Source organism: Malania oleifera, chromosome 7, assembly GCF_029873635.1.
Source record: "Malania oleifera isolate guangnan ecotype guangnan chromosome 7, ASM2987363v1, whole genome shotgun sequence".
In the NCBI taxonomy this organism is placed as follows: Eukaryota; Viridiplantae; Streptophyta; class Magnoliopsida; order Santalales; family Ximeniaceae; genus Malania; species Malania oleifera.
Window position 1 is genome coordinate 70,855,810 of NC_080423.1, and position 144,179 is coordinate 70,999,988.

At 36.3% G+C, this 144,179-nt stretch overlaps 1 protein-coding gene and 1 pseudogene across 43 annotated transcripts; both read left to right on the forward strand.

The window, feature by feature from the left end:
* Positions 1-34,493: 34,493 nt before the first annotated feature.
* On the forward strand, positions 34,494-100,712 carry LOC131160309 (dirigent protein 17-like). Of its 43 annotated transcripts, none has more exons than XM_058115846.1 (5): positions 34,494-34,706; positions 65,588-65,669; positions 67,215-67,318; positions 88,110-88,426; positions 99,890-100,712. In XM_058115846.1, the coding sequence occupies exon 5, from the start codon at positions 99,927-99,929 to the stop codon at positions 100,470-100,472; it is 546 nt and encodes a 181-aa protein (XP_057971829.1). In that variant the 5' UTR covers positions 34,494-34,706; positions 65,588-65,669; positions 67,215-67,318; positions 88,110-88,426; positions 99,890-99,926; the 3' UTR covers positions 100,473-100,712. The 43 variants fall into 43 exon arrangements, 25 of the variants coding, with proteins under 25 accessions (XP_057971829.1, XP_057971827.1, XP_057971841.1 ...); XR_009137994.1 differs by lacking the exon at positions 88,110-88,426 and adding an exon at positions 60,670-60,799 and having other exon boundaries at positions 34,509-34,706; positions 99,935-100,712; XR_009137996.1 differs by lacking the exons at positions 88,110-88,426; positions 99,890-100,712 and adding exons at positions 60,670-60,799; positions 95,038-95,435 and having other exon boundaries at positions 34,509-34,706.
* On the forward strand, positions 46,876-47,133 carry LOC131160311 (polcalcin Bet v 4-like; annotated as a pseudogene).
* Positions 100,713-144,179: the final 43,467 nt, after the last annotated feature.

Here is a 144,179-nt window from a genome sequence, read left to right on the forward strand (position 1 = left end):
TTCGTCGATGAGGACGGTCAAGTCAAAGGGCTATAAATATCCTTTCTTTTTACTTCCAAGCTAAGAAAACTAAATTCTCTCTCTCTCTCTCTCTAAAACTCATCCTACACTTCCTCTCTCTAGATTTCTTCATTGATCGTCATGAGGATCGTTAATCCGAAGTTACCACGAGGATCGTGGAAGGATTCTCTACAAGTTCTACGGATTGGATTTTTGGTTCGGCCATTTTTGGGTTTTGGCGTAAAATCGAGGTAAAGCTCAGTTTTGAGTTCTGATTCGGTAGTTTTGTAGAGAATAGTGTAGTAAGTATTTTCTGTACTGTTGATTGTAGGTTTTGGAATTCGGTTCGCAGTTTAGGGACTGTAGAGTTCGGGATTTGTCTTATGGGGGAAAGGTAAGGGGAATGGTGTTTATATCGGTTATTTTTTAAATCAGACTCTGTAGAACTATGGTTCATGGTCCGGTGTGTGTTTTGGCTACTCATTTGGGGGGATCTAACTGGGAAAGCTATGGGTTTTTCATGATTACAGTTTTGGGAAAAGGGGGTGACGAGCTACATCCCTGGTTTTGTTGAAAACCAAATGTATATGTTGATTTATACTGTGTTATAGGGATGGTCGTGCCTTGACTTGTTTTAAACTGTATATGTTTAGAAAATCATGATTTTAGATTACCAAATGGGTGTGGTTTGTTTGGTTATATGAGCATACATGTTTATGTTGTGTTTGGCTGAAATACTAGTAGGAACATGGTTTCAAATTGTTCCAAGTACTGAGAGTGTCCGGCTTTATATCTGAGAGCATATGAAATCACTGGCCATAGGTTAGCAAAGTGTCCGGCTCTATATTCGAGGGTGTGAGTCTATCTCGGCTGATTACCGAAGGGTGTGGATCCACCAATTTAGCACCGGTACGATGCCATGGGAATTGGGGGCTAGCCATATGTCAGTGGCGCCATGTTTCGGGGGTTGGATACAGGCCAACGTTGTATGTCGTGGGCCAGTTTCAGGCTGATGGATGTGACGACACCAGGGTTTGCTGATCATACGTGTGTGCATGTATGCACTATTGTGAAATTAGTACTGGAACTGCATTTAACTACGTGTATGTTGCACAATGATAACACTCAAATGCCACACACTGATATAACATGTATTGTTCCTTACTAAGAGGTGTCTCACCCATGCTATACGTACATATTTTTAAGTCCTTCGAGTAACCGGAACTAGTGTCCTTGTGTCAGGAATGTAGTGGCTGGTGTACTACGAGTAGCGCTTAGGTAAGTGTTAAGACTTATGTTTTGTGGGTTGCCATTTTGAGACATGTTGGGCACCCGATTATATGTTGTATGATAGAGCCTTTTCTGCTCTTGTATGGACTCTGGTATGGTACCATGCTTGTATAGAAAGACCTTTTTCCACTGCATATATTCTATTATGTTTGGATATGTATAGGGTGCTTAGGAACCCCACGGGGTCGGACCCTCTTCCTTTGTACTGTATCTTTGGATGTTTTATTGGATACATGGACAGATTAGGTTACATTTTCACCCTTGGGTCCCATTTTTTGGTTTGGGGTGTGACAGCTTGGCATCAAAGTTAACCAGGTTGTTAGGTCTTGTAGACTTGGTTAGGCTTAGCTGTGAGTACATACCAGAGTATAGGATGTTGGATATGGGTAGAGTTGGTTGAAGGTTGTTCCGTTCCTAGACCAGGACTTGTCTGCGATATTCTATGTTTTTCCTGGAATGATGATTTCAATAAAAGCAGGGCAAACCATTGATGACTTTCGTGTTGGTGTGAATAGGATATACTTGGACCTGGCAGGTAGTAGTTAACACGATTAGTTATGGATCATTGTGTTAACTATACGTGTTGTAGGGATACTGATAGATTCCTATTGTGTTTTAGAATGGAGCAAAAGGATAATGATCTAGAAAGTGGCTCCGAGGAGACTGCGAGTAATGAGTCTCTTTCTATGCCTCGAGGTTTGATGAGGTAGGTTTTTTGGGAGATCGGGGGAAGTGTGAGGAGACGTAAATGCTCTCCTATTGCTGTAAGGTGCACCAATGAGAGATTCACGGGCATGCATCCTCTGACGTTCTTTGGAGGACCTGATCCAACGATAGCAGAGGACTGGATGGAGAAGATTGAGAGGATCTTGGAGGTCCTGCACTACACGGATAGGCAGCGAGTACTCTAAGCTACCTTCCAGTTATCTGGGGAGGCGGGTCGATGGTGGACTGCAGTAAATCTTCTGGAGAAACAGAAGGGGCGGTCCTTAGGAGATGACGTGGAGCCGTTTCAAGGAGGTGTTCTTTGATAGATACTTTTTGGATTCAGTACATGATGCGAAGGCGGATCAGTTTTCTAATCTAACTCAAGGGAGTATGACGGTGTAGGGATATGTGGCTTGATATATAGAACTAACCCAATTTGCGTCGTGTTTGATCTCAACTAAGTATGAGAAGACTCGGAGATTCGAGAAGGGGCTGAAGAAGGACATCCGCAGATTGGTGGGTATGTTTCAGATCTGCAAGTTCTCAGTTTTGGTGGATAAAGCCACTGTGATTGAGATCGATATTCGAGAGGATGAGGTGGATCAGGAGCTGAAGAAAAGGCCAGCACCTTTTGGTTCTCAGTTAGGATCACGTCAGGGATCATGGAAGAAGAGGAACAAGGGCTCGGGTTATAGTCAGGATACCGAGCGCCAGGATTCTCAAGGGAGCCAGACCAGTGGTCATTGTACCAAATGCCACAAATGGCACGAGGGTGAGTGCCGATCATTTGGGGGTAACTGTTACAACTATGGCCAGCCGGGTCATATGTTTCGTAATTGTCATGCACCAAAGCGAGATATGCCTGCATCTAGTGTGAACCGAGGGAGCAATCAGATACCTCGGGGAACCGTTTAGACAAATACAACTCTAGCCAGAGTATACTCTCTTACTCCAGCGGACGCTGAGCATGCAGGGAACGTAGTGATAGGTACCTTATTATTGCTTTCAAATAAGACTTCTGTTTTGTTTGATTCAGGTGCAACCCATTCTTTTATATCTGTGAGTTTTGTTAGACGGCGTGGGGTTGAGACCCAAGTCCTGAACGAGGTGTTTGATTAGTACATAATATTGCATATTCATGAACATTTATAAGCCATCTTAGTGCACATAAATAAGTAAATCATCTACGTAACATGCATATAGAACTTATTGTGTGATTTTTGCGATTTGTAGGTAAATTGCAATAAATAATTGATTAGCCCTCGGGTGGAGTATGGATTGGCTGCAAAGACTTTAAGGATTCAAAGTACTAATTTGTGAAGTGAGGAAGGATGTTTGGAAGAATTGAATAACATCCAATAGTGCTTTAATTCAGGTCAATTGAAGTAATGTAGCAGTTTTGCGTAGCTTTGGTAAATCAGTCATAACTTTTGATTTGGTTGTCCAATTTATGCAAACTTGGTCACATTTCAAAGAAGACTTCAATACCTACAAATTTTCATTTCATGGGAAAGTCCAAATTACAATGTTTAGCCATCCAAACCTGAGTTAGAAGAAAGGTGACGAGATTAAACAATAAATTTCAACATCACAAGGAGTGCAACTACCATTTTGGTAGGTGAAGGTGTTTTTGGTAGGTGAAGGTGTTTGTGGTAGGTATAGGAGTGTAACTAATAAATTGTGTTAGGTTTTGGAGTGGAAGTAGTAGTTTTTCAACCTATAAATAAGAGGCTTGTGTTAGCCTTAGTGGTGCTACCTCATTTTCTTGTATTCTCTCTCTCATTTTCCTTGTAAACATTCGGAAGCTTTTAATTTAAGTATTTCTTCTTTTCATTCTAATGGCCAACTAAATTTCAAGTTAGGCTAAGGGTCGAGTCCTACATCCCATTATTGGTAATTCTCATCTCAGCCTTCAAGTATTTTATGTTTAAGATTGATTAATGTTCAATGATCTTTTTCTAAAAACTTTTAGTTTTGTAAACTTCTTGATTGATTGTAGACAAGTTAAATCTTGCCACAACCAATGCTTTTTGTTCTTACATTCTAAAAGTTTGCTAAAATATTTTCATTTGACATTATTCAACAATTTTTGTCGAACCTATGCATTTCAAGCGATATATTTTCCGATCAAGTTCAATAAGTATATTGATGTTAGTTGAGTTATAAAGATGATATTTGATTACCAATGACGAGATTAGGATGAAATCTAAAGCCTAACCCTTATAATAATTTTTATAATCAAGTGACAGTTGTATTCAGTAAAATCAATCCCCACACATCTCACTCTGAATTAATTTGTGACGTATGAACTCTTAAACTTACCAATTGAATCCCTGTGGAAATGACCTTGGGACTCCAAGATTTACTATGCTTGACAATGGAAGTTTCCTACGCTTGGGAATTGGACAATGATGATCAAAATAAAATGACAAGCAGTGTTATCTGTTACTACACCATATGGGAGTATATCATTCTGTAGAAAGATGTTGGGAGACTGCCCAGTGGTAATTCAGGGGAAGTCGCTACAGGCAAATCTTGTAGTATACGACATGTCAAGGTTCGATGTCATTTTAGGGATGAATTGGTTATTCTCCAGTTATGCTGTAATCGACTGTCGTAGGAAGGTAGTAGTGTTCAAACCTCCTGGGGAGCAGCAGTACGAGTTTATAGGATCGTGTGTGCGTTCGATGCCACAGATTCTATCGGCATTACAGGCGAGGAGGTTACTTTTGGATGGGTGTTAGGGGTACCTAACTTGTGTGGAGGAACTTCCGTGGGATAAGTTGAGACTCAAGGACATTCGGGTAGTCAGCGAGTTCCCAGATGTGTTTCCAGATGATTTACCTGATTTACCTCCGGATCGTGAGGTGGAGTTTGCAATAGAATTGCTGCCTGGTAAGGTGCCAATCTCTAAAGCTCTGTACCGGATGGCTCTAGTAGAATTTCAGGAGTTGAAGAAGCAGTTGCAGGAATTACTGGACAGGGGATTCATTCAACCTAGTGTTTCACCCTGGGGAGCTCTAGTATTGTTTGTGAAAAAAAAGGATGAGTCAATGCGGATGTGCATTGATTACCGTTAGATTAATAAGGTAACTGTGAAAAATCGCTATCCTTTACCTCGTATAGATGATCTCTTTGACCAGTTACAGGGGACGTGGGTCTTTTCGAAGATCAACTTGCGATCAGGATATCATCAGGTGAGGGTCAGATTTGAGGATGTTGCGAAGACGGCTTTCCAAACTAGATATGGCCACTATAAGTTCTTAGTCATGCCTTTTGGGTTGACAAATGCTCCGGCAGTATTTATGGATCTTATGAACAGGGTTTTTCATGAGTACCTGGACCGGTTCGAGGTGGTATTCATTGATGATATTCTGGTATACTCGAAGAGTACGAAAGAGCATAAGGACCATCTGAGGTTAGTATTACAGATTCTGCGGGAGAAGAAATTGTATGCTAAATTAAAGAAGTGTGAATTCTGGTTCAGTCAGATTGCATTCTTTGGCCATATGGTGACTGGTGATGGTATCTCAGTTGATCCTAGCAAGATTGAAGTTGTGGTCATCTGGACCAGGCCGAAGAATATGCAGGAGGTTCGGAGTTTTCTAGGACTTGTGAGTTATTATCATCGGTTCGTGGAGGGGTTCTCTAAATTGTCTGGGCCTTTAACTCGATTGACCAGGAAGGGAGTGCAATTTGAATGGACCAGTGATTGCGAGCAATGCTTTCAGGAGTTGAAGCACCGGCCAGTTACTGCTCCAGTTTTAACCATTCCTTCAGGGGATGGTGGGTTTGTGATTTATAGCGACGCGTATCTGAAGGGTTTAGGATGTGTGCTTGTGCAGTGGGCTAAGGTAGTAGCGTATGCTTCTTGGCAATTGAAAGAATATGAGAAGAATTACCCTACGCATGATCTGGAGTTGGCTGCTGTTGTATATGCACTAAAGATCTGGCCACACTGTCTGTACGGTGTACAGTGTGAGATCTTCACCGACCATAAGAGCCTCAGGTATTTCTTCACGCAAAAGGAGTTGAATATGATGCAGAGACGGTGGCTTGAGTTGATTGAGGACTATGATTGCACCATCAGTTATCATCCGAGGAAAGCTAATATGGTGGCTGATGCGTTAAGTTGGACTTATGGTTGTATCTGCAGTTGCACCTCAGCATCACATCAGACAGGATCTGGAGAGTTCAGGTATAGAGTTGGTGCATGGTGATCATCAAGCTTTCATTGCTAGCTTGGTGATCCACCCGACTTTGTTTAAGTGTATAAAGGCCACTCAGGCTAGTGATGTAGAGTTGGCAAAGGTTATGGAAAAGGTATAGCAGGGATTGGCTACAGAATTTAACATCTCTGAGGGAGGTGGGCTGAGGCTTGGGACCATGTTATGTGTTATGAACGATGATGAGATCAGAAGGATGATTGTAACGACCTGCTTAGATATTCATATAATAAAAGCAAAATAAATAAAATAGTCAACATGAACCCATGGGTAGCGAGGACACCTGTCATACACATCGGAACCTAGGTAATAGTAAATGTAAATCACATTCATCAACCAATAATTACATAATACCAGAGTCTACTATATTCCCCAAAGATACTATGTTTATACATACAATCTCCAAAATATCAAAATAAACCTAGGATCTTACAACAAAAATCTCTTGATCCTAGATCAGAACTTACCCTTCTAGCAAGGAAGCTCAACTCACTCATCGGCGGCCCTGATCCGCCAGTTTCCCCAAGTTTCCTAAAATAATTTAAACATAGGGTGAGACACCTCTCAATAAGGGTAGATAAATTAAAATCAGCTGTGTGGCAACATGAATATTTAATGTTGTAATACATATACCGTACATTTCACATATCATAAACATAGATCATAATATGGTTAAATAAACATATAATTTCATACTTCCAAGTAATCATACTAAGTATGTATTATCTGATATAATCTATAATACTGAAAACTACCCAGGATGAATAGCTAGCTGATGTCATGTATTACCCCCCATGATGGGTTGTGTAGCCCGAAGGCGGGACCCGACAATGGCTGGCCAACCACTGCCGATTCAAAAATGTCTGTAAGTACGATGGGCCCGCCACACCCTGGTCCAAACTGCCAAGTGGACGTCTACACTCTACATTGAAAGCCACATCGATTATCCATCTCCCATCCCCTCGTGGGGTGGTTAGCACCAATCTGATCATAGATATCTGATCTATAAGCTATGGTATCGTGCTCCTGAAACTGAACTAAACTAACATCCGAGTTCTAATAACATATAGTACATAAATATATAATGTTTATCGTAAGTCAAATAATAGAATTTTTCTAAATCATACATTAACATAATAATTACGGCCTCGTGCCAAAAACATGAATAAATATGGCCTTGCGCCGAATAACATGAGTAAATACAGCCTCGCGCCAAACATCAATTATGGCCTTGCGCCAAACATATCATTTATTCTGAAATCATAATTTACTGTGTTTATCATGTTATTCCCAAAAATATTTGTAAACATGCTTATTTTGTAAATTTAACTTAACATTGTATAATATATATATATATATATATATAATAATAATATTCTTGCCACACGAATTGAATGAAACCGTTATTCCGTTCTGAAATCACATTTCCTATAAAATTGCAGTATTTTCCCAAACTTACATTTTCTCAATTATACTCATATATAATCATTTGCTTTTTGAAAATTATTCTACTATTAAATAGTAGTAATTTCAATGGAAAATAACTATTTTAATTTATCCCTTACCTGGCAACTGAAAAGCCCCTCTATAATACTGGTCTTACACCCATAGGAAACCCTAAGCAATACCCTGAAAATGATAATTCCTAGAACTAAACTTCAGTATTTATTTGAGTACATCATTTCCTTCAACTATGGAAAGACCAAATCTTGAATAAAAAGCCTTACCTCAACTCAGGGATGAATTTCAACGGAGTTCCACCGACGATCCGCTCTAGCAGAAATATGTAGAGAACTTCTCTAGGAGCGTCATGGTGGCTTCAGATCCTCGAACCAGTGAAAATCCGGCCCGAAATCGAAGAAAGAAAGGTGGGGAACCAAAGGGAGGAGAGAGAGAAGGTTTTGTGCCGTAAATTATGCTTAAAAATGAAGTTTGTGCTATTTATACACTAGCCTTCGTTGACGAGCCACGTCACCTTGTCGACGAGGTCAAGAAGGCTCCTGATCGATGAACTCTCCCCTTCATCAACGAAATTTAGAGTTGCCCAAAAACCCCTCTCGATATCTTCTCATCGACGAAGCTCACCCTCATCGACGAGACCCTATGTTATCCTCGTCAACGAATCCTCTGTATCCATTGACAAAGTTTGCTGCCTTCTTCTGTTTTTGTTTCCATTTCCTTTCCTCTTTATTATTTAAATACCATTATTATTATTCAAGTTATTACAACAATTCTAGAGGAGGCACATCGTTCTTTATATACGATACATCCTGGCAGTACAAAGATGTATTAGGACTTGCGCGAGACCTTCTGGTGGTTTGGTATGAAGAGGCAGATTGCTCAGTTCGTGGAACAGTGTCTGACGTGTCAGCATGTGAAAGCTGAACATTAGAGGCCGACAGGGCCGTTGCATCCTTTGCTTATTCCGGTGTGGAAATAAGAGCACATTTCCATGAATTTTGTTACTGAATTGCCGCTAGCACTTCATGGGCAGAATGCCATTTGGGCTATCATGGACAGATTGACGAAATCTGCTCATTTCATACCAACAAAGGTTGGCTATCCTTTGAGTAGGCTATTGGAGGTGTATGTGCATGAGATAGTCAGAATGCACAGAGTACCGGTGTCCATTGTGTTAGATCGAGACCCAAGATTTACTTCTCGATTTTGGACAAGGTTGTAGGAGGCATTAGGGATGAAGTTTACTTTCAGTACAGCGTTCCACCCCCAGACTGATGGACAGTCATAGAGGACGATATAGATCTTGGAAGATATTTTTTGAGCTTGTGTGTTAGACTTTGGTGGTAGCTGGATACAATTTATGCCACTAGTAGAGTTCGCTTATAATAATAGCTTCCAAACTAGTATTGGGATGGCACTGCTCGAGGCTTTGTATGGTCAGAGGTGTCGATCTCCTTTGTGTTGGGATACGGTTGGTGAACGCCAGGTGTTAGGACCTGAACTTGTGCAACAAGAGTCTGAGAAGGTAGGTTTGATCTAGGAGAGGATTAAATCACCTCAGAGTCAGCAGCAGAAGAGTTACGCAGATGTTCGCCGCCGTGAGTTAGAGTTCGAGGTGGGGGGGTAAGATATTTCTGCGTATTGCTCTGATGAAAGGGATGATGAGATTTTGGAGGAAGGGCAAGCTGAGCCCAGGGTATATCGGGCCATTCGAGGTTCTTGAGCGAGTGGGTCCGGTAGCCTACAGAATTGCACTACCCCCAGCACTCTCAAGGGTCCACGATGTGTTTCACGTATCCATGTTGAGGAAGTACGTGCTAGATTCATCACATATTATCAATTATAATGAATTAGAAATTGGGGATACTTTAACGTATAAGGAGATACATGTTCAGGTTCTGGACTGTAAAGTTCAGAAGCTTCGTACGAAAGAGATACCGTTAGTGAAGATATTATGGCAAACCCACGAGGTTGAGGAGGCTTCTTGGGAACTAGAAACGGAGATATGCCAAAAGTATCAACAGTTATTTTAAGTATTTGTACGTCATCTTGCTTTGGGTTGGGATAGGTCGTTAGTCGTCCGGAGGGTGTATATTGTGAACTGCTAAGATGGTTGTATATGTAACCATGGTATTCCTCTGCCATAAGTGAGGGTGTGTATTTATGTGTATGATGGGACTGCATTGTAATAGTCGCCAGTTTCTTTCTAGAGTTGCGTGTATGTATTCAGTTATATGAATGAGTTCATGAATGAGAGATGGCAAATTTAGAGGATGAAATTTTTGTAAGGAAAGGAGACTGTAAGAACCCGAACCGTGATATATGGGTTTAAATAATTAATGGAAAGGTAAAATTGGAATTTGAACAAATTTTGTCGATGAAGCCAGAGTTCATTGATGAAGGCCTTGTATTTCTTGTCGACGAAGTTCAGAGGCTCATCAATAAGGAGAAACCGAGAAATTTCTAGAAACCGAGAATCTCAGGCTCATCGACGAGGTCACTGTTTCATCGATGAGCTGTCTATATAACCTCGTCGACGAGGATGGCCGAGTCAAAGGGCTATAAATATCCTTTCTTTTTGCTTCCAAGCTAAGAAAACTAAATTCTCTCTTTCTCTCTCTCTCTCTCTCTCTCTCTCTCTCTCTCTCTCTCTCTCTCTCTCTCTAGAACTCATCCTACACTTCCTCTCTCTAGATTTCTTCGCCGATCGTCATGAGGATCATTAATTCGAAGTTACCATGAGGATCGTGGAAGGATTCTCTACAAGTTCTACAGATCGGATTTTTGGTTCAGCCATTTTCGGGTTTTGGCGTAAAATCAAGGTAAGGCTCGGTTTTTAGTTCTGATCTAGTAGTTTTTTAGAGAAAAGTGTAGTGAGTATATTATGTACTGTTGATTGTAGGTTTTGGAACTCGGTTCACAGTTTAGGGACCGTAGAGTTCGGGATTGGTCTTATGGGGGAAAGGTAAGGGGAATTGTATTTATATCGGTTATTTTTGAAATCGAACTCTATAGAACTATGGTTCATGGTCATGTGTGTGTTTTGGCTACTCATTTGGGGGGATCTAATGGGAAAAACTATGGGTTTTTCATGATTACAGTTTTGGGAAAAGGGGGCGAGGGGCTGCATCCCTAGTTTTGTTGAAAACCAAATGTATATGTTGATTTATACTGTGTTATAGGGATGGTCGTGCCTTGACCTATTTTAAACTGTATATGTTTGGAAAACCGTGATTTTAGATTATCAAATGGGTGTGGTTTGTTTGGTTATATAAGCATGCATGTTTATGTTGTGTTTGGTTGAAATACTAGTAGGAACGTGGTTCCGAATTGTTCCCTGGTACTGAGAGTGTCTGATTACGCACCGAAACTATGTAATTGGGCATCTTAACCCGGGCTTTACGGTTTATATTTTAATTAAATGTTCAAAATTATCCAATATTTTAATAAAGTGCCAAAATCATCATTCTTGAACTTTATTGCACTATTTATGAAGTTTTGGTAATTTTTTGTCGCAGGAAAATTCCAGGGAACCAAAACCGATACCTGTTCGTATTTCATGCATAACTTTTTCGTCCAAACTCCGATCGAGACGATTCAAATTTCTGGAGAAATAGGAAAGGATTATCTACAACTTTTGTGTTTTGAGTTTTGTGAGATACAGGCTCTAAAAGAGCAAAATTTGTAATGAACAGATAATAAAAAAATATAATAATTCGGGTCCTCTAAATGGGTCAAATCTCTAATCCGGGTTTAGGGCTTTCTTCCACAATCTCTATTTATTCTTATCTTCCCCTCTTTCCCAGCGTGTGCCCTACGCACCAAGCTCTCCTCGGCTCTCCTCTTCTCTTCTCTTCTTCTTCTTCTTCTTCTTCTTCTTCTTCTTCTTCTTCTTCTTTGGTTTTGTTTTTTTTCAATTGCTGCGTTGCCATTCTCTGTTTCCCTTTCTTTCTTCCCCTATTTTTCTTTCTCTCTTACAGCTCTCTATATTTTCTATTCTCCATCTACCCTCTGCAACCTCCGCAAGCCACAGCAGTACCGAAGCCACAGCAGCTGCAGCAGAGCCACCCATAGTAGCCGTCTGTTGCACAGCACAGCAGCTTCTCTGTAGCCTCTGCAACCTTCTCCGGCAGCAGTAGCTTCTTCCAGCCACCGAGCACTCTGCTGCTGCCATAACAGCAGCCCCATACCAGCAACACAGCAACACCAGCCGAGCCACATGCTGCCAGCACCCTGCTGCCACGGCCTAAAGCATATTTGTTTTCATGGCTTTTCTTTTTCTCTTTCTCTCATCTTTTCTTTCTTTTTATATAATTTTTGGTTAGTTGAATAAGTGTTAAATATTATCTTTTGAAGATTATTTAAAGTTTTGAATTTGAATATTGTGTTAGTCAGATAATTGTTAAGTATTAATTTTCTTTGGGTTATTTGAAATTTTGAATTGCGAATGTTATTTAAAGTGTTTTCATTATGGGAGTATTCATTTATTTTCTTAGATAAAAATTAATGGTATATTTAGCTCGTAGTAGTTAATTTTTGGTTCTTTTTGAAGCTCAGCTTAATTAGGGTCAGATTTATCAAAGTTTGCATTTTTATTGTGTTTCGATAGCATTTAAATTTAGGTTTTTGTTTGTGTTTTTTTTATTTTTGTTCGAGTTCTTGATTTTTGTTTAAAGTTTCGATTTTTAATGTGTGTGTGTGTGTGATTGAGTTTCCATTATGTGCTTTAATTCCGTGATTAATGTTACCATTTTTAATTAGTGCGTGTTTCGATGTTTCCTTAGGTAGATTAGAGTTTCCATTCTTGCATGTTTTAGTTCCATGTTTTAGGTTTCCAGTTTTTATTAACGCGTGTCCCAATGTTTCTTTAAGTAGACGTAGGGTTTCTATTCTTGTTTTCTTTTATTTAGTGAATGTTAGTTTAGAGTTTTAAATTACGTGTCATGTAATTCATCAAAAGTGAAATTGAACAATCTTGAAAAACCCCGAATCTGAACCAAGTTCAGTACCTTTTTAATTTTGATTGGAAGAACATTAAATCTGAGATTAAAACGCATTTCCTGAGGAGACGATCTAACCCTTAGGCTTAATATTACACGACAGAACTCCTATACTTGGGATAGCTTCCGAGCTGCTCATTTTTCGAGTGAGCAGCGTCCGACTCTATATTTGAGGGCGTATGAAATCGTTGGCCATAGGTTGGCAGATTTTTTGACTCTATATCTAAGGGCGTAAGCCTGTCCCAGCTGATCACCGAAGGGTGTGGATCCACCAATTTAGCGCTGATACGATGCCATGGGAGTCAAGGACTAGCCATGTGCTGGTGGTGCCGTGTTTCGCTGGTTAGCTACGAGCCAATGCCGTCTATCGTAGGCTAGCTTCGGGCCGATGGGTGTGATGACACCAGGGTTTGTTGATCATATGTGTGTGCGTGTATGCACTGTTGTGAAATTAGTACTGGAACTGCATTTAACTGTGTGTATGTTGTATCATGATAACACTCAAATGCCACACACCGATATAACCTGTATTCTTCCTTACTGAGAGGTGTCTCACCCCTGCTGTACGTATATATTTTCAAGTCCTTCGAGTAACTGGAACTAGCATCCTTGTGTCGAGAGCGTAGTGGCCGGTGTACTACGGGCAGAGCTTGGGTAAGTGCTAGGACTTGTGTTTTATGGGTTGCCGTTTTGAGACATGTTGGGCACCCGCCTTGTTTCTGCTCTTGTATAGACTATGGTATGGTACCATGCTTGTATAGAAAGACCTTTTTTCGCTACGTATATTCTATTATGTTTGGATGTGTATACGGTGCCTGGGAACCCCACGGGCCGGACCCTTACCCTTTGTACTGTATCTTTGGATGTTTTATTGGATACAGGGACATGTTAGGTTACATTTTCACCCCTTGGTCCCATTTCCTGGGTTCGGGGCATGACAACCTGCACATATCCTCAAACATGCACTAAATATAATAGGTATTTGTCATTATCAAAACCGGGCATGACCTATAAGGTCAACAGGGCATAACCATAATTCGCAATGACCATACCGGGTTTGAAAAGTTGTCTTCGGTATATCCTCCGCTTTCACCTTTAGCTGGTGATACCTAGATCGTAGATCAATCTTAGAGAAGATATGTGTGCCCTGTAGCTGGTCAATAAGATCTTCAATCCTGGGTAACATGTATTTGTTCTTTATCGTCACCTTATTAAGCTCTCTGTAGTTGATGCACATCCTTATTGACTCGTCCTTCTTCTTTAAAAATAGCACCGGTGCTCCCCAGGGCGAAACCCTTAGTCGAATGTACCCCTTATCTAGTAGCTCCTAAAGCTGCTCCTTCAACTCTCTCAATTTTGCTAGAGCCATACGATATGGACCTTTCGATATTGGCATCATACTTGGAACCAACTCTATAACAAACTCCACCTCACGATCTAGAGGTAATCCTAGCAAGTCCTCTCGAAACATGTTTGGGAACTCGCACACTATAGAAATCTTCTCCAGTTCACGTTCTTCTTCTGGTGTGTCTTTCACAAACGCCAGGTACCCTTGGCATGCCTCCAGGAGTAACCTCCTAACCTACATGGCTGAAAGGATCCATGGTGCAGAACGCACACACGATCCTAAGAACTTGAATTCCTGTTCCCCTAGAGGTTTAAACACCACCTCTCTCCTGTGGCAATCGATACTAGCATAACTGGTAGATAACTAGTCCATCCCAAGGATGATATCGAAGCCATACATGTCAAATATGATAAGACTGACTAGTAGTACCCTCTCCTGAATTTCTACTGGAAAGTCACAGATTACTTTACTACATACGACTACCGACCCTGATGGCGTAGCCACTACTAGTTCATAATCTAACTGTTAGACCTCTAGTCCACATAGTTTAACGAATCCCCAGGAGATAAAGGAATGTGTTGCCCCTGAATTGAATAATATAACAGCTTTATTGGAAAGCATGTAAATGATACATATGACTACATCACCAGTGTTCTCTGCATTGCCTAAAGTCAGGGAATACACCTTTGTTTGGGCTGTCCCCATTGATGACCACCACGTTGCACCTGCGTACCTCCTCTGTATGGCTGTTGTGGGGCTCCACTATTCATCGGCATGTGACAATCTCTTATCAGATGTCCTAGCTTACCACACTGAAAGCAAGCCCCTATATTCCGCCAACAATCCCCTGAGTGCTTTTTACCACACGTAGGACAATCAAGAGTGGATGAGGTACTCTGAGATATACCACCGCTACTCTTCTTCCAAGTGCCCTGTCTTGCACCAAAATAAGAAATGGGAGGCGTTGGCCTCTTTTTCAAGATTTGCACCTCGAAATCCTCTAGCAGACTCTCCTTTGCTATGGTGGCTTTGTCAACCAGGGTAGCAAAGTCCAGAAACTGAAGGATCACTATCTGTTTCTAGATCTCTTTCTTCAGACCTCTCTAAAATTTCCAAGCCTTCATTGTCTCATCCGATATCATAAATGGAGCAAATCGGGATAGCTCCTGGAATCTGGCAGTGTACTGCTAAACTGTTAGTTGCCCCTACATCAGACTCATAAATTCATCTATCTTTGCATTTCTAACCGTGGCTATGAAGTACCATTCAAAGAATATTTCTCTAAAACGAGCCCATGTCATCAGTACTGGAATAAGTCGATGCTTTTCTAGCATCTTTTACTGATTCCCACCATCTTTGTGCCTCGCCAGTCAACTTGAACATTGCAAAGGCTACTTTCTGCTTCTCAATGCAGTTCAGAACATCTAGGATTTTCTCAATCTCTCGGATCCAATTCTTAGCTCAAATCAATCTGCACTTCCTACGAAAACAGAAGGCTTTAGTCGGGTGAACTGATCTATAGAACAGCCCAACTCAGCCATAGGATGATCCTGCCCCCTATTTGTTCGCACCACCTCAGCCATAAGCTGCTGTACGAAATCCCGTAGTACTAATGTAGAGTCACTACCAGCCTCATTGTCGGCACCCTCGCTACTAATGCTTCCTACGTTGGCAGTATAATCCCTGAACTCCATCCTGAAGAAGCAATTGTGAAAATTGATTAGAAGCTTAATAACCTACTTATCAGTTAATACCACAATACTATAAACTCATTTCCCTAAATCAACATTCCTATTACTGACGTACCCAGATAATTCGACATTCTCATTCTAACTCAAGTTCCGCCCCTCCACTTGGAAATGAAATTGTCAATATATTGCCGTGATTTTTTGAACACTCGACTGATCCAAAAAAAACACAGAAGTTTGTCAATGGATTTCTGTCTCTAGGTAGACAAAGCTAAACTCGAAGATCTTATTCTCATCCTATACTCTAGTAAAGTCTAGTCTATAGAACCTAGCAACCTAAGCTCTGAATATTTCCATAACAAAGTAGTGTGAATCACATCACACTTTCGGCTAGTTAAGGCTCTGATATTAACTCCAGTGCCCCGACCCTTTACACGGCCTCAGAGTGCTACTACACCTATATAACACACTTGTCTCTGATAAACATACATATACAACCCGCCTTAAAAGGGACATACGGTTGTTTCATACAGACCTGTATTCTCGTGCACAGCGGAAAACATAAACATTCATATGAAATCTAATAGATATACCATAGTTCTAGTTGAACCCTTACAAAACATTCATACGTACTTAAAACATAATCTATTCTTACAATCCCCAAAAAGACATTCTGAACTAAGTCTATTACATATACAAAACACTTACATAAACTTCACACAATATGACGCTCCAAGTCCCTATAGCAACTAAGACCAACTTCCTGCAAGGCCTAAAACAAAGGTTGTATGTTGGGGTGAGACACTTCTCAGTAAGGTGGAAGATATTACATCAATGTGTGACAACATGTGTTAAAATCAGTAGAAAGAAGTTACATACTTAAAGCATTCTCAATCCTGTAATATGTGAGATATATATAGATATTATTCCTGCAATAGATAGCTTAGCATCATAACAAGCGAGAGTTCTCAAGGTTAGGGTAGGATACAGGCCCATAGATTGTACAATCCCTCCGCCAAGTACTCAAACCTGTGAATTTGCCCATTTTAGTTTTTAAATCATGTATATGCATATTTAGAACACCTTCCAGCTTTGAAACATCATAAATATGCCAACACTATCCCATGGCGCGGGTTGTGCGATGATAAAGCACTGCTCAAGCCTTGCCTTGCGCAGGCACTTGTCAGTATTCACCGTTATTATAATCTGACTGAACCTCCTCCACCTGGTGCATTATCACCAGCGGCCCTTCTTACCTAGCCGACTATCTCGATACCCACACTGAAAAACATATGTGTGGTTGCACAGTACCTTTTACTAGCAACGATACTGTGCTTTAAGATTTTTAAGACTTAACTATATAACATTAAGCTTCTTAGGCTCTCAGTAACAAGCTGCGGTCCCAATATCATATATAGAATTTACAGTGAAACATAATAACCTGTTTCCAATTCATAAATCATCTGTGTAGTTCCAGTATTTTTCACAATTTCATTCATGCATTCTTTATTTCATTCACACTATGATATAAACTGGCACACACACTCTCAGTTTAACCCTTTTCACATATAAAGCTTGGTATCTAACCGACACCTGTTTTCTGCATTTCTGCTATCAATTTGGAACTACAGTTCCCATATTCCATATACGAAATTATTAGTCCAGTATATTCAATTTCATATCATATGTCACACTCATTTGGTTCAATATGTTGTACTATAGTAAAATAATTCATAAAATATCATTTAGACTGCAACAAGGGTTTTTAAGCATCTCCTAATTTAAGTTTAATGCAAATAAAGTGGTTTTGAGAAGTTTGGAAGTCATATGCCAAAACCCTAGTTTTTACCAAAATTGTAAAACCGACATTTTTACCAAGTAAAACTTTGCAAATAAGCAGTCATATCATACATATATACATAAGCTATAATTCTAGCTATTTAGTTTTCTAAAATAACTAATGTAAACAAATCCCCTTACCTATTTCCTGAAATAGACCGAAAGCTCGAAAACCGACCCTAGACCTTTTTCACGAACTCAAGAATCTGCTCTGCTAGGATTGAAGATCTTAGTTCCCTAATCCTCATGGTAACCTCCTATCATCGAAATGGGCAACAAACGGCGAAGGATCGAAAAGAGGGAGAGAGAGAGAGAGAGAGAGAGAGAGAGAGAGAGAGAGAGAGAAAGAGCGAAAGTTTTGGGTTTTTTAACCCCTAAGCAATGAAAAATGATATTTATAGACCCCTTGACCCGATCAAATTCGTCAACGAATTGGTGCCTTTGTCGATGAGCCACAAAAGGCTCTTCATCGACAAGGCTCTAAATTTTGGCGACAAAGCACATGAGGGCCTTCGTTGACGAGAACTTGGACATCGTCAACGAGACCTGCAAAAACTTCCTTTTTACCCTTTTCTTATTTTACAGGTTTGGGTCTCTATAGAGATAATATGTAAAATAAAATACATTATAACTCACACTTATGTGGCATAAAATACAACTGTTTCTGATCTTTCTATTTAATCATACTTTTAGTATCCATAGATATATCTACTGTTTTCTATATATATATATACACATAACTTTGAAAACTTCCCTGGATGGCTGTATGTCATGAATTAACCCCTCATGACAGGATTGTGTGGCCCGCAGGTGGCACTTAACATTGGTTGGCCTACTAAGATAAGTCAACTAAAACCTCTATCATCAGATCGACCGCCTCAACCCGGACTACCGGGGAGTCTACAAACTCTCCCAAGGCAAGAACAAATATTGATAAAATCAACCCACTATCTAAGATAGGTGATTGCACTCTGAACTGAAATAGCTACGGTACCGTGCTCTGTAATCTGATCTGTCCCATTAGGGTTTGATAATTTATAATACTATTTATTATATCTTATTGTTTTACCGTGATTCTGTTTCAATTGTAATAACCATAACACTGTAAAAACTGATCTGAATAAACTATAATATGTTGTGGTTCTGTAATCTGTAAATCATGCTATTTTGTAAATGTTGTAAAATATCCTTCTGTGTGTATAATGTAAATCATAATTCTGTAATTTTTGTAAAACATCTTTCTGTATATATATACTGTAAATCATGATACTTTGAAAACTTTGTAAATTCTATATTAAACTGTCATTTACTCATGCCACACAACTAAACAAATAAGACCCATGTGTTGAAATCTGTAAAACTGTATAATTTTTATGCTTTGATTTATTTAAAATCATACTCTAGACCCCATAATCAAATACTATGTTTTACTGATAAAGTTTCTAAATTTTAACTAGCATAGCATATTTCCCTTATCTGATTCCTATGAAGCCTGCTAAAGTTCTAAATCTACACCCCTACGGCGTTCAAAGTTCAAATCCCTGAAATTATATTTTTCCCAAATCAATCAATATTATCAATTAATATTCCCTAGGCCCCAATACTCCAATTTAACCATTAAAACTAATGCTTAACACCCTTACCTCAGTTTTGCAGTGGTGCCTCGAGACTTTAAACTGAAAATCTACTCTACCTACGCTATAAAGAATCTTCCTAGGAACCCTGTGGTGGTTCCTGATCGCCAAAACGGGGCTTAACGGAGCCGGAATCGAAGGAAATTGGAAGGAGGGCGTAGGGTTCGTGAGGGAGAGAGAGAGAGTACTTTTTTTTGTCTCTCAAATGAACTCTCGGGTTGCCCTTAAATTTCAGCACTACCGAGGAAACCGTCGCCGGCTTTCTCATACTCCTAGAAAACCGTCCCCGGTTTTCTCTTTAACTGGTTTGATTTTTACCATTTTACTTGCTATTGACCCACGGTAAACCCCAAAACCGTCGTCAGTTTTCTCTCCTCTCCAGAAAACCGTCGCCGATTTTTCTCCTTTCTCAGTCAAAAATTCATTTTTCCAATTTCTTTTATTTATTATATTTTTTGGGTCTTTACAAAATTACTCTGAAAATATGATGAAATAACATTTGTCTCAATTGTATGTTGTTTCTCCAAAAGGTATGCCTCCTTTATAACATTAAATGGTCCCACAGACATGTTGCATACCTATGTAGTAAATTCTAAAATTAGTAAGAACAACTACATGTAATGACATGTTAGCATGCCCATAAGGATCATTGATATGGCTCCTTGTATCTTAACATGTTGTTTTCCTTCCAAACATCGGCTAAAACTCTATCTTAGGGTATAAGATAAAGTTCTCTAGTGTAGAGATTGACCCTACACGTAACAAAGATTCTAAAGGCTCCTGAGTTGTCTTCAAGGAAAACAAACCAAGTGAAAAAATTTTCATGATACCTATATGGAGGACAAAACCTTATGAAGGTCTCATTACTTCTTCATTCTTCTACAACTTATAGGGATTAGAGCCTAGGTGTGGTACCCATGCAATTTAGTGAAGTGTGTGAACCAGAGCACTTATGAAATGCAAAAGATGCATGAACATGAAAAAGCATATATGACATGATATTTTATTTTACTTCAACAATATACATAACATGAAAACAAAGAAAAACACATAGAACTACACAAACAAAACACACACACAATCACATAAGAGGCAACCCAACTCTCAAAGTCCCCCCCCCCCCCAACAAAGTCACCAAAGTTGTCAACACCGAACATAAATAGCCCGTTTTGGTTGTCAAGATGTTTGGTGACTAAATGAAAACCACATAAGTAAAGAAAACCAAACCAATGGTTCCTTTACTTACCATTTTTGTTTAGAAAATAGAGTCGCCACGTTATTCTAGTTTTGACCAAGCAAAACAAAGGAAAACCTTTTCAAAATAGAGTTTGGTTTGGGAGCATCGTTGTGAATAGTGAAAATAGGGAAGGTAGACCTTTAAACCTTCTTTTAAACGAGATTTAAAAGCTTAATACCCTAAAACACCCATTTAAGAATGGTAACTATAGTTATCTTGTGTGTGTGTGTGTGTGTGTGTGTGTGTGCATGCCCTATTTTAAAGTTCATTTTTAAGAAAAAATTTGAAAATATGGAAAAAAATCATGTTACAACAATTGTTGATCAATCGCACCTAGAGAGCCAGTCGATCACCCGTTGCAATTTTCCCTCCCTTGTTTCGTTTTTGTAGAAAAGAACATCTATCCTTTAACCCCTTTTGAAAAAAGCTTTTGTCGAGTTCATGATAAGGACTTGACCTCGTGGAAACTCTACTATTTTATACCCTTTTAAAAACCATATACATTCACATAATGAGGAAAAAGAAAATAAAGAGAAAAGAAGACGAGGTTATGTTTTTAAATTTATGGTTGAGTCTTCATGTGTAGATTGCCTACATATCCTCCATGAAGGCATCAAACCATTTGTATTTCATAAAAATATTTTTAAACAAGTTTTTAGAAAGCATTTTGATGAAATCTTTAGAAAACTATTTAAAAACACTTGTTTTTTTTTCGTTGAAAAACCTTTGTTTTTAGTTAAAACTTTAATTTTCCAACGAGCACTTTATAATACGGAGATTTAAAACCAAGTTTAAGTTTAAGAAAACACATTTTTTTACCCTCAAGTCACTACATTGGTAATTACTTTGAAAATGTTGTTTACTTGCTTAAACTTGAAAAAAAAAAAAAAAACAAGTGTGGATTTTTGGAGGGTGAACCACAAACGTGCCTTGAAAACTTGTTTTTTGTTTTGAATAACATCCAAAAGTCATGTCATGAATGTTAACTCCAAATTTCTGTGTGAAACTTTGCAAATAATTGAAAACCATCTTGATATCATTTTGAAAATGAAAATTTTGATTTTTTATAGAGAAACCATGAAAACCTTTGGAGTATTAGCAATTAGGCTCAACCAACACACTCCAAAGAGTGTTTAGACTCAAATACAACATGAAAATCCATGAAAAATCTAGAAAAAATGGCAAAAAGTAAGGCTCTAGCTTTGTTGGTTGACCATCTACAATGGTTGGTCGACTATCTCTTGTAGCCCAATAGCTACTTTTTCAAATGTAAAAGAGGCATTCAACCGCACTTGCATGTTGTTAGACTAGCTACGACCAGGGTAAGTCAACTGAACTCTGACAGTCTGATCGGCCCCCTCAATCCATATCTGATGGAGAGTTTGTCCTGACATGGGTACGATCGACCTCATACCACTTACTGTATGAGTAAAGTGGTTGCACTTTGAACTGAATGTCTGTAGCTATGGTATCGTGCTCTACTGAATCTGTTCCATCAGGGTCTGATATTATATAGATAGCTGATATCTTTAACATACTGTTTTACCATGATTTCTGAAATAACCACAACCCCATAGAATTTATCTGAAATTCTAAATTAATTGACTGAAAATCTGATTTTTGTATAATTAAACTATTATCTGTATAACTAAATGTTGGGGCGTTATGGTACTGAAAAACTAATTATTCTAAAATTACCAAAAATATATTTTTCTGAGTATACTATATACTGAAAGTTCTTTATTCTATAAGCATGTAATTAACATGGTATTTCTGTTCATAAACTGTAAACATGGTATTCATGGTTTGTATAAATATGGTATTGTACTCTAATCAACTCAAGCCACACTAATAAATATTATTATAATCAGGCTCTAAAAACCATATATATAATTTGAATAATAACTTGATAATAACCTATATTTTGTACTAAAATCATAATGAAGTTTCCTAACATAGCATGTTCCCCTTACCTAACTACTGGAAAGCTCCTACTGAATATCTGTCATACACCCGCAAGGTTTCCGACTCAACTCCCTAAAAACAACATTCACCTGAACAAAACATCATTATTTCTCTGTCTACTTCATTTCCTATAACTGCTGGAAAGCCTAATTTCGAATAAAAGACCTTACCCTAAACCTGGGGAGAAATTCAACTCGATCCCACCAATGATCCGCTTCGGTAAACTTGGAGAGAACTTTGTCAGGAGCGTCGTGGTGGCCTCAGATTGTCGGTCTGGCGACTGACAGGGCCGAAATCGAAGACAGAGGGGAAGATTTTCGCTGAAGGTTCTGCGATTAAACCCAGTTTAGGGCTATTTATACTGCGGCCTTCGTCGACGAATACCATCTCCTCATTGATGAAATTCAAAATTCGAAAAATAGCTACTCAGTATTTTCTCGTCAACAAAATGCTTCTTCATCGACGAGGCCCTCATGTACCCTCATCGACAAATCCCTTGTGTTCGTCGATGAGGCCCTGGGAAAATTCTTGGGTTATTACCTCAAAAGTGCAATGTCATCAACGAAAACGAAGCGTTCATTGACGAAGTCAGCTGCCCCCTTTTGTTACTGTTTCCATTTCCCTCCCTCTTTATTATTTAAGTACCATTATTCTTTAGGTCGTTACATTCTCCCCTCCTTATAAAATTTCGTCATCGAAATTTACTGTTCATATAACTCATCATCCTTTAAAGGCAAAATGGTCTACTTATTTTATTACCTGCCCTCACTTATGGTGGAAGAATATCATGGTTAAATGGGTAATCTGGGAGATTACAACTATAAAAGAAAATTCCCCCAAAACTAAAATATTACCTATCTTGTACACTGTATTACAATTACACTATGCTAAACAAAATAAAATTACTACTACCCTAATCTATACATCACCGCTGTGTTCACCAAATAAATGGGGATATTTGTAAAGACTCGAAAAATTAAAATGATTGAAATAAAAAAAATAGATAAAATAACAAATATATAAATAAAATGAATGGCGTGGGAAAAATAAAAAAAATTAAAATTAAAGAAATTAAATTAAATTAAGATAAATTAAATAATTAAATAATTAGTTATTAAATTAAACATTTTTACATTGGATAAAAAAAACTAATTAAAATAAGAGAAATATATATATATAAAGTAAAAGAAGAAAGAAGAAGAACAAGAAGAAGAAGTCAAAAAAATTTTTAAAGTACAGAGGCGGCCACCCCCCCCTCTAAAATTCTCCTGCGAGCCTCAGCTCACTCCACCTCCGTCTCTCTTTCTTTCTCAATTTCTTGACGAGTTTGCGACGGATCAGGAAATGGAATGTGTTGTTAGATTCCTGATTCTGCTACCGACATTTCTACTGGAGCAGATTTTTTGTGAGAACGGCTTAGACACTGCTCTTGGAGAAAGGTAATTTTTTTTTCCATTTTCCCAATTTCGCTGTTAATATTGCGGTTAAATCAATGATCGGGTATTACCACGTGGTCCTAATCATGGTTGTCGTTATTTTGGTGTAGGTAAACTTCCAATTGAGGTTTTCTAGGTCCTACACCAAAACGAGAGTGGGATTTGGAAAATTTGGCAATTTGATTATATTTGTGGGTATTATTAATTATTTTGGAATTATGACCATAGGAAATATTTAAATAAGTATTTTATTCAGGAATAATTTATTAGAACTAGGAATTTAATTTCAGGGTTCGGGTGAGCGTCGCAGGTATTTTTCATAGTTCAAAAAACAAGGTAAGGGGAAAAATATGTATTAAATCAAAATTTTTATGAATTTAATGAAAAATAAATTGTGTTATATGTATGTATATATGTTTCGGTATGGGTAAAATGCCAATATTTTAAATTATATTTTTTTGAGTTTAGGGTTGTTTATTAGATATGTATATACGAAAATGAACTGATGAAAGTGGAAAATATTTTCATGATAATTATGTAAAAAATGAAAGGTATTTTCAATTTATAAACATTAAATGTTGGTTAGCTTATTTTACAGGCATTGTATGAATTTTATTGCTAAATGTGTGGCATGAGTAAATGTAAATTTTGTACAAATATATGTTAAATGTATGAGATGTAGGTTAAGTAAGTAATGCATTGTGAATAAAACATGATATGGACTATGTTGCTTGTCTGTGTTAATGCAACTATGTAAACAGCTGAAATATGTTGGGTAAAACAGCTGAAATATGTTGGGTAAAACAACTGAAAGTGGTTGGGTAAATGTGTAACAGCTGAAAAATGCTGGGTAAAACAGCTGAAAGTGGCTGGGTAAATGTGTAACAACTGAAAAATGTTGAGTAAATGTATGATAGCTAAAATATGCTCGGTAAAATAGCTGAAAGATGCTGGGTATGAAATGAAATGAAATGAAAAGGGAAATAAATGAAATGGAAATGAAATGTGAAATGTGAACAATGTAAAAAGGGAAAGAGTCACTTAAAGTGAAATGTAATGCAATGTTAAGCCATAAATAAGAACATATGTGTATGATTGAAGTATCTCAAATGGGCTAATGAACCTAGGGCTCAACTTATCCTTCTTCCCAAACCTCATGATCCCCTTCAATGGTGCTATTTTAGGATATACATCACCCACTTCAAATTCCAATTCCCGGTGGCAAGTATCCGCGTAGCTTTTCTACCGACTCTGTGCTACACTGATTTGATCTTGAATGAGTTGGACTTTATCGTACGCCTACTGAACTATCTTTGGCCCTAAAACTCGCCTCTTATCCAACTCACTCCAATATAAAGGGGAACAACACTTCCTACCATAAGGTGTTTCATAAGAAGTCATGCCTATGCTAGCCTGATAACTGTTGTTATAGGCAAATTCCACCAATGACATATACTGAGTCTAGCTACCCCCAAAATCCAATACACACGCTCGTCACATATCCTTAAGTACCTGAATCGTTCTCTCTGTCTGACCATCTGTCTGAGGATGGAAAGCGATGTTGAATGCTAGCTGAGTCCCCAATGCCTCCTGCAAGCTCCTCCAAAACTGCGATGTAAAATGTGGATCACGGTCCGAGATACCAGCACTCCATGGGGTCGAACAATATCCTGTATGTAAATCTCCGCTAACCTGTTCATAGGGTAGCTAATTATAATGGGCAGAAAATGAGCTATCTTTGTCAGCCTATCAACAATTACCCAGATGACATTCTGATCATGTAGCGCCAGTGGTAGCCCATTGACAAAATTCATGGACACGTGGACCCACTTCCATTCAAGAATGAAAAGTGGCTGCAACTGACCAGCCAGCCTCTGGTGCTCAACCTTAACTTGCTGGCATGTCAAGCACTACTACACAAATTTTGTTATTTCCCTCTTCATGCCACTTCACTAGAAATACTCCCACAAATCCCTATACATTTTCGTACTGCCAGGATGAACAGTGTACAGAAATCTGTGTACTTCTTCTAGAATCGTCCTTATGATGTTGTCATCTGCAAGCACACACAATCTAGTGTAAAATCTCAAAGCCCCATCATCAGAAATACTGAATTCTCCCCCTTGACCATCCTGTATCCTGGCTATCACTTCTTCCAATTCTGGATCATTCCCCTAAGCAGCTTTAATCCTTTCATAAAGTGTAGGCTGTACAACTAGACTGGGAATAAGCACCTGAGGATCATTCTCCACTAATTCCACACCGAGCCCTTCCAAGCCCATTTGAATTGAGTGCTGAACTACTGCTGCTAGTTGTGCTGTATCCTTTAATTTACGGCTCAAAGCATCAGCCACCACATTTACTTTACCTAGGTGGTAACTGATGGTATAGTCGTAATCCTTTATGAGTTCTAACCACCTCCTTTGCCACATATTCAATTCTTTTTAAGTAAAGAGATACTTTAGGCTCTTATGATCGGAAAATATTTCACATCTCTCACCATATAAGTAATGTCTCCAAATCTTCAATGCGTGTACAACCGCAGCCAATTCCAGATCGTGAGTAGGGTAGTTCTTTTCATATTCTTTCAATTGTTTAGAAGCATACGCCACCATCCTACCGTGCTGCATCAATACGCAACCAAGCCCTTTCAAAGACGCGTCACTGTAAATCACATACCCATCACCTCCTGATGGAATTGTTAGAACTGGTGTAGTGATGAGTTGCTGCTTTAGTTTTTGAAAACTCTGCTCGCATTCTTCATCCTAAACGAATCTACCATTTTTCCTAGTCAAACGTGTGAGAGGCCCTGAAAAAGCTGAAAACCCCTCAACAATTCGACGGTAATAACTTGCCAATCCTAAAAAACTTCTAACTTCCTGCACATTCCTTGGCCTGGCCCAATTCACCGCCACGTCAATCTTGTTGGAATCTACTAAAATACCATCTCCTGAGATCACATGGCCCAAAAACGCAACTTGCTCAAGCAAGAACTCACACTTAGTAAACTTGGCATAGAGTTTCTTTTCCCCAAGTGTTTGCAAAACCTATCTCAAATGCACCTCATGATCCTCAAAACTCCTCGAGTACACCAGTATATCATCAATAAAAACTACTATAGACTGATCAAAACACTAGTGAAAAACTCTATTCATTAAGTCCATGAACATAGCTGGGGCATTCGTCAGACCAAAAGGCATAACGAGAAATTCATAGTGCCCATACCTGGTCCTAAAGGTTGTCTTCGCGACGTCCTCTACTTTTACTCTCACTTAATGATACCTTGATTTGAGGTTAATCTTGGAATATACCCATGTACCCTATAGCTGATCAAACAAATCGCCTATACGGGGTAGAGGATATTTATTCTTAATAATAACCTTGTTGATTTCTATGTAATCAATACACATCCTCAAAGACCCATCTTTCTTCTTTACAAACAACACTAGAGTTCCCCATGGCGATGCATTAGGTCTTATAAAACCCCTATTCAACAGGTCTTGCAACTAATCCTTCAGCTCTCCTAATTCAGCTGGAGTCATACGGTAGGGAACCTTAGAAATAGGTGTTGTCCCTAGAGGTAAATCTATAGAAAAATCCACCTTGTGTGCGGGAGGCAACCTTGGTAGCTCCTTTGAAAATACATCTGGAAATTCTCGTACGATTGGGGTATTGTCGAGCTTTGATTCATTCTCCGACGTTTCCTTTACAAAAGCCACAAACCCCTGACTTCCGTCCCGGAGTAGTCGGCTTGCCTGTATAGTTGATACTATTTGCAATGAAGCACGTACACAAGAGCTAACAAACCTGAATTCTTGCTCACCAGGGGGTCTGAATATTACTTCTTTCTGATGGCAATCAATACTAGCAAGATTAATTGTCAACCAGTCCATACCAAGTATTACATCAAATCCACACATCTCAAACACAATCAGGTCTGCTGGTAGCACTCTCCCCTGAATTTCTATTGGATAACCTCTGAGCATCTTTTGACACCATATCACTAACCCTGACGGTGTAGCTACTAACAATTCCATATCTAACAATTGGGTCTCACTTCTAGATAATTTAACGTAGGATGCAGAGACAAATGAATGTGTAGCACCCGAGTCAAATAAAACAATAATTGGATATGATAAAACAGTTAAAGTACCTGTCACCACATCCATGACAGCCTTAGCATCATCTGGCGTCAAAGTGTAAACTCGCGCTGACGCTACATTCCTTTGCTGGCCTCCACGAGGAGCCTGATATCCTCCTCGAACTACCTGATATCCTCCCTGATAGTGCCTGGGAGCTGGAACCTGGTCTTGCGGCCCTAGGCATGCACGTGCCATATGGCCGGGTCTCCCATATTGGTAACATACACCTCTCCCTGCCAGACACTCCCCCGAATGACGTCTCCCGTATGTCTGGCACACTGGAAATGTCTGCATATCCTGGTACTCTTGAGGTCCTGCCGTCTGCCTCTCATCTCCTCTATCACGGCCTCCTCTCCATGAACCCCTATTGGAGCCAGCTTGAAAACCTTGAGGCACAAGCCTCTTCCTTTGACTCTAAGCTACTAAACCCCTTTGAATACCACTCTCAATGATCGCAGCTCTATCCATAACCTCCGTAAATGTCTGAACTCTGAAGCCAATCACCTGCTCAAACAAGTTCTGCCTCAGTCCCTCTTCAAACTTCCTTACCTTTTTCTCTTCATCGAGTGCTAGATGTGGGGCAAAATGCGATAACTTGATAAATCAAGCCGCGTACTGAGATATGGTCGTATGTCCCTGTACCAGATGCATAAACTCTATTGCCTTCGCGCTCCGAATGACAGAAGGAAAATATAGCTCGAAGAATAGCTCCTTGAATCGGTCCCATGTCACTGGTACTGGAATCGGCCTTTGCTCCTCTATCAGTCGTGCTAACCTCCACCAACGCTTCGCCTCTCCTATTAGTTTAAATGCCGCAAATACCACTTTCTATTCATTTGTACAAGGAAGCACAGCTAATGTCTCTTCAATATCATGGACCCAGTTCTCAGCTACAATCGGGTCATCTTCTCCAGCAAAGGATGGGGGCTTCATCCGCGTAAACTGCTCCATCGTGCAGCTACGCTCCCTTGAACTCCTGGCCATCTCAGCCATCACCTATTGGGTGATGCTGCGTAGTACTGCATCTGTATCACCACCCATGCTGGAAGGTCTTGGCCTGTCTCCCCCAGCATTCATGCCACTGCTTCCTGGGTCCATCTTGAAAAACAAGAACACACTTAAGAACCTTATCTCCTGCACAGACCCTATCTATTTCATTCTACTCAAATCCTATATTTATAATTAACTACTTTCCCCAATCTTAATTCAAAATCCAATTCTGCAACCTAGACACACGACCGAACGATAGTTTACTATGATTTTCCTAAAATCGTCACCCTAGGAAAAACACATAAACCACTACGAAAAATCATTTCCTATACTCTGGTATTGCTTCCGCTGCATTCTAAAGTCTACAAAACCTAACAACCTAGGCTTTGATACCAAATTGTAACATCATGCTAAATTAATTGAGATTTCCCTTACTTTTTTTTTTTAATAATAATAATTACTGTGAAATTCCACTGCTCTGATACCACAATGTAACAACTTGCTAATAAAATAAAATATTTTCCCCTATTTTAATACCAAACATTAACCTACATAGCGGAAAGCCACATACATAAACATAACCACATAAATTACAATACCAAAGCGTCTATTTATCCTATAAATTATACATATATCACTGTTCTCCTCAAAACTATTCCCTACTGATGTCAGGGCATACAAAAATACTACCCATAAATACTACTCACCCTTAAGAGGGCAGACTAACAGCCTCTCTACCTACGAGCCTGATCCACTCGCCTAACTGGTTCACCTAAAAAATAATTCAACACTGGGGTGAGACGACGCTCAGTAAGACGAAACATGCTATTACTAGTGTGTGGCTACTAAGTTATATTTCTATATAAATAATTTGATTTAAAAATAATATCATGGATAACTGAAATTGTAAATGTTGGTATAAATAACATATATTAAAACTATATAAATTTACTTATCAAAATACTACTACTATTTCTAGAAATCTACATACACTCGTAATATTTGAGAAAATTTCCCTGGATGGCTGTATGTCATGATTTAACCCCTCATGACAGGGTTGTGCGGTCTGAAGGCAGGACTTATTTTGGCTGGTCGACCAGGGTAAGTCAACTGAACTCCGACAGTCAGGCTAAGGACCCTAGTGGGTATTTTATCAGGAACCCAAATAAAATGATAAATAGTTTGTAGTTTAGAAAATGTGAGTATGAAAATTATTCTAGATATTTAGTAGATTGATTGGGAGATATATGTGCATAATTTCGGGGTTTTGAATTATGAACGATGTGGGCGTGAGTTAAGGATCGGTAGACGAGTTCAGTTAGTCAGGTAAGGGAAATATGCTATGCTAGTAATTTTTAAAAAATTTACCAATAAAATATAAGTATATTGGGATATGAATTTTGGATGTTCTATAACCTGAAATTATGTGTTTTCAGGAAAATTCTACAGATTATAAATTATTTTGTATTGTCAAAAATACATACAGGTTACGAAACATGGATTTAAATACTGTTTACAGTATAAGGGTTTTATTTATTTAATGGTGTGGCTTGAGTTAATATCAGTTCAGTACAAAATATATACATTTTTCAGAGTATCATGGTTTTTAGCATATATATATATAACAGAATCATGAATTACAAAATACACACAGTAAGATATTTTATAGCATTTTTCAAAATACCATGATATACAGATTACAGAACCATAATGATTAAATATTTCAGTTTATTTAGATTAGATATTACAGTTTATTCAGTTCAACTTTTACAGTGTTATGGTTATTACAGTTGAACATAATCATGGTAAAACAGTAAGATAAATATAAATTAGTATTATGCAGTATCAGACCCTAATGGATCAGTTCAGATTTTAGAGCACGGTACCGTAGCTATTTTAGTTCAGAGTGCAACCACATATCTCAGATAGTGTGTGGATTTATTAGTAGTCGACTGTGCCTAGGGAGGTACTACAGACTCCCCGGTAGTCTGGGTTGAGGCGGCCGATCTAACCAGGGAGATTTTAGTTGACTTATCCTGGTAGGCCAACTAGTGTTAAGTCTTGCCTACGGGCCACACAACCTTATCATGAGGGGTTAGATTATGACATACAACCATCTCGCGAAGTTTTCAAATTTATTTACATATATATAGATTTACAAATTAACATCTGATACAATTATAGTTATTAGAAGTATGATTAAATAGAAAAATCATATATTGTAGTTGTATTTTAAGCTACATAGGTGTGAGTTATACTGTATATTATTTTACATGCTATCTCAATTTCAGTTGTTTAACTGTATATTATTCATGTAAATTCACCTGCCACATACTAGTAATAACATATTTCGTCTTACTGAGAGTTGTCTCATCCTAGTAATTTAAATATTTCAGATGATCCAGTTAGACGAGCAGATTAGGCTCCGTCGTAGAGGGGATATTTGTATTGCCCTATCTGCAGGATAAGTGTTTTAGGAAGATGTATTTTTAAGTGGTTTAGGAGGTCCGAGGGATGTTTCTGGAGTGATGTGTATGTATATTTTGGGGATAATACTGAAATTCTTGTATTGTAATAATGGTATTATGATTTTATGTTTTTCGCTGCATAGGTATGTTATAGTAGATTTTATTAGGAGTATCAAAGTAATATGATTTTATAGTATAAAAAAAATGGCATAAATTTTTAGGTCTTTACACAATCGATTGCCTGAAGAGGCTGATTGACCACTATTGGGTGGCACCAAACTAAAGAAGGGAAAAAAAGGCTATTTGACTACCAAAAAGTGATCAGTTGACTGCCCTATGCTTTTTTTCTTTTGTATTTTTAGCTTAATTTTTCATATATTCAACTTGGTCTCTTTATTTTGTTAGGTAAAAAATGACTATTGGTAACATCTTTTAAGGTTGATCCTCCAACTTGGTTGAAATTGCATCTTATGTTTCACTTTAGTTACCTTAAGCCACTCAACACTATCATTGAAGATCCAAGCAAAAGTCAATCAACTAGAGCCCCAATGAAGACGTTACAGCTTGGCAAAAGAGTAGTTGAAGTCATACTTGCGGATAGATAGTTCACGTCATCAAGGAAGAAGCAACACAAGTTCTTAGTGAAATGGAAATGCCTTGGAGACAAATAAATCAACTGAATTTCAGCAAAAGACATGCTACTATTCGTGAACCAAGTTGAAGAGTACCTTTCATCAAACTCTACAAGGACATCGACTGTATAAGTGGGGAGTGCCATAAGCCAAGCTTCCTTAGGGCATCTGCTTGCCTGTGATTGCTTTTCATGTGTGCATGGGATGGATTACATAATGTAAATACTAGTATAGGTTTTACGCTTTGAATGTGTTTATTTTTTAGTGTAGGATTGGACTATGACTCCTCGTACATTTAGATTTTTCTTAGTGCCCAAGCTAAAATAACATATAAAGCTTTTCAAGGGAGGGTGCGTATTCATTGGTCCTGTAAAATTCACTAGCATTGTTAAATGTGTTTAGCCTACTTGCATCCCTTTCTAGACACATGTTGATTAAAGAAGAGTTTGTTAATGAATTATGTTACTTCAATGTTTACCGCTTGCTCGCCATTTGCTTCCATGAATTGCTTACTACTTTCACTTTACTCAACTATTGTGAATGTGTAGTGTTGGTAAATTGCGATAACCTTTAGTGGATTAGTTAAATAAGAGTGCTTTAACTAATACCACACAACTTTTCACAAAGTGTGAAATGCTCGACCTCTAAGACCAAGCTATGATGTATTTTTGACCCCCATCACCAAAAGTAGCCTAGAAAAGGAGCTATTGGGGGAGGCACTAAATTCGAGAGGTCACTTAGAGAGAATGTAATACTCAGAAAGAAGTTTGAAATATTAATCAATCTAATTAATCAGTAGGCTTCCTCCTGAGGTAATAACTTGAACAAATCGCTTTGATGTGGAGGACACATCTCAAGGTGATAACCATTGTAGATAGCCTTGAAGATTAGGCCACCTATTAAGGTGATATGTAAAAAGTGAGGCAATAAGTTCTAAAAATTTCAATTTTGTATGCTATGTTTGAAAGGAGAAATGGAGAATATAATAGCAGGTAAATATGAATGAAATGGTCATTCTTGTTTCACATCATTTGACAATTCCAATTTTGATAATGGAAATGGATGACGAAAATATTCAAGGTTGAGTAGGAAGTTTACAAATCCAAGCTAAATATTGTTTATTTTATAATTGTTTATAATTAATGTTTATTTTTTCACATATATTATCAAATATTTAATTAAATTTAAATTTTTTTCGTAAATTAACCATTATTAAATTGTCATTGTTTTTTTTTTAATGAAAGTTATATTTCAAATTATTAAATTATTTTAGGATCAGGAAGTCACTCTCTAGTTTCTATCTGAATCTTATTTTGGGAAAGAATGAGCAAGACATGAGCACTTGGACAACATGCTTATCGTCATTTTTATGTAGAAAATAATCAACATTAAGTAAGAATGGACACTATCCACTTAAGAAGGCCTATCCAAACATGAAAATGAAATGAAAAGAATAGATGCATACTTCATTCCATTATTTTATTGTATATTAAACATGACATAAATATTGATGTGTGTGTGCTGAATATGACATAAATATTAATGTGCGTGCGTGTGTGGGGTTTTTCCATTATGTACATTCTTCAAAATTTTACCATGAGAATTAAATAAAAATTATTCTTGATGTCTTCCATGAAAATGGGATTGCGAGACTTTATAAAAGAGTGTTGCTATTCACCATAAAAAAATATATGACAAGAAAAATCACAAGTTTCTATGACATCTTATTATTTATTTGAATTAGTTAAGAGTTTGTTTGTTATCATTTATATTTTTTTTGTATTTTTACTTTTGTTTTAGTATAGTATAAAAGTAAATTATGAAAACGTGCTTGTTTATATTACCAATTGTTTATTTCTGCTGTTGGTTTTCAATTGTTTGCGAAAATTAAAAAATAAAATTATGATTTTCAATTTATTTGCAAACTTGTTGTCAAAATATTTTAATATCCAAGATTTTTTTGATTAAATCATCCATTTTATACAAACCTAACTTTTTATTTTTAATTAAAATAAAATAATCATATGAATTTAAATATAATCTTAAAATTAAAATAAAAATGTCCATAAAATTTTAAACAATATGTAGCATTTTTAATTTTTAATTATATATATATTATAATTTAGATAAAAATGTCCATGAAATTTTAAAATATTATGTGTAGTATTTTTTAATTTTTATTATTTTAACCATATTTTTAATTGTTCTTTAATCCAAAAATTAAAATTTAATTTATTTTTATTTTAAAAATATTAATCAAAACAAATTGTTGGGCTTTAATTTTTAATTTTTAATTTTTGATTTAGTGTTCATAATTTTTGTTAATAATATTAAAAGAATCCTAACCTTTTTTGCTTGATTAATTCTAACAAATCGTTAAATGTAATTTTTTTTTGGTAATAAATAGAGTTTTTCTTCATAAAAATATTATTGATTCGGCAAACCAATTCTAATCCTGAGATCCAACTTATAGCATGCGCTCCATCCACCGACCGCGTTCCTGGTCTCCACTTGCCCTACCCTCTGGCGGGTTTGCGCGCGCTACTCCGTTTCCGTTCCATCCACAAGGTAATGGCCAACGGCAACGCCCACAGCTAACGGGCAGGTGATCCTCTGTGTGTGTCATTGGGAACTTAGCGTTGGTAAGGAGAAAAACTTCATACTTGTGGTATATAAGTTTCTTGTTTACAAATTTAATCTTTTTTTTTTTTTGTAATCTGTTTGTACCCAATCAAATTATTTTAACTTTACATTTACAGAATATATTTTGAATCTCGAATTTGAATTTAGATAAATTTAGACAAAATCTAATATAATTTTGTACTACACAAATCTGAATTCAAAGTCTCTTCCAAACATAGAGTAAAAGTATTTGAGAGGACTGAGATTTGTGCAAAACTCCGCATCATTTCTGGATTTGCATGATTCAACTGGTGACTGAAGCACATAGTGGAGTGGTTGTATCTCAAAATTTCTATCTTACACGCTTATGTCTTATTCTTTTGTTGACTGTGATTGCTTGACAGTTATTTTAAGACTGACAGTTGCATTGTGAGCTCTGTATGTGCGCGCGCGCGAGCACACGCGTATCCCATTGATTTACTGTTTATGCGTGGTTTGCAATTTGCTGGAAAATGGCTTGTGCATATTGTGTTTGCACAATGTGTTTGTGCAGTCTTACTTTCACTTGGTTTTTGGTTTTTGCTTTCTAGAACTGCATTAAATGACTAGTGCACATTTTGGTTATTTTAGGAGTTTGAATTTCATAGATTTGGATTTGTTGGATTGGGCAAAACTCTCTTCATTGCGTTTGGCATTTTATCCAGTTCCACCTTTATCCAAACCAAGGTTTGACAAAGCTCCCAAACATGGGGTTAATATTGATGTTTGGACATTTGGTTATTTAATTTGCAAACATAGACAATTTGAGTGTAAGGTTGAAACAATGTAAATTTTTTGGTGTATGAGATACACATAAAATTGAAGCTAGGGTGTATTAAACTATTAACACAACTTTCTCTGTGAAAACTCCATACCCCAAGGAAAATCATGCAAACTCAAAGGGACAGCTCTTGAAGAAAATTAAGATATTTTTAAAAATGATTCTTTAATATTTAATTGACGTAGCAAGATATATTGCTTTAAACCAATAAGCAATAGGCTTCTTCTTGCTATATCTATGGAAATTGGAAGTGATGTGGAACAATCATTGGAAGCCATTTGAAATTAAATACATACATTTATTTTTGTACCTTGACCTAATGATGATTGCTCATCAGTGATTGGCCAAATTTACTTTGTAAAGGCTACGAAACACTGACAAACACTGACACTCCTGAAAGCCTTGAATAGTATTTGACATGTGTTTGATACCAATAGATGCTCAACACAGCCCAAGACATGTTGGAAATTATTCTAATTGTTTTTCCATTTTGAATTTTCGGATATCTTTGAGACATGGTTGGACATGGAGGGATGTAACTTGGTGTTATGGACAAAAACACTTCACATCGTTTAAAGGGCCATGCAGTACTAGTTGTATCACACAAATTTAATTAGTTAGCCATAAACTACGGATTCATCACATGAACAAGTTATCAAGCATCAAATACATTAGGTGGAAGTAGCGAGCAATCAAGTAAAACAAAAGTCAAATGGTAAAGCGTAAAAGCTTTCACAATTCATAGTATCACTATCACACCTCCATTGGCAACGTGTATTCAGCGAGAGATGCATGCACGCTAAACATGTTTACAATAGTTAGTGAGTTTTACTTGATTGGTGAATACTCACCCTTTCCTAAAGAGCTTTCTATGCAAATCGAACTCTAGCACGAGGAAACATCAATATGACTGAGGACTGATACTTTCCCTTTTCCCCAAGGCAATACTCAACCTAATGAGTACCATTTGCATGATGGTTTCCCTCCCACTATGGACAAGACAAATGGCTACATCAAGTGCTTGAATAGGTTTGGATGGTGACATTCTCCCCTCTTATGTAGTTGAAAACCTCGTAGATTTTGATATTCAATACTCTTCAACTTTATCCACAAACAATAGCATGTCTTCCATTGACATCCAATAGCAGATTTCTTTATATTCGAGGCCTTCTAGTTCACTAAGAAATTATGCCATTGTCACCTTGATGATGTGGACTTGAAGATGTCTTTAACTTATTGTCTGGTTGTGAGGTCTTTAGTGACGTGAGATTGCTCTGCTTAACTGACTTCTAGTTGGATCTTCAATCCAATGATGAATGATTTGAGGTAATTGACATGAAATACATAGTGCATATTCATACAAGGTGGAGGATAACTTATAAAAGCTTTCCTATTTTGGCTAAGATGGGGACTGGTCCTTTATACTAAAGTAGTCCTTTATATCGACACCATAGTGACTTGGTGATGGAGCTAACAAGCATCGAGTTACCCACATTGAAGTGTAAGGCTTGTCTTTTGATTTGCCCACTTTTTTGTTTGCTTGGAAGCTTTCTCCATGTAGGCTTGGGGAATCTCCACGTTTTGTGTCTTTTTTTTTGATGAAGATGCACACCGTTTTCTCTACGATTCATCCATTCTGTGATGTTACAATGGCCAATAACATGCTCAAAATGAATCTTCTTGGTTGTTGAACTCTTTTAGGCGTTGAAACAAAACCTAGCCATGTTGAGTACAATGAGTAGATTCAAGTAGGCATGTTTGTGGTTTGGTTACCTAAACCAAATTGAAGGTTTTGGTTTGGTGTTTTTGTGAATGGAAACTAATCCGAACCCTTCGGTTAATCAATGATTTGGTTAACCAACGATCTGGTTAACCAATGGTTCGGTTATCTGATCCGAACTAATTTTTGAACGAGTACAATTTTTTAAAGAAAAATGAGATATTTGACTTGGGGTTTGATGTAATGTGCGCATTTACACTTTATTTATATAAATTAATCACCCAAAAAAAAATGTATGCGTACTATTTTGTAACTTTAAAATATATTATATACATTATTATATAATAGTATAGAATATAAATTGATACACTCAAAATTGACAAGTATGCCCATAGGGGTGGATAGTTGTAAGGCCAACATTGGACAACATTTGATGTCTCGCATAACCGCCTTTAGGTTATCTATAACCCCTAATGCAGTTACAAGAGTTACTATTGATGTCCTGCATAACCGCCTTGAGTCACCCATAACACCCCCTAAGCATAATGGAGAGTCACCCATAACCTCCCTAAGCATAATGGCGAGTCACCCATAACCTCCCTAAACATAATGGCGAGTCCCCTAACTCCTCTAAGCATAATGGCACGCTCATAAATTTCAAGTTGAAGGGGAGTCTGCCTTCACCACTATGTAAAGGGGATCTCAGGAGGAGGTAAGTATCTCATTCTCACTTACTCTTCACTTACTATTGCAATTTGAACCTCCCATTCCCTAACTTAGGCATCGAGGTGATCCCCCGGGATACACCCAGTGTCCTCCAAGCCATCTTTGTTTGGTTTTTTTTAGGTGGTTGCGGTCTAAGGATGATTTACGAAAGTTGTTCGATTTTTGGCAGCAACAGTTGGCGCCGTTTGTGTGAACCTTTGGGAGGTTTTCTATCCTTGACCATGACTATGTTGCATAACTCCAAATCAGAACTCGCACGGGGAAACCGATCACTTTAGTCAGTTCATTCCACTTTAATAGATAACCTAAGTGTGCCACTGAGTGACTTTATAGCATTCCAAAAAAAGGGTGGAAGACATGTTCACTATGATTTTGCATTTAAAAAAAAAGATCATAGGGAGCATGGTTCGGAGGCTAACTAAATAGAAGTAGTGTCTGACGGGAAGGCAGCTGCCCCATAAGAAGTTGTTGTGAAGGCCTTAGATATGGTAAATAAGGTAGAAGATGCAAATAGTGTGGGCAACTTATAGACTCACGATGTGCGAACCCCAGTGGCGTGAACTCCAATGGCAGGAATCCAAATGATGTGAATCCCAACGGTGTGGACATGCCTAGACCAACAACGGCTCATATGATGAGTACCATTCATGAGGCCTCGAAAATTTGCTCAATTGATGAGCACAACTCATGAGGCAACAAAAGAGTGAGCACAACTCACTAGTATTGGCCCATCTAATGAGCACCGCTCATGAGACCCTGATGACTTGCCCATGAGGCACAAAGGAGTGGGCATGACTCACCTATAATGACCCATCTGATGAGTACAACTTATGAGGTCCTGAAAACTTGGCCACTTGATGAGCACGGTTCATAAGACAACAAATGAGTGAGCACAACTCACTTATAATGACCCCATCTGATGAGCACAACTCATGAGGCAACAAAGGAGTGGGCATGACTCATCCATAATGGCCCATCTGATGAGTACAACTCATGAGGCCCTGAAAGTTTGCCCACTTGATGAGTACGGCTCATGAGGCATAGAGCAGTGAGCACGACTCACTTGTATTAGCCCATCTAATGAGCAGAGCTCATGAGGCTCCATAGGCCTGCCCAAAAATTTATTACTACTTTCGAATAAGAGAAATTTATTTCAAATATTTGAGAGTAATTGGGAGGGAGGGGGGAACTGAGACACCCAAAATTGACAGGTATGTCCATAGGGGTGGATAGTTGTAAGGCCAACATTTGACAACATTTAATGTCTTGCATAACCACCTTCAAGTTATCCATAACCCCCAATGCCGTTACTAGAGCTACTATTGATGTCCTCCATAACCGCCTTGAGTCACCCATAACCCCCCTAAGCATAATGGCGAGTCACCCATAACCTCTCTTAGCATAATGACGAGTCACCCATAACCTCCCTAAACATAATGGCAAGTCACCCATAACCCTCTAAGCATAATGGCACGCTCATAAATTTCAAGTTGAAGGGGAGTCTTCCTTCACCACTATATAAAGGGGATCTCAGGAGGAGGTAAGCATCTCATTTTCACTTACTCTTCACTTACTATTGCAATCTGAACCTCCCATTCTCTAACTTAGGCATTGGAGTGATCCCCCGGAGTACACCCCGGGTACTCCAAGCCATCTTCGTTTGGTTCTTTTCAGGTGGTCGCAGTCTAAGGACAATTTATGAAAACTGCTCAATTTTTGGCATTAACATAAATAATACATATCGTAAAGAAATACATGTAGTGGTTTGGTTCAGGTAAGCATCGGTGTATGAACTTATAAATCGAAACCAAACTGATAATTGAAAATCGTAAAAAAATGAACCGAAACCCAACTAAACAAATCAGTTAACTGAAATTTAGGTTTGGCTTGGTTTGGTTCGGATTGGTTTTCAAATATTTTTGAAGAAACCTAGATTCAACCAACTCTTTTGGTTGGCGGGGTAAGTACTTTTCTAGTAGCCCATTGAATTTCTTTTTTTGACCATGAGTTTGTGCCTCTTGGGGCGATAACTCGAAGAGACTCAACTTGTGAATTATATGAATAGTTTTGATTAGAAGTTTCCTATGAACATGGTTTTAAATAGTGGTAGCGGGTAGTAGAACGTAATAGTAATGGGTGTAACGGAAAGCGGGAGTAGTGAATGTTATGCAATGTGAAGCAGGTGTAATGATTGTGAATTTTTTGCAAGGACACACAATCTAATGTATATTGGTGTATTTGCATGTGTTAGAGGTTATTTATGTATTTTATTATTATTATTATTATTATTAAATGGGTTTGTATGTTAACTAGTGAGAGTTAGTAAGGGAATTATTGTCATTGGAATGTGTTTAATTTGTATTATAAATAGAGAGAAATACCTATTTTCAAGTTAGGTCATTCATTTTAATCAGAATCTCAACATGGTATTAGAGCATGATCCAACCTTAAGTCTATTATACTCGGCCATCACCAAAAAACAGATTACCGACCTTGCCCTTCTCAGATCCACCTCCACCCTTCATTATTTCACAAAACCAACCATATAGCCAAAAACAACCCTTCGAAGCCTACCCCTACAAAACCCCATATTCGGAAAAGGCCCCATGTGCCGCCACATGCCAGCCAACTGCCGATAGTGCCGACCCTAAGCACCGGCGTGTGAGAGAGTTTCTAGCCACCTTTTTCTTTTTGACTTTTTTTTTTCCTTTGTCATTTTCTGATTCCTTCTCTAGACAATATTTGTTGGGCATGTTTTTTGCTAAGATATACAACCTTTTTCGACCATGCACTTGCGCTAATTCGTTAATTTCTGTTTGATGTTTGTAAAGGCTTCTTTGTGGGTTTCTTGGAATAGTGGCAATGTTCATAAGTCAACTTAGGAGGATGTGGCAATGCTATATCAATAAGTGAGTTGTTCACCTTGTCCGTGGTTGTGTTGATGCTTCACGTAGTTTGCGATTGTCCCGATTAGTTTTGATTGTTCTTCTTGTTTGACATTGGTGTGGTTGTAAGTTTGTGAGTGTGTTATGGAATCTATGAATCCCAAAATTATGTTTCCTACATTGCTGCTACAAATAACGACTCAAACGTTGGATGGAAAGAATTATGTTCAATGGTCTAAAGCTGTTTGAGTTTATTTAGCAGATTAGGAAAATCTGACCGCTTGTTCCAGTTTGATCCTTTTGATGAGAAAAGAAAAGAAGTGTGGATTCAAGAAGATGCCTTGATAGTTTCCCTTTTGTGGAATTCGATGGAGCCATAGATTGCATGGATGTGTTTGCATCTAGATGTGTGTAAGTAGATTTGGGATTATGCCAAGCTTCTATACTCTAGTAACATTACACATGTATGATTTATACCAGGAGTACTTTTAGTTACAACGAGGAGATAGGAGCATTGTAGATTATTTTGGAGAGATGAAGCGTATGCATGAGGTGCTTAATGTCTTGCAACCTATAATTGTTGACATTCATGAGATGTAGAAGCCGAGAGAGTAGATTACAATTCTTCGGGTTCTAGTGGGCTTGAGACCTGAGTTTGAGGTAGTCTGGTCCCAGATACTTAGTAGTGCTAAGCTGCCTTCATTTGCCAATGTTTATTCTTGTGTCCTTCGTGCTTCCTTTAGCACACATTTTCCTGCTCTTGCATTTGGCTCTGAGAGGACAGCCTTTGCTACACAAGGTGATTCTAGTTATCTACTGGACAACCGCAAAAGTTATCAAGGTGGTTCAAGTGGTGATGGTGGCAGAGATGAACGAGGTAGAGACACTTCTTGCAGGTGCACTCACTGTGGATGGAATAATCATACTATTGAGCAGTGTTGGAATCTCCACGGTATACCTTCACTTGTTGCCAATGCAACCACCACTGACTTCACATCTTTGGGGGCAACCAATGCTGTTGCCATTGACTCCACACCTTTGGGGCTGAGTGGGGGGCAACATACTGTATCCATGTCAGAGGAAGAGTATTCCAAGTTCCAGCAGTATCAAGCGTCACAACAAGCTTCTCTTCCCATTACATCTCTTGCCCAAATAGGTAATCCCATATTATGCCTATCATCTAGTACTTCTTGTCCTAGTCCTTGGGTCGTAGACTACGCAACCACTAATTATATCACAGGTATACCTAGCTTCTTCTCCACTCTTCAATATCGTGTAAATTTACCTTGCATTACTCTTGCTGACGGATCCACCACTGTAATTGGTAATGTAAATCACACTTATTCTATTTCTCTTCCTTCAGTTTTTAATATTCCAAAATTTCCTTTCAATATTATGTCCGTTAGCAAGATTACTAAATCCATGAATTGTTCAGTAACATTCTTCCCTAATTTTTTGGTTATTCAAGATCTGAAGATGAGGAAGACGATGGCGGAGGGCGTGAAGCTGGTGGACTTCATCACTTTGAGCCACTATCTCCTTCTACTGCCTGCACTGCTGCTGCCATTCCTCTCCAAATTCATTGTCATTTTGGTCTTCCTTCACTGGAAAAATTTTAATGTTTTGTTCCTGATTTGAGTTTTGTGTCTAGTCTTGATTGTGAGTCTTGTCACTTGGAAAAACATCATCGTTTCCCTTTCGCTTCCCGAGTCAATAAATGGGTTGCAAGCCTTTTCATGTTAGTTCATTTTTGATGTTTGGGGTCCTAGTAGAGTTGTGTCCAAGTTCAGTTTCTAGTACTTTGTAACCATTGTGGATGATTATTCGAGAATGACTTGGCTATATTTAATAAAAGATTGTTCCGAGTTATTTCATATATTTTGTGCCTTTTATTATGAAATAAAGACTTAATTTGGTTTGCCAATTTGAATACTTAAAAGTGATAATGCTAAAGAGTATTTCAGTGCAAAATTCATTACTTATATGACTCAGTTTGGTGTTGTCGATCAATCATCCTGTGCCCACACTCCTTGACAAAATAGGGTTGCAGAGAGGAAAAATAAACATATCCTTGGAATTACTCACTCCTTTCTTTATCAAATGCATGTACCTAAAGTATTTTGGAGTGATGTTGTACTTACTACTTGCTATCTAATCAACATGATGCCATCCTCTATTCTTAATGGTAAAATTCCCTACTCTATTCTCTTTCCTAATTCACCTTCATTCTCTTGCCCTCCTCGTATATTTGGGTGTGTGTTCTTTGTTCATCAACTCCTCGGGTGTATAAGTTGGATTCTCGTGTTATAGAATGTGCCTTTTTGGGCTACTCATATACTCAAAAGGGATATCATTGTTATAGTCCTGTGCTGCGTCGCTTCTTTGTTTTTGCCGATGTTACTTTCTTTGAGTCTACACCTCACTACACCCAGCCCTTGAGTGTTTCTAAGTTCAATGAGTCTCTTCCTTTACCTAATCTCCCATATTCTACTTTGCTGTCCTTGCCCAACCAACCATCTGAATCTCCATGTAGCTTGAGTCCTTCTCATTGTCTTGATCGCCCTAATTTGCAGGTGTATTCACAGTGGCAGTTCCAAGGAAGAGAATCTCCTTAAGCTTCGACTACTGCGCCTTTGGTTTCCTCGTCTGATGATCATATTTTCCATGATGTTGATCCTCTTCTTGCTATTCAGAAAGGTAAATGCACATGTACTCAACATCCCATTTCCAACTATGTTTGTTATGACTTCTTATCACCCTTCTATTATTGTTTTGTTACTACTCTATCATCTACTACCCTTCATAAATCTGTTTCGGAAGCCTTAGCCCACTTTGGGCAGAGGAATGCTGTTGTTGAAGAGATGAATGCTTTATAAGACAATGGCACTTGGGGCTTGGTATCTCTTCGTTCTGACAAGTCTATGGTTGGTTGTTGTTGGGTTTACATGGTTCTGTGGCTCATGTAAAGGCCCATCTTGTTGCTAAGGGGGTATACTCAGGCTTATGGTTTGGATTATTCAGGCACTTTTTCTTCGATTGCCAAACTTACATTAGTACGCCTGTTCTAAACGAACCAAGGCCAATCCGAATTGATCTTGTAAGAGATTCCTACAGAACGAATACGTTTATTTTTTAAATGATTCATATCGTAACGTGTACCCATTCTTAATTTCAGTCCAATCAAATGATCCACAACCGCCAACATGAGGTGGCGGCACTTCCATTCTTAGAGGGAGGTCTTGCATGAGTAGACGCACGTAGGCAAGCAAGTAGGAAAATAATCTTTATCTGCAACAAGCATATAAAGCTTTGAACATCTCCTTGGCTACTACTTGTCACTAGCCTTTGCATAAGCTAGATGTGAAGAATACCTTCTTGCATGGTGACCATGAGGAGGAGGTGTATATGGGGCAACCACTTAGGTTTGTTGCTCAGGGGGAGTCAGGCTTAGTGTGTCGGCTCAAGAAGGCACTATGTGGTTTAAAATAGTCTCCCAGAGCTTGTTTTGGTCTTTTTAGTGCTATAGTACTTGAGTTTGGTCTTCGACGGTGTGCAGTTGATCATTTTGTGGTTTATCATCATAATTCATTGTGTAGGATCCTTCTTGTTGTTTATGTGGATGATATTGTTATTACAGATGATGATGATAAAGGTATTTAGAGTCTAAAGCTTTTTCTATAGACTAAGTTTCAAACCAAAGATTTGGGATCATTGAAATACTTCTTGGGTATAGAAGTATCTAGATCGTCACAGAGGAAGTATGTTCTTGATTTGTTGGATGAAACTGAATTGTTGGGATCTAAACCAGTTGATACACTCATGAATCCTAATTGCAAGTTAGTGCCAGATTTGGGTGATTTGCTACCTAATCTTAGGACAATATTGGAGAGTTGTTGGAAAATTGAATTATCTCACAGTCACTTGGCCGGATATATCTTTTGCAACAAGTGTTGTGAGTCAATTTTTAGATTCTCTGAGGACAAGTCATTAGGATGCTGTAATTCACATCTTGAGATTTCTCAAAGGTGCACCCGGGAGAGTATATCATGATCAAGGTTGCACTTATATCCACTGATATATAGTTGCACATTTGGCTGGGTCGTCTTCTAACTGGAGATCCACAATTGGGTACTATATCTTGGTTTAGTGGTAGTTTGGTTTTTTGGAAGAGTAAGAAACAAACGGTGGTGGCTAGGTCAAGTGCTAAATCTGAATATAGTGCTATGGCTTACACTACTTGTGAACTATTTTGGTTGAAGAACATGTTGGAAGAATTGAGTTTTTCACATTCTCAACCAATGAAGTTAATGTGTGATAATCAAGTTGCTCTTCATATTGTGTCCAACTTGGTCTTCCATGAGCAAACAAAGTACATTGAAGTTGATTGCCACTTTGTTCGAGAGAAATTTGTGCAAAAGCTCATTACTACCGCTTGTGTGAAGTCTGATATGCAGTTTTTGTTAGTTTTGGTTTGAATTATCTCTGTTAACATCCCCCATCAAATTGATGCTGGTAAATGAAAAGCATCAATTTGTCAACCAAGAACTGATATTGGTGCCGAGAAAGAGCTTTAGTGAATATGTCTGCAGTTTGTCGTTCGGTGGAAATGTGAGGAAGAGTAATCACTTGTTTGTCAAAAGATTTACGTATGGAATGGCAATCGACTTCGATATGTTTTGTACGCTCATAGAAGACAGAATTAGCGGCGATCTGAATAGCACTGGTATTATCAGCATGAAGAGGAGTGGAATGAAGCTGAGAAAAACCAAGTTCACCCAATAACCCACATAGCCATGTGATCTCAGAGCATGCGGAAGACATAGCACAATACTCAGACTCAGTGGAGGACTTGGAAACTTTGTCTTGCTTCTTTCTCTTCCAAGAAATGAGTGCATTGCCTAAGAGCATGCACCAGCCAGTAACAGAGCGACGAGTATCCGCACATTCGGCCTAATCAGCATCACTATACCCCACCAACTGTAAGGAAGATTCCTTAGGAAAGAACAATCCGTGTGTAGAGGTTCTCTTCAAATGTCGGATAATGCGGTGGACAACGGCTAAATGAAGATGTCGAGGAGACTGCATAAATTGACTAACTTGCTGTATAGCAAAAGAAATATCAGGACTAGTAATCGTTAAGTAGTTCAAACTCCTAACAAGCTGCCGATATAAGGATGGATCTAATAGAAACTCGCCTTCCTCTTGACGAAGCTTAAGATTTACCTCCAAGGGAGTAAGAATAGAATTACCCGATTGGAGACCAGCCAATGAAATCACTTCCTGCGTGTATTTGTGCTGGTGTAACAACATACCAGTTGGAGTAAGCTGCACCTCAAGGCCAAGAAAGTATTGCAGGAGACCAAGATCTTTTATGTGAAAAGAGGCCTTGAGATGCTGTTGTAATTGCTTACTTAACTCAGTATCAAAGCCAGTAATTACAATGTCATCAACATATACCAAAAGCAATACAATTCCTCCAGAAGTCTTGCGAAGAAAAAGAGAGGAATCAAGCTGACTCTAAGTAGAATGAGAAGCAAGCAAGGTAGAGCGAAATTTATCAAACCATGCACGAGGAGCCTGATTCAGACCATACAAGGATCGGCGTAGCCGACAAACCTCTGAGGAAGGTGTAGCAAACATGCCGGGGGGTTGGAGACATAGATTTCTTCCTTCAAATCCTCGTGTAGAAAAGCATTCTTCACATCCATCTGTCGGAGAGACCACCCCTACGACGCAACAAGTTCCAAGATAATCGGCGCAGTAGTTATTTTGGCAAAAGGTGCAAAGGTCTCTTCATAATCAATACCATACTTCTGCTAGTTCCCAAGAGCCACGAAACGGGCCTTATATCTGTCCAATGACCCATCGGACCGATACTTGACTGAGTACACCCATTTACAGCCGATAGGTTTGACACCAGAGGGACAAATCACAAGATCCCAAGTGTGATTATCTTGAAGAGATTGGATTTCTCCCATTCCCCAAAACTCATACCGAAGGAAAATGCACTCCATCACCCACCACATCAGTGCACAGACATGGCGGATGACGAGGCGCAGGATAAGGCTGTGCGGGAACAAATCTTCAAGCGCTTTGACACCAACAGCAATAACAAGATATCGTCCGTATAGTTGGGGGAGGCCTTGAAACAGCTCGGCGTTGTCACCAGCGATGAGTTGAAGCGAATGATGTCAGAGATCGACATCAATGACGATAGTTTCATTTCCTTCCAGGAATTCACAGAGTTCCACAATGCCAACCGCTGCTTGATGAAAGATGTCGCCAAGATCTTCTAGTTTCTTCTTAATATATATGTATGTGTTTGTTTTGTGCTGCATTTCCGATTTTTTGATCATGATCACAGACATGAGGTGTTTGATTTCATGTGCGAACTGTTTTGGCCATAGTTTTAATTGTAGACTCCCGTAAAGATTGTAGCTACAGGTGGCGTTTTGTTTATTTGGTTGAAATTGGAATTGAAATTAAAATTTCTAATGCTTTTGATTCAAGCAATAATTTCTTAATTGAAATAGAGTAGTATACATATTGAGCTTTTGATAAAAGAAAAAACAGCGATGAGAATCGCACGTAGTGATTAAGACCAAAATGACGGATTAGAAGAGGGGCTCTGATACCATGTTAATTTTGGTTTGAATTATCTCCGTTAACAGCTTGCTAATTTGTTTACCAAATCTTCGGGCCGGGGGGGGGGGGGGGTTGTGTTAAATTTATTTGTAATAAGCTAGGAGCGTATGACATTTATGCTCTAGCTTGCAGGGGAGTGTTAGAGGTTATTTATGTCTTTTAGTATTATTATTATTAAGAGTGTTACGATGTTAATTAGTGAGAGTTATTTAGGGTATTATGTTATTAGAATGTATTTAATTTGTATTATAAATAGAGGGAGAGACCTATCTTCAAGTTAGGTCATTCATTTTAATCAAAATCTCAACAACATGTTTTAATCTTTTAATCCTTCTTAAAAAATGTTATAGTGTTATTTTGGATCCTTTAGTTCAACTTACTAACATTGTTTAATAAAGGCAACAACTATTTCATTTGTTTTAAACCGCTATTTATAGAAAAATTGTATATATGCATGTGTGGTTTTCCACTTTTTCATTAATGACATGTTTGATGAATAAATTTATAACACCAAATTCCTTATACACTCCACTAATCTATTAGGCACATAAGACATTCAAATAATACAATAAACTAAACAAGTTCTATTATTTTATCTGTTTAAGTAACAAAAATCAAATAAATTTACTCTAGCAAGTTATATTGTATAACTAAAGCATAAGCTTTAAAAATTTAGGCTAACAAGTTATATTGTATAATTGAAGAATTTAATACTCTTTTGAGCGAAAGAGCATTTCTCCTTCTTCATGTATAGACTGTTCTCCTTCAGCCTATCCAACACCTTCCGCTAATGCTCTTCATGTTCTTCCAGAGTAGAACAGGGTAACAATGTCATCAAGGTATACCATGACAAACATGTTGAGGTATTATTTATACACATGATACATCAGAAAGTTGCAAGCACATTAGTTAACCTAAAGAGCATCATCACCAAGAATACATAAGCTCCGTACTACATCATGTGAGTAGTATTTGGCTCATCATCTTTTGTTATCCTCACCCGATATTAGTTTACCATAAGTCAAGTTTGATGAAGTATGTGATATGATTTAGCTGATCAATGGGATATTTCTTGTGCACAATTACTTTGTTGGGTGTGCATTAATTCACATATATTCGCATGTTTTCATCATGTTTCCTCCAAAAATACATAAGCTCCGTACTACATCATGTGAGTAGTATTTGGCTCATCATCTTTTGTTATCCTTAGTTTACCATAAGTCAAGTTTGATGAAGTATGTGATATGATTTAGCTGATCAATGGGATATTTCTTGTGCACAATTACTTTGTTGGGTGTGCATTAATTCACACATATTCGCATGTTTTCATCATGTTTCCTCCAAAACAACATTGATGTTGCTTTGAACAACTCATCAAGAGGCATATGTAATGGCATATGTAATTCTACAAACTTTGGATGCGCCGTTAGGTATGACCCTTTAGTAGGGAGCTTCATCATTGGTATCACAATTTTATGTAGTACAGCTCGTCGTGTAGGTAGTTTGCGTGGTAGCTTTTTTGATATTACAACTTGACACTTCTTTAACCTGTCTTGGATGGTAGTAGGCACTAGCTCCTATCCTACCTCTTCATCCACCCAACGAGGCTAGAGAAGTTGGTATACACCTTCAAATCATCTCCTTTCACTAAAACTTGCATCATGTGATTTGTCGTCATGCAAAAGTTGACTAGAAAATGGCATTGGGACCGCCCTATTCTCCTGTAAGAATTCCATTCCAAGTATATCACTTGCAAATTTTCCATCAGAACTATTGTGAAATTTGCATGTCCCTTCTATTGGCCAAGCTTTACAATCACTTCCTTGGCTACCCTTATTGTAGGTTGGTCTATGGAGTTAATTTTAATTGCTTTCATGCGTCAGTCATTGACTCATTGTCTAAAGTTGAGTCTTTGCGTTTCATTGAGACAAAGTTGTGGTAGCCCCCATATCCACTATAGTTGTGCTCTTCCTATTGATATGTAGATCCAAAAACATTAACCCTTTAGCTTGGGCAACCTTGGATTCTTTCGTCAATATCTCCAACGCATTGAGTAACCGCATTGTACCCATCCTTGAGGTTTCCTCATCCTTATCCTATTCATGATTTTTCTGCAATGGAGGTTTGCAAGGTATTGAGAGATGACTTGTAAGGGCAATCAACCACTTTATGGGTGCCTAGACACAACAAGCAGACAATCGTACCCTTACCATTGGATGTGTTGGAGGCCTGAGACAAGGATGCTTTCTTTGACGTTAATGCCTTGGTGTTGGCTCCCCTACTTTTGGGTTTGACCTTCTTTAAATATTTTTCGCTATTTCCACTTGATGAGCTACTCTCTTTAGGTGTGGGTTAGTCAAACATTTTGAGGCAGCTTGTGTGGTAGGGAAGTCTTGAACTCTTTGTAGATGAAGTTGAGTCCTTGCCCACAATTTCAAACCTTAAAAAAAATAGAGCAGCTTTGTTTTTCACTAATATGTCTCAAATATCCACACCAAAGTAGAAAACAGTTTCACATTCCCTTACTATCTTGCTTTAGATCCACAATTTGTGTCGAGCATTCTACTCAACATTCTAAGGAAAGATTATGCCTTGAGCTCACGTTCAAGTTTGCCTAGCTACCAATTATACATTAATTGATTTGGATGTGTTAGATAGAAAAGAAGAAGTTGTTACTCTCTCTCTCGGAGTCATCAAGAGGGGTTTCATTGACGAACAAACTGGAAGAGGTGATCTTTAAGGAAATGATTATTTGGAGGTAGAAGACAAAGTTTAAATGGATAAGAGATGGTGATTGTAATTCTAGGTTTTTTTTTTTTTTTTTTTCCAATGGATAGCTAGTGGGAAAATGAGGAAGAATTGGATCAGGCTGTTGGAGGTGGATTGGGGGGGGGGGGGGGGGGGGGGTTTATTATATTGGATATTAGCAGGATGAGATCAAACTGGTGCTGGAATCTTTTTGTCGCTGATAAGACAGCTTGGTTAGAGAGGCCTTTCGAGGATGAGTAAGTTAGATCTACAGTCTTTGGGATGGAGAGGGATAAAGCTCCCAAGCCGAATGGTTTCAATTTGGCTTTCTTTTAAGAGTGTAGGGTGGCAGTTAAGGATGCTTGCTGAAGGTTTTTAACGAATTTCATTAGAATGGGATTTTAAGCAAGAGTATTAATTCTACATTCATAACTTTTGTTCTAAAGAAAAGTTAAGTCTATAAAGAATTCTAATTATAGACCTATTAATCTAGTATCTAGTGTTTATAAAATAATCCCTAAATTTCTAGCTAGAAGGTTGATTGTGGTGTTTGATAAGACTATTTTTAAGGCCCAAAGTGCATTGAGAGGGGGGGGGGGGGGACAGATTGTTGTTGATGCCATTTTGACTGCAAATGAAGTCATCGAGGACGCTTGGAAGAGGAAGAAGAAGGGGCATTTTTAAGCTAGATTTCGAAAAAGCTTATGATAGAGTGAGTTGGAACTTTTTGGATTAGAGTTTTATGAGGAAGAGGTTTGGAGAGAGATGGCGTAGTTGGATGAGAGATCATATGTGTTAGATTACCACTTTACCTAAAAGCTTAACCTGTTAGGTTGTGGGCCAACAATGTATATCAAGATTTAACACTCCCCTGCACGTGCAGCCTAATAGCATGTGGAGAGATTAACACACGATAAATAGTACCCATGATCTGGAACACTATTTTTTTTTTTTTTAACATGCTATTAGGCTTAACAAAAAAAAAAAAAAAATACCACACAACAAAGGGCAACAAGACTAGAACCCATGACCTCCTGGTAACCAGCTCTGATACATTGGTAGATTACCACTTTACCTAAAAGCTTAAGCTATTGTTAGGTTGTGGGCCAACAATGTATATCAAGTTTTAACAGTAAGTCTAATGTGAATTATTTGGTATCAGTGAATGGTGAGCCTAAAACTTGGTTTAGGGCTACGAGGGGGATTAGACAAAGGGATCCTCGTTCCTTGTTTTTGTTCATCTTAGTGGTTGATGTTCCGAGTAGGGTGGTTATAGGGTTGTGGATATAGGTCTAGTGAAAAGGTTTGGAGTGGGGAGGGAGGAGGTAATGGTTTTGCACCTACAGTTTGCTGATGATATTATCAATTTCCGAGAGGATTATCGGCCTTCTTTTTTGAATATTTTGTGGCTTCTCCATATTTTTGAGAGGGTTTCGAGGCTGAACATTAGTATGGGGAAGAGTGGTCCTGGCTATTAATATGCTTGTAGAGTGTGCCAGGGAGTTATCATAAGAGGTAGGGTGCATTGAGTTGGAGTGGCTGTCGTCCTTTTTAGTGGTTGCTGGTTGCTGAATTTAACAAGTTCTGAACTAAAAAAATGTTGAAACTTTGAAAGTAATAAGTGGTGTTTGGTTGTGTTTAAAATAAGTGGTATTTGGGTACTTTATTATTGGGTGCTATGTTATTATTTTTAAATATATTTTGAATTACAAATATTAATATTTTTAATTAACAATTTCATTAATAATTATTTTAATTAAAATTTAAATATTTTTGATTAAATAAAATAATATAAGATTATTATTTTTAGTAGATAATAATCTTGTTATTAATGTATATTTATAACATATTACTATCATATTAATTTATGATAAAAATAATATTATTAATTAAATTTAAAATTTTAATTTATTTACTGTTAATTTAAATTAATAATAGTTCTTGTTCAATCCAAAATTGAATTATGATAGCTAATATGTTGTAATACGTAGTAAAATAATATATAATTATTTAAAAAAATGTAAAAACAATTATATTAATTTTTGAATTAAAATTTATTTTTAATTTTTTAATATTAATTTAAATTGTAGATGGTTCTTCTTCATTTCAAAATTAAATTATGTTTCTTCAATAATTAATATATTGTAATACATAATAAAATAATAAATGATTATCGTCTAATATATATATATTTTTTTTTAATTATAAAATAGCCACTTAATTTTTTTTCTATTTACAAAATTGACCCTGTGTATGAACAGTGCCACTCATAAGTGGCCAAAAAGTAATCTTAGTTTGGTTCTCAAAAAAGTGGTTCTAAAAAAGTACTTTTTGCAATAATTGTTTTTTGTAGAACAAGCAAAACACTACTTTTTTTATTTTTTTGGGTGGTAAAAGTGCTTATTTTAAGTGTTAAAGTGCTATAAGCACCTTTGTTTTAAGTGCTCCCAAATGGGGGCTGATTTGAATCTCAACCTACTTGGTACGCCGTAAGAACTGTTTGATGTCAATTAAGTACTCCAATTCTTCAATATCATAGGCACCACAAAATGCTCTTGGTTCCATAACCCTTGCTCTCCCATTTTCTACCCTTTGTAGAATTGGCATTCCAGAAAGCACGAACCATATTCATCTTTGTAGTAAGCTCATGTGTTTGGTGTTATGACACTTCTAACGTACCTTGGAAATCTTTTAATAGTTCATATTGGATCCTTGTTGCCATTTTGGGATCCCTCTAATAATTCATTAGTTTGTAAGTTGTGTCACCTTTACGGCCATATGGTTGAAGGTCTTTACTTGTGCCTCTAGCACATCAATCATCTCTGTATTAGTATGTGACATGATTTATTAGCATGTGACATGATTTATTAGCATGTGACATGATTTTATTACCTATGCTTTACACCATCCCAAAAGTCGAAAGCAACCATATCACGAAGCAATTAATTAAGCTCTAATACGAACTATTAGAGGACAAACACTTCACACCGTGTGAAAGGCCGTGTGGTCAGTGTATAATTTTTTATTTTTTATGACAGCAAAAGAAACCCATTGATAGATTAAGAATGAACAACCAGGAGAAGAAACATCTCCTTATCAAACTCTAGGAAACCCCCGAGAAAACAAAAATGCAAAACCAAAAGGCACAAAAACAACACAAAAAAATTCACACGTCCCAATAAGTCAGCAAAGAATGCCAATCACACTGAATATCCAAAAAGTACGCCCCTTTGAAGTATCCATTACTCACACCAAATTGAAGTCAAATAATGAATCTTTTTCCCTGAGAATATGCTCGCGTTACGTTCCTTCAACAGACCCAAAAATATTGCAAACACAACACAGTTTCATTACACTGTTCCTTCCTTTTTACTACCAAAACCAACAAAAGATATAGCCAAAAACTGCTGCACTGTCTTTTGAAAAAATCAACTTTCCTCGAAATAACTAAATAGTTTGCTCCAAACCCTCCATGCAAAATAACAATGGAAGAAAAGATGCGGAGCAGATTCTGAGCAATTAAAACAAAGCGCCTACATATATGGAGAGAGAGCTTTTAAAGGCCTCCCAATCTGCAGCAAATTATTAGTGTTGATCCTATTGAGCACAACCAACCAGAGAAAAGCTTTGATTTTAGGGAAGATTTTGGCCTTCCAAATAGTTTTTGCAGAGTGGAAAGGAAAAATTAGAGCTAGTCAAGCGCTCACGATAAGATTTGCAAGCATAACACCCTGAGAGATTCAAAGACCAGGGTCGATTATCAGCTTCTGAAGTTACCCAACATTTATTTAACAAGACTAACGAAGAAGTTAATTCCTCCGTTTGCCTATCATTCAAGGATCTCTTGAACTGGAAATCCCATGAAGATAAAGGACCACCTGGATCAACCAAAAGGAAGAACTGGGTTCATTCTGCCCTGAGCTCAGGAGGAAGAGATGAGGAAAAGGGGTGGACAAAACAATATTCCCTGAGCAAAGGTCTTTCCAAAAATGGATATTGCTATCCCTAATGAACAAAAATTTAGTTTGGGGAATAAAGAGGATAAATTTTGGATATAGCTTTCCATGGACTTTTTGAAGAACATCTAGAACCCATATTGGTATCCCATTCATTCTCATCAAGTTCAAACTTGCTTTTAACAACTTTATGCCACAGGGAGGAATCCTCAAACGGAAACGACCAAAGCTATTTGGCCAAGTGAGTTGTGTTTTTAGACACCAAATTTCCAAGACCCAAATCACTCTCCCGTTGACCTACAAATCACCGCCCACTTCACCAAATGACCCCTACAGCCACCTACCCCTGACCAGAGAAAATCTCTCCTATTTCTCTTAAACTTGCTTGCAACTCCTGCACACATTTTGAAAATAGAAAGAAAATTCAATAGGGTATTAGAAAGATAAGTCTGAATTAGAGAGGCCATGCCTCCCAAAGAAAAAAGAGCACCCTTCCAACCATCTAAACTCTTATTCGGCAGAAAGTAAATTGGGGATTCACCTCATGAAAAAATTCACAAGCATCGAATATACATTCAGGCTGAAGCGCAATAAGCAATCATGGAAGTAAACACAAGTGAAGCCGTAAACTGTAAAAAAACGTAATTCACATTATCACACATCTGTAGACAACATCTATTTAGTGAGGTAAGTAGGCTAAAGTACACGTCCACGATAGCTAGGGGGTTTTGCAACATTGATGAACACTCATCCTCCCCTAAAAAGATTTCTATACAAATCTAATTCTAGCATGCTGAGGAGTCATACTTCCCCTTTTCCCTAAGGCATTGCTCTACCCTGAACAAATCCTTTACTAGTGTTTATGTGATAGTTGCTCATTTAATGTGCACAAAACAAGCAATACAATAAAGCATAAGGCCCTGAACCAGCTGACTTGTGACATTAGGACATGATGGGACATGGTTGGGTTGTAAAATACTGCCATTTGGTTCTCCTTATAAAAATGTTTTTTAATGAAACAAAACCCTCCCAAAAAAATAAGAAAAAAGAAAAGAAATGAAAGTTGAGAGATGTAGAGGTAATAGAGTTTGAGCCCTAGCTCCTTGCTGCCCTGCACCACTGGACCTTCCAAGTGACCCTTGCACTGCTGGACATGCGGCGACAAAGAGGAGTCACTTGAAGAGCAACAGACCTGAGGGACAGCTGAGTCACCGAGGAAGATTTCCTTTCTTCAATTTGAGCCTATGTTGAGCCTCTCTCTTCTCCTTCCTTCCTCCCTCCCCCACCCTCCCCAACCACACATGAGCCACTCTTTGTTTCCTTTTTGTTTTTAATTTCTTTATGGTGCACTGGTGAACACCAGCCATGTGCACCAGAACAGAGCCAGGCTCTTTGCTTGACTAGCTTTCTATGTTCCTCATGTTATTTTTCTGTTTTTGGACCAAGGTTTTTAATGCTGATTAATCTCTAATATGAATATAGCTAAAGAATTTATAATTTTAGTTTGTACATGGAATTTGTTTGTTAAATTTGCATCTAAAGAAGCCTATATTTCATTTTAAAAACTTATAAATGTGCGTCAATGTTTTTCATTTAAAAGGGAAAACCATGCCTGTAGATATTAGTATTTTACATTAATTAATTAACGTATCCTTACTGTGTCATAATATATATATATTCCAAAAATCGCCATATCACCATGTCATATCTGTCCCATATTGGTATTGGTGCTTCTTAAGGGGAAACCTTATTGTTAGATTAATAAAGCTGATAATGAATCAAAGTAGCCTATGTTGACCATGATATGGCACCCCCGCGCGAGCGCGCGCGCGCGGTGGGGGTGGTTGTAGGTGGTGTGGGTGGTGGTGGGGTTGAAGTGGTGAACTTGGCTTGATTTTTAAATCTTGTTCAAAAAAATTTTTTGAATCAAAGTTTGAAAGCAAATAAATACTCGCAAACAAAACAAAAGCAACCAAGCAACCACAAACAATACACCAGGCTTTATAGTAGTTTGGTCTTATGTGACCTACTTCCACTTTCCAAGAACACTTGGTATTCGTTATACCAATCTCTATTACAACTTGTGCTCTTGGCACAGGAGCACTTGGTTCGCTATAGTCCAACTATCACACCCAACGGACAACATTGTCCAATGCATACATGATCCAAGTTCAAGTAATTTTACAAACAATAATGAATCTAGATCTCACAAGTATAAACTAAATACTCATGAAACAATACGTGTGGTCAAAGCTTGAGATATAAGAAATTTCAGCATGGAAGCAAAGACTAGCAGTATTTGTGGCACTGTGAATTGACTTATGGCAATCAGCCAGGTGTGAGTTAACTTTGCTTCAACTCAACGTATCAGTTTATCAACAGTTCAGTTTGTTCAGCACTCCAAAGTGATTTTTAGGCAAGGATTGAAGTTCCAAAGGAAGTGGCAATGCTACTCATGCAAGTTTTTGTAAGTTTGTTTAACAGTTAGCTTGTCTTTTCTTTCCATTAACTTGTTTCATATCGGGGATTGAGGATAAAATTTGTTTCTGGGAGGATATTTGGGTTGGTGAGTCTTTGTTGGAGCTGTTGGTGCCTTGTTTGTTTTCCTCTGTCCATGAGGCACCAATTTCAACTTTTTATTTCAATAGAAGGGGGGGGGGGGGGGGGGGGGGGGGGGGGGGCGTCTTTTGCTTGGGATTTCCACTTTTTTAGGAGTCTCAACAAAAGGGAGGTTGAGGAGTTAACTCATTTGTTGACTGTGTTGGATTCTTTCTTGCTATTTTTTTTTTTGGGGGGGGGGGGGGGGGGGGGGGGGTGGGGGGAAGGGGTTGGGATACAAGGCTTTGGATTCGGGATTTGGGGCCTTTCTCTTCAAAGTCTTTTTTCTCTAATCTTACTAAACCAACAAATCCTAACCCATTCCTTTTAAAGAAAGTTGTCTGGAAAGCAAAGGTTCCCTTAAAGTTTGGGCTTTCGTTTGGACTCTCCTACTCAATAAGATCAGTATGAATGATGTCTTACAGAGTAGGAGGTCCTACAAAGCCCGTAGTCCGAACATTTGTATGAATTGCAGTGGTTCAAATGAGAATTCTAGCCATTTAATCTTCATTGTAAGGTGGCGAGATACATGTGGAACAATCTGTTTTCATTTTTTGGAGAAGACTGGGTGGCTCCGGAGTCTATTTTTGATTTTTTTAGGGTAAAGTTTTGGGGCTTTGGGAAGAATAAAACAGGTAGGAATTTTTGGGTCTCCACAGTTTTTACAGTGCTGTGGGTGCTATGGATTGAAAGGAGTGCTAGAATTTTCAGAGATAAGAAGACTCCTCCTTTACTTTGGGTGAAAGTTAATTTTTATGCCTCTTTTTGGGCAGCTTATGGGTTTTTTGAAGGTCTGTTGCTGTCTGATGTCCAACGAGATTGGAAGGCAGCTTCAAAGTAATTGTGTTTTCTCCTTGTATGTTAGCCCTCTGTTTTACCGAGAGGATTTCTATCTTCCATTCGTTGTAATTATTCTTTTCATTAATAGATTTGTTCTGTTATAAAAAAGAATACCTTGACTTCTCAGGAGAAAAAGCCAGCTTCCATCCATCTACTCTTACTTGCCCTTTCAAGTGATGGATCCCAAAAGCAAGAGGGTTTCTGATTGTCCTCAAATGGCACACCTGAATAAGTGAGACTCCATTCATGAATGCAACCACCAGCTACAACCCGCTAAAGAAGAATTGATAAATGCCATGAGAACAACCCCATTATTACAGTCACAACAGAAGTAACATCTCATAACTTAAAAAAGATGCACAAACAATGCAGTAAAAAATAAAGATGTGAAACACCTATTGCTTTGACATCTAATCTTGCTGCGTTTTCCTTTTTAGTTGTCTGAACAACAGAGTCTTACACGCACAAACAGTCTAGTAAATCTGTTTCTAAACAAAATGCTGATACTAGTAAATATTTATAAGTAAAGAATATTTAATAATTATATTTAAATTATAAAATTTTATAATAAATATTTTTTATTAGAAAGTAAAAATTGAAGACCATATTGAATCAGAATACTAAACAAAACTATATAGCTTATAAATAATCTATTAACTCGAGCAGTAACATCTAAAATAAATTTTTGGTTAGATTTAAAAAATCCTCATAAATTGTTTAAAATAGAAATAAATGAATTTAATTTGTGTCATCCTTGATTTTCTTTACTTTAAATGTCTATCCTTCATCTTTGTCTTGAATGTTGACTGAATTTTCCTGTACCTCTTGATTCATTGTGCAAATCCTTCCTCTGTCCCGTTGCATTTTTCAGCTCTGATTACAGTTCTTATTTATCTTCACAATAAAAGTATAAACTTTTTTCTTTATAGGACTAATTACTTATCATTTATTCATTCAACTAATCCGTTATGTGAAGCATGTCTTATTTTCTCCGAAGATGTTTTGGAATTTTAATCATGTCCTTAAAGAAGATAGCTTAACCTTTCTCCTTCAAAAACAAACAAGAATTACTTATTATTTAATGATTGTAGTTATGTAAATTATTTTTTTTTTCATACTTGATCAACTATCAAAAATCATTTTTTTTTGGATATTCTTCCAACACCTTTCTCATTTTTGGTTTCTATTGAGCTTTACAGAATGTCATGAATTTGATTATCATTTTCTTTTGAAACTCCTCATGCTCTTTGATAGAGATTCATTTAGATATATGTACTTGGTATTTTGTGGCCATTCTAGCTGTTTATGCCTATTTAGTAAAAAAGTAACAACAAACTAATTGTTTATTGCTGAAAGACTATTTTATATCATATTTCTCGATAATAAAAACCATGATTTTCCATAAATGTGAGATTTTTAGTCTTAGCTCTTCAGATGGCCATCTAGATGCTCTATAAAAGAATCCGTGTGTGACTGCAAATTATTGAAGGTAAAACAATCAAGCTTACATGCCAAACATTAGGACAAGAACAATTAAATAAATGAATATGCATGTGTCATTCTCATAAATGTAGCTAGAATATTCACTTGTTTACTTAGTACTAGTAATGAAACTATATAAAAATAAGAATCTAGAAGCGGTGAGTACATGCCCATTAGTACAGATGCAGGGGTGGCTCACATTTGGCAAGTGCTAATTGTGAAAAAACACCAATTCAATGCTTTCTTGCTAAACAAGGGAAAGAAAAAACTTTGTTGTTCTCGTATTCAAAGCCAATAAAAACCCAGCAACTATGTATTAGTTTGGGTTAGTTGCCCCTTAAACTTGAATTTAGATCTTCTTTCTAGCAAACCACTATACTTGACACACCCATGCCCTCCCACTGCTAATAAATCTATGTAAGTGTTAAAAAATTGTTAATATTGCTGATTTTGGAGCCTTTCTAATGATATGTATAATTTAGCTTATGTATTTTATTCAAATCCTTATGTGACAAATTTTCAACCTTATGTAATAGTTTCGGTTAGTAGCCCCTTAAATTTGAATTTATATCACTTTTTGATTTTTCCCAATCAAACCACTAAAATTGAGACACCAATGTTGTCCTACTACTAATAGAATCTATGCAAGTTTTTAAAAAATTGTTCATTTTTCTGATGTTGGAGATTTTCTAATGATATGTATAATTTAGCTTATGTATTTTATTCAAATCCTTATGTGACAATTTTTAAACTAAAAGAGCCATTGTCATTTGTTATTACTTGCGCTCTAATAGGTATTGTATGGAGATTTGACCAGTGCACCCTAATGTATGCATTGCCATATCATTACAAAAAATACTTGTCAAATCAACAAATTTAATAATATTTCTAAAATTTCCATAGACATCATTAACAACAGGACAAAATCGGTATGATTTTCATGTTCAGAGGCATGATTGTGAAAACTAAAAGTTTAAGATTAAGACCAAAAATCAGTGCAAGTTTAGGCTTTAGAGGCTACAAACCCTTATTTTATATATTTGTAAAAATAAAAAAAGTAGTATGTTTTCTATGATATCACTTATGCTTGGCTAATTATTGATGTAAATTTATATGATTTGCTAGTTATTTAGGTAATATATGAAATCACCTATGACATCGTCTGTGCTTGTTTAATTGTTGAAGTGAATTTATATGATTTGGTACTTGTTTAGGTAATCTGTGAAATGTGACCACTGCCATAATAATTAATGATAAGAAAGTTCACAATGTTTATGATTCTTTATGTAACAAATAAGTAATAATTTTTTTCTTAAAATTATAATATAATCAAAACAACAGTAGAAGACTGATGGGCAAAATATTTTTGTCTAAATTGTTCACATGGGCGCCAATAAATAATATAAAGTCAATTGGGCTTCAAAGAATAGAGTATTTCACATCGAACTAGATTTTTGTGGTCCAGCTTGACTAAAAATGTTTTATTTCCTAGTTTTCTTCCAACAAGTTCAAGTACATATTAGTATTTTGGGGATTAATAAATTTACTTTTGTGTTCAAACAGTGTATGAACTAGTAGCAGCATGAGGGAGCAACATGTTTATGCAGGGAACACATTAGTAGCAGCATGGGTTACACTGGCTGGCAGTGTTATTTAGTCTTCGTGGGAGCAGCATCTTTCAACAATGCCTAGGGTAAGGCCAAAATGCAGCTTCATGTAAGGGTTCTTAGTGCTGACACAATGTTTTACACAGCCAGGAGTTTAGTACGTTTAGATTTATAAATAAATAATGGAAGGGAAGTGTTTGTTGGATGGAATGGTAGGAGCGGATGATCTTTTTATGGAAAATTTTACTGGGTGTGTCATGTTATTATAGGAGGGCAACCAATGCTAAAAGAGGCCTAGATAGACAAGCCTGTGTGAACAATGAGCCTTAACTTTGGGCCCCTATGGCGCCGTAAGTGCTGTGCTTCAAAGGAGTTGAGACATAAGTTAAACCTAGCCCCCGGCATAGTACACTTGAGATCAAATGTTATGAACTAAAATCTAGTGAGGTAGCTGTACTGGAGGATTCTAACTCAGGAGCTCCCATCTTCCAAAGTATATATTTGTAAGTCTTTACCACTAAGCCACCACCTATGATGGTTGTCTACTTCACTAATGCACTATGAATATTAAAGGAAACCTCTATTTGATGATCTCGTCAATATATATATTTTTTGATAATAATCGTCTATATTTTTAATACAAATGCTATCCTATTTGATGATTTTGGGTGAACTATTTTGAAAAAAGTTGCATCATGTGCTTCACCAGTGAATGGATACTTACATGACAACTGCCCCTTTTTTGAAGCAGTTTGAAATATGTCCTATTTTTGTAATATTTTATAAATTTTAATAATTCTTGGTTTGCTTACGAACCTGAAACTATTACTTCAAAGAAAAGGCTTAGATTCTTTGTCTCTTTTACGCCCTCTCTCATTCTCTTAGTCCCTCATCCTTTTTTCTCTTCACTTCCACTTTTAGCTTCATAATTGAAAATTAATTTCATGGAGCATTTCGCTAAATTAAAACAGGGTCTTTGACGGCCCCAACCCTCTCTTTAAGAAAATAGCCATTTTCCATACCTTCCACCCTGGCAAGGTAATGCATCCTTATTGAATATCCGATTTTGGATAGACCCTTGGCTGGGTAATGCATCCTTATCCAATTCTTTCCCTCGTTTTTTTTTTCGACTGAGCTCCGAGAAAAATAGAGCTATTTCTTTCTTTATTGGGGATATGAGTACCCCATTGATTTCCCGGAGTCTCCATTTTAGGAGACCTCTTAATGACAGGGAGTTGGTAGAGCTGTCTTCGTTGTTATCTTTATTGAATGGGAGTGATCTTTCATCAGGGAGGGATGTTCGGTCTTGCTCTTTGGATCAGTCCGGAGTGTTTTTTTGTAAATATTTTTTTGAATTCTTAACTCCAATTCTTCTTTCCCACTCTATCGTTTCATCTGGAAGGCTACGGTTGGGCCAAAATTAAGGTTCCTCTAAAATTGTGGCTTTCACATGATTGGTTGTGCCCAATAAAATTAATACTAATAACTTGCTGCAAACTAGGAGACCTTTGATGGCTGTCTCTCCCAATTTACATGTCTCTGTTTCAAAAATTCTGAGGCGGTTTCTCATCTTGTTTTGCATTGTGAATTTTCTTGGAGGGTTTGAAATGTGCCTTTGATGTATCTGGAGAGAGCTGGGTTTGCCCTTCTTTAGTTGGTATTGTTAACTATTTCTTTGAAAGGCTTTGGTAGGAGAAAGGATAAGGCAGTCATATTGGAAGTGTGGAATATTCACAGTTTTATAGGGGTTATGATTGGTGCGTAATGCACAGATATTCAATGGGAAGAATTTAAATTGGGTGCTGGTTTGGGAAAAAAAAAAAAGTATTTGGCCTCACCGTGGTGTGCTGGTTTGGGTTTTTTCATACTAATAAGTTTCCATGAGTTACATAGAGATAGAAGGAACATTTTGGAATGCCGTTTTTTATTCTTTGGTATTTTTTCGGTTTTTTTGGATAGTTCCAGGCCTTTTTTGGGAGATGTCTCATTCTCCATCTATGTAAATTCTTTTCCTATTAATGAAATTTTATTTTTCTATCCAAAAAAAACCTTCCGCCCTTAGAAGCATGATAAGCCTCATCCTCTTCTCGTTTTCATTTCTACTAGCCCTGCCTCAAAAATCCAACTCCTCAGTTCCTCAGTTACACTATGTCTCGGAGGAGGGTCTGGGGAGAGGAGGGAGGGGGGGGGGGGGGATGGAAGGGAATGGAGGGAAGGGTTTGATAATATTAATTTATTTTTTTAGGAAGGTATTGAGGAGACCAGGTTAGTTACAAAATCCTCAAATTTGTTTTGGGGTGTGTGTGTGTTTGGGGGGGTGTTAATTAAGAATACCCTTCTGTTCTTGTTGATCTTTATTTATTTATTTATTTATTATTTTTTAGTTTTTCATGAGCCTATTAGTTTCAGGAGATTAAGCAAATTGGGTTGGTTAGGCTCTTCTACTTCTAAATAACCGATGTGTTGGTTTGGATGGAAAAACAGTCATAAAGCAGATTCCAACTGACCTGTGAACCCTAGCGAATTGCATTGCCCCATCAAAAGGTCTGTTGGCAAAAAGTATTCACATTTATTCTTGTAGAGCTTTTGGGAGTCTTTGTTGTCAGATATTAGGCTTGGGCTTTCAGAATCGCGAACTCATTCCTTCCCATAGCTGTGTTTGAAGCGGCTGGCTTTTTTATGGTCTATTGTTTGGCCACTCAAATACACCCACCGTGTTTATCCTCTGAGGCCACACTAGACACTAGCATTTGGGGTGTTGTATTAGGTGGGTTTTGCTTTCCTCCCTGCAGCTTCTGTTAACAGAACATGTCTATTATGCAACATTTGTGTTCATGCCTGGATGTGCATTCATGATTGCCTATAAGTGTTTTAGTTTTTTTTTTTTGAAGAAAAAATATGCTGAGAAAAAAATTTTCTTAGGAAAGAGAATTTTATAGCGCGATTTTTTTTTTTGTCATTCCTTTAGCTAATGATACCCATGCTTCACTTTCCAACTTAGAAACAACTTTACTGACAATTACATATTTTGGTCAGAAGAGTCCTCTGAATATTCTGGGATTAATGATCAGTTTCAATATTTTGTTTTTGAATATGAACAGAGAAGAGAGGATAGACTTGTTACATTAAAAAAAAAAAAAGATATGGGAATTCCCCAGAAGTAATTGAGTGTGAGAGTCAAATGAATTGGAAGATTCATGTTTGGTTCGGGGAGGGATCATGGAAATTTTGAAATAAATGGAAAGATAATCTACTTTCATTAAGTGATTTATTACATCATAAAAAATAGAGGATTTTGAGTACTATTTGAAATTCCGAAGAACTATGCGGAAGGGCTATTGAACAACTGGAAAAAGCCTGGGTTTGCCTACGTAAAGTAGAAATGGAAGCAGATCAGTTTCGAGCGAATGGATACACTGAGATAGAATGAGAAAAATTCAATTTGATTAATTCAACTTGTAAGACAAAAATGAAACTATCCATTTTGAACAACAAAGGGTGATTCATCAAGTTCAGCAGTGGGTTTTCCAACAAGTCTTACAAGGAGCTTTAGGAACTCTGAATTGGTTCTTTAATATTTGGCCACTCAAATATATCCCCTGTTTTTGATTTTTGAGGCAGGGCTTTGTTGTCTTTCTATTGGTGATGCACACACAACACACATTATGCGACATGTAACGCATTAGACAAAACACATGGATTCTTACTTGTATGTGTAATAAGTTTTCTTTTATTTTGTTTTGTTTTTCTTTGATGGAAAACATGTTAAGAAAATATTTCCCTATTAAAAGATATTAATAGCAAATGTAAAGAGTTCATTTTTTGTTATTCCTTTCGTGAATAACCCCTACTCTTTGCCCCTTTGCCTTTGGATAGTCATTGACATAGGTTGGTCCTCGAATGAGTAAAATTGAACTTTTTTATGCATGAATTTTTCTTGCACTAGGAAGGAAAAATGTTAAAACAATTGCTATCATTGGTGCTTAATTTTGTAAAGTACTAAGAAAAACTTAGAATTGTTCTTATAACAATGACCATAGGTTGACAATCTATTATGGGGCATCAAAGTAAAGATTTTTTTATATCTCCAAAACAACGACAGGCTGGGAAGTTGATGTAGCATTTTAAAGGTCTATCCTTTGCTTTTTCTTATTCAATGTGAGGTCCAAACATTTGATGAAAGTGTTTTAGTCTATATAATTGTGTATTTGAAACTAAAGGAACAATCTAAACCAGAGAAAAATCATAGAGACGGATTCATGTTATTTGGAAATGTAAGTAAATCTATTAGAAGATGCAAAAAGGAGCTAAACAAGTGTCTACTCGGTTAGTTTCCAAAGCTGAGAAAAGGGACTAAGCAAAGCTTTGTATCTTTGATAATTTGACAGTATAATGGGTGGGGCAAATATGATGGATATTCTCAGTGGCACTTGCTCATAGATATAATTGGTATTCTTTTTCTTATGAAGAATTTCTTTGATTTTTTTCGTAAGAATAATAATAGTTTAAGAAAATATTTCTCAAAATGATGCAATCTAGGCTGAAATGATGCAGTTGAGAAGGAAATCAAGTAGTGAATACTCTATTTCGTTGTTCTTATTTGTTGTAAATATATATATTTTTCACATTTGAACTGAAATTGAGTTTCTGATATCTGATTTCTGCATGTGAAAATTTTGTTTTCCATATTGCAGAGATCAAGTTTAGAGATGTAAATATTTTTTTTTTTTAGTTTTTTTCTTTTCTAATATTTTTTATAAACATTCAAGTTGATGTGATTGATCGTGCACAAATCAGCGTATTAATTTACCATAAACAAAAGTGATTGGCAGTCCAGTTAAAATAATTGTGATCCCCATTTAATGGATCTGCAGGTGGCAAAATATGATTGATCCTGGTGTATAGATCTGCATGCTGACCAGTGTACACCGTCTATCTCTTGCGTGCATAGTGCATGTATTTTACTCTCTCTCTCTCTCTCTCTCTCTCTCTCTCCCTCTCTCTCTTATGCATGCAGTGGCGGAGTTATGACCATTTCTCAAAGGGGACAACTCTTGTTCATTAAAAAAAATGCAAAATATTCTATCATCTCGAACTATGAGTTTCACTAGGATGCTTAATTAATTAGTACTAAAGAGATAATTTCTGGTATGAAAGTGTCAATGATCAAACTGTAGATGTTCCATGGGAAATGCAGAGGATATAACTAATTTTTTTAGTTTTTTTTTATTTTTATTTTCTTATATTTTTTAAAAATCTATAGTATCATAAAAATTTCTAGTGTTCCATACTTTATTTTTTCTGTGGTCAATTTAAAATTTATGTAACTGTTTTATATACATATGGAGGTTAATAGAGAATTTTTAAATCCCACTGGGGGCAATTGCCCACATTGAGATGTATGTAGCTCCACCCATGCATGCATATATCCTTGTCTGTTTTCTCTCCCCCCTTGCATGCATGTATCCTTGTATTCCTGTACCTCTTTCCCTCTCTCCTGTCCCTGAATTCATGCATGTATCATTCTCTCTCTCTCTCTCTCCAATGCATATGCTATACTAATTTTTATACCTTCATGACCTTTACCTCTTTTTTGATTAAGGCCTAGGTAAATGAAAATGCATTTTGGACATCATTATTTTAGTCACTGAACCTTACGGAAGTAAATAATGCTTATGACAGATGTTCACATCTTCAGTGGGCTTATTGAGGCTTACAAAAACATTATTTTAGGAATTGACGTAAAATTTCAAATGCCAAGAGAAAAGCCTCAACGAAATAGTTTAGGTTGGCAAACAATTTTGGTGAAGTCATTAGCTTCCATAGAAGTGAACAACAATTGCTATATTACCCAAATTTATAATGAAAACATTTTTGTATGGTGGATTTAAGATTTTTAAACCAACAATAATCTGTCCAAAAAGTTTTGTCAGATCACCTATACTTTATCTTGAATCAGTTTTTATACTTCAGCGACTTCCTTCCCAGAGTGAATCTTCAGTTTTTATACATCAGGGACTTTCTTCCTCTTGTGCCCCCCTTCAGCACAGGGTGAACAAAAAAGTTTCTGTATTAGTCTTATTAGTCATAGATTGAATGCTGTTTCAGTGGCTGTTGTCAGATCCGTCCAAACAGTTTGCTAGACCACTTAGACTAGGCAAATTTTCATTTTACCATTTTAGGGTATTTCATATTGGGGGAAGTTTGTCTTGCATGATTTAGCGGATTGTGAAGCAAATGATAAAGTTTGGGCGCACTGCCTTTAGTAGCTGATAGTTTTAATTGGCACGGGAAATGTATGCAAGACCCGATGTACAGTGTTTCTACATATGTATACTCAGATCTTTGGAGCATCTGGGCTAATAATTGAAACATTTGCATCTCATGGCTCTTAATAACATATCTTCTATGAAATATATTGCTTGGAATGGGGAGGTTGTCATCTAATATTTCACAAATTGAACAAAATAAGCTAAATATTAATCTTTTCTTGGAGGTTAGAGAACATGCCTGGCTAAGCAAATGGAATATGGACATGAGATGCCTAGATGATGTGTTCTTTTTCCTGATGTTGTTGTCATTGCTCTCTTACAATGGATTACAAGGTTAGTTTGGTTGTCACTAATGTTTCAAAGTTATTCTTATACTTCAATAAGTAATGCCTGCAACATATGTTCACAATATACATCAAGGATATTTGTTTACATCACACATGGACACATAATTGTCCTACAATACTAGATTTTATGGTGAATCTTAGTTTTTAAACTTTAGTGACTTTGTTTGTCTTATTATCAGCATATCTACTATTGAGTAATGAGGGTCAAAACCTTGGAGTTATTAAGATAATAGATTGAAGGCTGTTTCATTAGATTTTGTCAGATTTGTCCAAAATGATTGCCAAACCACTCAGACTTCATGGTGAATTCGAATTTCACCATTTTAGGGAATTTCATACTAGGGGAAGTTTGTCTTGCATGATATTGTGGACCACGAAGAATGTGATCAAGTTTTGGATTTTCTTGGACCGCCTTCATTAGTTGATTGCTTTAACTTGTATGGAACATGTTGACCTGAAAAACAGATTGGATTAGATAATCTATGGTGGATTAGGCAGAAAGTCGGATGAACAAATGGCAATTCATAATTGACTCAATTATGTGGATTGATGGCGGTTTGAACCGGATAATCCATGATTGATGGTGGATAATCCGCCATTCCTAATAATAATTTTTTAAACTACTCATGAATAATTTATTTCACAAAATAATAACTAAAGTTGTGTTTTCATTTATAATTTGGTAAGTAGTAAAATGTTTAGTAACCAATTGCATGAATAGATGATTGAAATTCAATATTCAAATATATTAAAATCAAGAAAATAATTGAGTGCATGAATGTGAATGGCTGATTGTATGCGTGCCGCACTGCAGGACTTTGAGATTGTGTGTGTCTAGATAGTTTGGTTTCCCCTATGCATTGGTTACATGGGATACTGCTATGGCGTAAGTCGTGTTGTGACGATATGGGAACTACTCTCTAGGAAGTGGGAATTGGGAAGTCTGGCCTCTAGTTTTTGGTCCCTTGCTATCTAGCATTGCATGGCCACAGATGGATTTGGAAATTGGGCTTATTAGGTTGTGGGTTTTGGGTAAAATGTAAATAGTAAATATAATTGCCTCAACTCGTTTAACAATCATATTTGACTCATTTCACAAACAACTCGGATATGATTTGGTTTAGGCAGATGGGATTTGGTTCAAATTAGCAGATTTCTATCCATTTTTGTAGGTCTAATGTATGGGGCTTATACTTTGTGTGGAATGTAGCTTGTGGTTGGTCTAGTTGGCACATTTGTTTTAAATTGTTGCTTAAATCTCATCATAAATTTCCTTAGGAACAACAAGGATAAAAATATTGCTCGTGTTCTTTTATTTCCTATATCATTCAAGCAAGGCCTTAAATTTCGATTTCGACTCAAATTTCGAAGCTCCAAAAGTATGAAAATTTTAATGTCAATTTCGATTTCAATTTGGAAAAATAACAAAAATTAGTAGTAAAACATGGAATTCTTTGTGAAACTTTAGAAATGGTTAAAAAACATAATAATATAAGTCTTAAGACTAATATATTACAAATTAAATACATCTATGTTTTGTGTGAGGTGGAAAAGTTGTAAAATAGTATGTGTATCAAACATATTTGTTAGCCTTGGTGTATTCCTAAGAGGGAGGGGGGGATGAATTGGGTATTTAAAATTTCTCTCCTAGGTTCAACAAATCTAGTAACAGTATTACTCAATGAAGGGTCTATGTATACAATTATAAACCCAATCATTCATAATAGTAAAATACAAACATTCATTTACTGGAATTTAAAATGCGGAAATTAAAAGCACGCACAAGAAATGTTATCGGAGTTCGGCCAAAGTGCCTATGTCCCTGCCTTGGCTCACAAGCGTAAGGATTCCTTTAATGCTCACTTAACGGGTGGAGCGGCATGGGTTACAATCAGGTCAATTAGCGGGGTTGACCTCAACCTACACCTTATCAGGATGGTGCACCTAGCTTTTCTAACCAAGTCTTAGCCAATCCGGGACTATTCAATAGGGCTAGTCTCCCTCTTCAGGCCCATGCCTGGAATACAACAAATGTATATAAAATTTATGTACACGGAAATGTTTCTTACACTTTAGCAGATTTGTACCACTACACACAATATCACAAATCAATGCACACCAGACATGTAAGAACGATAAGTTCAGTGGTGTATATGTGCAATCTACACTCAATACAATGATAATCTCAAGTATGCACAAGAGTGTTTAAACAAGTTAATCTTTGAAAGTAAAGTATATAAAATCTCAATATCAGATTAGTGTTTCAAAGATGCTAGCAATAATATTCAAACGAACTCAAAAATATTTTCTCAAATTGTATAAAGCACAAGAGTTGTTTGAAATCAAATTTTGTAAAATATTTCGCACACAAAAATTATTACTTAAGAAATCTTGTAATGACAATGCAAAGATCCTCAAGTTAATGAGTTTTCCCAATACAAGATTTATCAAGTTAAATTTGTGGGAAGAACCCTAGCCAAACTCTCAATACAAAATCAAACAATACAAATTTCAATGAGAGTATAGGGCTATTTAGAATGAAGCATTAATAATCTAAATACTCTCTCTAAGCTTGGATGATCAAAGAAAATGAAGCAGGAGAGTATTTGAGATAGTATTTGGAAAAATAGGCTTTTTAAGTTTGAGAGGATTTCTTGCTAATGATTTTGCTAATCTCTTCTTAATTTTCACAAATAAGCCCCTATATATAGAAAAGGTGAAAATTATAACCGTTGGGGACATATATGTCATTTTTGCAAAAGTTTAAGTGAGTTTAATTATAATAACAACATTTTTAACCTCAGTAAATTTTGACAACCCGAGAGCATCAGTCGACCGTCTTGAGTGTTCAGTTGGCCAAAGTGCTCAATTTGGTCGACCAGGGAAAATTTGAACTATGTGTTCAGTTGACCATTCATAAGGCGATTCCTGAACCTCCGAGGTTCGGTCGACTGAAGTGAGTTCGATTGACCGAACATGGGTGTCCATTCGATCAGGCTGTTGGGAACACCCCACGTGTCGGTTCAATTGACCATAGCGTTATAGCTCATTTTCGGTTCGGTCGACTGAAGGGTCAAAATGTTGACCCGGTGAAGGTTCGGTCAACCAAATGCTTCCGTGCATTACAGTTCGGTCGAACGAACATGCCTTTTTCGAGCATTTCAGTCCTAGTCCCTTTATAAAATTATCCCTATTCGTATGATGATTGAATTTAATTCAATATGGCATATTTTAATGCAGATATGAGGGTCCTAAGGTCAATCTAGGTCTTTTTGAGCTTACTAGAACTTATCATGCGTGTAATGCATTGGTTATTATAGATAATTTCCTATTTACTATTACAGACCCGAATAAAGCAATAATTTAAATTACAACAAAGGAAAAACGTCAGGGTCTTTAGACTTTGAGTCCTCATGTGCCATCAATTGATCTTCTAATATAGACCTACATACAAACTTGATAGTCATCAATTACTAGTATTTATCATTATCAAAACCGGGTGTGACGTATAAGGTCAACATTCTCTCCCTTTTTGATGATGACAAATGCTTGCCTACTTCTCCCCTTTTTGGCAAAAGCAAAAAATGCCTAGATAGACATTTAAGTATATATAGGCAAATATATTATCATTCAAGTACAAATATGGTTTTGGAAAATCTTTAAAAAATTCGGCAGCATGCTGTTTGAAAATAGAACATTTCCCAAAAACAATATGTATTCCAACGACCTAATTGAGTATGAGAATATAATTTTGCCATGATAAGCAACTCAATCAATCCAGTATGATCAAGATATAAAATAGAGATATAACTTTCAATCATTCAAGAGATAGAATAGCCATACAATGCAAAATGAATGACAAAGATAATCTTAGCAATTAAGCACACAAATAATAAAATTGGTCATTTAAATGATTTAAATGACATGATGAAATCTAAGGTGTAGTCCCGAGAGAGGGGGGGGGGGGGAGTGAATTGGGTTTTAAAAATTCTTTTAATCCTCTTCAAGAATCCTTAACTTGTTTTAAGTCTTTTTAATGAATTCTTGTTTTCTTGTTGTTTAATCAAATACACAATAAATATTTAAAAACGAAATTCAATCCACAAATGATCAAAACAAGGTTCAATCAAACAACTAATTGCTTTGCCAAGTATAAGTTAACTGCAGCACTATTTAGATTTGCAAGATTCAGTACTCTTTGGAAAATAAACACAATCCACTCAATGTCACGCTTTAAACCATTCAATCACAATATAGCTTTTGTTGTCAGCCCTGGGTATATCAATTTGAATCAAGCCCTGTATATATAAGATTTGTCTCTCAATTTGATATTCAATACAACATCCAATCACTCTTTCCAAATACTTAGACCTTAAATAAACTTTAAGTTGAAGAGTCTCGGGGTGTTGAATCAATCAACGTACTACTTTATAGTTTTCGCAAAAGATTGATCAACTAACGTACTCCCTTTCGGTTTCCGCAATCCCAAAAGCAAATTAAGCTTTAAGTTTATTTAATATCTAATTCATGTAGTGTATATAATTCAGATATTTAAAACATCTACGCAATTGTATATGTACTAAAAATAAAGAGAGTAAGGGAAGAGAGAGTGAGACAAGAATTTTACGAGGTTCGGCTTATATCCAGCCTACGTCCTCGCCTTTGGCAAACCACCAAAGGATTCACTAAACCTGTTTCTTTAACGAGCGGAACAATATCTTTACACACTCATTCAGTAGGCTGGAGCCTGCCTCTCCAAACGATATACCCTTGTTTGGTCACTCTTTCAATTAGGCTAGAGTAGCACCTCTCTAAGCGATATCCTCTCGCCTAGCCAACGATCCAACAAACCTGGAATCGTTACAATCTACAAGAGTACAAGATAAATTCTGCATACAAAAAATACTCTCAAAATTTAGAGCAGGTTGTACAAATTTGAGTTCTAAATTGTACTTTCAAAAAATTAAAGCAATATAGAACATGTAGAGCGCTAAAGTTTTAGAAGTCACCGATGGTTCTTTAAAAAAAATTGAATTGCAATCCCGAACCAAGCTTTGATATTCCCAATCTACCAAAATTGTAGAATTTCTCTCCAACAAAAGATGTGAGCAAATGGAAGTCAAGGAGGTATTTATAGGTTTTTTCAAAGAATAATGTCCTCATTAAATTAGGTAGCATTAAATTATTAAATTAATTTTGAAATTCAAAATTTTTCTAAAAACAATTTTCTCATTTAATTAGGTAGCAATAAATTATTGAATTAATTTTGAAATTCAAAATTTTTCCAAAGAATAATTTTCTCATTTAATTAAATTATTGAATTAATTTTGAAATTCAAAATTTTTCCAAAGAATAATTTTCTCATTTAATTAAATTATTGAATTAATTTTGAAATTCAAACTTTTTCCAAAGAACAATTTCCTCATTTAATTAGGTAGCATTAAATTATTGAATTAACTTTGAAATTCAAATTTTTTCCAAAGAACAATTTCCTCATTTAATTAAATTATTAAACTAATTTTGAAATTCAAAATTTTTCCAAAGAACAATTTCCTCATTTAATTAAATTGTTGAATTAATTTTGAAATTCAAAATTTTTCCAAAGAACAATTTCCTCATTTAATTAAATTATTGAATTAAACTCTTCTTTGCTTAATTAATCTTGGAGTGTTAACTTGTTTAACTTTGAAAAATGTGTTCCAAGATTTAAACTAAGGTCTCTAAGTCTCTTTGCCTAATGAGCTTTAAAATGAAAAAAAAAAAAAACATATTTTAAGCTCTTTTAATAAGGTGTTTCTTAGTTTCTTTTGATTTATGAGAGCTTCACATATCTAAATAGCATTTGGCTTTGAAGTACTTACAACAGTCCTTCTAATCATGGTCTTCTTTAAGCACTAAGTCCTTCAGCCTCTCGAGGTTCAATTTTGACTTTAAGTATTGTTTTGGTCTTTAACCTCTTCATTTGTCCTTCATTGACCTCAATATTCTGAGGAGCTTCCACTGGATTGACATTGAACTTCAACATATCAACCGCAAGTGTCCTTTTACGTAAATTAAATCACTCAACACCACATGTTAAAACATCCTTCATTTTGTTATCATCAAAACAAGATTGAAAAGTCCAATTAGGCCAACACATGAAAATAAGGCTAGACCATAAATATATACGAACCATTGCAATTGAAACATATCATCGTAGAAGATTTGAGTTTAAAGCACATGGCATATGATAGCAAATAGTTGGTTTGAGCACAAACACAATCTAACAAGTTTGTATGCATTTACATATTAAGTTATCGAACCAGTTATGCAATTAATATATATATATATATGTGTGTGTGTGTGTGTGTGTATGTCTGTATGTATAATAATAAATATATATTCCCCTTATGATGTTTGCAAAATGTTACTGGGAGGTGCTTGTTGAAAAAAAACTTTAATTTAAAACAAGCAAGCAATATTTTTCTGGTTTGTCAATTAAGCACATACTAAAATATATCTAGAATGTGACAACCATATAGATTTGAAAAATTTCAGACAATTTAAATGCAGGATCACTGACAAACACAAACAACTTTTGGCAAATCAATATATTTTCATTTTAAAATATTCAAAATCCTAACAATTAAGCGCATGCCACAAAGAGTTCAAGCTAGATCTAAGCTGAAGATTTTGGAGAACATAACAGAATGAGATTTAATTTTGGATGCTTTCCCTATCGATTTGAATTCATGCTTAGATACAATAAGCTGCTTATACTAGATAGAGAATTATTTCATTATGCCTAGTAGTATAAGCCATCAATTCAAATCTTTAAAATCAACTATACTGAGTATTTGTCAATTACATTTGTCACTTGATTAGTATAGTTGTCCCTATAGACCATAGATGCATCAGATAATATATATTAAGGCATACTATAGAGCTCATGACCCAAGAACATTTCATATCAAATCATAGAACTTCAAGAGCCTCAATATTTTGATACACGAAAGTGATGCATGAAGATCATTTATGCTCTTTCTATAGGGATGGAGCTGAGCTCCTCTGAGTGCCTGATGATTATGCTAGGATGAGGTTTAATTATTTAATTGATTTTCACTCATCCTTTAAAAAAGATTTAGCATTTATTCTATCATAATCATCTTTGTTCAAAGTTTTATTTTGGGAAAATTCCTGTCAAAATTTCGGTAGCATGCCGTCTGTAATTTGGACATTTTCCCATAAAACCTATACCTGATAGTTGGTTGTTCTCAATAGAATATTTATATAAATCATGCAACAACCTAAAATTCACTACCAACATGTAATTCACATCAACGGCATCCGCTATGCAGGAGATATTCTAGACTACGCATGCAATCAGGTAGTAATCAACAAATGATACAAAAGATAAACTATCCATTAGAAGATATGCTCATTTAACACGCAATGAGTAGTGGGAAATCAGTATATGGGCATAAAAGATAGAATTATGAGAGCATTTAATATGAATAGTCACGAATGATAAATGCTCCCCCGGAGCTAAGCAATCAACTGAATTTTGCCTTTTCTACTTTTCAAATTCTTTAGCCAATTGTTTTAAGATTTTTAATCATTTAATCTTGACGTGAATGCTTTAGGCTTACCAAACCAAAATGTCACAATGAATATTTCTTTGAGTGTTCTAAGCCTATAATGCCTCTTCTCTTATGAATTTTAATACGTATGAGGCCCAAGTATGAATGACTTTTAATTTTAACTGCTCGTGCATAGGTTTCTTAGACATTTGATTTTTCTTTAAATTGAAACCTATAGCAATCATAGTAGCCATTTAACTTAATTCACAAAGATGAAGCTCTAATGGATTTAACTCGAAAGCTAAGAGCTATGCGTGAGAAGTAGATTAAATACTCTTAAGGATTAAAATTTCTGTTAAGTTCGAAGGGTATTCAATATGAGTGGACATGATTCAAGATATTTGCACGGAATAGAATGACTAAAAAATTTATCAGGCTTTTAAGGCTCCAAGATGAGTTTAAGATTAAACGATGCTTAATATATGTGATTCATTTCCTAAAGCTCAGTCTTATGCAATGGACACCAGTTGCTTAACTTAGGATGTTTATCTTTAAGCATGAGTTAAGCATTTAGAATTATTTACCTGACAAAGATGCCATGTCCATTTTGAAGTGAATTTTCATTCAAGTATGCTATAGCCGATGTTTTCATATTTTATCCAATCATTATGATATATATATATATATGTGTGTGTGTGTGTGTGTGTGTGTGTGTTAAGTTTAAATTGAATATTTTATCTGAGATTGCATAATGACTATATTTTCTAATGTTCTTAGCATATAGTAAAAGTGTATAATGAATGCACATACTAAGATTTAACATTTTAAGCATAGACCATTTTCTAGCCTTTTGAACATCACTACCCCTTAAACCTAGGAACTTAAGGAAGAATTTAAAACGAATATCTAATTTTTATTTGATCCCACTCTCCCTCAAGTCCTACGGGGTTCGCCTTCATGATAACCCACATCATTTCTTTGTCTAAGCCTTTGGCACATCTAAGTAGACAATTAAAACTGACGTGCCCTTTCATTTTACTAAATAAGCAAATTTTGTATATGCGTGAAGGGTTTTGCTTATTTGTTATATTTTTACAAACAGAGGCAGATGAATGACTATGGGATTTATGAATCAAGCTTGAACCCTTTTTGAAAAGAATTTTCTTTTTGATTCCAAAGCATATAATTTTCAATATTTTCTCAATCTTTTTCTTTTCAAGAACAACATGATAATTTTCTAACCCCTTTAATTGTTTTGCTATTCTTTTGTTCTCATTCTTCAAAAATATTTTATGCTTAGATGCTCTAACTAGAAACTTGGGCATTTTCAATAAAGTCTTTTCTAGTTTTTCATACGACAACATGCTTTTATTATTCAATTCAGCACATGATTCATCAAAAGAATCAGTACAATAATTTTCACATGAATCATTGCATGAACATCAACAGTATAATCATAATTTTCAACAAATGATTCAAAGCATAATATATGCTTGTATTCTACATGAAAATCATCAAGTGCATCAATAGCATAATTTTCACAATATTCAATAGATTATGAAGCACATGAAGCAACACAACATTCAACACAAGAATTATCCATCGAGTTATAGAGAGAATCATATACTTCCTGTTCTGTTATTGCCATTTCCCTATCACTTACCACTCCTTGACCATCTGAGCATGACACCTCTGGAGTGGTGGTCTCGTTTTCCTGGGTCTCTCCATACTTCTTTTCAAGTTCAACTCAGATCTCCTGTGCACTACTACATGCCATAATCTTATGAAGAATATCAGCATCTAAAGCATAGTACAGTAAGCCCATGGCATGTGAACTTGCATGCAAATTAGTATCATTCTCATTAACGGGCATACAAATTCCCTTGTCAATCACCTGTTAGACCCTCCAATTTATAGATTTTATGAAAACGCTCATTCTGATTTTCTAGTGGGTGTAATTTACACCACAAAACAAAGGAGGACTGGAAGGTGATTGTCCCTCTCCGAATGGGGATACACCAATTTGAGTCATCTCGATCTTTTAGAAAAAATATTTAAGTTAATGCCATGAGGCTGTGATACCAATTGTTAGCCTTGGTGTATTCCAAAGAGAGGGGGGGGGGGGGGGATGAATTAGGTATTTAAAATTTCTCTCCTAGGCTCAACTAATCTAACAACAGTATTACTCAACTTAGAGTCTGTCTATGCAATTATAAACCCAATCATTCACAATAGTAAAATACAAACATTCATGTGCTGGAATTTAAAATGCTGAAATTAAAAGCACGCATAAGAAATGTTATCGGGGTTCGGCCAAAGTGCCTATGTACCCACCTTGGCTCACAAGCACAAGGATTCCTCTAATGCTCACTTTACGGGTGGAGCGACATCGGTTACAATTAGGTCAATTAGTGGGGCTAACCTTAACCTACACCTTATCAGGGTGGTGTACCCAGCTTTCCTAACCGGATCTAAACCAATCTGGGACCATTCAACAGGATTAGTCTCCCTCTTCAGGCCCATGCCTGGAATACAATAAATGTATATAAAATTTACGTACACGGAAATGCTTCTTTTACTAGCAGATATGTACCACTACGCACAATATCACAAATCAATGCACACCAAACATGTAAGAACAATAAGCTCAGTGGTGTATATGTGCAAACTACACTCAATACAATGATAATCTCAAGTATGCACAAGAGTGTTTGAACAAGCTAATTTTTGAAAGTAAAGTATATAAAATCTCAATATCAGATTAGTGTTTCAAAGATGCTAGTAATAATATTCAAACGAACTCAAAAATATTTTCTCAAATTGTATAAAGCACAAGAGTTGTTTGAAATCAAGCTTTGTAAAATATTTTGCACACAAAAATTATTACTTAAGGAATCTTGTAATGATAATGTAAAGATCCTTAAGCTAATGAGTTTTCCCAACACAAGATTTATCAAGTTAAATCTGTGGGAAGAACCCTAGCCAAACATTCAATACAAAAATCAAAGAATACAAATTTCAAGGAGAGTATAGAGCTATTTAGAATGAAGCACTAATAATCTAAACACTCTCTCTAAGCTTGGACGATCAAAGAAAATGAAATAGGAGAGTATTTGGGATAGTATTTGGCAAAATAGGTTTTTTAAGTTTGAGAGGATTTCTTGCTAATGATTTTGCTCATCTCTTCTTAATTTTCACAGATGAGCCCCTCTATATAGAAAAGGTGAAAATTATAACTGTTGGGGACATATATGTCATTTTTGCATAAGTTTAAGTGAGGTTAATAATAATAATAGCGTTTTTTAACCTCGGTAAATTTTGACAACCCGAGAGCATCGGTCGGCCGTCTTGAGTGTTCGGTCAACCAGGGAAAATTTGAACTATGTGTTCGGTCAGCCATTCATAAAGCGATTCTTGAACCTTCGAGGTTTCGGTCTACTAAAGTGAGTTCGGTTGACCGAACATGCGTGTTAGGTCGACTAGCCATTATTTGTATTGAAAGTTCAGTCGATCAGGTGGTTGGGAACACCCCACATGTCGGTTCGGTCGACCAAAGCGTTACAGCTCATTTTCGGTTCGGTCGACTAAAGGGTCAAAATGTTGACCTGGTGAAGGTTTGGTTGACCGAATTCTTCCATGCATTACAGTTCGGTCAACCGAACATGCTTTTTTTGAGCATTTCGGTCCTAGTCCCTTTATAAAATTATCCCTATTCATATGATGATTGAATAGGGCATATTTTAATGCAGACATGAGGGTCTTAAGGTCAGTCTAGGTTTTTTTGAGCTTACCAGAACTTATCATACATGTAATGCATTGATTCTTACAGACCATTTCCTATTTACTATTACAGACCTGAATAGAGTAATAATTTAAATTACAACAAAGGAAAAGTTTCAGGGTCTTTAGACTTTGAGTCCTCATGTGCCATCAATTGATCTGCTAATATAGACCTACACACAAACTTGATAGTCATCAATTACCAGTATTTGTCATTATCAAAACCGGGTGTGACCTATAAGGTCAACAATATTTGTAAGATAATGTATATTAAACAAATTTAGTTAATACAAATGAAATTCATAAATCATTTAAATATTATTTATTATATAAATAATGATAATTTAGACATGAATGGTTAAATAAAATATTACTAGAAGTTTATTTTTTCGTATAATTTCAAAAGCACTTGTAATAATATTTTGTTTCAATAAAATAAATAAAGAGAGAAATTTCACTTCACTCGTAAATCTCTTATTTGAATTCCGACGAAATTTCATTGCATAGTTAAAATTTCAATAAGTTACTCTAAAATTTTGAGATTTTGATAAATTTTAGATGATTCGTTGAGGTTTCGAGTCTTCCGACAGAAATTATGCAAGATGGAAATCGAGTTCTGTTTCGATTTCAAGGGTGACGGAAATGGAAAAATTCAAGAAATGAAAATTTCGATAGAAATCTTGACAATTTCGTGGAAATTTAAGACCATGCATTCAAGAATGTGAAACTACATTAAAGTGGATATTTGAACACTTTTTCCTTCTATGCTGTCTTCGATGTATGTAAATTTCTCGTGTTTGCTTCCAAAAGAAACATATGCTTGTGCATTCTATGTGATGCCCAAAAGCTGAGAGGTATAAGGCGTCTATAAGGCTTATTGAAAGCTTTAAGAACAGCAATTAGATAAATAATTACCCAGGCTTTAATTCTCCATCAAAATGCTTTCTATGTGATGGGACAGAGAAAGCTTCTTACTTTATGCATGCATTCATGTGTCCTTCTCTATTTCTGTATCTCCTTCTCCCATGCATGCATGCATTTCTTCATCGCACTTGCTCCCTCTGTCTCCTATCTCCTTTTGAGAACCATTCTTCAATGCTTGCATGTGTGCATTTTCCACTCTTTTTCTCTCTCTATCTCTCTCTCTCTCTGTTGCCAACATATCAATTACAAAAGGAAAACAAATGACACAAGGGAGCTGAACTGTAAAGAATCATGTTAATTGCATATCAAAAGTTACTATAAAGTTGAATACAAGAGGTTGAATGGGAGAACCCACTTGCAAAAGGAAGCCTCAAATATTCCCTATCTAACATCTTATCTAAAACACATTGTATGATTCCGCCTCACTTTGCTCCCTTTCTTGTTGATGTTTTTAGCTGACTTGTTTGCCATAGTAAGTAATATTGACAACATTGAAGAACCACACGATGGTTCTCCTCAATAATTCTTTGAATTGCGGGTTCACGGTTAACCACTATTCATGTATTTTTCCAAGGGAGTGCAAATGGACTAGAGGGACACCATGGCTACATGCGGATTTCCAACTCTTTAATATTTGTAATATACTAGCTGATTAGTGAACTTATTTTTTTAATCTGAATCTATTTGTTTCAATGGCTGCCTAAAATTTGAAGACCCTAAAATGCTTTTGTTGATATGTGAAGAGTTGGAACATGTCGTTAAAGTTGTTTTAAGTGATTTGAGTAAAGGAGATGATTATTAATGTTTTTAAAATAAGGGCTTCAATTTTTTATATGTGCGGTTGAGGGGGACGAGGTATCGTGACGTGATCCTAAGGGCACAATTCACATTGCCTCAAGATTCGATGTGGAACCACCTGCTTCACTTATAGTCACGAGGCTTGAGCGACCCTGGTGTGTTCGCAATGAGACTCTACAATGACTTGATTCATGCTGCCTCGCGATTCATCATAGGACCAAGTGCATGCTTGCTTTAGGCGTGGTCATGGGGAAAGAGGTGACATGATGTGACCACGTTGGCTTGATTCATGGTGACTTGCTGCGCACACTTCGGAATTCGCCATAGGAACGTGTACGCATGCTTCATGTATAGTTGTAGGGAACTAGATGTGACCACACTACACAATTTCATGTTCTTTATTACACACACCTTGACGTTTGTTGTGCAACCATGTGCACATGTACAAGAGTAATCACTGGGAATGAGATTCCATGATGTGATTGCCCTCAAGATTCTTCGTGGGACCATATTCACGTGTGCTTCATGCGGTGTAGAAAATGGGGTGCAGCAACATGATTTTATTGGTACAATTCATGGTTCCTTGTTATACATGCCTTAAAATTTGTCGTAGATCACATGCACATGTGCTTCTTGCGTGGTTGCAAGGAATGGGGTGCTGCAATGTGACTGCATTGGCATGTTTTCAAGATTCATCATGGCAGATATGGTTGAATAATGATATTTTCTAGTCCCTTTCTTTTGTGTATTGCTATATATATATATATATATATATATATATATATATATATATATATATATACGCATATTTTTTTTGAAAATTAAAATAAATAAATAAATAGATTAAACTTGATGTATATTTGTTGTCTTTGGTTCAAGTATGTGAAATGCTTTTGAATTGGGAGATGCATTTATGGGGATTCATATAACTACATAAATAGGTTATAATAAATGTGTCAATAGTAATTATTGGGAATTCATATACTAGGCTCTATGTAAAGTCTATAAATAGTTGTACTCTACTCATTTATATCAAGTGGAATAACTCAAAGTGTTATATCCTTTATCCACTTTTCTTTCCTCCTATATTTCTAGCAAAGGGGTATCAGAGCTAAGTGTGTGTCTAGTGTTTCAAGTGACGACAAATCCATTTCAAGTTCCTCTCCTTACCAAAGATAATTTTGATAATTGGAGTATTTGATTGAAAGCTTTACTTGGATCTCAAGATGTTTGGTGATTGTTGAAAAAGGCTATGTAGAACCACAAGATGAGGGTACCTTGAATCAAGTGCAGAAGGATGCTTTAAAATATTCAAGAAAGAAGGATCGGAAGGCGCTTACCGTTATATATCAAGGTTTGGATGAAGTTATGTTTGAAAAAGTTGCTAGTGCAACTTATTCAAAAAAAGCATGGGATAGCCTACAAAACTCACAAAAAGGAGCCGATAAAGTGATAAAAGTTCGTCTCCAAACACTAGGAGGTGAGTTTGAACATGACACATGAAAGATTTTGAATTAGTTTTTGATTATTTTTCAAGAGTTTTGGGTATTGTTAACCAATTGAGAAGATATGGTGAATATGTGAGAGATGCTCGAGTGATAGAAAAAATTCTCCGATCATTGGACCCAAAATTCAACTATGTTGTTGTAGCCATTAAAGAATCCAAGGATTTGGAATCCATGACAGCTAATCAAAGCCTATGAAGAAAGGCTTATAAGAAGAAACAAGAACCATTGGAGTAGGCTCTTCAAACCAAACTTTCTTTCAAGGAGAGAGAATAAAGTTATGAAAGAAGAGGTCATGGATGTGGCCGTGGTCGTGGTGATGGCGAGGTCGAGGAAGAGGAAGAAGTGATTCCAACACATCCAACAATAATGAGAGGAATCAAAATTATCAATTCTCTAGAGCATGTGGATGGGGATCAAATTTAAGAAGAAAAATGTATGACAAATCTCAAATTAGAAGTTATAATTGCAATAGATATGGCCATTATTTTATGAGTGTAGAGCATCTGACAATGTTGAAGAAATGAACAATTGTGTTGGAGAAGAAAAGGAAGAGGTGGAGCCTACTTTGCTACTAGCACACAAAAGGGATGGAGGAGAAGAAAAAGGTTAAGAAATTCTACTAATTCACTTGTCATTACTTCATCAAGACCATGAATATGAGCAATGCCATCGCCTACATGAAGTACGATACCAGTATTTACAATTTTTACTTCTCTATTATATTGCTCAATACGTTCTCGTATAATATTACGAATTTTGTCAGCGCGAATGTGATGATTCGTGCTTGCATGTTGCATCAAGATTGTGCAAAGTAAATCACTCTTAACTTTGTAGCAACTACACGATGTGAGAATTCATGTACGCTTGAAGTTGATGCATCAAGGTCTTGTAAAGCAAAGATTTTGTAGTAACAGTCTAGTGTGGCGAGAAGTGTTGGCAAATAGTGTGGATGGGTTCGTCTAATTATGGTTGTGTTCAAATTCCCTATATAGTTGCATTCCTTTCTAAGATATCACCAGATAATGAATATTGGCGTGCATGAATGCATTAAGATAGTTTGTTGCGGGTGACTAGTGACTAATAGATGTTGGATTTTTTATGATGGAAAAAACTTAGATAAGGATTGCGAATAGGGATTGGGTCACTATTGGTTCTTGTTGCTGAGCAAGTGGTCGTAAAGAAATTGTTGTGCAAGTGTTGTTAGCTTGGGAGTTGCATGTATTAATATCCTTGATTTCGAAACTATGCATGCAACACATGCTTTCAAGAGACATGGTTGAACAGCACAACGTAATGCATCAGTTGTTTTGTGAGAACAATAGTTTGCTGTTTTGCCAAATTTGACATTGTTTTACAAGTTGACTGCATAATATGTGATTGACAATAATCGAGACATAGTTGTGCATTGAGAAGTTAGTGGACACTCATGCACAATACATATTGGAATTAGGAATGTCAAACAAGGACAACTAGTGAGAGAAAATAACGTGATTGTTTTGTTTGAAATTGTACTCCAAATAAGATAATAATTGCATAATACACACTCTACGTATGCACGTGGGTAGAGTGGTGTAATGTGACGACTAATGCAACTCAATTGAATGCAAGACCATTTAATGAAATTGATTGCTCTTTAGCATATGTGCAAATGCATTTAGGCACTATTTAAGATCTGAGAGGTCATGACAGGTGGTTTGGTGCATTTATTGTGTAATTTGCATAGAATATAAAGGTGTTAAAGATGTGTTGGGCAACAATTCTATGTGAGTGTCGGTCTAGTTTTTGCCAAAAGGTCATCTTTAAAATAGATAAAAGCTATTTATGCATTCTATTGGTGTCCATTATAGGTATGTGCACACGAATCATTACTTCATGTTTACATTATAAATTAGAAGTGAATTAACATGTAATAGATACGAGCAAGGATTGTGGTTGCTTAATTTCGGTGGACAAGCTACAAATGTGCCAGTATGCTTGGAGGAATGAAAGTCAAAAGTAGCGAACAAAGACTGCTATAAGGCCCAACGATTTCGACGATGCTGATTTCTTTGAGTTAAATTTTAGATTGTGATTTTTCATAATCACATGCCTTCACTAGCAGTGCAGTTGTGATTGAGGAAGCATGTTTTGAGTTCACGCGCTAGAACGAAATCATTGCGTGAAGTGGAGCAAAAATTGGAGATGAATCATTACGCAGTTAAGAAGTTATTAAATTGTGCGATGCTCTTTTGTGTGTCCTACGCAAATTTTAGTTTTGACTAAAGTAATGAGAAACAAATGACTCCAACTAACCACTATGAGGCATGGGTTATTTACGCTATTAATAATGAATCATATAATGTCAAGAATCCTCAATTTTTATCCATCTATAAGGAAAATGAATTTTCATTTTACCTCTAAGAACTAAAGTGAAGTTGAGCAACTTTTTTTTAAAATTTTACTAATATATAAAATGGTGTCATTAGCTTTAGCTTTGTAGCTGCTAGAACTAATCAATCGCAGGACTTGGGTTGGATTACAAAAGCTTGTATAAGTTGTTATTGAATTAGGAAACCAATATGAATTTTTTTTGCAGCATAATACTATTTTATAAGTGTAACTTATGTTCAATACCACATATATAATTTTGCGAATTGAGGTTGTGTAATTGGTTCAAAGGTGAATAAACTTTTGCATCAACATGACATGTAATGAAGTAAAAACACAAGCTAAAAGTAAAATAATACTTGGCGTGAAGACATACAAGATATACATGGTTGAACTAAAAAGCCTTGTGTCCATGAGGGAGGGGTAGTTGTTCCATTAATGAAAACTGAGTATGGAAGATACAATATTATCGCTTTCACAATCATCAAGTATCATGAACAAGTACAAAATGATAGTAGCTAAAAAAAAAAAAAAACAGAATCCTGTCAACAGGATAGGGCAAGGCCTAGTTGTTCCCTCTTAGCCCAATTTTTTCATTTCTGAGGCATTCTCACCATTTTTTTGGGTTCATTTCTTGCATTTGTGGGTGGTTCGTAATGGTTCAAAACATTTCAGGTAGGTTTTGGGCTTGTTGCATGAAAATCAAGAAATTTGTTGTTTTTAAGTTTTTTTTTTTTCTCCTGTTGCTTTTAGCCTCTTTATATTTCTCTAGGATTTTGTGTCTTCTTCTTGGGCCTCATTGTGATTTTATTTCATTAAATTTTCAAAGAAAAAAAAAAAAAAAAGCAAGCTGCCACGTGCACTTGCGCTTGCCTCCCATGCGCATGTGCGTGTGGGGGCAGTGCACGGAAGCCAAAAACAACTGTTTTTGCACGTGATTTTTTTTTTTTTACAAATTAAAAAGGCAGACACATGCAGGCACATGCCCATGGTGTTTATGTGTAGGAGTGTTCACGGATGCGCCCACGAGGCACCAGAACAACACAGTTCTACTTAATCTTGGAATGGAAAAAAATAATGTGGCCAAAATTTGTCATTTTGACCCCCCTTCTCCTTCCATCGTCCTCCTTTCTCGTTGTGGGATCCCATCCCCCATTTTTCAGCACCATTTTTGCTATAAATCCTGCATGGTGCTCCCCCACACCTCCTTTGACCTTTGTTAGACTTCCCACTTTGGTACCAAGTCTCTTTCTCCCCTTTATTTTCCTTCCCAATTTATCCCAACCAATGAAATCCTCTGCCTTCGAAGACCTCCCACCCAACCATTGCAACATTGCTAACCTTGCCACCCCTTGTCTTCAGCCATGTCATCGTTGCTTTATCTTCTCACGCACCAATCCTTCACTAGCTTAGCAAAGCGGATTGAGTAGGATAATTTGTGGCAAATTAGGCAGATTATCAAGTGGAGAATCAAAATCCACATCAAACTCAATTATATAGCAGTTTTATGTCAGTTTGGATAAGATAATTCATGGTGGATGGCGGATAATGTGTCATTACCATGACAAGTATAATTATTTTTTTTCACCATCCAATGAACAATTTATGTTAACATGATAATTGAAGTTGTTTTTAAACTTATAATTTGGTAAATTGTTAAAAAATTAATAATTAATTACAAAATTGTGTATTTTTAAAAAATTTTGAGATCATGAATTTAGGGCTTTTGTTTTGATCACGAGAATTGGGCATTTGGGCTTGAGCTTGAGTGGGGGAGTGTGATAGACTCAGTGGCGCAGACAGTAGTTCCACACTTGGGAGCATGGGATTCGGCTTTGGCTAATTAGGCTTATGTTGGCTGGGCTAATGACCAATAAGCATGAGCATATGAAATTATCTTTGGATTTGAGCATTAGTTGTTAATGGGTTGGTAGATATCCATTGGATAAAACCCGATATTCGCCAACTGATCCTTTTAGGGACCGATAACATTTTTTCAAACCATATGTGACTCATTTAATATGTTGATCAGTTATGAGTAGGTTTAAGAGGGTCAGGTACGGTTCAACTTATGTATTTTTATTTATTTTTCCGGATCTACCCTTGACCAGGGTCCCATCATAAACTTCCCTTTATTTAAACTCAACTTTCGAACACCCTTAGCGGAGGCTTCTATCTATCTCATGTCCCGCCCTCTTGTTCTCTCTCATCCATTTCTTTTACCACCCCATATCTCAACTTCCCATTAGCACTAGAATCCTAGTGGAACTTGAGACTAGGCCCCCTTACAATGAGTGCCCTCCTTCTCTCTTTAACTCTCTCTCTCTCTCTCTCTCTCTCTCTCTCTCTTTCTCCCCCCTTTCCTTTTTCTTCCCAATCCATGCATAAATGATGTGCTTGATACGTTTTCTTGATATAGTTTTTGTATTTCAAGAATATTTGTGCTGCATATGTTTGCATGCACGAGTGTAATGTGTTTGGATGTGTATGTATGCTTATGCTTGATTTTGCATAAATTTATGTATGAATATTGAATGTTTGCATGTATGTTCATATGTAGTAGTATGGGAATACATAGGTATGTGGATGCATATGCATTGATTTGGATGTGTGTGTGTGTACGTATCGTACATATGTAGATATGCATGCGTATGAATGTGATGGATATGCAAGCATACGGGTAGATGTGATTGTGTGCATATGCATGTGTGCGTAAGCATGTGTATGAGCATGAGTATGAATGGATAATTGCATGCGTGCTTATGTAGATACGCAAGAATGCATGCATATGCATGATTTTGCATGGGAGGTTATATGTAGTATATGTGCATGAAGGTAAATGTATGTGTATATTTAAATTTATGCATGTTTAGCATATTGTACGTGTGTTATGTGTAAGTGCATGAGAGCATTCATTAGCATATGCATGTATGCACATGTGTATATGTAGATGTATGCATGTTTAGCATAGTGCATATTTGTCATGCATAAGTGCATGTGAGCATTTGTGAGCATATGCATGTATGCATATAAGTGTGTGCATGTGGGTATGCGTGCATACGATTATGTATATGTTTTTGGAGGGATAGTGCGTCTGGTCATGCTTGAGTGCATGTGAGAGCATATGTGTATGTATGATTGCATGTGTGTTAGTATGTGATTTTGCATGTATAAATGAGTATATGTGTGCATAAGCATGCATGCATGTGAATGTGTGAGCAGTGTGAGTATGGATATGATTTTTGCATTTGCATGCATGTATGTGCTTGCTTGCATAGGTGTGTTAGTGTACATGTGAGTTTGCATGTGTGAGTATCAATGTGCATACGTATGCCTAGTATCATTGTTCTTTAACACTATTGTTGTTATTGTTTTAAGTGATATGATCAGTGTTATAAATAAAATCTCAAAAAATATATTTTCATGTCTCTTAAGTATTTGTTATTGTAATTTTGATCGACATTTATCAAAAATCCCAAAAAACACTTAAAGATTTTAAAAAATTCAAATATATATATATATATATATATATATAGAGAGAGAGAGAGAGAGAGAGAGAGAGAGAGAGAGAGAGAGAGAGAGAGAGAGAGGGCTTTGGATCCATTTTAGGTCATTTCATTGCTTGTATCATTATTTTATCATATTTTGGATGTGTGCACGACAGAATCAAGGATGGGTATTTAGACTTTACCTATGTAATTGTGAGGGGACATTTTGTCTAGTTCAATCATTTCGAGTCAGCTTTGTGATTGTGTTGGATAGTTTATGATAGTAATTGCATGGTATCTGCATTTCTATTATGTTCACATAATTTTTGTATTTTCTTTTTTTTATACTGTAGTTGTGTAATCAGCCTAAAGATGGAACTCAAAAGTGGGGCAATGATGGAATTCAAAAGTAGTTGGCTAGCCCTAAGAAGGATCACAGTTCTCTAACAGATATAGGTGCTTGCTATTCATTGATGATTTGTACCTTTGCTGAATCCATCTGTATCTGACCCTCTTCAATGATATGCCTCAAGAATTTAATACGCTTTTGAGCGAAAGCACACTTCTCTCCTTTTATATACAACTGATTTTCTCGGAGTTTTTGAAAGACCTGCTGAAGGTGATCTTTATGTTCTGCTAAGGATGCGCTGAAAACTACTATGTCATCAAGGTAAATGACTACAAATCGATCAAGGTAGTCCCGCAAAACTTGATTCATTAAAGTACAAAAGGAAGCAGGTGCATTTGTTAACCCAAAAGGCATGACAAAGAATTCAAAGGCTCCATACCGGGTGACACAAGTGGTCTTAGGTTCATCTCCCTCTATAATGCACACTTGGTGATATCCCGATTTCAAGTCCAGTTTAGTGAAATATTTAGCTGTACTTAACTGATAAAAAATATCGGCAATCAATGGAATGAGATACTTGTTGCGAACCGTTGCCTTATTAAGAGTTCGATAATCTACACACAAACACAAACTTCCATCTTGTTTCTTTTGGAATAACACTTGGGCCCCAAAAGGTGTTTTTGATGGGCGGATGAATCCTGCTGCTATTAGATCATTTAGTTGTCTTCTAAGTTCAGCTAACTCAGGTGGTGCCATTCGATAAGGGGCACGTGCTGGTGGTTTTACTCCCAACAAAAGCTCAATTTCGTGGTCAATCTGTCGTCGAGGTGGTAAAACCCTGGGTAGCTATTCTAGGATTACCTCATTGAATTCTTCTAACACTTAATTTCAACCGGATAGTCGCCTATTTCTTCATTTTCTGAAACTACTGGTAGAACCACAAAAGAAGGTTCTCCCCTTTTTACTCCCTTCTTGAGTTAGAGGGCTGAAAGCAACTTCCTCTCATCAAAAGTGTTGTAGGCTGTAGGAACCGCATAAGGTGTATCTCCTATTATCATAAGACAACCCGCAGTTGGGATTGGCATGGAGCGTGTCACTTTAAGAAAATCCATCCCCAATACCACATCAAAGTCATCGAGGGGTGTTATGGTAAAATCAATTGTTCCAGACCACGACCCCATTTGGCAAGCTACTTTAGGTGCCACTCTCACCGTGGTTAACGCTTCAGAATTTACTGCTTTCAACTTTTCCATATCCTTGTCTACTTGTAATTCTAACCACCGAGCTTCTATATCAGCAATGAAATTATGGGTGACCCTTGTATCAATCATGACCTTGATTTTCTTTCCATTCAAAAGTAGATCAACGTATATTAAGCCCTTTTCTTGAGACTTGTTGGTAACCACTTGGCGCTCTGATGCCCCAAAAAGTCTTAATGCTCCCACCATATTCTGTTTTTCTTCTAGGGTTGTTGTTGGGGTTTTGGTTTCCCCTCGAAGTGCCTTTAGAGCATTCAAAGCCTTTCGTTCAGGACACTCCGCCACTCGATATGGTCCCATGCAAAGGAAACACGAGACCGACAATCGATGCTCCCCACCACCTATTCGTTCGCCCCTCCACTCCCTAGTCATGGGCGCTCTTCTATCTTTCCAAGAATTATTCATTTCCCTCTCCCTTCCCCCATTTGTGGGCTTATACACTCTATTGAGCCTAGAATCATTATTGGCGGACATTAGGAAATTCCGCTTTCTAGAACTGTCTGAAAAATCATCCCACCGTTCCGCAGCGGCGAGGATGGAAGAGAGGTCACTAGCTCCTTGCCGGCGTAGTTTATTCTTTGGTCATGTCTTCAAACCATGGAGAAAATGAAATAGCCTATCTGATTCGGTCATGTCTATGATGTCCAACATAAGGCCCGATATTCCCGTACATAACTCCTTATTGAGCCGGTCAGTTGCAATTCAACTACTTTGGTTCTTCAACGCTTGTTTCAAACCATCCTAGGTATTAATGACACACCTATTGTGCTGAATATCATTCCATTTAATTCTCCACCACAATTTAGCATTCCCAACAAGGTATACGGTTGCCATATTTACCCGGTTCGCCTCTAGATCAACTCGTGAGCACATGAAGTAGTGCTCCATATCAAAGAAGAAATTATCCAGTTCTTTTGCATCTTGAGTACCCCTAAAACTTTTAGGTTCTGGTACTTTTAATTGAATACCCTCTCTTGGTTCCGCAATCGACCTTTAGGCAATCTACGCCACTGCATTCACTTTCACTGTCATCTCGTGTAAATCCCTCTGAACTTGGTCCATAGCACTTTGGACATTCCCCATCTATTTCAAATCTTCCTTTAAAGCACTGATGGACTCCTTCACATTTTCTGCAAGAAAATCGAAATTATCCGTTAGCTCCTATAAGGTGGCCTCAAGCTCTATTGGCTCTCCCCATAGGGATGTTAGAGATGGCAATATGCCCTCAATATGTTCTAGCGTACTCTCAAAGACTTCCAACTGCTCGATACTCCTCTAGAAAGCCTCAAGCTTTATTGGCCTTTTCTCCTTTATCAATTTTGCCACCAACCTTGGAGTTCACAGCACGTTGTTTGCAAGATTACAAGTTTTGTCTCAAGTGCCTCAATGCGCTCTACTTTTTCAGACTTGTTTCTCATGTTACCACTCATGGTGCTCGCACACACTGTGCTTTGATACCAACTGTCATGGACCCCAAAATAGGACTCGAGTAAGGGTCATGCGACACTTGTTGACAAATCAGCCAATAATCACACATTCAAGCTTGCAGGCACAAGCACCAGGTGAGTCTCAATACTCAAGAGAAACAATAAACAATATGATATCACACGAGCAAGATATTCACATACACAGAATAAGACTACAACAATCAAGTATATCACAATCCATGGCCAACAAAACACCATAATGAAAAGGATTACTTGTATTATTCAGATCCAAGAGAATAACCATACAAACGTTAACACAAATAATCATAAATTCATTCTAAATCCTTGGAGAATACAATTGGAGCAATATCTCTCTCCCCCTTTTCCCCATTACATTGTCACTCCTTAACACTTAGCTTTAAAATGTTAAGGAACTAAAATGATAATTTCATCTAATAAACCTAAACTACTATTCACTATAAAGCTAATGATATTTTAGAACTTAAATTCAACTATTGCTATTGAAAGCATTTGATCTTTATTTTAGTACTACAAATAATATTTTCAGATGTTTTAGTTTTAAAGTGCGTTCAAATTGTGTTTATGCTTTCAATTTTGCTACTAGTTACTCTAAGAATATAGTTGATATTTGACCACCTAACTCGATAAATAATATTAATATTTATTTGTGATTTTCTTATTAAATTTAAATCAACTATATTACTAACAAAATGAATCTCCAATTAGCAACAATTTCAACGAGGATTTTCCAAAGAGTTCCACCACACAAAAATCTAAGTCCCAATTAGCATGAATTTGAACAATATTTCCCCAAATTAAATTGATCACTTAAACCCCAAATGTAGCATATTTATAAGCCCCAACTTTAAAAAGTCAAGCCCCATATTAGTTTAACCAAAAGTAACCATTTTTAAAAATTATCAATAATTTAACAATTTTGTAACCCCCAATTTGAAAGCATAAGCCCTATATTTTGTGATCATTCAACAATTTCAAAAAAATTATTTAAGAAAAATATCAACAATTTCACTATTTCATATCCCTCTACTTAGACATATATGCCCCAATTTTATAATGATTAGGACAAAGTATCAACTGGTCAACAATTTCCTGACCAGAACTTAAAATATATATTTTATATATATATATAAGCCCCAATTTTATGATTGTTCAACAAGTTTCGAAAAATCAAGACAATTATCAACAATTTCCTAACCCCCCAACTTAAAAACCATAAGCTCTAAAAATGTGAAAATTTAAGAATTTCAAAAAGTTTAAGAAAAACTATGAACTTAACAATTTACTAAACCCCAAGTTTAAAAATATAAGCACCAAGTTTATGATAATTTGAAATTTCAAAAAAATAAAACAAAAATAACAATTTTTTATTGTTGGTCCTACAATGGCACCCAAAGGGGTTGGGATGAATTGGCTTGTATAAGAAGTTGGTTTGTTAAGAAAATTTTAAATTAAATTGAACCAAACCACAATCAAAGGATGAGCACAAGATCTTATAAAGGTTTGCTTCATGATATCTTTTAAATTGTAGGTAGTAGGGTTATGTCCAACCATAATTCTACAAGGTGCTTCTTGAGTATCATCATTGTGTAGGAAAATCCAATCGTTCTATATATTGTGCACAATGTCACGGACCCCCAAGTTCAACTCAATTAAGGGGCTGTGCGCGGCACTCGTCAAGGCTCTCGCTCGACAGAGTTAGCCAACAACTGTATGTTCAAACCAGCATTCATGAGCACCCGAGAGGTTTTCGGAAGCCATTCATAGTCATGAAATATTAGTTCCAACAATAATGAATTCATGAAGACAAGCAACCTTCATACTCAATGATAAGTGGAACTAGTTGTTTTATTCAATCAACAAGAAAACCACATAAGTCAACATTCGAGTAATTCGACATCCAGTATAAAAATACCTAGCAGATAGGGGTGACACCATCTCTCTTCCCCATTTAACCGAGATCACGCTGTCAACCCCTAACACGTCCCCACTCACTCTTATCTACGACCTCGATGTGCTGTAAGAATTATTCCCACTATTGTTGTTGGCGACCTTTGACATTGACTACTTGTTTACTAGGCTATACTATACATATTTGGTCTTTACTCTATACGACACATCCACTGTGTGAGGGAACTACAACCACTAACTTGTAAAGCACTGAAAAGAGATACGACTCATCCACGATGTGAGGTAACTATGACAACTGACTGGTAAAGAACTAAAAAGGGACGCGACTCATCCACTGTGTGAGGTCACTACAACTATTGACTTGCAAAGGGCTGAAAAGGTATATGACTCGTCCACTGTATGAGGTAACTGCGACTACTGACTCTTAAAAGAGTTGAAAAGGTACACAACTCATTCACTCTAGTTGGTTGTCTTTTGGCATTGAAATAAACCGAATCTCTCATCGTACCATCATTCAAGTCGTCAGAGGCTTCCAATTCTTTATACCAAGCATTTTTATACATGGAGTGACTTACTCAAGTTCCACAATTCTATTTTCAAAATTAGATACACTATAGAGGTTTTCCCCTTGGTGTTTTCTCTCTGGTGGTTGCAACTCGATTTGCATGCCTTTCTCTTGAATCATCCTTTGCCCCACATGCTTCACCATTGTGTTTTGTTTTACAAAATTTCAAATTCTCATTTTACAACTCATAGTGTTCAAGCACATTGAGCTCACCGTACTTTGATACCAATTGTCATGGACCCCCAACTTAAACTCAATTAAGGGGCTACATGGCACTTGTCGAGGCTCTCCCTCGATAAAGTCAGCCAGCAACTACATGTTCAAACCTGCATTCGTGAGCACCCGAGAGGTTTTCGAAAGCCATTTATAGTCATGAAATATTAGTTCCAACAATAATGAATTCATAAAGACAAGCGACTTTCATACTCAATGATAAGTGGAACTAGTTGTTTTATTCAATCAACAAGACAACCACACAAGTCACCATTCGAGTAATTCGACATCCAGTATAAAAAAATCCCTGGAAGATAGAGGTGACACCATCTCTCTTCCCCATTTAATCGAGATCACACTATCAACCCCTAACGTAGTTTTATTAAAATTCTTTGGTCTAATCTTTGTCTCATACAACCCAAGCATATTAACTTTATGTAACACAATGAATTTGCTAACTTCTTTTTGTTTAATAGGGTTGTTCAAACCCCTTAGGGAATGTTTGGTTTGCGGAATGGAATAGGCCAGGAGAGGAATGGTATGAAAATTTGAACGGAGAGGAATACAAAATCTAGTGAAAAATTTGATTTCATTCCATCCCTATGTACCAAACAGTTACATTCCATCTAGAGACTATTCATTTGGCTTGAGTTTTGGGGGCTTCCTCGGGGGAAGGGTGGGGGGGGGACCTATTTCTTTGAAGTTCTTTCTTTCCTTTTAATTTTGACATCCTCCAATATTGAATCATCTTTTGTTTCAGCAAATTTACTTCCACTTTGTTTCTTCACATTTTGCTTGCTGCTACAATTGGCTTCATCATTGAAAGTACTAACAACAAAGGGGATTTTCCATTATCTTCAATATCCTTGTTTCCAATTTCAAATACTGGATTCAAGATTTATTTTTGAAGCAATCTTGAATTTAGTGACGTAAGAATTCTCACACTATTAAAGATGTAGCCATCTTCAATTGCAAGATTAGGCCATTAGCAATCAAATACTGGATTCAAGATTTATCTTAGCAGCAATCTTGTAGCACTTCAATTTGTAGATATGATTCTTACGACAATATTTCAATTCTTTTTATGTCAAGAATTGTAGCATCCTAGAAAAAATTGGTATCTTCCTTGAGTTTGAGTAGAAGCTTTAAGAATTAGAAAGAACTATTGATTTAACGTTAGAATTCCAATCGAGATACAAAAGCACATGATTGAATAAGTAATAATTTCAAAACGACTAGTGATATTTCAATGCTGCTAATGTGCACCCTAAGGAACTGTTTTTCTTGTTCAGCTCAGAATTTTTCATCTTACTTTTTGGTTACCTTTCATGTATGCCATTTTCGTTTGTTCCATCTTTTGTTGCACTATAACCTGTCCAAACTTTATTGTTTCTGGTACAGCCCTATGTGAACATGTAACTTTTAGCTACACACAAATTTTTGGTCTTACATTTGTCCAATGGAAAATTAATTTCTTCTTGGTTATTTTTCTTGTTGGGGATGTGGCTCATATTTTAGTGGAATGCATGCGCCAGGGAAAGCATCGTGAAGCAAGGAACAAAAGAGAGGTTAGCAGGATGGCAGCTTTGAGGGCAAACCGTCGACTGTTTCAAGCAGTGCTACAGAGTATTCTTCTCAACTTCAAACCGTCGACGGTTTGACCTAAATTGTCGACGGTTACATTCATGGATGTCACGGATTTTCGAATCAGAGATCAATAGATTGAGAGTTTTTGGAGGAATTTTCTTGGGGGGATTGCTGCAGATGTGTTTTAGATATACTAGAAGTTTTCTGTACACATAGATTAGTATTTAATCATTACTATGTAACCCTAGTTTGATAAGCTTTGTAAGTTTCACATTGAGATAGTGAAAAACAGCCGCTGCTGGCGTAGGCAAATTGCCGAACCACGTAAATTCTTTTGTCTTTGGCGATTGCTTTCATTGATTGTCATTGTTGAGTGATTGCTTGTTTAGTATAGTTCATCATCGAGTGCTTGCCTTGCTTTTTCCATTGATTGTTTCGTGAGAGTTCGTGTGAGGTGTTTTGCTGCCCATACTCGGCACCAAAAATTGTTATCGGAGCACTGATTGTTGCACCAACAATTGGTATCAGAGTTATTGGTTTGCAATGAGTAGGATTTCTTCTGCGAGGTTCGAGGTTGGTAAGTTTGATGAAACGGGAAACTTCGGGCTTTGGCAAAGGAGGGTAAAGGACTTCTAATGCAGTAAGGGATGGTGAAGGGTCTATACGGAAAGAAGTCGGAAGGCATGGACGACGCAAGTTGGAAGTGAGGGCTATGTCCACTATTAGGTTATGTCAGGCCGATGACATGTTGTATCACATCATGGATGAGGAATCGCCGACAGCGGTTTGGCTAAAACTGGAGCGCTGGTACATGTCCAAGTCATTGATGAACAAGTTGTATCTTAAGCAAAAATTATATTGGCTTAAGATGGCAGAGGGTTTGGACTCGACTCAACACATCAACACATTTAATCAGATCCTTAGTGATCTGAGGTGAGTTGATGTGAAGTTCAAGGAAGAGGACAAGACATTGATGCTATTGAATTCCCTACCTACGTCGCTTACATACGAGAATCTGGTCACGATGCTGACTTGGGGGAAAGAAACCCTGGAGTTGAAGGACATCGCGAGTGCATTGCTGGGGTTCCATTAGTGGAAGAAAGCCATCGATGAGGGTTCACATGGTGAAGGGCTTGTGGTGAAAGGTAATCAGGATCGTGGGAGAGGAAAGCCCTGGGGTGGATTGAGTGGTAATAAAACTCGATTGCAGTCCAGGAGGAAGAATGACGTTCGTTGTTTTAAGTGCGAGAAACTAGGGCACATATAATCGGAGTGTCCGGAGTTGGATAAGGGGAAAGCAAAAACTAAAAGGGTTCATCAAAATCTGCTAATGTAGTGGAAGAAGGAGACTTAGGGAGTAGTGATTGTGAGATGCTTTCTGTTTCATCAAGTTAAGAGCGCCTCACAAGTTCTTGGATCCTAGACTCGGGATGTTTTTTTCGCATGATGCCCAACAAAGTCTGGTTCACCACTTACAGATTGGTGAATTTTGGTTCCATTCTGATGGGAAACGATGCGGTCTGCAAAGTTGTTGGAATGAGGGATATCAGGATCAAAATCTATGGTGGTGTGGTAAGGACATTATATGGTTTAAGGCATATACCTGATCTACGGAAGAATGTCATATCATTGGACACTTTGAATTGTAATAGGTATAGTTACAAGTATGAAGGCGAGACGATGATGGTGTGTAAAGGTGTCTTGTTGGTGATGAAGGGACAGAGGATAGCGGGAAATTTCTATGCATTGTTGAGTAACAAAGTTGTAGGTGGAGCTGCTGCTGAGAGTTTTGAGTCGGATAATACCGTTTTGTGTAAAACAACCACACACAAAATGGAGGGTATTCTTAACTATATTGTTAATGTTTGGGAACTAGTGAGGGCAACATCACGAGTTGGACATGGGTACTTCGTGAGTTTATCACGCAAGGTTTGGGGGTATCTCATGCAGCATAAGTTGGAGATGTTTGCTAGGTGTAACTTGTGACTGAGGTGGAGTACCAGACTAAAAGAGAATTCTTGAGGTCAGACATCGGTGTTGAGTATGTTGGTATTTAAGGAGTTTTGTGAGCAGGGCATGGTTTATGCAGGGCATGTAAGGAACTTCTTGGTAAAGTCAACGAGTATGGTGGGTTTCAATTAATCAATCGCCAAAGGTATCACTACATGGGAGAGTTGCAGGAGAGGCTTGGACAGGTTATGTGGTAGAGTTCTCTAGTTTGAGAGAGTTTAGAGGTCCAATTATGCATGTTTCTAGTGAGGTGAGATCTAAACTTGGTGTTATGTCTGGAAGGTACATCTTTCTGAGATCTGAGAAAGGTGGGTTCAAGCTGAGTGATCCAATGACAAACAGGGTGGTGATTGGTGGAGACATGGCTTTAGGTGTTAAGCCATGAGATAGCGTACTCAGATAGATGGAGAGAGACGGGTGCCAGATAGATGCAGTAGCAGCAATGAGCATACTGTGTAGGTGGAGTTAGAAACTCAGGGCAGAAGTGTAGGGAGTTCTAACTCAGGAAACTTACAGTATCATAGTATAAATTGGAGCAAAAAGGAGATTATGATGCAGGTCAAGTTACAGACTCAGGGTGGAGATGACATTGGTCATAACGTAGGGAGTTTAAGCTCAGGAAACCAGCAAGATCACAATGAGCTTAAAGGCACTATCAGGCTACTGCCCAGACATAATGATCTAATGTCTTATGCATCCATTATTATCAGAAAGGATCCTACTACCTTTCAAGAAAAGGATAGGTGGATAGGTGCCATTGTGGAGGAGATGGAATTACTATATAAGAATCAGACGCAGGAGTTGGTGGAGCTCCTAGAGGGGGATAAGGAGATAGGATGCAAGTGGGCAATTATTCTGTTGTTTTATGTGAGTGACATACTGATTACTGGGAAGGTTCCGACTGAGGTAAATCAGTCGAGGACTTTGTTGAGAAAGAAAGCTGGCATGAAGGTTTTGGGTGCTACCAAAAGTATTCTTGGGTTGGAGATTTGCAAGGATAAAGCTACAAGGAGATTAGGATTATCTCGGAGTGACTTTATGGTCATAGCTACAAGGAGATTGGGGTTATCTCAAGGTGGCTGTATGGACAACTACGGGGAGATTGTGGTTATCTCAGGGTGGTTTTGTGGATCAGATGTTGGAGAGGTTTAGCATGGTTAATGTTAAACCGGTCACCGTTATATTGTTGGCAAATCAAAGTAAACAGTTTACCGTTCAATACTCAAGGATGTACTGTGATGTTTGGGACGTGTCAAAGGTTTCCTCCATCAGTGTAGTGGGGTACTTCGGCGGGCAACAAAGTGATCCGTTAGTTGTGAGGTTCATGGATACACACTACACAGGAGACTTGGATGATAGGAAACTTACAACAGGGTATGTTGTGGGAAAGCCTAATTATTGGAAGTTCAGGGTAGAGTCTCAGATTGCAATAGTTACAACTGGATCGGGTTGAGGCTACCAAGGTAGCATTGTGGTTTAAAGGATCGTTCAAGGAGTTGGGTGTTCAGTTAGGTAAAATTCCTATTACCATGAACAAGTTCAAACGTGGCTTGGACTTGGTTTACGTTTCCAGGTGTTAGACGGGAAGCGGTCCCAATCTATTGGCTCGGGAGGAGTAGCGAGATTATGCTTTCGAATTTCTCCTAAGTGGTGAATATTCGCCAAGGTGGAGATTGTTGGGGATGTGGCTCATATTTGAGTGGAACGCATGCACCAGGAAAGCATCGTGAAGCGAGGAACAAGAGAGAGGTTTGTTGGATGGCAGCTTTGAGGGCAAATCATTGACGGTTTGGATGTAACCATCGACGGTTTCAGGCAGTGTTGCAGGGTATTCTTTTCGACTTCAAACCGTCGACGGTTATGCTCGCGGATGTCACGGATTTTTGAATCAAAGATTAGTAGATTGAGAGTTTTTAGAGGAATTTCTTTCGGGGGATTGCTATAGATGTGTTTTAGATATAATAAAAGTCTTCTGTACGCTTAGATTAGTATTTAATCATTGCTATGTAACCCGAATTTGATAAACTTCGTAAGCTTCACATTGAGATAGTGAAAAACAGCCATTGCTCTTGTGGACGTAGGCAAATTGCCAAACCAAGTAAATTCTTGTGTCTTTGGTTATTGCTTTCATTGATTCTCATTGTTGAGTGAACGCTTGTTTAGTATAGTTCATCATCGAGTGCTTGCCTTACTTGTTCCATTGATTATTTCGTGAGAGTTCGTGTGAGGTCTTCTGCTGCGCACACTCAACACCAACAATTGATGTCAGAGCGCCAATTGTTGCACAACAATTCTATGGTTGCATAACACTCTAGAACCACCACTTCAACTCAATCAACCTACTTCACAGCCATGTGTAATCTCCTGTTCAGCTGATAATGAAGCATGTCTCCATATAGTATATACTAATAATAACTTAATTATATGTCATTTGTAAAAGCACCCTATATGTGTGTCAACAAAAATATACAAGATATTTCATGCTTATGGTTCTCTCATGAATTACACCGACTTGATTTAGATCCGTTTCACATTTTTGGAATACATTTTGTACATAATAGATGTGTAAATGTTCAATATTTTGGTCAGCTTTGTGGATGTCGATGTGAATGTTGTTATAATCATCATTGTTGTTTTATTGGTCATGTATCAAAGTTCATTTTAAGCTTTTATAACCGTAAAAAAATCATTTGGTCATTTCTTAATTCCATGAAGTTCATTTTAATTTTTTATGCTCATCAAAAGATAATTAAGTCATTTCTTATTTGCATAGATAGTTAAACTATCTTGACAAGTGAGAACTTTTCTAAATGGAAAGGACGTGCAAGGAAGAGCAACTGGAGTCATCATCAACAGGAGTTTTTGAGTTGTTGGGAGAACCTGCTGTTGTTATTAATGGGGTGCCCAGTGCATCACCAGGCGATTTCTCTATCGTCCCCTGTGAGACCACAAATGATGCAAAATCATGCAGAGACACAGATTTTGGTGAATGGTTGGAAGGAAGAGAAGTTCGAAAATTGTTTGGAAAGCAGTTCTATACTGGAGTGGTAACTAAATTTGACAAGGAAACAGGTTGGTACAGGGTGGTGTATGAGGATGGTGACTTTGAAGATCTCGAGTGGCACGAGCTGGAAGAAGTGCTTCTGTCCTTGGACATTAATGTTCCATTGAAAACGTTAGCATTGAAGATGATTAAAAGAAGCCAGAAACCCGTTCATGGATCTGGGACAAATGTGACCAGGTCTAGAAAACGCCGAGCTAAAAAGAATGGAGGTGAGGGAAAGGCGGTGGAGATGCTTGAAGAGGCTTCATCAATGGTTAATAATACAATTGTGCAGCACTTCAGGACGCATTGATTTCATGATTTCTGGAAGCAACTGTTCATTTTAGAAACGCAATTGGTCTGGAAGCCTGAGACAAAAAACAATGGCTTTCTTATGGAAGTGTTGTTTTGTAAAGGAAGCACGAAGTGAATTAAAAGCTGAAGCATTGCTTTCTGTTGTTTGTATTGCCTTGTGCTTTATATTTCCCTTTTATAAACGTCAGCTTCACAAATGTTTCTTTGGTATGCAATCTATGTTTTAGCTGGTTTTATTTTTCTGATCTTATACCCTATTGAGTGTTGTGAAAGTTCAAACAAAGAAATAAAGAAGCTTTCTGCCCGACCATGGGCACTTCTGAAGGTCTTGTGGGAGCAGAGCGGGCTTAGGAGTTGTTTCTGAATTTTATTACTTGGTATCATTAATAATTTCTTTCAGAGGATGGGACAGTATCATTTGTGGAATGGAATGGAATAGGGATAAAATGAACTGAAAATTTAAATAATAATAATGAATAGATTGATTAATAAATTAGATATTATTTAACCCTATTTTATTCCATTCTTTTGTACTAGATATGCAATCAAAGAGTCTTTGAATAATCAGAAAAAATCATTTTGTTTTGAAGGGTAGGAATCGTTGGATGTCATCTTGTCATGGGTCAGGTAAGGCAATGTTTTGAAACTATGGCGATATGAGCATGTCACAGGACCGACTCTTTACAATATGGGGCCTTAAGCGAATGATTTAATTAGGGGTCCTTAATATTTTATTTAATTTTTATTTTTATTTAAAATTAATTTTTTTAACTTTTTGAGGTGTAAAATTACTAATTAAAGTTTTATGTTCTACATGTATTTCATTTACTTAATAATAAGAAAGTCAATGTTTTGAAAGAAAGCATCATAAATAAAGTTAATATTATTATATTAAAAAGAAAAAATTTAGGGGCTCCAAAATTTACTTGAAAAAGAAAGAATTAAATTGTATTTTCTTTGTATTTTAAAATATAATTTTATTTACTTGATAGTGGGAAAATCAATGTATGTGAAGAGAGCATCATAAATAATGTTAACATTATTACACTATAAAAAAAAAAATTTGAAACCTTAAAATTTTTGGGGTCCTAGGCAAGCACCTTAACTGCCTTAAGATCAGGCCGGGCTTGGCATGTCATGAAAGTAGAAGGATGGGAAAATATGTACTAATTTAGGCCAAGATGTGGCAAAATGGGTCAAAATTGGATGGATTATTCATGATACCCGTTTAAATTGGGTTGGATTTGATGCAAAATAATATGATTATAAATGGGTCAACCAAACCTGACTTGTTTAAGGATGAGTTAGATTGGTCAGCCGTCACCCCGTATATTTTAATAATAATAATAATAATAAAAGGTAAACCTACTAGCCTCAACCTACCCCCCCCCCCCCCCCCTTTGCAGTTGAAGACTCGCACGGTCAATCAGTCCCTCATCTCAGAGACCTCACTCCTCACGCGGCACGCCTCACGGCCTCAGCACCTCACCCGCATGCCTCACCTCACCCTGCCCTCCCCTCTCCCCACCCCTCTCCATCAGTCGGCAGACGACCTAGACGACAGTCGCTCAGTCCCTTACCTCAGATGTCACTCCTTACGCCTCATGACTTCACCTCATCCTCACCCTGCTACCAGTAACCCAGTTACCCTATTCGACCTTCGACCACGCCACCACGACAATCGACAGTTTGGCACCAAAAAAGTGAAAACCCAAAACCACTGCAAACCAAATTCAGGCAGTTCTCAGGAATCTCACCGTTCGTTCGTTCGTTCGGCAGTCGGCTACCCAATTCTATATTTTATGTTTTTTTTAGTTAGATATTAATAAATAAAATGGAGTGTTTTTTTTTTTTTTTTTTTTAATTGGTCATTTTATGTTTAAAAAATTTTAAAATAAATAAATTATGCTTTTAAACGAGTCCCCGATTTAGTAAACGGACCGATTTGGATTTGCCTATTAATCACCCGTTAATAAACGGGTCAATCTGAATTCGAACCAGTTTAGCTCCTTCTCATTTATGACCTGTCCGAAGTCGGTCCGTTAACCCGTTTTGCCACCCCCAACCATGGGTGGTTGGTTAGTGGATCAAAAATTATTTTGATTAAATGACATTTTTGAATGGAATGAGATGCCAATGAGAATTTTTTTTTTGGATAAAAGACATTGATCCCTTGAGGTTTGACAAAATAATAATGACACTTCATGAGGTTCTAACAATTTCAATGTCTTCTCCATAGGTTTTAAGAATTTTAAGAACCTCTTTTGAAATTTGTGAAAAAGACACAAACTTCTTATAATTTGTAAAAAGATAAGTTTTTTTTAAAGGAAAATTTGTATTTTTTTTGACAAATCTCAAGGAAAATGTCTGCAACATTTTTGAAATCTCAAGAGAGGTATGTGACATTTTTGAAACCTCGGATAGGTCTATGTTGTAACGCCCCAAAAGATAATATGAATGGAAGTGTAAAAAAAATAAAAAAATAAAAAAATAATTTTATTTTTATTTGTAGTAATTAAATAAATTATTATTAATAATAATTAAATATTATAATATCTCTCTCTCTCTCTCTCTCTCTCTCTCACACACACACACACACACACACTTATATATATATATATATATATATATATATATATATATATATATATTGTTACTTATTGGGACAGAAGCTCCCTTTCCCTCCAAATCACGTCCCTCTCTTCTCGTCTCTTCTCCCACTCTCCTCGATTTCATCGGTTTAACGAGTACCGATTAGAAATTGGAAAATATCACTGGATTCCATTCTCCGCTACTGATATTTTTACCGAAGTGGATTTGTCATAAGAGCGACGTAGACATATCTCTTGAGGTAAGGTGAATTCTCATTCTTATCTCATTTTTTTTTAAATCTTAAGACAAATTGACGATCAGATACTATCACGAGAATTTAGGAATGATTCTTTACAAGTCTAGTTGAGTGAATTTCTCGTGGGGTCATCGTAAGCATAGCCCCAAAACTAGGATAATAGGGTTATTTAGAGATTCATTGTTATTTAATTAATGTAAATTTGCAAATGTTAGAATATTGAACATTCTGTGATTAAATTAAGATTATTGAATTTAGGGTTCAGGTGAGCACAACGGGTATGATTTCGGGATCCTTGTAGGCATAGTTCAGAAAATCAGGTAAGGAGAATAAATTATAACAGTATTTGTTGAGAATTATTGACTGAGAAAGGATATGAAAATGAAATATCATATTTCGCTTGAAATTATTATGATATGATTATCAGATAAAAATTGTGTGGCATATGAGTTATACTGAGAACATGTTTGAATTGAGTTGTGTGATTTGCATGAAGAAAATGAGAATTTGATATAAATATATGTACTGAAAGGTTTTGTACAGAGATGATTTAAAAGAAACTCAGTGCTATGTATACACTGAGCTGAAGTGAAATGAGAATTGTTTTATTGAGAAACAAAGAAAATAATATGTGTATGTATATTGAAAAGTTTTCTGAGAAATGACGAAAAGAGAAACATGGATATATATATTGGAAAAATAATAAAATGTTTTATTGAGAAATATTGAAATGTGTGAAATGATATATATGTGTTAGTATGAGATGAAATGTAAATATTAAAAATGAGAATATTGCAATGTAAATTCTACAATATGAATATTGAAATATGGAAATTGAAATGTAATTTCTAAAATGTGAATATTAAATTGAGAATACTGATTGTTAGTTCTAGGAAATGTGAACATTGCAAAGTGCTAAAGCTGTAATAGGATCATTGAAACATAAATGATGAAATGTCAATACCACATAATAATTGCGGGTATGTGGTAATGATAACCCTGATGGACGTTTATGGAAACCCTAATGATGGTACCGTTATTAGTGGTGATAGTGTAACTACACAGACTCTTGGAGCATGTGACATGACAGTCAACTGAGCTGTTTAGTAGAGTTGTTGTATCCCCTGAATTCGGATCAGGGCTATAGGTGTTTGCCAGTCGTACTACAAATGCAGGATATGTGATATGATATTTTGATCTAACCGGGTAGGTAAACTGAAGTTAGATCCAGCCTTTGGGCCGCACAATCCTGACTATGGGGGGAAGCATGACATGGAAAAGAGATTCTCAAGACACCCATGAGTTATAGACGCGAGATTGGTACTGGGAACCAAGGATACTCATGTGCTGGATAGTAAAATGGATATGTGTAAGTTAATAACATAAATAATTGAGGCGAAGTAAAACTCTCCACCTGAGAGCTTGCTGAGTAAGGTGAGTGTCCTGATGAGTATCAGTTGAAGTTGAATCTCAGTTAATCGGGTAAGGTTACAAATGATATCACAGCAGAGGGGAGCTGCATGTATGGGCGTGCAATCTCCACTATCCTCAGAAACTTCGCTAGTAAATATGGGTTGTGTAAGAATGAATTTGAGAAATGATTTTAAATCTTATAAAAGTTGGTGTTTTATATTTATATGATTATGAGCATATATATCAGTGTATTTTCTTAGATAAATTGATGATTTGAAAAGTAAAATATGTTAAAACTGAACTCATATTGCCACACACTATAAATAATTTATTCCGTCTTACTAAAATGTGTCTTACCCGAATTATCTACACTTTTCGGGGAACAGAGACAAACCAAGTGATAGAGCTCCGAGACAGTAGGAAGCTGAGACCCTAATATTCAGCGTGAGTTTTGGACTAGGGAGGTGTGATTCCCTTAGGGTTGTATTGTTTTGGGTATGAGATAGAAATGTATGTATATGGATATTGATACTCTGGGTATTGTATTCTGGATAGTATGTACCTTATGTCTTTCGCTGTTAGGTTAATATAAATAAAATGTTTGTTTACCTGGTACCTAATGCGAGTCAGGTTATGTGAGTGGTATCAGAGTTGTTGACGTGGTCGATGTGATGTTTGATGTGTATGATTTATTTATTATTGAATGGAAAAAAATGGCATGGAAAATCGGGGCATCGCAATTGTAAACACCCTATTTTTGTCTGAGCCAAATATAACAAAGGAGTTACTATAATAATAATATTATTATTATTTTATTATTATTATTATTAGTATTTTTATTATTATTATCATCATCATCATTATTATTATTATTATTATTATTATTATTATTAGTATTTATTATTATTATAATTTTATTATTATTATTTTTAGTATTTTTATTATCGTTATTATTATTATTATTACTATTATTATTATTATTTTATTATTGTTACTTTACTATTATTATTTTTATTATTTTTATCATTCTTATTATTTCTATGTTATTATTACTTTAATATAATTATTTTTTCTATTTCTATTTTTATTAGTATTATCATTATTTTCAAACCTTATTATTATTATTACATTATTATTATTATTACCATAAAAGTATAAAAAAAAAGAAAAAAGAAAAAAGAAAAGAAGGGGGCGGCAGAGGCTAGGGTTTTCAAGATTTTTTTTATAAAGGTATGGGGCTCGCCCAGGGCAACGGTGGCGGAGACCAAAAAGAAACACAAAAAAAAAAATCCTAGCCGCTCTCACCCGGCACACCCTTTGCTCTCCATCTCTTTCCCTCTCCTCCTTCCCTTATCTCCCTCTCTCTCCCCTGCCGTTTCTCGTTCTCTCTCAGTACTCTCCCTCGGCTCTGTTCCCTTTCCCCTTGCTGCTGCAGTCCACTCCAGCTGCTCTGCTACAGTCGGCCCTCTGCAACACCAGCTGCCACTTTCCACCCGAGCTCCACAGCAGCCCCCCTGTCTTAGTCCCTACTCTCTTTCCCGCCCCCTCAGTCTCTCCCTCAAGCTATGTTCCAGTTCTGCCGTACAAGCCACCATCTTTGGCCATCTTGCTGCCAGCCACCCACAGCAGAGACGCCACAGCCGCAGCCACCTTCAGAACATCCCAGCCAGCTGTCTGCAACTAGTGAAGCTCCGGCAGCCACCAACTTCAAGTCTTCACACCTTCACTCCAAGCTTCTGAACCCGAAGCACACGCACACAGCACACGCACACAGGACAAACACATAGCACATAGCACATAGCGCACACACAGCACACAGCACACACCAGAGCACACACACACACAGCATACATAACACACACACAGACAGCATACATAACACACACACTTCCTTGTGTATTTAAAGATGTCATTTTTATTATTATTATCATCTTTTTTTTTTTTTTTCTTGTTATCATCACTGCAAATATTAACTGGTTTGTTCTCGTTTTTGCAGGATTTTGTTGGGGCTCCTTCCAATATTTAGAGTTTGAATTTTGTTGTAATTTTTTTTTATTATAGGTTTGTTTTTATTGCGGAGGTAAGAATTATATCGTTTAATATTTAAATATGATAATGTGTATTATGGTCTTTTTGTGTACTTGTAGGATTTTTATCGTTGATGTATGTCCAGTTTTAATTACTTAGGGTTTTCTTTATTGAACGTGTTATGTTTAATGTATGAATACTCATATTAGTATTTTAGGATATTTAGTATTAGTATTCTAGTATTTTATCATGTTTACATATAAAGGTATCAATCATTATGGCAAGTTTAGCATCTTAGTATATGTTTAGTATTTTGCTATTATATTTAGTGTGATAGTATATAGAATATTATGGTATAATTAATATGCTTGTTTTTAGTTTTACTTATTAAGGCATTTTTTTTTTATATAGATGGTATTACTTTTTATAGTACCTCTAGTATTTTAATATATATTATATTATGGTATTTTATTACTTATTTTGACATTTGTAATATTTTAGTAGATATGTGTCATTATTATTATAATTATATGTATTGTGGTAGTTTAATATCTTAACTTATTATCCTATTAACATATATTAAAACCTCTTATACTAGTATTTTCCTATAAAAAATTCTATACAATTTCAAAATTTGGGAGTGTATTTTATTAAATATTTTCTTGATTTTTATCTTGATGATTTTAATGAAAGGGTGTGAGCTCTTTCGGGCTTCACGTATCTTGGTTTTGAGGGAATATAATATATTATATATATATATTTTTGTGTGTATGTAAAAAATTCACTAAAATGGAGTGATTTTAAAGATCTATTAAATTAAATTAGGGATAATTCTAAATTAATTAGGTATCATTCGTAAGAACGGACACATAGGGGCTGCTTGTACCTTCCCCTCGCGTAATCGAACTCTCAACCCTAACTTTGGTAACGCAGATCGATTCTACTCTTAATTAGGTAGTAATCAAGTGTTCTAATTACACTAAAAGGTTAGTGGCGACTTCATTACACCATTTTTCCTGAAAATCTAAAATATGAATTTTATTTCGCCACTTCGGGGCACCCGCTCTCCGGGATGTCACGACAGTTTGGCGACTCTACTGGGGACTATAGAGAGTCGAGCCAATAATTAATTAGAAATTATCTCGAACTCAAATTTAATAAATCTTTTAGTTGCTCCTCATTTTGTGAATATTAATTGTAAATATTTTCTTTCCAAATTTTTAATATTAATTGTAAATATTTTATTTCCAAATTTTTAATATTAATTGTAAATACTTTCTTTCCAATTTTTTTTAGATAAGCATATTGATTTCAAATATTTTACTTCCATTTTTTTATTGTAAATATTTTCTTTCCAAATTTTTAGATAAGAATATTAATTATAAATATTTTCTTTCCAAATTTTTAATATTAATTGTAAATATTTTTTTTTTGCAAATTTTTAGATAAGAATATTAATTGTAAATATTTTCTTTCCAAATTTTTAGATAAAAATATTAATTGTAAATATTTTATTTTCAAAATCTTTTAGATAAGAATATTAATTGTAAATATTTTCTTTTCAAATTTTTTTATATAAGAATACTAATTGTAAATATCTTCTTTCCAAATTTTTTAGATAAGAATATTAATTGTAATTATTTTATTTCCAACTTTTTAGATTAAGTGTGTTAATTGTAACTATCTTGTTTTCATATTTTAAATAAGCATGTGATTAATCATGAATAAGCGTGTGACATGCATGTGGGGATAGACGGATTAGGCTAAACTATGATTCACACACTTTCACGCTCTATACCTGGGCTTTACCTACTAAGATTAGAAAGAAGTGTAATACCGTTTGTCCCTACGTGGCAGGACTTGTGGGGACTTGCGAACCACGCCGCTTAGTTTAAACTTTGTCCAAACCCCTTTTGGGCGAGGATGTATGTTAGATCGAGAACCTTTTTATCAATAGAGATTAGAACCTACCCACACATACTTGTCTATAGTTTTCCCTAACTAAGATAGAGCCATGAAGAAACCCTATAAAATAGGTGTATCTACCGTGGGTTGGGATAGGAACCACATCATTCTCCACCTACAGTCTTTTGTATATATGTTTTGAAATACTTTGTATTATGTTTTGCATTTTGCATCCATTCTAGGCATCCATACTACTTAGCCAAAATTCTGGAAAAGTCAAACAGTGAGATCGCGACCCATTCTTCCAAAAAAAAAAAATAAAGCATTTGGCCTAAGCATTTTTAAAGATGGGTCGGCCCAATCATTTTCAAATAACTCGGACCCAACTTTTTTAAAACAAACCTAGGTCTGACTTTTTTCTAAGCAAAAACTCAGTCCAGGCTTGATTTTCAAAAAGGGCCGAACCTAGATTTCAAAAGTGGGTCTCGACCCTATTACTTAAAAATCCAGGCCAACATTTTTAAAGCAATCCAAGCCTAACTCTCTTTAAACTCGGGCCTTGACCTATCAGAAAATAGCTTGAAGCCCATATTTTGAAACACCCGAGGTCCAAGTGCACATCAAAGTCCATAAGTCTGCGTTAAACCAACCCAATGGGTTGACTCTCCCGAGTTAATCCCAAAACCAGATCATAACCTGGTCCTTCGTATGATCTAAGGTACATGAACCATCATCAAGGAAAGAAATGGTTGATGGAGGAATTGAATTGAATTAGTGGTCCATCAATGGTCAGCTTTATCATGAAACCTTTCATTAATCGATAGGGATTTTTCCAGAATTCCGGTAAAGTAGTTATTTAGGTTGCATTGCACTCATGCATTCATGCATAATTTCATGCATAGCCATGCACGATAAGCTGCATGCCTGTTCATATCCTTATTGATATGTATGTTTGCCCTAGTTACACCCATACATAAACACCCATTGCACAACATAATCATGCATCCCATGCTCAATTTTATAATCATACATGCATAGTCATCTCCAATAAGACGGTAATCACATCCTAATTTTCTTTAAAACCAGTGTGCCGAGGTGGCAAAGTTAAAGATTCGGGGTTCCATCATTGAGCAGAACAAAAACAATCTCTCTATTTTAGGTGAAAGGTTAGAATCATGGGAACCCGTTGCCCGATCACAGTTGAAATGTCGTAAATGCCATTAGGTTGGAGGATTGATTAATATTCAATTTCAGAAGTGAGCCCACGTGATTCAAAAATGATGTGCTTGATCACCTAAGGGTGATAACAAGAGAAATACATCCATGCTTTTCATTTAAATCATTTTGAAATTGAATGAAATAAAAATGCCTTTGAGTCTCATCTCATCCTATCCTCCTCGGATCATCACTTTGTGCCAAATTTTGCCTATTTTTGCTTGCATTTTGTGTAAGTGACATAGGAAATAATTTTATCAGTACAAAAGACTTGGAACTATTAGGTGGTTTTGGGAGTCCATTTAATGGGGGAAAAAAAAAAAAAAAAAAAAAACAAAGAAGAATGATGAAGGAAAAGCCTCCAAGATGAAGTTTAGTAAAGAACGCCACTTCAAAATGTTGTCAAGGAGTTTTGTGGGATGTGGATTTCAAAATAATGAAGAGTCGTAGGATAAATATACAAAAATGACTTATCAAGCTTTGTCCTACATTTGTTTGATGAAATTGATGAAAAAGTCTCTTGTCTTTGTTATCTAAGTTATGATTGGTGTCTTAAAGGTATGATGATTATATTCTGATCAAATGAGAGGTGACCATCTTTGGTCGACCAGTATCCCTAAAAAGAATTAAATATTGATTTTTCATTTGTTAACCAAGTTGAATCTGAATGTTAAACCAATCTTTTCTTAAAAGTCAATTTATCAGAAATTCAACTTGGGTTTGGATCTCCTAGTTTTTGACAAGTCATTTGAGGCAATGGTCACTACCAAAATGATGGCAGACCATTTTTCTGCTATGCAAAAGAAAGTCAAAGAAGAAATCCCTTGCAAGTCCTTTTTGAGCCTGAACAATTTAATTCTTAATTAACCCGTCAAAGGATCACACCCCACACTGAGGCAGTTTTAAAAAGATTGCTTTCAAATGGAATTCAAATGAAAATGAAGTTAAGATTCCTTCATAAAATGAAAAGCAAAAGTTGCGGTAAAAGAAGAAGAAGAAGATAAAAAAAACTAAAGAAAAAAAGAAAGAAAAAGAAGAAGGAAAGGAAGAAGAAATAAAAATAAAGGACATGATTCATATATGATCTTTGACTAGAGAATACCTATGATGAGATTGATAAATTTTGAGCCTTATTTAAATCTTTTTTTCTTTAACCCATACACTTAGCCTACATTACAGTTCAAATGAAAGTCCTGACTAGATTGGTATACGTTATTGTCTCAAATGATTTGTCAGACTCAATGTTGAGTATGAACTGCGTAATGACCTGATCCTAAAAAGGTACGTAGGTAGTTTGTTCAAATGACAAGTTCGGTTAATACTTTGTGAATACTGCACCACAAATTGGGACAGAAATTTTTATTATAGGATGGGGTTTTTGAGCCTTAGTTTCCTTATTCTTGGTAAAACCTAAATCCTAAGCCTACATTTCGTCCTGTGTCTTAAAGTCCACCTTGAAATTGGAATATTGATCAGACTACTTAATGAGACACTAGTTCTAATTCAAGACAGAGAGTTTGAAATAAGTAAGAAAGAATCTCTAAGTGGTGATACAATGAATGAGTTATGGTTATGAGGCTAAGAAAAAAATAAAAATAAAAAACAAACAAAAAAAAAAAAAAAAGGGAGGAAAAGGTTTGCCCATTGATATGATTCTCTAAGCCAAAGTTACATTATTGTCAAAGTACTGGCAAAAATTTTCTCCTATTCAACAAGCACAGAAAATCAAGTAAAGACAAGTAAGTTCGTGCATTCCATCCATATTCTTATTGAGATTGAGTTATCTGACTGCATGCTTATTTATTTAAATTTCAAAGAGATTTTAAAACATTAAGGATGCAATCCAAAGAATGTCCTTGTGGAGAAAATGTAAGATGGATAGGATCAGCTACAAATGCGTCTACTAGGTTAGGTGTCATACCGAGTTTCAGAGGAACACATTGAGGAACATCTATGTCAGATGGGAATTCAAAAATATAGCCAAGATCAGAATTTGGTTTGTTACGAGCTTATTGGGAAATTGACACGTCATCCTGTATTATATCAAAAGAAAAAAAAAAAAACCTTCTTAGTTTTCCAAGCTTGAAAAGAGGACGGATAGTCAAAGAGTTTCGGAATCACCAATAGGCTTCTTGTGGAGAAGGTCCTGATTGGGAATGTACGGTGCGGGTAGAATTAGTCACAGAATAATCTAATTAGGGAAAATATCACTTCAGGCTTTAGAGATCTACTTATTCAAGAAGAATCTAACAACAGGGTCAAGATCAGTGGCATATAAATTCAATTGAGGCAGGTTTTAGGTTGATTTTCAGGGGAACCATTTCAAAGACAACATAGCTAAGATTAGAGATTGAGTTGTTGATTATAGGCGCATTGGAAAAACAAAGTTCATGCATCATCATACATTTCATGCATTGCAAAAAAAAAAAATAAAAAAAAATAAAAAAAATGCATACATGTCATATCATGCAACATGCATACATATAACAACATACCCCTGCATTCTTGCATCACAAGTTAGAAATGTGCATACATATAGCAACATACCCCTGCATTCTAGCATCACAAGTTAGCAACATGCATACAAATAGCAGCATATCACTACATTCTAGCATCACAAGTTAGCAACATGCATACAAATAGCAACATACCACTGCATTCTAGCACCAGAAGTTAGCAACATGCATACAAATAGCAGCACATCACTGCATTCTAGTATCACAAGTTAGCAACATGTATACAAATAGCAGCACATCACTGCATTCTAGTATCACAAGTTAGCAACATGCATATATATGGCAGTATATCACTGCATTCTAGCATCACAAGTTAGCAACATGCATACAAATAGTAGCATATCACTTCATTCTGGTATCACAAGTTAGCAACATGCATACATATAGCAATAGAGCACCCTTCACACTTGTCTTGTTCAATAAGCTTTTGCATGATCATTTGACATCCTTGATTGAGCAATTCCTATTTTTCTAATAGGGTAGCAGATCCTAAGGACGAGTGGATTCGTTTATTGAAATCAGGACCATACACCCAAGTGCATTTTCCCAATAGAGTAACCATTTTCTAAACTTTCGTTTCACACCTTGTTATTGCTTGAAGTGGTTCGGATCATCGTATCCATTACGATTCAGATTCTTAAATTCGCAGCAAGCTATCATTGTGTCGCCATTATTGTGTCTTATGGCATCGTATCCGCTATAGCTCGGATTCTAACATTCGAAGCAAGCCATCATTGTGTCGTATGGCTCAGATCATCGTATCCACTACGACTCGAATTCTTACATTCGCAGAAAGCCATATTGTGTCTTGTGGCTCGGATCATCGTATCCGCTACAACTCGAATTCTTACATTCGTAACAAGCCATCATTGTGTCTCATGAATTGGATCATTGTATCTGTTATGGCTCGGATTCTTGCATTCGTAGCAAGTTGTCATTGTGTCCTAGGGCACGGATCATCTTATCTACTACGGCTCGGATCATCGTATCCGCTATGGCTCGGATTCTTACATTCACAACAAGCCATTATTGTGTCTTATGGCTCAAATCATCGTATCCTCTATGAATCGAATTCTTACATTCGAAGCAAGCCATCATTGTGTCATGTGACTCGGATCATCATATCCGCTACGACTCGAATTCTTACATTCGAAGCAAGCCATCATTGTGTCTTATGACTCGGATCATTGTATCCGCTACGACTCGAATTCTTACATTCGCAGCTAGTTATCATTTTGTCATGTGGCTTGGATCATCGTATTCGTTACGGCTCGGATTCGTACATTCGAAGCAAGCCATCATCATGTCTTATGACTCAGATCATCGTATCCGCTACGGCTCGGATTCTTACATTCGCAGCAAGTCATCATTGTGTCGTGTGGCTTGGATCATCGTATCCACTATGGCTCGAATTCTTACATTCGCAGCAAGCCATCATTTTGTCCTATGGCTCGGATCATCGTATCCGCTACGACTCGGATTCTTACATTCGTAGCAAGTCATCATTGTGTCTTATTGCTCGGATCATCGTATTTGCTACGACTCGAATTCTTACATTCGCAGCAAGCCATCATTTTGTCCTAGGGCTCGGATCATCATATCTACTACAATTCTGATTCTTACATTCGAAGCAAGCCATCATTGTATCGTGTGGCTCAGATCATCGTATCTGCTATGACTCGAATTCTTACATTCGAAGCAAGCCATTATTGTGTCTTATGGCTCGGATCATCGTATTCGCTACGACTCAGATTTTTACATTCGAAGCAAATCATTATTGTGTCGTGTGGCTCGGATCATCGTATCTACTACGACTTGGATTCTTACATTTGAAGTAAGCCATCATTGTGTCCTGTGGCTCGGATCATCGTATTCGCTATGACTTAGATTCTTACATTCGCAACAAGCCATCATTATGTCCTATGGCTCGGATTATCGTATCCGCTACGGCTCAGATTTTTACATTCGCAGCAAACCATCATTGTGTCACATGGTTCGGATCATTGTATCTGCTACGGCTTGGATTTTTACATTCGCAGCAAGCCATTATTATTATTATTATTATTTTTAGTATTTTTATTATCGTTATTATTATTATTATTATTATTATTATTTTATTATTTTTACTTTACCATCATTATTTTTATTATTTTTATCATTATTATTATTTCTATTTTATTATAACATATATATTAATTTATCATTATTTTCCAACCTTATTATTATTATTATTATTATTATTATTATTATTATCATATTAGTGTTATTAATATTACCATATTTATTATTACCATAAAAGTATAAAAAAAAGAAAAAAGAAAAAAGAAAAGAAGGGGGTGGCAGAGGCTAGGGTTTTCAAAATTTTTTTATAAAGGTAGGGGGGCTCGCATAGGGCAAGGGGGGTGGAGACCAAAAAGAAACACAAAAAAAAAACCCTAGCTGCTCTCACCCGGCACACCCTTTGCTCTCCATCTCTCTCCCTCTCCTCCTTCCCTTATCTCCCTCTCTCTCCCCTACCGTTTCTTATTCTCTCTCAATATTCTCCCTCGGCTCTGTTCCCTTTCCCCTTGCTGCTGCAGTCCACTCCAGCTGCTCTACTGCACAGTCGGCCCTCTGCAACACCAGCCGCCACTTTCCACCTGAGCTCCATAGCAGCCCCCCTGTCTTAGTCCTTACTCTCTTCCCTTCCCCCTCAGTCTCTCCCTCAAGCTCTGTTCCAGTTCTACTGCACAAGCCACCATCTTCGGCCATCTTGCTACTAGCCACCTACAATAGAGACGCCACAGCCACAACCACCTTCAGAACATCCCAGCTAGGTCTCTGCAACCAGCGAAGCTCTGGCAGCTACCAGCGTTGAGCCTCCACACCTTCACTCCAAGCTTCTGAACCCCAAGCACACGCACACAACACACACACACACACAGCACAAACACACAGCACACAACACACACACACACACACACACACACACACACACAACACAAACACACAACACATAGCACACACATAGCACACTCACACACAACACAAGCACACAACACAGACACACAACATACATAACACACACTCTTACTTGTGTATTTAAAGATGTCATTTTTATTTTTATTATCATCTTTTTTTTTTCTTGTTATGCAAATATTAACTGGTTTGTTCTCATTTTTGCAGGATTTTTGTTGGGGCTCTTTCCAATATTTGGAGTTCGAATTTTGTCGTAATTTTTTTATTATAGGTTTTATTTTTTATTTTTTATTGCGGAGGTAAGAATTATATCGTTTAATATTTAAATATGATAATGTGTATTATGGTCTTTTTGTGTACTTGTAGGATTTTCATCGTTGATGTATGTCCAGTTTTAATTACTTAGGGTTTTCTTTATTGTATGTGTTATGTTTAATGTATGAATACTCATATTAGTATTTTAGGATATTTAGTATTAGTATTCTAGTATTTTATCATGTTTACATATAAAGGTATCAATCATTATGGCAAGTTTAGCATCTTAGCATATGTTTAGTATTTTGCTATTATATTTAGTGTGATAGTATATAGAATATTATGGTATAATTATTATGCTTGTATTTAGTTTTACTTATTAAGGCATTTTTTTTATATAGATGGTATTACTTTTTATAGTACTTTTAGTATTTTAGTATATGTTATATTATGGTATTATTACTTATTTTGACATTTGTAATATTTTAGTAGATATGTGTCATTATTATTATTATTATTATTATTATTATTATTATTATTATTATATGTATTGTGGTAGTTTAATATCTTAACTTATTATCCTATTTACATATATTAAAACCTCTCATACTAGTATTTTCCTATAAAAAACTCTATACAATTTCAAAATTTGGGAGGGTATTTTATTAAATATTTTCTTGATTTTTATCCTGATGATTTTAATGAAAGGGTATGAGCTCTTTCGGGCTTCACGTATCTTGGGTCTGAGGGAATATAATATATCATGTATATATTTTTGTGCGTATGCCAAAAATTCACCAAAAGGGAGTAATTTTAAAGATCTATTAAATTTAATTAGGGATAATTCCAAATTAATTAGGCACCGTTCGTAAGAACGGGCGCATAGGGGGTGCTCATACCTTCCCCTCGCATAACCGAACTCTCGACCCCAGCTTTGGTAACACAGACCGATTCTACCCTTAATTGAATAGTAATCACGTGTTCTAATCACACTAAAAGGTTAGTGGCGACTCCATTACGCCATTTTTCCTGAAAATCTAAAATAATTTTTATTTCGCTAGCCTGAGGCACACACGCTCCAGGACATCCCGACAACAGTTTGGTGTCAGAGCCTCGGTTGTTAGGTTATGCAAACTTTAGTAGACAACGAAATACAATACTAGAGTATAGGAATGAATTGTGAGGAGAATAAGAGATGGGTGGTGTGAGATATGAATCAGTTATTGTTAGAAGATGAGATTGAGAATTTAGGATTCTATCTTGTGGCCTGGAGGCAGGAGTTCCGTGGTTATTTCTGTGTTTTTCTTGGGGTGATGATTTCAGGAAAATCATGGATACTATCGTCGGTTCTTGTTTCTGAGTGGTAGGACTGAATCTAAAATTGGGATTAAAGATGTTAAGAAAAATGGTTATAGAAGAATTTTTTTTGAGTTATAATTTGATAAGTGTATTGATTGCGTGATAGTAATTGAATTCTAAGACTGGTTGTTTCCTTTTCAGGATATGATCTCTAAGTCAATGATTTATCTGAATAAGCTTCAAAGAATCCATATTGACTTTTGAATTAAGTACTTACATAAAGACTTTCTTAAGACTTAAAAAAGTTCTAAGCTCGGAGTCTTCATGTTTGTCTTTTATTGAGTCCATCTTAACTTTGAGGTTCAACACTCTTTTAAGCTTTCCTCAAATCATCTTTGAATCCATGCTTTCATACTCTTTAAGCTTTCATTTTTCAACTTGTTCTTGGAATGTAATCTTTCAATAAGGCTTGTAATCACTTAATCTTGAACTCATATACTTGATTCTTGAAACATCATCACTTTAACCAAAACATGTTAAATACCCTTGATTTGTTATCATAAAAAAAAGACTCGTAATCCATGTTAGGCCAACAATCTCCCCCTTTTTGATGATGACAAATAAGGGGCAAAAAAATTGAGTGAACCTTAATAAGGCTCCCCCTTACAATAAGCATGCTTCTAACAATATTTGGAAAGTAAGATAATCATTCTTATGATGCTATATCAGGTAATATCAAATTCAGTTTCAGACTTCATGTAAGCCCATTTTTCAAGGTCAAACAATAATATGTGTCTCAGTTGTGCCATATTCATATATGTCTTAGGTTTGTCTCAGTTTTGCTCAATAATTCTCCCCGTTTTGACATCAATCAAAAAGAGATAAAGTAATAAGCGTATGCATACTAAGACAAAGATTAGAATTAAGAACAAAAACAGAGAATACCGTGTGCCATGTAAGAATCAATAAGTCCTAAACATAAAAACATGACATATCAATAATAAGCTTTCAAAGAGATAAGCAATACGAGCAATAAGCAACAAAAAAAGTCACAAAACTATTTTTAATACAAATTCAGAATAGTCAAACAAATCTAAACGTTCCCAATATCATCATTAGACTCATCATCTTCCCTTTCTTCTTCATCTTCGTCTTCACTTTGATTAGAATCAACTTCCATTGGAGCATTTCCACGTGAAGAGGAAGTGCTGGTCATATGCTGCTCAATCCGGCCAAGTCTCTGGTCTAGAAAAGCATAGTTTTCCTGAAGAGTGCTGTAGTTAGCACACATTTCTATACTAAAGTTTGTGAACTGTTGATGATAAGACATAAACCATGAAGGTGCATCAAGCAGAGGAGCTGGTTGCTGAACATGAGGTGGAGCTGGTTTAGCAGCTTGTCTCGGTGGTCTCCTTCTTCTCAGAAGCCAACCTTACTCATGTTCTCGTATCCCATTTGTTTCAGAGTTGTGGAGCCAAAAAGATCATATCTAGTCTGTTTGATGAATAACCCAGTGGGAGTGGTGACATCAAGATAAGCAAAGAGCTAGCCACCATATGGAAGAGTAACTCGCTGAGAGTCCAATCTTGTCCACGTCAATTTCAGAATCAAACTTGACAAGTCGAGTTTCGTTCCTTTCAATAAGCACCACATGACGAAGCAATTGACATAAGACATATAATCATGTGATCCAGCTTGGGGTAAAATATTGTACTTGATAATTTTCTAAAAAATTTGCTCTTGGAGGTTAAAATTTTTATATTGAGGAGGAGTCCTGAATTGGTCTGGCTCTTCAACCATAATTAATGGTAGGAATTCTTCGGAGGTAAAACCTTGTTCCATGATCCAATTTTGTGCAAACACAGGACACTCGAAGTCTCCTTGGCCAATACGAAGAATGGGGGCCAATGTTTGTGGAGTTAAGCCGATTTTCTTTCCTTTGACTTCGCTAGTGAGTACCGATTGTCCTTGAACCATGTTTGCATAAAAGAGTTTAACAAGATTAGGATAGAGTCCTTTCTCTTGATATACCACAAAATTCTTCCAACCTATCTCCCTAAACATAGGTAGGATGTTTGTAAATTCTGACTCAAAGAAAGTTGTATTAGTGATCTTACCAAGTATTGGTTCGGTGGCGTGAAGATGATTTCGATATCATTGTTTAGCTTGAGGAGCAATGAACCATCGATCAAAATTTTCATCTTCCTTTCCTGAAGTAGCACCACAGTTTGCCATATTCTTTGTTCATAGCATTTTGATGGATGAATGATGAAGACATCTGTAGGTAGGATATATGGGAAGATGATTTCCACACTTTGATTGGAGGACTTTACGTTTAGAATCAAGGGAGATCAAAGATAAATGAGTTTGGGTGAGTTGATGGAATAGGGTCAGTTGACTGGAATGAAGAAAGTTAGGGTTTCGTGCTGGAAATATTTAAAGTCTCGTAAGTCCAGTTGACTGGGGTCCCTGAGTTCAGTTGCATGACCTTTAGAGAAATTGAATTTCTGCAAGTCAATGGCTTGTTAGTCGACTGGGGTTTTGAGCTCGGTCACTTGATCTCACCCAATTTTCAATTGCTCACTTTCACTAATCTTGTATCCTTCCTAAACCACTTCCTTACTGTGTAATAGGCCAAGTTATCTTCTCATTGGTATAAACCTATCTTCTGGAAGAGGTTTGGTAAAAATATCCGCCCATTGGTCACTTGTATTCACGAATTCAAGTAAGATATCTTCTTTTTGCACATGATATCTTAGAAAATGATGTCTTATGTCTATATGCTTGGTTCTTGAGTGTGATATTGGATTTTTGGAAATGTTTATAGCACTAGTATTATCATACTTTATAGGTATATCAGAGTATTCTAAATTAAAGTTTTCTAATTGTTGCTCTATATAGAGTGTCTGTGCACAACAACTACCTATTGCCACATACTTAGCTTCAGCAGTAGATAAAACTATAGAATTTTATTTCCTAGAGAACCAAGATACAAGAGATGGTCCTATAAAATGACATATACCACTTGTACTTTTCCTATCAATCTTACATCCAACGTAATCAGCATCTAAATAACTAATCATCTTAAATCCGGTGTCCTTAGGATACCAAAGTCCTAAGTCAATAGTACCTATTAAGTATCTTAATATCCTTTTTACGTCTATTTGATGAGACTCCTTAGGAGCTGTCTAAAATCGTGCGCACATGCACACGCTAAACATTATATTTGGTCTACTAGCTGTCAAGTATAACAGACTTCCTATTATACCTCGGTAGTATTTCATATCAACTGGTTTTCTTTTTCATCCTTATCAAGACTTATGGAAGTACTCCATGGAGTTCCTATAGGCTTGCTACTTTCCATGTCAAACTTCTTAAGCATGTCCTTTATATATTTTGATTGCTTTATGAAAATTCCATACTTGGCTTGCTTATTTTGTAGTTCTAGGAAGTAGATCAATTCTCCTATCATGCTCATTTCAAATTCCTTTTGTATACATTTTGTAAATTCCTTACACAAATAGTTATTTGTAGCACCAAATATGATATCATCCATGTTAGCTTTGGTGCAGTCCCAATAGGGGGGGAGGGATGAATTTGATATTTAAAAATTCTTTCCTTAGTCAACTAGTCTAATAACAGTATTACGCAACCTAGAATCTATCTATGCAATATAAATCCAATCATTCACAATGAAACATACACGTGCGGTAAATAAATTGCGAAAATGTACATTGCTCACATGATATGTTATTGAAGTTTGTCCAAAGTGCCTACGTTCTCGCCTTGGCTTACCAACACAAGGATTCCACAATAAGGCTTACTTCATGGGTGGAGCGACACCTAAATACAATCAGGTCAATTATCACTGGGTTGACCTCAACCTATAACCACACCTTACTAGGATGGTGCACTTAGCTTTCATAACCGAATCTAAGACAATCCAAGACTATTCAACAGGACTAGTCTCCTTCTTCAGGCCCACGCCTAGAATACAACAAATATTTAATATAAATTTGGTGTACACAGAAATATGCTTCTCAACAAGCAGATATGTACCACAATACTGTCCAGATAATAATGCAAGCATAGATGATAATAAATATGCTAGGTGCTTAATAATGTGTGCTAAACACTCAATCTAATGTAAATATACAGTCAAGATCTAGAGTGTATTCCGAAGCAAACTTTAAAACAAATAATCAAAGTAAATCAACCAGCACAAGTTTCAAAGTATTTCAACAAGTATATTCAAAATATCTCAAACAAGATTTTTCACAAAATGATAGCTCAAGAGATATTTGAAAAATATAAGCTTGTGAAAAAATATTTTTACACACCAAAAATATTAGCCTTAATGAGTCTTGCAATGATAATGCAAAGACCTACTTAGCTCTAAGATTTTTCCCAACCAAAGATTTATTGGTTAAATCGGGGGAAAAATCCTAGCTAAGAACTCTTAATAAAAAAAAAAACAATCAATCCAAACGAAGGAGAGTTTTAGTAACAACAATCACTCAATAACACTCTTAGAAAGTTGGATTTCTTAAAGGAATAAGAAGCAAAGAGTGTATGGGCTCAGTAGTATGAAAAATATGATCTTGAAAATACTGAGGATTTTTGGCTAATTGATATTGCTAATTGTCACTAATCCAAGCAAATGAACCCTTATATGTACAAAAGGGCTTAATTTTGACTGTTGGGGACATAGGGGTGATTATTAAATTTGTTTTAAAGCTGATTAAGAAAATTAACCCTAATTTACCCTATTTAACTAAGGTAAAAAATAAAATAACCCGAGAGTTTTGGGCGCCTGTCCCTAGGTTCGGTCGCCCGAATAGACACAATAGAAAAAGTGATTTTTGAAGTTCGGGTGCATAAAATTTGGTTTAGTTTGTTGACCAAAGGTGATTTCCATTCTGTCCGAGGTTCGATCGTCTGAACCATAGTTTAGCTTACTGAACTGTTAGGTTCGGTCACCCAAGGGTAAAATGAACTATATGTTCGGGCGCGCAAGGATGATGGAAAAGTACAAGGTACACGTTCGGTCGACCGTGGACGGTGAACTCCATTTGGGTTCGGTCGCCCGAATCCTAGTCATCTTTTTGACAGTTCCATGGTTCGATCGACCGAGGCAATTTGACTTGCCATGTAACGACCTACTTACTTATCAAATAATAAAACATAAAAAATAAGATGGTCAACCCGAACCCATAGGTAAAGGGGACATACCTGACATATACAACGGAAACCTAAACAGTAGTACAAATAATCATATTCATCACACCATATATTATATAATACCAGATTAATCTACATTCCCAAAAATACTGTATTTATTTACATTCTTCCAAAATATTTCGAAATACATCTAGGATCACATAACCAAAACAATTCTGATCCTAGTACATTGCTTACCCTCCTAACGGGGTAATATCACTGACTCAATGGCGACCTCAACCCGCCGGTCTCTCTAGGTCTCTTGAAAAGTTAATTGATGTTGGGGGTGAGACACATCTCAGTAAGGGAAAATAAACTAAATACAACTGTGTGACAACATGAATATTTATTTCAATTATACATATATAGTACATTTCAATAATCTGTAAACATTCATCATAATATACTAAATCATCATATACTTTTATATTTACTCATAAATCATATCGTACATAAAACACCTGTTATAACTGATAATACTAAAAATATACCCAGGATGAATAGTTAGCTAATGTCATGTATTACCCCCCCATGATGGGTTGTGCAGCCCGAAGGCAGGACCCGACAATAACTAGCCGATCACTGTCAAGTCAAAAATGTCTGTAAGTACGATGGGCCTGCCACACCCTGGTTTGGACTACCAGGTGGACATCGACACTCTACTTAAAGCCACATTGACTATCCATCTCCCACCCCCTTGTGGGGTGGTTAGCACTAATCTGATCATAAACATCTGATCTATAAGCTACGGTACCGAGCTCCTGAAATTGAACTAAACTAACATCCGGGTTCTGATATCATATAATATAGTATCTTTCATAATTTCACAAATACGACTTCGTGCCGAACATTTCATAAATACGGCCTCATGCCGATTGTCTCATAAATACGACCTTGCACCGAAATCAGACATAAATATGGCCTCGAACCGAAATCATACAAAAATACGGCCTCATGCCAAAATTATACATAAATACGCCATTCTGAAAATAATCATTTTATCATGTATTTTTCAGAATCATAATGTATTGTATACTTTCATAAATTCTCAAACCATACTGCATTCATTTTATTATCATTTCATAATATTTCTCCATGTAAAATAATATTCATGCCACACATTTGCTGTATAAAACCATACATTGTATTCTAAAAAAATCATGATTTCTGACATCCCATACATATATACACGTTTCAACATAATAACAATATTTTTCCTAAACGTACATTAATTTCATAATATTCAAATATCGTACATATTTTTAGGAAATCAATTTGCTTATAAATAATAGTAATTTGTATGAAAAATAAGTGCTTTAGTTTATTCCCTTACCTGGCTACTGAGAAAGCCCCCAAAATATTCTATTCTAACACCCGTAGGATTTCCTAATCAATACCCTGAAAATGAAAACTCCCAATATTAAATTTCAGTATTTTCACATGCATATCATTTCCTATAACTACCGCAAGACCAAATTTGGCTTAAAAAGCCTTAGCTCAACTTATGGATGAATTCCAACTTGCTTTCACCAACGATTTGCTTCGGCAGATTTGGAGAGAACTTCCCTTGGAGTGTCGTGGTGGCTTCTGATTGTCGATCCGGCATAAATTTGGCTCAAAATTGATGAAAGAGAGAGAGAGAACCGAAGGGGAGAGAGATAGGAGAGAGATTTCTTAATTGGGAAGTAAAAATCTAGATTTTTGATATTTATAGAGCTGAATTCGTCGACGAGTCCTTTAATAATTTCATCGATGAAATCCACACCTCGTCGACGAAATTCAATCTGCTCAAAAACCTCTCTTGGTATTTCCTCGTAGACGAAATTTGCCTTCGTCGACGAGGCCTTCTTATGCCCTTGTCGACGAATCCCCTGTGTTCGTCGAAGAGTCCTATGGTAATTTCTCTTCCTCTTTATTATTTTAAATACCATTTTTATTCGGGTTGTCACATGCCAGGTTGGGTCGCCGCCCGAAGCCTCATGGTTTTAACCTAAGGTCCATTCTTTTGATTTTAATTTGAACCTTGATAACATGTAAAGTATAGTGGGGCTTTGTGCACAAATGTGGGAACCTAAGGTCTATCTAAGGTTATTCGGAGCATATTTTCCTACCATACATGATGCAGATTATTACAGACCATATAGCATTATAGTCCATAATTAATTACAACCCAGAATGAAGAATATAAAAACATGCAATTACAAATAAAGTACGATATTCTTTAGTCTTCTATAATAACACCATATGCCATCATGATATAGTATTCTTTTCAATTTGATGTGTAGCGTGAATCTGCATGCAAGCCTTAGTGCAAACATCAGTACTAAGTGTATTTGTCATTATCAAAACGTGATATGACCTACTAGGTCAACAATCTCCGCCTTTTTTATGTTGACAAATACTTTATGCAAAAGTGGGTACAGCCAAGAAAGGCTTCCCCTGACTATATGCATAAAAAGAATTGAAGCTCAAATAAATTTAACTAATTCAATTCATTAATGTACCTAATGTACCCAATTTTGCCTCTTCTCCCCCTTTTGGCAATAGCAAAAAGGGTTAAGAATAAAGAATTATAAATAATTTAGGCAAACAATGAGTAATAGTCATTTAGATACAAAAAATAATTTAGGAATTTTTTGAAAATTTTGGCAGCATGTCGTTTGAAAATAGAGCATTTCCAAAAAAAAAATCTTTACCTAAGTGACCTGTTGGAGTTAAATAAAATAATGTTCATCATTTCCAACAACACAAACAGTTCAGTATTTAATCGCTCAAATCATCAAGTCAAAAAGATTGTATGATCATGCATCTCATGATGACTAAAGGATACTAGTTGTTGATACCATTTGTTAATACCAATTCTTAGAGATTTATGTTTTCCCACAAGATATAAATTCAGTGAAGCATGAAGTGAGATACATTTAACATTTTAGAGCCATATAATTTCAAGTGGAGTGGCTCCCCTTTTGATTGTGCATTCTTTTTAATCTTATAATGTGAGCATATAACACAAGGTATTTAAGATTCAAAAATACACCGCATAATAGAAGATTATTTTTGAGATTAGTTTATGCATATATGACTTTTAAAAGAAATACCCCCTTTAAAAATCGGATACCGATTATTGTTTTGATACAATTTTCCACAAGATGTTGAATTTAAATCCAGCAAAGCGATTGAAGAAAACTAGAACAGATCGTAAGGAATATTCATGATGCATGGAAAGAATAAGGTTCTGAAATCACAACCTAAGTTGAAAAAGTTCGGTTTTATAAGATCATAGGATGTGTGTGTAGTGAGTTTGGAAGATTTTTGGTAGCACGTCGTTTAAAAATACAACTTTTCCTAAAATCACCTGCCAATTATAAAACATTTAAACATGTGCACAAGCTACAGATATTTCAAGTTAATTTGAGCCAAGTGCAAGAATTTTAAAATCCAAAAACAGATTTTGCATGCACATCCATTTTGGATAATGTTTTAATATTTTTGGGAAAATGTCAAATGAAAATCCGGCAGCATGCCGTCTGTAAATAAGACATTTCCCATATGAACCTGCATAAAAGGATTCACGCAGACAGTATATCATTCAGTTTTGAACATGCGAGAAACTAACATTTCTACCAGCAGGAAATATACATCAACTAAATCCGCCATGTAGAAGGCATCAATTAGGCAAACATATGAATATATATATAAGTACATGCAAGCCATCAAACCATTAGATATATATATATATATATATATATATATATATATATATAAGTATAAGAAAAAGATAATCACCACATAATAGCATCTATGTGTGTGTGTGGTGAGAGTGTATAGCCGAAAAGAAAAATAAAAACTGTTAAAGTATTACAGACCTTAAATGTAACTGTATCTATGTATGTAAAGGATAGGAGAGATAAGATAAAATAAATGAGCAGCTGATCTCCAAGGTTCACCTCTATGTCTCCCCATCATCATGCTCGTCATCCTTATCACCACTCACCTCCATCTGATCCTCGCCAATGTCCTCTCATTCATGTCCCTTAGGTGCTCACCGAGTATGTGGAAGTTTGCCCTCACATCAGATTGGAACTCGGTGGGCTCGACATAGAACGCATCATGCCTGGCCTGGTAGGAGGAGGTCTGCTCCCTCATCTCACCCTGGATGGAAGTCTTAAGCTTATTAATAGATGTAGTGATACCAATAATGGAAACCATGATCTTGAATTCGACGACATGTGGGGCTACTCCTGTGGAACCTCCTGAGGCCCTAGACCTCTCTCAAGTATGGTAGGTAACCACATGTTACCAGCGAGCTCGTACCCCATCAACTTCAGAGTAGTGGAGGAGAAGACGTCCGTGCTCTTGATCTTCTTCAGTACTGCGTATGGAGTCCTCGTGACTCTTTCTCTAACAAATAGCCTAGATAGGATATCCCCATATGGTAGTATAATCCTCTTCCCTACTGTCTTCACGAACATCCATCTCAGGATTAGTCTAGGGAGGTCCAACTTCTTCCTTATGAATAAACATCACATCACAAAACAGTCAAGGTACGAGACATGATCCCTCGACCTGAACTTCGGCAAGATATTATACGATATCAGGTGGTGTACCACTTTCACCTCCAGAGTCAATGAACTATAACTAGGTGTATGATTGAGATCGACAACAGGATGAGACATAACTAAATTCATGAATGTACTCACTGTGAAATCATGCTTATAGATCTAGGTCAAGGTGGAGTCAGGACAGTCGAAGTCACCTCTTTGGATACTGAACGTCTCAGCCAGATATGCATCATCAAATTGAATTTCCATCTCAAACACCCGAGGGTAGCATCCCTAGTCATCCTATCTAATATTAGCATAGAATAGCCTAACAAGGATGGGGTAGATCCCCCTAGGCTAGAAGCTAATAAACTCATACCACCCTTGGTGTTTGAACATTGCTAGCACATTATCGAAGTATGCTTGCATAGACTGAATGTCCAGAACCTTACCTAGTATGGGCTCCTTGAGTTGGAAGACCTTCTCATATTTGATCCATCTTTCAAGCATACAAAACCATTGCTCAAGAGCAATGCTTGAATCCACATGTCTTTGGTCTTTGGACATGATTAAGAGAGGGTTTTTCAAAGAAATACTGGGCTAGGAATGAAAATGGGACAACTAGAAGAGAGAAATTCCGAAGGGACTCTCAAGAACGGAGAAAAAATGAGGTTGTTCACATAGGTAAATTTTATATAGATCGTGGTTTGGTCACCCAAATCGTAATGATTGCTAAATATGTTGAGTATGTTTGGTTGGTCGAACAAAGAGTCAATTGGCCGAATCTCAAAGGTTTTCTCTTATTCCAACGCTTGGTCGCCTGAATGAACACAGTTCATTTTAATTCAGTTGACTGAATAGAGACTCGATGGCCTGAAAAATCTTTCGGTCACCCGAACCAAGTTCGGTGGCCCGAACCATTTTGAACTAGAATGTTCAGCCGCCCAAATGTGGTCAATCATGCTAGTCAAACTTCAAGTTCGGTCGCTCAAAGGGTCTTAGCTGAAAAGATTCAGCTGACCAAACAATTGGAACATTTTCAGGTCAAGGAGAGAGGGATTCAGGTTTTTCTTTCACTCTCCACACCTGTTTCATTTTGACCCATTTCCTTTTGAATGGACAATCAAAATTGGTTTGTCCCTTCTTTTTACATAATGCACAATAGGTATGGGTATAAGGACTGGGGGAGGTACTAGCATAATGATCAGACTCTCTCACAAAGTATCCCATGTACAAATTTATCGTCTTTCTATTTCTAACTCCATTATATTCTATACCTTCCTTGTCTAAGGTCATCTTCTATGAACCTAACAACTTATTAAAGTTGTCCTTGCCTCTAGTGAATGTGTAGATGATCTTAGCTTGGTCTTCTACTTTTTTTTTTTTTCTAGATCTTGCATTTTTAAGTTCTTGAGACCTTTGCAAACATCTTTTAGTTTAATAAACTCTTTAGTCATGTTGTTTGCTTTACATTCAAGTTCTGCAATAAGAAGATCTATATTATTATCACTTGATTTTGAGATCTTACTGCATTTAATTCTTTTTCTAACTTTTCATTCTTGTTTACTAACTGCTTTATTTTAAAATCATTTTCCCTTTCAAAAAGAACTTTAGACTCACATTCTTTCACACACGCCTCATACTTGTTTTTCAAAGCAGTATATCTTTTATTAGTTTTAACAAGTGACTTATGAATTTTAACATATTCAATTTGCAATTCTTCATAAGTAGGCATGCTCTCACTATTAGAACTATCACATGATTCAGTATCAAATGCATCATTCAAATTATCACATGAATCATTACTAAAGTTATCTAATAAAGTAGGAGGAGACGAGTTTACCTCATCGTTGGTTAGAGCTATGAAGCACTGTTTACATTCTTCAAGATCTGTAGATCTTGAGTCACGAGGAGTGATAATCTTTTCTTGTGTAGTTGCTCCATATCTCTTTTCAAGTTCCTCCCATATCTCCTTAACACGGTTACATGCCATAACCTCATAGAAAATATTAGAATCTAAAGCATGCAGTAAGGTGTTCATGGCATCAAAGTTTACTTGCATTAAGTTCCTATCATTATCATTAAGCTCAAATTTAGACTTAGGAAGATCAATACAATCAATGACTTTTACTAGTATACTATCTCCTTGATTAATAACCTTCCAGAACCTCCAATTTAAAGCTTTAACAAATATGGTCATCCTAAATTTCCATACAGCGAAATTCTCACCGCAAAATACTGGAGGGTTCGTGACTAACCTTCCCTCACATGAAGGGGATGCACCAACATGAGCCATCATGATCTTTTTACAAACTAACGGATAAGTCTAGGTAACAAAGCATTGATACCAATTGTTAGCTATGGTGCAGTCCCAAAAGGGGGGGGGGGGTGAATTGGATATTTAAAAATTGTTTCCTAGGTCAACTAGTCTAACAATAGTAATACGCAACCTAGGGTTTGTCTATGAAATTATAAATCCAATCATTTACAATAAAACATACACGTGCGGTAAATAAATTGCGAAACTATAAATTGCACACATGGTATGTTATCGAGGCTTGGCCAAAGTGCCTACGTCCCCACCTTGGCTTACCAGCATAAGGATTCCACTATAAGGCGCACTTCACGGGTGGAGCGGCACCTAAATACAACCAGGTCAATTATCACAAGGCTGACCTCATCCTATAACCACATCTTACCACGATGGTGCACCTAACTTTCCTAATTGGGTCTAAGGCAATTCGGGACTATTCAATAGGGCTAGTCTCCTTCTTCAAGCCCATGTCTGGAATACAACAAATATTCAGTATAATTTTTGCGTACACAGAAATATGCTTCTCAACAAGAAAATATGTACCACAATACAATCCAGATAATAATGCAAGCACAAATGATAGTAAATATGCTCAGTGTTTAATAATGTGTGCTAAACACTCAATCTAATGTAAATATATAGTCAAGATCTAGAGTGTATTCCCAAGCAAACTTTGAAATAAATAATCAAAGTAAATCAACCAGCACAAGTTTCAAAGTATTTCAACAAGTATATTCAAAATATCTCAAACAAGATTTTTCACAAAATAATAGCTCAAGAGATATTTGAAAAATATACGCTTGTGAAAAAATATTTTTGCACACAAAAAATATTAGCCTTAATGACTCTTGCAATGATAATGCAAAGACCCACTTAGCTCTAAAATTTTTCCCAACCAAAGATTTATTGGTTAAATTGGGGGAAAAATCCTAGCTAAGAACTCTTAATAAAATAAACAATAAATCCAAACCAAGGAGAGTTTTAGCAACAACAATCACTCAATAACACTCTTAGAAAGTTGGATTTCTCAAAGGAATAAGAAGCAAAGAGTGTATGGGCTTAGTAGTATGAAAAATATGATCTTGAAAATACTGAGGATTTTTTGCTAATTGATATTGCTAATCATCACTAATCCAAGCAAATGAGTCCCTATATATAGAGAAGGGCTTAATTTTGACTGTTGGGGACATATGGGTAATTATTAAATTTATTTTGAAATTGATTAAGAAAAATAACCATGATTTACCCTATTTAACTAATGTAAAAAATAAAACAACCCGAGAGTTTTGAGCACCTGTACCTAGGTTTGGTCGCCCAAACAGACACAATAGAAAAAGTGATTTTTTAAGTTCAGGTGCCTGAAATTTGGTTCGGTTTGCTGACCAAAGGTGATTTCCATTCTATTCAAGGTTCGGTCGTTTAAACCATAGTTCAGCTTACCAAACAACCAGGTTCGGTCACCCGATGGTAAAATGAACTATACGTTCGGGCGCCCAGGGATGATGGAAAAGTACAAGGCACACGTTCAGTTGACCGTGGACGGTGAAGTTTATTTGGGTTCGGTCGCCCGAATCTTGGTCAACTTTTGGACGGTCCATGGTTCGGTCGACCGAGGCAATTTGACTTGCCAGGTTCGGACGTCCGTAGCCTCAGGGTTTTAACCTAAGGTCCGTTCTTTTGATTTTAATTTGACCCCTAATAACATGTAAAGTATAGTGGGGCTTTGTGCCCAAATGTGGGAACCCAAGGTCTATCTAAGGTCATTTGGAGCATATTTTCCTACCATGCATGATGTAGATTATTACAGGCCATATAGCATTACATTCCATAATTAATTACAACCTAGAATGAAGAATATAAAAACATGCAATTACAAATAAAGTACGACATTCTTCAGTCTTCTGTAATAACACCATTGACCTTCCTAATATAGCATTCTCTTCGATTCAATGCGTAGAGTGGACATGTATGCAAGCATTAGTGCAAACATCAGTACTAAGTGTATTTTTCATTATCAAAACGAGATATGACCAACTAGGTCAACAATCCACATAGATTTGGATAATGAGCATATGTTCCTTTTTAGATTTTATAAATAAAGTGTTGTTAGCATATCCTCTAGAAAATCATTTTTTTCTAGTAAGAATCCACTCAACCTCTCATACCAAGCCCTAGGAGCTCGTTTCAATCCATATAAGGCTTTTGTTAATCTAAACACATAATCAGGATTATGAATATCCTCAAAACCTAGAGGTTGTGCCACATAGACTTCTTCATTTATAAAACCATTTAGGAATGCACTCTTCACATCCATTTGATAAAGTTTGAATTCCTTGTGAGATGCATAGGCTAATAGCATTCTTATGGTTTCCATTCTAGCTACGAGAGCAAATGTTTCATCGTAGTCTATTCCTTCTTCTTGGTTATATCCTTGAGCCACAAGTCTAGCTTTATTTCTTACCACAATACAATTTTCATCCTTTTTTATTCCTAAATACCCACTTTGTTCCAAGTATGAACTAATGTCTATACTTTATTTCTCTCAAATTGATTTAACTCTTCTTGCATAGAAACTATCCATGAATCATCACTTAAGGCTTCCTCAATGTTCTTGGGTTCATCTTGAGATAAGAATGCATAATGATTACATAGATTCTTCAAAGAAGATCTAGTAGATACACCTCGTGAGGGTTCTCCTATGATTTGATATTTTGGATGGTCTCTTAAAAATTTCCAGTCTTTAGGTAATTCAGAATTTTCGGTAGGATCATCATTTGAAGTTAATTCAGTTTTCTCTTCTTTTACTTTTATGATTTCTAGGTCTTTTGGTTTTTGTGTAGCATCAGCTTTAACTTCTTCAACATTTATTGTTTTAGTCAATGGGTTTTCCTCATCAAAGGTTACATTTATAGATTCTACAATTGTAAGGGTTCTTTTATTATATATTCTAAATGCTTTACTCTTTAATGCATATCCTAAGAATATTCTTTCATCAGATTTAACTTCAAATTTCCCCAGATCATCGTTATCATTTAGTACAAAACACTTGCATCCAAATACATGAAAGTAAGATATGTTAGGCCTTCTACCTTTCCATAATTCATAGGGAGTTTTGCTAGATCTTATGGATACTCTATTTATCACATAGCATACGATATTTACCGCTTCAGCCCAAAAATACTTAGGTAGCTTAGCTCATTTAACATGGTCCTAGCCATCTTTTGAAGGGACCTATTCTTTCTTTCAACAACTCCATTTTGTTGTGGAGTTCTAGGTACTGAAAAATTATGATTGATTCCATGTTCATTACAAAATTTCTCAACTTCTTTGTTGTTGAATTCTCTTCCTTGATTACTCCTAATGTTTGAAACACCATATCCTTTTTCATTTTGAAATCTCTTGCACAAGTTTATTAGCATCTTGCATGCTTCATCTTTGGAGGCTAAGAAAAGTACCCAGGTAAACCTGGAGTAGTCATCAACTATGATAAAAGCATATTGCTTTCCTCCTATACTTTGTATTCTAATAGGACCAAATAAGTCTAAATGAATAAGTTCTAAGGGTCTACTAGTAGAAATATGTTTCTTCTTTTTAAAGCTTGTCTTAATTTGCTTCCCAAGTTGGCAAGCATCACAAATTTTATCTTTTATGAATCTTGCGCTAGGTAAACCTTTGACTGACTTCTTTTTAGATAGGTTTGATAACAATTCCATGCTTGCATGTCCTAGTCTTCTATGCCAAAGCCAACTGGTTTCATTTATGGCAGCTAAGCATGTAACTTCTTGAGAAATTAAATTTTCAAAGTTTATACAATATACATTATTAACTCTAGAAGAAATGAATAAAACTTCATGTTTCCCTGGATTTTCAACTATGCATTTATCTTATTTAAAGATTATGTCAAACCCCTTATGACTTAGTTGACTTATACTTAAAAGATTATGTTTTAACCCATCTACTAGCAAAATATCATCTATAGTTGAGGAAGGTTCTTTACCTATTTTTTCGATTTTGATGATTTTACCTTTAGTGTTGTCGCCGAAGGTGACATACCCTCCATCTTTTTGCATTAGGGTTGTTAACTTTATCGTGATCCCAAGAGGGGGGGAGGGTGAATTGGTATTTTTAAAAATTTAAGCCCTAGGTCAATCTCCAAACACCAGTATATTCACAACCCTATGGTCAATCTAGTGCAAGTAATGTAAATGTATACCAGAAAATAAATAAGGAAATTCAATCAAATACACATGCACTAGAAAGCAGTAAAGTAAGGGTGACATGCAGAAATGTTACTGAGGATTGGCCAATTGCCTACATCCCCACCTTGGCTAACAAGTACAAAGATTACCACTATAACTTGCTCACTTAAATGGGTGGAGTGGCACCTAAACAAACCAAGTAAATTAGCACAGGGCTGACCTCAACCTTTACAACAATCCTTACCGGGCTGGATTACCGCCCCCTCAGGCCACGTCTAGAAACACTTAGATTTTACAATCAAATAATAACGGTACAGTGATTGTGCCTTCATGTGAGGTAGAAATGTACCCAAATGCGCTTAGCCACATACACCACAAGTGATTTAATATGTAAGCTCAGTGTGGTCTAATATTTCAACTCTCAAATATATTTGCTATCTAAGTAGTGAGTACGTGAAAGCGTCAATAAGCAATCTTTTTACTTCAAGATATTCTTAATCAAGGTGCTCAAACAAAGATATCACTTAAGTTTCAAATATTCCAAAGAGCCGAATATATCAATCACGTAAATAGTGTATATGCTTGGTTTGCAAAAGATATGTAATTTTTGTATTCAGCAAATGATATGTATTCGAATAAATATTGCAACAAAGATCAATATGACAAACACAAATATCTTTTCAAAAATATGTCAATGTAAATCCCACAAGATATTTGAGTAAGTTTTGAAAACGTTTTGCAATCCAAAAACAAATACAAGCTTCCTAAGATATTGCAATACAAATGCAATACTCAAAAACTAAATACAAGTCTTCTTAGGATGGGTCTATTAGCAAAAATCCCCTAATAATACTTAGGTTTCACTCTCGTTGAAAATCGATTCAATCACACACAAATGGGAGAGCAAACCTATTCACACAAACACTCAAGTCATTTACAGTGGATTTGAGAACTCGAAGAAGGTAAGTTTAAGTGATTTGAGTAAGGGTATGAGTAGTAGAAAGTATTGGGCTTAAGAGAGAATTTTAATTTTATTTGCTAATCTCGTTGCTAATTTTCCCAAATGAAGGGATATTTATAGACACCCCACGAATTATAACCGTTGGGGACAAGACTGGTATTATTAGAAAAGATTACTGACGTTTTAATTATTTTAACCTTGTTAAAAATATTTAACCACGGTAAAAAATACAGGGCAACCCGAGAGCACTAGTCAACCAAAAGACTTTTGGTCGATCAAAGTTCATATGGCTCGGTTGATCAGGCCAATTTTGAACTTCAGGGTAGGTCGACCAGGAAAGGAGATTTTTTCAAAGTAGCGTGGTTTGGTCGACTGGGGTGAAAATGAACTAATTGGTCGGTCGACTAGACCGTTGTGAGAACTTGGTCGACCTGGTTGGTGTAGTACAAAAATGTCTCGGTTGACTAAGATGTCAAGATGTTGACTTCGAGGGGTTTCGGTCGACTAGGGTTAAATGAACTATTTTATTTCAGTCGACCGGGTTGTGGTCAACCAGTTGACTCAGATCGGATTCGGTTGATCGGGGCCAAAATGACATGTATAGGTCGGTCAACCGAAAGTGCATAACTTGTGCATTTCGATCCTATTATAATACACATTCACCCTATTCAAGTGCCTATCACAAACAAGTGCAAGGGTGAGTGTCCTAGGGTATTTTCTAGGTCCAATTTTAGTTATGTTTTATTTCTGAGCTTACCTATTAGACCATGCACGTGGGGTGTGTGATTCTTATAAGTAAATACCCTAATTTACTACTACAGACCAATTACATGAATGAATTATATAACAACACAATGAAATTTGGTCTTCAATCTTCACTTGCTTTATGTGTATCTTGATCTTGACAATTTTAGGTTCCTGCACATAGTCTTAAACACCGATTAGATATAATGAGTATTTGTCATAATTAAAACCGGTTGTCACCTATAAGGTCAACAATCTCCTCCTTTTTGATGATGACAAATACGATTAGTAAAAATATGGGTTTAAACCTAAGAAGACTCCCCCTTTCAATATGCATCCAATTTATTTTTAACCAAATTATTTTACCATTATTTTTGCCCCTTTCCATCTCCCTTTTCAACAGTGAAAAGGGCCATACAATGTAACACTCTAGGCAATGTGTAAGTATTACATTTATACATTATAAATTTTAGAAAGATTTTTAAAAAGTTTCGGTAGAGTGCCATTTGTAAATCAGACTTTCCAAAATAAATCCTATATAAAATGTAACCTGTTTGAGTTTATATTTCCTAACAGTTTATCGATAACTACTAAAATAGTTTAGTATGGTCCAACAATCAAGTAAAAGTTTCAATATCATCATGAAGTGGACAAGAAATTGTGCATCACAAGTACTAATCAATACTCATTACATCCAATATGATTATGCAATAGATATATAAAATGTGCACACAAGCAATAAGCAACACCCACAAAGTCTAAAACAAGCAGGCATATCAACAGTAAGATGAGTTTCTTAGATTTGTTAAATTTCACTTGAGAGCTCCCCCTACATTTATGCAATTTATGAAACATCTAAGAAGCTTCTCTACTGTGCATTAAGCCTAACTCACGTCTAATTTGTATGAACCTATCCTCGGGAAGTGATTTAGTCAATATATCCGCCCACTGTTCATTGGTGCATACAAACTCAAGAGCCACATCTCCTTTTTGCACATGATCATGAAGAAAGTGGTGTCTAATATCAATGTGTTTAGTTCATGAATGTGAGATAAGATTTTTAGAGATGTTGATTGCACTAGTATTATCACATCTAATTTGTAACGACTTGCTAAAATTCTATATATTTATATATTAAGTTAAACGACGCTGATAACTCCTGATGGAATAAAACATCAACCTAAGCAGCTAGAAGCTGAAATCAAGTATCCACAACCATATACATATACAATACAATACCAGAGTGCTAAATACTCCCAAATATATAAATATATAACTGAATGAGGGCTACAAAAAAAATACTCTTTTTCCCAAAAATGCTCACCCTCCTAGCAGGGTAGCACTGTAGCCTCTCTACCTGCGAGCTTGATCTGCTCGCCTAGCTGGATCACCTGAAGAATATCAATTAAATGAGATGAGGTGAAACTCAGTAAGAAGAAACATGTTATTACAAGGGTGTAGCAAGTGAGTCACATACTTGGAAAATCTGATCTAAAACAAGATACTATATATAAAAAAACTAAGAAAAACTTGAATACCTGTTATCATATAAAACATGCTTAAGTAGCTTAACATAAACTGTTTATTCAGAATGCTCTATTCATAATACTGATAATACTTATAAGTATAATTGTCGTCTGTAAATCTGATCATAATATATATAAATAATAACTTTGAAAATTCCCTGGATGGATAACTGAAGTCATGAATTACCCCTCATGACAGGGTTGTGTGGCCCGAAGGTGGGACTTAACCTGGTTGGTCGACCAGGGTAAGTCAACTGAACTCCGACAGTCAGATCAGCCCCCTCAACCCATATCTGATGGGGAGCCTGTCCACAACATAGGTGAAATTAGAAATAGCTTCCCAAGAGGGGGGGTGAATTGGCTTTTAAAACTTTCTTTTAACTTCTTTTAAGAATCCTTAACTTCTTTAAACACTTAACCAATTCTTTAACTTATTTGTTTAATTTCACCAATCACACAACAACTTAATTAAACAACCAATCAATTAAAAGCAATCTTCAATCAATTTATTTTCCAAGTATAAGTCAAACAACAAACAACCAAACCAAGATATAAAGTATTCAACGCTTTGGTAATATAACAATTCAAGATGGTTGTTTGTTTATATTTGCCAAATTTGAACTAAGCCATGTAATGAATGAGAATTTATGCTTGTTGATGTAAAGCCCTGTATAGATGAATCAAATCACTTTTTCCAAATATTTAGAACTCAAATAAACTCTTGGTAAATTTATCTTTGGGATGTTAACCAAGTAACGTACTCCTGTAAGGTTTCCCCAAGATATGGTGTCACTAACGTACTCCCTTTCGGTTTCCACAACCCAAATCAAAATTAAACCTTAAGTTTGTTTGTTTTTCCAAATATATGTAGTTTATATGATTCCCAAATTTTAAACCATCCACACAATTTAAATATGTTGAAAATAAAGAGTAAGGGAAAGAGAGAATGAGACGGAGATTTTTACGAGGTTCGGCTTATACCCAGCCTACGTCCTCACCTTTGGCAAACCACCAAAGGATTCACTAGTTTAGTTTCGTTGACAGGTGAAACAACGCCGATTACAACACTCCTTGGTTAAGGCTAGAGCCCGCCTTCTCCAAACGATCGTTCGGTCACTCCTTACATAGGCTAGAGTCCGCCTCTCTAAGCAATATCCCCTTGCTTAGCCAATGATCCAAACGACCCTTGGAATGTCAAAGAACTATAAGAAACACAAGATAAGATTTGCATACAAGTATACTCCTCTCAAAGAGCAAGTTAGTACAATTTCAGCACTATATACTTTGAATGTAAAATACCAATGTGAAATACAATGAAGCTCAAGTGTAGAATTCACCAATATCCTTCTTAGAAGAGGATTAGAAGTAGGAATTCAAAGGAGGAATAATTAGCACTTCAGAATTTCTCAGCAAAATAAATTTGCAGTGAGTGAGCAAGAGAGCTTTTGGAAGAACAAAAGTGCTTTAAGCTTTACAAGCAAAATTTTCAATTCTTGGATATGTTTTAATTTGAAAAACCATGTATTTATAGGCTTTCAAACTTGTTTCCATGTTGCAAAAGTTTCCTTTGAGAGTTTCCCAAAATTTTAGAAAGTTTAGAGTTCAAACGGCTATATTTTAAAACATGAAAAAAAATTTTTTGCCCGTTGAACAGTGTTCAGTTGACTGAAGTCATAAGTTTAGTCAACTGAACTACTACTGCCTGCTGTATATTCTGTCCAGAAAATCTTCAGTTGATTGAACTTAATCTTCAGTCGACCGAAGTCATCTGTTCAGTCATCTGAAGTCCCTCATGTGAACAGTGTTCAGTTGACTAACAGTAGTGACCCCCCTTCAGTGTTTTAGCCATAACTTTTTATGTATAACTCCAAATTAGGTGTTAATGGTGTCAAAAGAAAGCTAATAGAAAATCATAAAACTTTCATGTTCATCACTTTTTAAAATAATGAGTTTTTAATAGTGAAAAATACACCTGAATATGGCTATATCAAAATTGACAGCAAACAGAAAAACCCCTTTTTGGTGCTTTTTATTCCAAAAATGATTCTAACCCTTTTAAAATAATTTTTGATTTTATAAAATTATTTTACATATATTTTAAAAGGTATTTAAGTCCAAGAAGTTAACCTAAGAGCTTCAAAATATTGCAAACGATATTTTAAATATTTAAAGTACTTACATGAAAACTCTTAAAACTTTTCTCATTCTTAAGTCTTCATGTTTTGTTTCTTCAAGCTTCCATCTTCTTTGAACTTTATCACTTTGCCTTTATTTGGATCTTTTAGTATTCCTTGGCTTTCAACAACTCATTCATGTCTTTATATTCTTCAGGATTTAATATATCATCTTTAAATCCATGCTTGAACTCTTTTAAGCTTCATTTGATCCTCTTGAGCACTTTGACCTTTGCTTTCTCATATATAAGCCCTAAAATATCATTACTCACACAAATACATTAAATTTCACTTGTTTGTTAGCATCAAAACAAGATACAAGATTTTAAGCCTTGTAAGGCCAACAATAGGCATGATCGACTTCTGTTATCTGAATAGGAGTTGCACTCTGAACTGAATATAGCTACTGTACCGTGATCTGCTGGCTAAATATGGTCCATCAGGGCCTAATATTATATATAAATAACTGATATTTCTAAAATACTGCTTTTACCATGATTTTGTAACAACTGAAATAACCATAACATTATATAAACTGATATGAATAAGCTATAATAACTGAATATCTGAGATATCTACATAACTGAATAACTGAAATATCTGATTAACTGTAGTAGCTGAATGTTATGGTTCTATGGCTTGTATAACATAGTATTCTGAAAGTACTGTAAAATACTCCTTTCTGTACGTTTACTATAAATCAAGGTATTCTAAAAATTCTAAAAACCAAGTATTGATCTAATTTTAAACTCATGCCATACAACTAAATATCAATATTATCAAGCTTTGAAAACTGTATATATGGTCTGAATAATAATTTGCTAAAATATATAATTTGTACTGAATCATAATAGAATTGCCTAGCATAACATATTTCCTTTACCTGATTCCTTCTAAAATCCTCTATTGTGACGAGTCCTACACCTTCGGGGTTCCTTACTCAACACCCTGAAAGTAACATTTACCAGAACAAAATATCACTATTTCTTCAACTACCACATTTCCTACAACTTATGGAAAGCCAAATATTGCATAAAAGACCTTACCCTGAATCTAGGATGAAATCCAACTTCGTCCCACCAACAATCCGCTCCAACAGACTTGGAGAGAACTTCCCTAGGAGCGTCGTGGTGGCCTCAAATCGTCGATTCGGTGACTAACGGGGATGAAATCGAAGAGAGAGGAGAGAGGAATCGTAGAGGAGAGAGAGAGGGTTTTGCTGCTGAAGATTTCTACGTAGAATCTAAGTTTAACACTATTTATACAGTGGCCTTCATCAATGACCCATGTCATCTCGTCGATGAGGTCAAGAAGGCAACTCGTCGATGAAACCTGCTGCCTCCTTCTATTACTGTTTCCATTTCCCTCTCTCTTTATTATTTAAAATACCATTAATCTTCGGGTCATTACATAATTGGTATTATATCATAGTGCAATCCAAAATCCATAAGTTGTTGTTTCATATAAAGAGTTTGGGCACAACAACTTCCAGTCGCAATATATTCTGCTTCGGCTGTGAATAAGGCAACTGAGTTTTATTTCTTGGAAACCAAGAAACAAGAGATTATCCTAAATAATGACAAGTGCCAGTAGTGCTTTTTCTATCAACCTTACTACTGACAAAGTCAGCATCAATATAACTAATAATCTCAAAGGTAGTATGCTTGGGTACCACAAGCCTAACTCTATATTCCCAACTAGATACCTAAGGATTCGTTTAACAACTTTAGATGAGATTCCTTAGGGGCAGCCCGAAACCTAGCACACATACACACCCTAAACATAATATCAAACCTACTAGCAGTGAGATATAAGAGACTCCCAATCATGCCACTATACAATTTTACGTCAACAGGGATTCCTTGCTCATCTTTATCAAGCTTAATGGAAGAGTTCATAGGTGTGCCAAGAATTTTGCAATCTTCCATATTAAATTTCTTTAGCAACTCCCTAATATATTTAGATTGGCATATGAAAGTTCCATGATTAGCTTGCTTAATTTGTAGCCCTAAGAAGAAACTAAGTTCACCCATTATGCTCATTTCAAATTCACTTTGCATGCATTTGGCAAACTCATTACACAACTCATCATTAGTTGCTCCAAAAATGATATCATCCACATAAATTTGAACAAGCAACCTATCATCATTTTTGGATTTGATGAAAAGTGTAGTGTCAATCTTGCCATGGGTAAACCCATTTTCTAGTAGAAAACCACTAAGCCTCTCATACCAAGCTCTAGGCACTTGTTTCAATCCATATAAGGCCTTAGACAACCGGTAAACATGATCGGGATATTTATGATTTTCAAAACCGGGTGATTGTTCTACGTATACCTTTTCATTAATGTAGCCATTTAGAAAAGCACTTTTAACATTCATTTGAAACAATTTAAAATTTTTAAAAGCGGCAAAGGCAAGTAGTATGTGAATGGTTTCTAACCTAGCAACTGGAACATATGTTTCATCATAGTCAATCCCTTCCTATTGGTTGTACCCTTGGGCAACTAGTCTAACTTTATTCCTAATTATTACCTCATTCTCATCTTTCTTGTTTCTATATACCCATTTAGTTCCAATGATGGTATGATCACTAGGTGTAGGAACTAGAGTCCACACTTTGCTTTTTTCAAATTGGTTAAGTTCTTCTTGCATGGACATCACCTAAGACTTATCCTCTATGGCTTCCTTAATATTTTTAGGTTCTTCTAGGGATAAAAAAGTAGAATGATTCACTAGATTTCTCAAGGAGAATCTTGTGGCTACACCATGGGATGGTTCACTTATGATTTGATCTATAGGATGATTTCTAACGAATTTCCAATCTCTAGGCAACTCTTGATTTTCATTTTCATTATCTTCAGATGATTTTTCATTTACTTCTTGATTTTCACTTGCATTGTTTTCAATAGACATTTTCTCTAAGCATTTTCTAATATCAATATCCTTTTCATCATCTTTATTAAAAAATGGATTAGATTCATCAAACACAATATGAATAGATTTAATGACAGTTAATGTTCTTTTATTGGAAACCCTATATGCTTTACTATTAAGTGCATAACCTTGGAAAATGCCTTCATTAGATTTGGAGTCAAATTTTCCTAAGTGTTCACCCTATTCATAACATAACATACAGTATTAATGGGCTCGGCCCAAAAATATTTAAGTAAGTTATGTTTATTTAGCATAGTTCTACCCATTTCTTGCAATGACCTATTCTTTCTTTGTACCACACCATTTTGTTGAGGTGTCCTAGGTGCAAAGAAGTTATGTGATATGCCCTCTAAGTCACAATATTTTTTCTATACTTTCATTTTTGAATTCGGTGCCTCTATCACTTCTTATATGAGTTATCTTGTATCCTTTTTCGTTTTGAATTCTCCTACAAATCTTGGTGAAATGTTCACATAATTCATCTTTGTGTGCAAGAAATAATACCTATGTGAATCTAGAAAAGTCATCCACAATTACAAAAGCATAAGATTTACCACCAAGACTTTGCACAGAATTAGGTTCAAACAAATCTAAGTGAAGCATCTCAAGTGGTCTAGTAGTAGATATGAATTTCTTTTTCTTGAAACTAGATTTGGTTTTCTTACCCATTTGACATGCATCACAAATTTTACCCTTTACAAAAGACATCTTAGGCAAACCTTTAACTAATTATTTTCTAACAAGTTTAGACAATAAATCCATGCTAGCATGACCTAAGTGCCCATGCCATAACCAACTAGCTTCAGTTACAGCAGAAAAACATGTCACTTGTTGTGAAGCTAAGTTATCAAAAGAGAAGTAGTATACACATTTTCATGGCGATCGGCGGTAAAAAGTACTTTGTGATCTATTTTATTTTCTACTATGCATTTATCATTTTCAAAAGATACTTTATATCCTATGTCACACAACTTACTTATGCTAAGTAGATTATACTTCAGCCCATCAACCAACAAAATATTATCGATAGTAAGAGATGAGTCCTTACCAACCTTACCTACCCCGATGATGCGACCTTTTGCATTGTCGCCAAATGTTACATAGCCTCCATCCTTGGGAACAAATGAAGTGAATTTTCCCTTGTCGCCGGTTATGTGCCATAAGCATCCACTATCTAAGACCACCGGTCCTTGGAGGAGGACGATCTTAGGCATACCTGCAAAATAAGCTAAGTAACTGATGCTGGTCCTCAAATTTTGTTGGGTCCACGGGGGTTAGTGGCAGGATCTTACTTAACTACCTATACTTTCCTATTTCTAGCACGCTTATTCCTAAGTGGACAATCAAATTGAATGTGACCAATTTGTTTATATTTAAAGTATCTTATTCTACAAGTAGGATCTTTAGGAGGAATATGAGACTTTGACTCACGTGTAAAATGTCATAAGTAAAGATCAGGTCATCTAACATTTTCAATACCATTAAAACCAAGACCCTCTTTACTTAAGGAGTTTCTTTGGGCACCAAGTAGTTTTTCAAAGTTGCGTTTGCCCTCGGTGAATTTAAAAATGATTTTGGAGCTATCCTCCAATTTTCTCTCAAGCTTAACAATTTTAGCATCTTTTTCTTTTAAAATGGAAGCATGAGAGGTTTTTGCCATATTAAACAATTTTGACCAATTTTCACATTTCTTTTCCAAATCATTATTTTCTTTGGTCATTTTGCCTAACAGTTTAGATACATGAATATATTCAAATTGCAACTCTTTAAATGTAAGCATGCAATCAGAATCACAATCATCAAATGAATAATAAGAAAATAATGAGCTAGAAGAAGATACCTCATCCTCGTGTGCCATCAAGCACAAATTAGCGACCTCTAGGTCGCTGTGGCCTAATTCTGAGTCGCTGCTGCTAAGTTTGTCCCATGATGTTCCAGCCTTCATGACTTTCTTCTTTTTCTTAGTCTTCTTTTTCAGCAGTGGGCAGTCTGGCTTGATATGCCTGACCTTGTCGCAATTATAGCATGTAGGAGCATTTGATTTTTCTTTTCTTTTGCTGGACTCTCCCTTTTCAGTTGTAGACTTCCTATATTTTTTATATGGCTTCCTGTTCTTCCTGAAAAATCTACTAAATTTTTTGATTAGTATAGCCATATCCTTATCAGTGTCAGAATCACTGCATTCACTAGATGTGTTCGTGGAGATTTTTAATGCAGTCACTTTCTTAACCCTATTATGCTCACTAAGTCTCTCATTTATGACTAATTAATAAGTGATCATGGAACCTATCAATTCATCTAGATTCATGACCTTAAGGTCTCTACCATCAGCAATGGCGGTAGCCTTGGCTTCCTAAACAGGAGGTAAGCCTCTAAGGATCTTCCAAATCATCTCATATGTGGGATAGGTCTTTCCTAATGCTTACAGTGAGTTTATGATGTGTGTGAATCTAGTGTACATGCTCTAAATGGACACACCTACATTCATCCTAAAGGCCTCATACTCACTGGTCAAAATGTCTATCCTCTTGTCTTTCACATCCCTAATACCCTCATATGTGACTTCTAACTTATCCCATATTTCTTTAGCAGTAGAGCATGCCATAATTCTATTAAATTCATTTACATCAAGACTACAGTAAAAAATATTCAT

Coding starts and splice junctions, on each gene's coding strand:
- LOC131160309 (XM_058115842.1), top strand. CDS start 34,539: ATGCGCTCCATCCACCGACCGCGTTCCTGGTCTCCACTTGCCCTACCC. Junction 34,670..99,934: donor CGCCCACAGCTAACGGGCAG/GTGATCCTCTGT, acceptor CTAAATGGAAAG/GACGTGCAAGGAAGAGCAAC.